The sequence below is a fragment of the Pipistrellus hanaki genome (assembly GCF_964339955.1).
Source record: "Pipistrellus hanaki genome assembly, chromosome: 1".
In the NCBI taxonomy this organism is placed as follows: Eukaryota; Metazoa; Chordata; class Mammalia; order Chiroptera; family Vespertilionidae; genus Pipistrellus; species Pipistrellus hanaki.
In genome coordinates this window covers 20,055,450-20,199,628 of record NC_140503.1, presented here as the reverse complement: position 1 = coordinate 20,199,628, position 144,179 = coordinate 20,055,450, and the positions used below count along the sequence as shown (strand labels likewise).

Below are 144,179 nucleotides of genomic sequence, written 5' to 3'. Positions count from 1 at the left end.
TCAGGATAAAACGGGGGTATTGTTTGTTTCTCTCAAGGCCCGTGCATATTCCAGGAGTTCAAAGTCAAATAAGACACGGTGCTGACCCCAAGAAGCTCACAGTCTAGGAGGTAAACAGACAAGTTCCATCTAGATTTTCAAAGCATTGGTCTGGGAAACCAAAGAAGCTTTCCAGAGTGGAGAAGCCCAAAGGATCCTCTACACAGTACAGATAAAGGGGGAAAGGGCGCTCTGTGTGTCCACTGGAAATCCAGAGGGGGACTTGGTTTGCTCGGAGCAGGGTCAGCACACTGCAGCCCACGGGCCATACCAGCCTCCTCCGGTTCTAGTAAAACTTGGCCACACACCTGCCTTTGCTTATTGTCGCTGGTTGCTTTTGTGCTACCACAGCAGAACTTGGTGCGGCACAGGCTGTGTGGCCTGCAGAGCCTAAAATAGTTACTATCTGGTCCTTTACAGAAAATGTTCGCCAGCTCTGCCTTGGAGGAAAAAATGATGATGAGAACAATACCCTCGTGCTCCCAAGCCCAGCTGCTAATTGCTATCCAGAAAATGAATTGCAGCAGGAGTGGTTTGAGTGGATGTCAGGAAGGACTGGAAGGGTGGGGCAGTTCTGGCTCCTAAAAGAGAGAGACAAACTTCCCTTAAGAAAAAAGAAAAAACAGCCGAAACCGGTTTGGCTCAGTGGCAGAGCGTTGGTCTGCGGACTGAAAGGTCCCAGGTTCGATTCCGGTCAAGGGTATGTACATTGGTTGCGGGCACATCCCCTGTAGGGGGTGTGCAAGAGGCAGCTGGTCGATGTTTCTCTCTCGTCGACGTTTCTAGCTCTCTATCTCTCTCCCTTCTTCTCTGTAAAAAAAATCAATAAAATATATTTAAAAAAAAAAAAAAAGAAAAAAGAAAAAACAGTCACCAGTTCCAGCAAAGTTGGCACACAATCTGGGGACAAAAAGCTGGGAAGAGGGACTGGGGGCTCCTTCTCGGCCCTTGGATCCTGTTTGGGATGCAAGCGGGGGAGTCTCCAGGAGTCAAATACCTTTGGCAGTGGGCTCAGAGTAATGACGAGAAAGCCCAGTGGAGGGGGTTAGCAGCAAGGGAGGGAAAACAATCAGATTTTTCTTTTGGCGAGGTCGAAATCAGAAAGCCAGGGAATCGGGAGCAGACGGAGGAGGCGGCTGTCCCTCTCGTGGCCGTGATGGAGCGAATTAATTCCGGGCATATGTTCCCAGCATCTGTCGTGGTGACCTGGACCGGAGGGGTCAGCGAGAGAGAGGGGACCGTGCCAGGGCTGAGCATTAGCCCAGAATTCCCGGCTGCAGGGGTTCTTGGCTCCCACGGAACGATGGCTGGCCAGCTCGCCCGGGAACATCTGCCACAGCTGCAGCCAACAGCCCCGCCTTGGGGAGACGGGCGGGGGCCCTTTGTGCGCTCTCCACAAAAAAACACCTGGCTGTGAAGGGGCCAGGGAAGACCAGAACGAGTTCAGCAAACCTGGTCTCTTTCAGAGCTCAGGCTGCTTTAGATACAACCCTCCCGCCACACACCCTGCATGCACACTGCAGCCCGGACGCAAGGGCCTGCACTGGGAGGGTTGCCCAGGGATCTTAGGGCGCCCTCCTAAGTGCCGGTCCTAGAATCCCCTTCCCCCCCCCCCCAATGCTATGTGGGCTGCTTGGTGCATAGTGTCCCCTAGGAGCCAGTGATGGGCTGAGAGGAAGCAAGGTGGGAGGGCGCTGTGGCTAAGACTGCAGACTGCCAGGTTCACGGCTCTGCTCTTCCACGTCCTACCCGCACGACTCTGGACAGGTTCCCATCCCTCTGTGCCCTTGTTCTCTCACCTGCAGAGTGAGGTGGGAAGGAAGTCCTGCCTCCTAAGGCTATTGCAGTGATTAGTGTCTGACACAGAGTAAGCACTCGGGGAAGATTGGTTGTGAGCTCACCGAGTGGACCAGCAGTGATCACCGTCTCTCTGAGGGTAAGTCATGGCGTCAGGCACTGACAGGACCTACGTAGGCATCTAGGCAACTAGAGGCCCGCAGACTGGCTTTGACCCACAGGACTATTTAGCCAGTACACTATTTGAATGGTTTCATTAATGATCAGCATTGAAAATGGAAAATTTCACATTAAACTCAGATTTCCAGCTTCTCTTAGAGAATTGGAGATCTGTCCCCTCTGGGGCTACAGCCCCTGTGGCAGCGATCAGTTGAGCTGAGAAGCGACAGCTCCGTTAAGTGGGGTGCAGTTCCCCCCCTCTTCTCCCCCCACAAATGCACCGACTTTTGTGCTTGGCCACTGCAGGCATTGACTTCGCATGCCCAACCTCCTCATTTTGCCAATGAGGATTCTGTTCCCCAAGAGCGCTTACCAAGATCACGTTCCTGAGACTGGAGCTCCAGTGCTCACGTGCAGGCCAGTGTCCTTTGTCAGTAGCCAGGCCCCCCCATGTAATGTGTAACCTAAAATCATGTAAACTCTGGAGAAGGTCCAGGTTACCTGCCATGGACTATCCTCCTCTGACCAGGAAGCGTAATCCAGTGTCCAACGTGGGTCTGACACAGCTTTTGCAGAGCCTGGGATCACTCCAGGGCCAGTAACTGCCCTACCATTTGCTCTCCGCTGCACTGTTTAACTCTGCCCGGAGCTGGCTGCGTCTGCTCAGGAAGTGTCTGTGCCTCAGCATGCCTGGCTGTCAGGTGTCAGGAGCAGGAAAGGAACCCCATCCATGGCTAGCAGGGTCTCCATGCCGGGCTCAGGAGGAGGGACGGCCTTGGGGTACACCACTTGGCTCCCCTTAAAAACAGAACCTGGGCAGGGAGTGGAGTCAGCTGACAGCTTCTTCAGTGCTACCTTCAGCACCTGCCTCAGCATCCAGGCCAAAGCCCCCCATGTGCCGTCCTGGAAGTGTCTCTCACCTGCACAGGAGGTCCCCTCTATGGCAGTCTTGGCCAGCCCCCCTCCTCCCAGGCGGGGCCGAGAGGAGGCAGCCTGGAGGGGTGTGGGTAGTGGCTTCTCCAAAGCCAGGTGCCTCACGAACCCACTGGCTTGGCTGGGTGTGGGGGTGATGTGAAGGGGGTGTGGGATTCCTGGAGAGGTCAGAGGAGGTTGGCCAGACGTAGTTCCCTCTCTCCTGTAAGTGCCAACTTGGAACCTAATACAACTGAGCAGGCCTGGGAAGTGTGAACACCCCACAGCAGGCACTTGGCCAGCAGAATTTGGTGCCCTCTCAGCAGGAAAAACAGTTGTTGTTATTGTTGTTTTTGCTGTTGGGCATGAGGAGCCTCTGTTGGTGGCAGAGAACAGGGATGTGGTGGCACACCAGGCCTGCCGGGAGACAAGGTTGTGACCCCTAGAATCTAGGGGCATCACTGCTGAAGATGGGAGAAAATATGGACTTAGGGAACTCTACTCTGGCCCTCGGCAGGTGAGTGGGGGTGGGGGTGGGGGGTTAATGGTATTGGGGGACCTGGCAGGGCCAGATTGCAAAGCCTCCTCTGCCTGTAGCATTTCCCTGTGGGTGGGCGGGGAGGAGGGGGCATGGGGCACTGCTGCGGGCTTTGTGATGGAAGCCCGATGGCAGCGCTTCCCTGTACCTAGGGCTCACTGCCCTCTCGGGTGCAAGTGCAGTTTTAAGGACAAGACAGTGAAAGACTGAACAAGTGCTGCCTCACAGAGTGTAGATGGCGAGACAGTAATTAGTAGGAAAACTAAGCAATGAGAACAAGGAAATTTAGCTCCTTAACCAGAGAAAAGAAAACAAAACCTGGGTGGTGGGGGCTGAGGGAGCCTTTGGGGTTGAAGTAAAGGTTCCAGAGCTTGACTGTGGTGGTGGTTACATGTCTGTCTGTATTTGTAAAACTCCTCAAACTATTCACTTAAAAAGTGCTGATTTTTATTGTATGCAAATAGTACCTCAATAAGCAGGACTTCAAAAAGATTCTCCCTGTCACCCCTCACTGACCAGTGTTTGCAGCATCTGTGCCTCGGTGCCCAGCAGCCTGGCCAACCCTGAGAGCGAGGTCAGGAGGCAGAGAGGCCCTCCTGGGTGGCCTCAGCCCCTGTCCCCCAATCAGGGAACTGCTCAGATTCCAGAGCTAGCTTTTTTAAAACTAATTAATTAATGAATTAATTATGTATTTGTTTGTTTATTTACTTACTTAGCTAGCTAGCTAGCTAGCTACCTTTTTATTTACTTATTTCTGATTAATTCTCACCCCAGGGCATTTTTCCACTGATTTTCAGAGAGAGCGGAAAGGAGGGGGAGAGACAGAGAAACATCGATGTGAGAGAGACACATTGATTGGTTGCCTCCCCACACATCCCATCCAGGGTCAGGGATGGAGCCTGCCACCAAGGTACATGCCCTTGATCAGAATAGAACCTGGGACCCTTTAATCTATGGGCTGATACTCTATCCACTGAGCCAAACTGGCGAGGGTCAGAGCTAGCAATTAAATTTTATCTGCAATTTTCTTTTCCATCAAAGAAAAATCTGGCAATTTGACTACTGGGGACAGCAGATGTCCAGTTTGAAGTAAAACGCAGGCATTTGGGGATCGTTTTTGACATTCTCGTGGAAGCGCAGGTCTGTGGAGCCCAGAGAAGGAAGGGCACAGAGAACTGTGAAGACCCAGCACTGTTTTAAGAAAATAGGACCCCAGAGAGAGCAAGCTGTGCCATCTTTTGCATAGCAACCATTCTTTTAACCTGTGGGTTGAGCAGGGATATAAGAACTTCGGATGGCAGCTCTTTAAAAAAAAAAAAAGTTTATCTTTAAAAGCTTACAAATCCTAACTTTAAAATATTGTCTTTACTTATACATTAATATACTCTCACTAAATTTCAAACTATATATTGAAATACATTGAACATTGCTTCCACTTTTCCCTGCCCCACTTGCTCCACAGTCCTCCCCAGGGCTGGCCCTGGTGTCCTTCCCGGTGTTTCAGAGCATTTCCTGCTGTGGATGAGCGGATGGAGACCCAGACTTGGTTTTGTTTATGTGACTGACACCATTCGGAAAGGATAACCTCTGTTTTGCCGTTCCCACTTAACATCACACTGTTGGAGAGTGGGAATTTTTGAGCATGCTTCCAGAGAGGCCATGGACTCTGCCCCAGAGAGAGTTGTCAGTGCTGACACCAGGCCAGGCCTTGAGATATGGTCTCATGGCCTCTTCCCAGCACGTAGACCTTCTTTCATAGATCACTGTCAGCTTCCTGAAGAACAGGATGACCCTGTGAATAACATGGTCGTCTGTGGCATGACTCTGACGTTGCTTGGGAAAAACTGTTTTGTCTTAGGTTGCTTGATCTGCAAAAATAGGATGTGGTTAATGTGCTTAAAAGTGATCCTGCACAAAGGGTCGGGGTTGCTCTTTGGACTTCCTGCGTGGAGAATGGCAGAGCAGCCGCCGGCTGGCCGGCCGGTTGGCTAATAAAGACTCCCTAAATTTTAATTTGGTCTGGACTCCATTGGTCGTTCACTCGAGTTCGCTCCACAACAACACGTTGTGGATATGATGGGACCACTCTCCCTCATTCTTTTCCATAGTGGGCATTATTCTGTAGCTTTCCTGTCCCACAATTCCATCCCCTCCTGGACCCTCCCACACTGTCGTCATTCAGACTGAGCCCACTTTCTCACACTGGGGCTCCTCTGAGGGCCCGCTCTAACCCAGCACTGCTCCCCTCAAAATTCCTTTGGCCAGGCTGCCACCAGGCCCCTGCAGGACAGGCAGCTCTTCCACTCGTTCCACACCACCCACTACAGAAGAAGAGGCCGCAGAACACCTGTTTCCCGGTGACTTGTCCAGGGCTCTGTGGGGCTGCGGAGAGTCAGAGGGCGAGGCACGGGGAGAAGACGGGCTGCCCCTGCTGGGACAGAGAGGCTGGGCTTGAAGAGCTAGGCTAGTCTGTGTGTAGGGCGTCAGGGTGTGGTTGTCATATTGGTCCTAGAGGAGAAATCAGTTGGATTCCCCTGTGGGCCTTTAAAAAAAATATTAGATGTAGATCATTGATTTCAGAGAGAAAGGGAAAGGGAGAGAGAGAGAAACATCAATGATGAGAGAGGATCATTGATTGGCTGCCTCTTGCATGCACCCACTAGGGATTGAGCCTGCAATCTGGGGCTTGTGTCCTGACTGGGAATTGAACTGTAAACTCCTAGTTCCTAGGTTGATGCTCAACCACTCATGAGCCACCTTGGCCGGACCCCTGTGGGCCTTTTTAGTACACGGGTGAGTGCTCTGTGGCTAAGTGTGTTATCAGGTGCTATTCACTGAGATAGTGTCCTTAGCTGCGTGTCCTACTTCACGTTACTCTGTCTCTAGCAAGAGTAATCACTTGTGTTTACGAGCCCTAACCAGATACCAGGCAATGCATGACTGCCTTCTGTACATGGTTTCATTACATCTTCTAAAAGCTGAGACATGGGTAGTGCAATTATGTCCGTTTTAGAGGTCAGCAAAACTGAGTCTGAAACCTAGGCCCTTCTCATTTCATCCTCATGAAGCACTGGAGGAAGCGAGTAGTGTCTGTCCCTGTTTTGTGTGTCATCAGTGTTCTGTAGGTTCCTCCTCCTGGCTGGGGAACCTCAAGATTCTGTCCCCACTGGGGTCTCCTCAGTGAGCGATGACAGAGTAGCAGGGCAGTGCTGGTGGCTCTGCCCCTTGGCACTCTGCCCAGGACTTAGCAGGATGGGAGTGCTGGGTAGAGGGAGTCCTGCCTTAGAGACAGGGCACCAGCTTTTTCTCTGGTCTTTTTCGGTGGGCTGTTCAAGGTGTATTCCCAGAGTCTGGAAGCACCGTGACAAGACCTGCAGGCAGGGTGTCAGAGGGGCCACCTGGCATGGACCACCTCCATCAGAAGCATCTGTAGAGCTTATCCAAATGGGCAGGTTCCTGAACCCTTGACCCACTGGGTTAGAGTTCGAGCAGGAAAGACCTGAGAGTATGCATTTAAACACCTTTCCAGACTACAGCTCTATTTGAGAACGCTGCAAACTGCTGGTTCACAGGCTGACGTCTATACTTGTAGTACAGTTTTCTTGACATTTTTGCACTCATGGTCAACATTTTAAAATTCGGAGCATCACAGGAAAACTAGCCTAAATGTACAAGACCCTACCAAATTTGTATTTGGATTCAGAATCCATTTTGGTGATAAACAACTGGCCTAGCTTTTCAAGCCGAGTCTCTCAGTCCCTGTCTTTTCTCAGGGCCTCCCCCTGTGACTCTCCTCAGCCCCATAGGGCCTTGGGGACTGGTATTTTCTGGCCTTTTCTTCCCCAGCGGGTGGTTTGGAGTGAGTGGAATAGCTGCCTGTCATGAACTTCCTGGTCTAGCTAGTTACTGTGCCGTTCATGATGGCACCGATCTTCAAGCAGCCGGGGAGGACAGGTGTAGGGAGATGAATTTGAAATGCCATGCCCCAGGTGGATTTGATGCACTTTAAGGCATTAAGACCCGCAGTCATCTGGAGAAAAGAGTGAATGTAGGTTTAATGGGGCCCCAGGTCAGAACAACCTCTTGGGTTTGGCCTCCCTGAAAAAAGAGTCCTTTCCCAGCCCTGAGCCTCCACCACATAAAAGCCAGGTCCTGTGGCCTCTCCCCGCCTCCAGGGCAGCAGGAACCCAGGTCTCAGGCTGCTATCAGATTCCATCTCCTGTCACTTTCAGAACCAGTTCATTATTCCTTTATTATTCCCATTCTCCTGCTTATCGTTATTAATAATCACTCCAGACAGGCCAGGGTGCTGACAGCTCCCCCCTTGTCCATTCTTTCTGTCTGTTTTAATCCTGCCTGCTTATCTGGCCCTGACCTGAGCTTTTCCCTGTTTAATTAAGCAGCGCTGGTCAGCCCACTATGGCCCAGGTGGAGATGGGGTGATTGGTTCTCCTGATAGGCAGAGGGGTGATGGGCCCCTGCAGCCTGGACATCCCACCTCCCCCAGGGGCCTGAGCACAGGGGCATGAGTCCCAGGAAGGGCCGAGGGTCTGCAGGGCTGGGGAGGCGGGAGTGGTGGATGACCATTACTCCCTGAGAAGCAGTGCTTCTCAGACCTCAGCGAGCCTCCTCTGAGCCTCTGTCACCTGAGGGCCTGTTGGAGTGCAGATGGCCCGGCCCACCCAGGGGTTCTTCCTCAGGAGGTGGCTGTGAATCTGAATGCTCAGTAAGCTCCCGGTGGTGCTGATGGTATGGTTGGAGGGACCTCCCTTTGAGTAGCCCCAAGTTAGTGGCCAACCTCAGCCTAGTGATGGGCACTGGCCAAGCCCAACCGTGCCTCACTGGGAATGGATTGAAGAGGGAGAGACTGTGTGGTGGGTGAGGGGAGATGATTGCAGCTCCCAGATGTGAGGAACTGAGCCACGGGGTGCTGGACTAAGGCAAGGCATGGACATGGATTCAACCTCTGGTCTCTGCAATGGGTCTTTGTGTCAGTGAGGGAAAGGAAGCATAGAGATACCTCCATAGTTTGGAGCAATGGTCAACATGGGGGTGCTTGACAGAAATAAGTCCAAATGGGGTGGGGCGAGGTATGCTGAGGTCAAGACAAGCTGCATAGCTTGCAGGGCCTGGTGAACAATGAGAATGCTGGGGCTCTTGTTCAGAAATCATTAAGAGTTTCAAGACAGGGACACCAGAGCGCTGGACCACTTGGGGCTTTTCTCTGTGCAACGCTGGGTATGTAGCTGGAGATTCTAGCAATAGTGAGACTGCCAGATGGAACAGGCTGTCATGTTGCTGCCTGTCAGTGACGCCGCAGTCCCTTATCTGTCGCCATAAGACAGGGGTCTTCAAACTACGGCCCGCGGGCCACATGTGGCCCCCAGAGGAGTCTGATCCGGCCCGCCAGGTTTTTTGGGCAGTGAGTGCAGCCAAGGTGTTACAGTAGGAATTAGTAGTTCATATAATCCGGCCCTCCAGCTCTCTGAGGGACTGTGATCTGGCCCCCACTTTAAAAAGTTTGAGGACCCCTGCTAAGAGATGTGGATGGACCTCTTGTAGCTTAAGTTACCCTGCTCCAGGCATTGCACAAAGCCCCTTCATATGTTACTTGATTGCATCCTTGGCAATAAGCTCATGAAGTGTGTATTATTTCCCTCTTTTTTTTACAGGTGGAGAAACTGAGGTAGAGGGAGGCAATGGTAACTTGCCTAGTGAGTGGGAGTCAGCTCATTAGACCTGAGCAGTGTCTGGGACTGGGAGGTGCTCAGCGCTAATGAGAGCTGCGGGTTGTTGTGTGGGGGCGCTGGGGACGGAGCACACGTGTGCCTGGGTGCTGTAGAAAAAGCACGGATACCCAAGTGCCAGCCGAAGATGGAAGGATTCAGAGCAATTAAAATGTTTTGCCTGGGAGCTGTTTGGAGCCTTTTTTTTTTTTTTTTTTTTTTTTTTTGAAGGGAGAGTTTTCTGACTTCAAGGTGTTAACAGGCTCTTTAAATGGTTTTGTTTTTTAATTGCAGCAAATGACTGTGGAGCCATTAGATTTTGCCTCTCTGTTGTTTCCGTCCTCCTCCTCCTATTTATTCTGTTTAATTCAGTCGGGTAGCTCCGGGGCAATGGAGATCAATACTCCTCTTTGATAGAAGAGAGTCAGGTTTGAAACCTAGAGATAAAACTGACACCATTTTGTATAAATTTAATTAAAAATGCACCTTTGGTGGCTTGTTGCAGGCACAAAGCCGAGTGTCTATCTCTCTATCTCTCTATCTTCCTCCCCCTCCCCCTCTTTCTCTCTCTCTCTTCCTCTCTCCCTCTCTCTCTTCCTCTGTCCCTCTCCTCCTCTGCCTCTCTCTCTTTCCTTTCTTGCTCCTAACAGGGAGATCTCTAAATCTGCTTCACCAACAGTCTTGTTTCATGATGTTAAACTTGAAACTTCTGTGCTGAGGGACGCTGAGGGGAAGGTAAGGAATTCTAAGCAGATCACTGTGGCCTTTTTCCAGAGCAGGCTGCGGGGAGAGGCCAAGGGATGCAGAAGCCAGAGATGGGTCCACTTTTCCTTTCAAAGCCCTTTTTCTTATGGCCCCTTGGCCCGTAGGCTTGGAGGCTCCTCTGGACCATACTGCAGCCCGTACGCCCCTCTCCATGTTTTTGACCTGCCACTGCGGCTGCCTGTGCCTCCTCGTGGGTCCCTGTGGGTCCCCAGGCTGCGGGAGGCCCAGGAGCCTGGAGTCCTTTTCCGGTAACCCCAGGGCTGCTGCACACATTTGTCTTGTGTTTTACAATCCACCCCTTCACCTCCTTCCTGGCCGGCTCGCCCCCTTTCACTCTGCTCAATCCCATTTGGCTTTCCTCATTTTTCACTTGAGTGGGTTTCCTATCCCCGACTGTGCTCTGGCCTCACTCAGCTCAACACCAATAAAACACACTCAACACAGGTAGAACAAGGTGCCCGGGCCGGCATGACAAATGACTCGCCAGTCCTCGCTAAGCGTGGCTGTAAATCGTCTTCCATGGTAACTTGGAGTGATCCCAGGAGAGGCCTGGGCCTGGATCTGTTCTCCTCAGTCCCTCCGGGGAGACCAGGTGGCCAGCAGCCCAGCATTTGGCCATCCCCCAGGCCTCTCCTGGGATCACTCATCTCCTGGAGGGAGGGAGGAAGGGAGGAAGGGAGGGAGGGAGGCGGCCGGGTGGGAGGTGAGGGACTACTGAAATGCTTATACCTGTGGCTTTAGTTAGAATGTTTGGGCCATAACCCCAACAGCTAGATTTACTACACAGGTACTGTGTGCCAGGCATCGTGCTAACGTTTTACATTAAACTTTTTTAATCTTCACATCAACCTTATAAGACGCAGCATACATGACCCTTCATTTCACAGATGAAGACCCTGGTGGAGGCCTAGCACGGTCATATAACCCGTCCAAGGTCATCTGGCTAGTGAAAGGTTAGCCAGGTTTAGGGCAGACCTCTTGGACTCTAAAATCTGGGCTTTTCATCGCCACATCCCGTGTGCATGGCAACAGGCCGGGCACACTGGGAAGCAAGATGTAAGGTTCATTCTCCTGTGTTTCTGGTTTTGTGCTGTGGGACCAGGGTCACTAGAGGAACCTCATGGCCAAGTTCACACTGGTTTCCTTCTCTGCTCCCTGAGGCGGCTCCTGCCGTGGGCACGGGGAGGATCGTGGTTCCTGGTCCCAGTGGTTTCTGCCTTGCCCAGCCCAGAACCGTGAGGGTGCCTCCACCATATAGGGGGAAGGCAAGGAGGCTTCCTCTGGTGCCAGGGGAGCTTCTGGGGCTTGCGTGCCAGGGTCTGGAGAACCCAGGGCTTGCCGTCCTGTGGCGTCAGACGGGGTGGTGAGGCGGCGTGTGCGAGTGGCTTCTGCTTTAGATGCCTTTCATGGCCACAGATGGAAATTCAGACCCGAGAGGCAGACATCCCGAGTTCAGGCCATCAGACCCTCCTCGCTCTGCAGCCGCCCTCTCTGGCGATTACAAACTCAGCCGCTTTGTGTCTAAAATGGCTGAGATAATTGAAACGGAATTTGGAATCAAGGCCCTGCAGGCAGCACTTGTTGAAAGAAGAAATAAAGATCGTGTGGGTCACATCTTTTGTCATTTGCGTTTAATAATTGTACCAGGAGGTGTGCACAAAGGGAGAGGTGGCAGCCGGGCTGGCCCGCCCTGGGTCTGCTGGGGAGGGGTGGGCTGAGGCGGGAGAGTGGTGGAGGGAGGCACAGGACTTGGAGAAAGTTCTCTCCACGGCGTGGGGGCAAAGGAGAGCGATCGGCTTGGGCAGGCATGAGCAGCTGAGAGGAAGGCTGTGTTGATCTGCTGGGTGCCCTCACCTCCTGTCCTTTGTACATCCTACACTCACCCCTACGCCACCCACCCTTGTGAGTGAGGTAGCTGGAGCCAGGAGACCAAGGCAGTGTCTCAAACAGGCTGCATTTGGATTCTGGGTCAAAAGCTTGGGACACTGCCGCTACTCGGTATTGCCAGCTGCAGGAGCTGGAACCGAAGGTGCCACCCAGCAGAGGGCAGATGCCACCTCCAGGCCGTGGGTCTGTGGGCTTTCAAACTGTCCTCTGGAGCCCTCCAACCTGTGGTTCCTTAGACTCACACATAATCACATTTGGGTCTTTGAGGAATGTACCACTTTGAGGTGGAGAGACGGTGCTATGATGTGAACCACTTCTTTGTATGTTTTGAAGAAGAGGAACTGCTCAGAAAGTGCATGTACCATCCATCAGAACAAGTGGAAATCTGAAGGAGCAAGGTCTGGTGAATATGGCGGGTGGGTTAATACTTCCCAGGCAAGATCTTTTAACGTGTCTTGAACTGGTTTTGAAGTGTGTGATGGTGCCTTATCATGAAGCAAACTTACTTTGCCTTGTCTTCTGGAACATTCTGGTTGTTTCACAATCAAAGTATAGTTCAAATTGATTATTTGTTGTCGGTAGTGATCAGTATTAATGGTTTTACCTGGTTTTAGAAACTCAAAATATATCACACCTTCCCGATCCCACCAAACGCAGAGCATTGTCTTCTTTCCGAAGTGATTTGGCCTTGCAGTTGATGTTGATAGTTATCCTGGATCAGCCCATGATTTTGTGCATTTGGGATTCTCAAAATAAATCCACATTTCATCGCCCGTCACAATTTGATACAAAAAAGACTTTCTTTCGTGCCATTGAAGCAACATTTTACTGATGACTTTTCGGTTTCCATTTGCCTTTCGTTCAGTTGATGTGGCACCCATTTTCCTTCCTTTAAAATATTTCCCATTGCTTGTAAACTATCGGAAATTGTTTGCTGAGCAATGTTTAATCTTTGTGCAAGTTGTTTTTGAGTTTGACAAGCATCTTCATCCAACAATGCTTGTAATTGCTGGTCTTTAAACTTTTGCAGTTTATCTGGACATTCTTTGTCTTTCATGTTGAAATCATTACTTTTAAAGCATTTACTAGTAAACCAGTGTTCACAAGTATTTTGAGATGGAGCACATTCACCATAAGCTTCCGGAAGTATACAATAACTTTTTCTTTAAAATAAAGTAATAAATTAAACTGTCCTGCAAATGCTATTCTTTTTGGCACAAAATTCGACATATTTATTTATTTATTTATTTGTTTGTTTGTTTATTTATTATTTATTTTTTAATTTTTTAAAAATAAATCTTTATTGTTCAGATTATTACAAATGTGATCCTCCCGTCAACTGCTCCCCTCCACCAGGTTCCCACCCCACCCTCTGTCCTTTCTCCATCCCTCATTGTCCTCATCCATAGGTGCATAGTTTTTGTTCAGTCTCTTCCCGCACACCCACTCCCCTTTTCCCTGAGAATCGTCAGTCCACTCCCCTTCCATACCTCTGATTCTATTATATTCACCAGTTAATATTGTTCATCAGATTTTTTAATTCCCTTGGTTTTTAGATTCACTTGTTGATAGTTATGTATTAGTTGATCATAATTTTTATCTTTATCTTCTTCCTCTTCCTAAATAACCCCCTTCAGCAATTCATATAATTCTGGTTTGGTGGTGATGAACTCTTTTAGCTTTTTTTATTTGTGAAGCTCTTTATCTGGCCTTCGATTCTGAGTGATAGCTTTGCTGGGTAGAGTATTTTTGGCTGTAGGTTCTTGCTATTCACCACCTTGAATATTTCTTGCCATTCCCGTCTGGCCTGCATGGTTTCTGTTGAGAAATCAGCTGACAATCGTATGGGTGTTCCTTTATAGGTAACTACCTGCTTTTCTCTTGCTTCTTTTAATATTCTCTCTTTGTCTTTTGCTCTTGGAATTTTAATTATGATGTGTCTTGGTGTGGTCCTCCTTGGATTCCTTTTGTTTGGGGTTCTGCAGGCTTCCTGGACTTGTAAGTCTATTTCTTTCCCCAGGTGGGGGAAGTTTTCTATCACTATTTCTTCCAGTATTCTTTCAGTATCTTGCTCTCTCTCTTCTTCTGGAATCCCCATAATTCTGATGTTGGTTCGCTTGAAATTGTCCCAGAAGTTTCTTACACTATCTTCAACTTTCTGGATTCTCTTATCTTCTCCTTTCTGCAGAGGAGTGTCCTCTGGCTCTTTGTGTTCTAAATCTTTGTCTTGATTCTTGCAATCTTCCAGTCTGTTTTTAAGACTTTGTATAATATTTTTTTAATTCAGACCATGTTTTCTTCATTTCTAGTTGATCCCTTATTATTTCTAGTTGCTCCCTTTTCATATCCTCATAGGTCTCATTTATTTTATTGGCCTTTTTTAGGATATTGTTGAATAACCTTATAACTGTAGTTTTGAACTCAATGTCCAATCTTTTCTTTTCCTCCATCTCCTTCTTATGTGTCCTTCCTCTTGTCTGCATTTTAGTTGTTTCCCTGATTTGATGGAATAGCTTTGTGTGCTAGGTGTTCTGGTAGAGCCCAGTAGCACAGCCTTCCCAGTTGCCTGCGGTGGACAACAAGACTGTACCACAGCCCCTTTTGTGGGCTGTGTGTACAGTCTTGTTGTTAAGCCTTGCTTATTGTTGTTATCACTGGGAAGCGTTGATCTCCAAGCCAATTGGCTGTGAGGATCAGCAGTGTCTCAGCTAGGAGGGCTTCTGTACTCCGCAGGGCGGAGTCTCGGGGTGGCGCAGACAATCTTTGGTTCCCTGTCAGTCTCGCCTTAGAAAAGTCCTGTTCGTGGAGAGTTTTGGAAGTTTGGTTGCAGGTGCGTGCACCTCTTTGGTAAAGGCGCAGACAAGCTTTGGATTCAGGCCAGTCCCTCCTTAGGGAAAGCCAGCCTCTGGGAGAGCTTCTGTGCTCAGCCATAGATGGGGCGGAGTCTCTGGTTGGTGCAGACAAACTTTGTTTTCCCTTTGGCTCCTCCCCAAGTCCCGCAGTAATGGCCTCTGGCTTCACACACCTCCAAGAGATCTCTGCCCACTGCCTGACAGTCTGGCCTCTCCCTGTCTGGGGCCGTCTATCAGAGCAATAGGGTGATTCTGTTTTCCTCTCGAACAAGAAAGCCAGTCGTGCATTAGCTGTCCGCCCTCTCCGTGCACTGAGAGTAAGCTGATAGCGAACTCAGCCCTGCCCGCCCTCTCTGCGTGCCAGCAGTAGCCAGCAGCAATCTTGGTCCGGCCCTTCCTCTCCGCGCGCAGGGATTAAGCCAGCGCCTTTTCGCGCACACGGTTCTCCGTACCTTCACAGTTCCTGAGGTTCAGGGTACCTTCTCTCTCCTTCCCAGATGGCAGAGCCTCCTCTCAGCTAGCCGTCTGGCGCTTCAGGGCAATGGTCCCCTGTTTTCCAGTTCTAAATTCAAATTTGTTGTGGTAGGCTGCATTCGGGTGTCTACTGTATGCTGCCATCTTGGTTTCTCCAAAATTTGACTTTTTTAAGCATAAAAATATCTATGATGTTTAACACCTTCAGCAAATTTGACATATGAAGTTTTGAAGCTTGCTGTCAATACAACAAAATAGCATACATATCAAATCACATATATATCAACATATGTGTAAGTCCATCTATTGAAAAAAAATCCGCATTATTAACTGGTATACATAGTAGAGTCTTATAACTTGAGAGATGGAAGAGATCTTAAAAAACAAACAAACACACATTTAGCTGCAAAATCTTGACTCCTCACTCCATCAACCCACTTTCCAGATGAGCAGAAGGAGGCCCATTGTATCTAAACAGGCAATTCCATGGCTCTCCTGGGGTCCCAGTGCCCTGCTCTCAGGAAGCGGGTTCACCGAGGCCTATGCCAGGACCAGAGAGAAGGCCTCTGGGCCCCACATCTTTGTTCCATTGTTGTCTGTACCTGAGGCTTTTATGGGCTCCTGTGGCACTAGGTTTCGCTGTGTCCTCAGGCTGCGGGGCTGGTAGCCTACAGGAGACACTAACCCCTGGGGCCCAGAGATGGGGAGGGGCACACTTGGTGAAACTTGGGAGGCACCATGCGGCATTAGTGTTATGGTTCACGCAGGTTCAAGTCCTGGTTCTATAATTGGTGCCTTTGGCGACTTACTTCAACCTGTTGTGCCTCAGTTTCCTCGCTTAGAAAATAACTGCATTTACCCCATGGAATTGATTATGTGAGGATTAAACGACTCAATACGTTTAATGTGCTTGGAGTGGCCCGTGGCGCATGGTGTGTGTTGTGTGACTAATGATGATGGTGATAATGATGATGGTGATGATGGCAATCATCAGCCCTGTTGTAGCCAGCTCATTATTCTAGCCCAGTGGTCGGTAAACTCATTAGTAAACAGAGCCAAATATCAACAGTACAACGATTGAAATTTCTTTTGAGAGCCAAATTTTTTTAACGTAAACTTCTTCTAACGTCACTTCCTCAAACTCGCCCAGGCCGTGGTATTTTGTGGAATAGGCACTCTCACGGGGCCAAAGAGCTGTATGTGGCTCGAGAGCCGCATTTTGCCGACCACAGTTCTAACCTTACTGTGCAGAAGCAGAGATTTCTACTGAGGCCTATTTCCCTGTGATCTTCACAGGCCCATCAGCTGCAACAGGCCCAGCTTGAAGGCTATCGCTTGAGATTTCCTGCTGGATTTCCCGCGGAGCCTGTGCCTGGGCTTGGTGGTTGAGAGAAACAGAGATTCAGTGCCACAGACAGGGCTCTCTGTTTAGGGATCTGGGTTCTAGGAAACATGGGCAAGCTGGCCATTACAATGAGTGGTTTGTCAGCATGCTTGAATCCTATGATTATAGCGGGGGGACAAACAAGCAAGCTGCAAAAGAAGAGAAACGGTATGGTGGCCATTTACATAGAAAGTCAAAATATGCAAGACAACCGTACATTGTAAGTCTAAGGAAATATGCAGGGACCATAAACACTGAATGCAGTACAGCGGTTCCCCTGGGGGAGGAGGTGCACATGGAGAGAGATGCCTGGGGGCCTTCCCTTGGATTTGTATGATTTCAACATGTGCATCCCTTGAATTTGTATGAAACAGCATGTGCAATTTCTTAAGCCAGAGGGTGAATGTATAAGAGTTTTACATGAGTATTATTCTTGATACCTTTTCAGGTCTTAAGTATTTTACTTTATTTAGTTAATGTAGGCAAGGCTAATTTTGCAAAACCCAGTAGCATTTTGGAGGCCTTAAAGTTTTACCACAGAGCCCCTGGGTGGGTCAGTAGGGATGAGTGCATTCCACCGGTCAGTGCGCCCTTGCGGTGAGCGGGCACGCACCTGGCACCTCGTTCCCTGCATCCGGCCCACCAGTGGGTGCCCTTGCCCACGCACATCCCCTGCCCCCTCTGCCTGTGCCTAGCAGGCCTTGCCCATCTGCTGGCTGTGGTGTTCCTTGCCCAGCCACGTGTCCTCTCTGAGCTGTGGAGCTGGCGGTGGCTCTGGCCCACGTCCCCGGTGAGGCAGAGGGGCTTTGGAACATGTGTTTCTGGGAGGCAGACACCAGCTGGCTGGGGAGATATTTACATATTCATCTGAGCCCCCAGAGCCCAGCCAGGATGGTGAGGAGGAGGCTGTGGCAGGGTAGAGGGAGAGGGAAGGCTCTGGTCAGCTAGGGGTCAGGCGGAACAGATTTCAGATTGAAGAGACAGATGGTTAAAGCAGAAAAAGAGGGGGAAGCCAATCACGACTCCTCCAGAAGGAAGCCATTCAAGGGCCCTGCAGTGTCTTCTCTTCACAGGGCTTTGTGGTTTTCTAGCATTCTCTTGTCTCTCATTGGATTCCTCACCGTAGTCCTGCAAAGTATATATTAACAGCACCCCCATTTTACAGATGAGGAAACTGAGGCTCGGCCAAGTTAGACCCCTTGTTTAAGATCACAGGGCTAGTGCATGGGGGAATATTTGGATTTGTGTCCTACTTCTCTATTCACTGCACCTCAAAGCCAACTAAACTTACCATCTGTACTTGATCTTCTCACATTCTCCTCTCAGCCTGCTCCAGTGAAGTTTCTGAGCTTCTATGCTACTGAAACTTCTTTTCTAGGTCACCAGGGATTCCCCACTGCCTTGCCGTCAACTCCAATGTCACTTCTCTGTGGTCACCTTACTGGGCCTCTCCACAGCATTCGACACAGGTGACCACTGACCTCTCCCTCCTTCCTGAGACAGCTTCCCCCTTGGTTGCCATGACAACGCAGACTCTGGTTTCCCTGCCATGTTATCCTCGGCTGCTCCTTCTCTGCTGTCTGCAGGCTCTGCTCCATCTCTGAGTGCTGGATGCCCAGGGCTTAGACCTCAGCCCTCTTTCCTTTCTCTTCTCTCTATGCATCCGCCTGAGCCACCTGTTCAGTCCTGGCACTTCAAATAGCATCTGTTCTCAGGCTCCCAGACCCACTGCCCTTGCCTCAGGCTGCCTTGCACAATGGTCAGAGCACAGGCTGCCCAGATTTGGATCTCAACACAGCCAAATGTTTCTAAGACATTGGGCAACCTTTTTATGTCTTCTTCTTGCCACCTGTGAAATGGAAATGATGAAACCCTTACTCTGCAGCAGGGATGGGGAATGTCGGCCCTTAGGCTGTATAAGGCCCTAGAAATCATCTGGCCTGGCCCTGCCAAGGCATTCGGGGTGAGCGAGTTAAATGTCTCACCAGATATAGCAGGCTAACTTTTAAGCTGATAATGTTGTATGGCCCCCCGAATGATGTTATAAGTATCCAAATGGCCCTTGGCAGCAAAAGGTTCCCACTTCTAGACTGTTGAACCTCAGAGGGAAGGCAGGGGAGGGTGGGTGGGAAGAATTCAACCAATGAACATGTATGTATATATGCATGACCCGTGGACACAGACAATGGGGTGGTGAGGGCCTGGGGATGGGGGGAAGAAGGACGGGAATGGGCTGGAAGAGGTTAATGGGGTGGGGGGGGGGAAGAGAACCTGTGTAATACTTTCAACAATAAAGATTTTTTTTTAAAAAGTGTTCCCACCCTTGATCTATAGGGTAGTTGTGGAATTAAATGAATTATAAAGGGCTTAGAACATTGGCTGGCACGTAATAAGTGCTCGATATACAGGAATGTGCAAAATAAGTTTACTATGACATTCTTTTGAGTTAGTAGCTAGGTTTATAGTTGTTCATATGGAAAAGACATGCAGGTTATAATTATTACCATAGCTCTTTTCATTAAGCGACTATGTATTGATTAGATAATTTAGACTTTTTTGTTGTTGAAAGCTTGGGACAGCAGGGTCTGTGTGCACAGGGTCAGCTGAATCAACAAACATGAGAAATCATGCTATTTCAGCTTTTTTTAAAGTGATTGATTCCAATCTTTTTTCCTAGTTTATAGGAACACGTAGTATATAATTGTGTTGTGTTCGTGGATTTTCCAAGTTTTTTCTTATTATAATGACTCTCACATATAATTTTCCAGCGTCTGGAAAGTGATATGAGTCGGAGAGGCCGTTGATGGGAGTGGAGCAGGATGAGAGGATGTAGAAAGGTGACTGGTGCGGAATGGTGGAAGCAGCCGGGACTGCTGCCCGCAAAGAAGTTTGCAGTAGGTGTGTTCAAAAGTGTCCTAGAAGGTTCCATGCATTTAACTTGTGTGACCTTAGGAAGAAAGTTACAATCGATTGTTCAAAGTTCAGTGGAGGCGCATGACAGCATAGCATAAAGAGGAGCTTTCTGTGACCAATGGGTACCCCAGATTGGAAGGGAAAGTCCTGACGGAGCAGAGTCACCCCCAGTAGAGGCAATCTCCCCTTCCTCCCCACTGACCCCCACACACAGCTGGTGTAGAGAAGACTGACCTCATGGACCCCGGAGGGTCTTTCTAACCATCAGGTTCTTCCATTGGGCAGATGGCAATATAAATGAACAGGACACCCTCACAGGGGCGCATCGGATGTCTGCCTATTCCTCTTCCCCAAATCCCAAGGTGAGGGTCAGCAAGCTTCTCCACAAGAACAAAAAGAGGAGGCCTGGTAGGGCTAGGGAGGCCCATCGCTTGTGCTGGCCAAGACTCCTGCACACACATGGATCCTGCACACACAGACCCTGCACACACACACAGACTCTGCACACGCATGGACCCTCTGCACACATGGATCCTGCGCACACACACAGAGACTATGTACATACATGGACTCTGTGCACATGGATCCTACACACAGAGAAACTGCACACACATGAATCCTGTACACACAGACCTTACACACTCAAGGATCCTGTGCACACATATCCTGCAAACACACAGACTCTGCACATGCATAAATCCTGTGCACATGGATCCTGCACACACAGAGACCCTATATATACATGGACCCTGTGCACATGGATCCTATACACATGAACTCTGTGCATACAGATCCTGCATGCACACGCACAGGCCCTGTACATGCACAGACCCTGCGCGCATGGATCCTAAACAGAGACTGCACACACATGAACCCTGTGCACACAGACCCTGCATAAACAGACTCTACACACACAAGGACCCTGTGCACACAAATCCTACATATGTTATAGACTGCACATGCATGGACCCTGTGCACACAGACCCTGCACACACACAGAATCTGCACGCTCATGGATCCTCTGTACACAGATTCTGTACATGCATGGACTCTATGCACACAGTTTTCCTGCTCACATGCCTTGAGCTGGCTCTGCCTCCTATACCATGAATCCCAACAGAACCCCTGAAGGCCGGCCATGTCCCAGGAGCTCACCAGTTTCCTGAGAAGTGCTGGTTTGCTGATGAGGCCCAGGCACAGGAAGTGTGAGGCATGGTGGGAAGTGGTGGACTTTGGATTTGACCAATCTTGACTTAAATCTAGGCTCATCCCTGAATGTGCCTCCACATCTTCATTTCTAAAATGGAGAGACCAATACCTACCTCAGAGTCTTATGTGAGACACATGGAAATGTTGGAAAGCCCCGGAGGGGCAGCTGAGGTTGGGAGGGTGTCAGTCAATGAGAGGCTGAGCCTGGACTCTGATGAGGGCTTCTGGTCCTTGCTATAATAACACCCTGTGGTGCTCCAGGCTGTTCCCCACTCAGAGATCAGCCTGTGCTCTGGGTTCAGGTCCACTGGTCGCCTTGAGGCTCCCATGTCCCATGCAGCCTTGCCCACCTTTGCCTGTTTTGGGTTTTGTAAATGGGCCTGGTGGCACCCAGCTGGGCAGCCGCACTCTGCAGGGCATCCATCACTAGGGGTCAGTCTTCCTCTGTGAGTGTAGTCCTGAGGCAGAAATACCCTGAGGCTGCTGAGCGGGTGCTGGCACCCCAGATGTTTCTTCTCCCCCAGGGCATTGTCAGGCCTACCTTGCCAGGAATGAGAGTGGCACCCCTTCCCAACACCTCTGGGGCCTAGGAGGGGATGAACTGTTCCCCTCCTACAAAGAACCCCCATCTCCAGAGTTTGAGCTTGCCCAGCTAGAGTAACCTGGCTGGCCCGGGGTTCTGCTTCCAGTTCAGCAGCTCAGGGTTCACTTCTGCTTGCCCCTGAGCCAGCTGCAGTGAGGACCGGTCTGAAGGAGGACTTGTATGGCAGGAGGCCCTAATTTCCACCTGCTAGTTCCTGAGCCTTGCTCATCAGAACTTGTGTTGGAGCATACTTTTCTCTCACGGTGGCCACACTCTGCAGACTCTCTTATCAAACCACACTGGTTGCTCCCTCCTGTGCCTGCCAAGCTCTTTCCTGCCACAGGGCCTTTGCATGTCCCTCAGCCTGAGTGCACTGCCTTAGATCTTCACATGCACTTTAGTTTGAGCTCACATGCCACCTCCTCAGAGAGATATTTTCTGATCTTCTCATTTAAATTAGTCACCTCCCAGCTTTAACTGGTTGCCCTTTATCTTATCCTCCTGGTTATCTTCTTCATGGCACCACCACATCTCTATCTGCCTCCTTGGTTTACTTGGTTATTGTCCCCTTGCCCCGTCGAAGGCTTTGTGAGCCCAGGGACTCCATGTCTGTCTTGCCCTCTCTTGTGTCCCCAGCTCCAAGGATAGTGCCTGGCACATACCGTGTTTCCCCGAAAATAAGACATCCTCCGAAAATAAGACCTAGTGCATGGAAAGATAAGACATCCCCTGAAACTAAGACCTAGCGCAACTTTGGGAGAAAAAATCAATATAAATCACTGTCTTATTTTCGGGGAAACAGGGTAGTAGGTTGCTCAAATATTTGTTGGAGGAGTGAACTGAAAGGTCCTAGAAAGTAGACTGTTTTACTGTTCTGTTTTCTAGGTAAGGAAGTTAATGAATCCTGGCATGTATCCTGTCTGCCGGGCTTGGGAAGGTGGGCGAAGTGCTGGTGGAGAGACTGAAGGTGGGAAGGGGGCTGATGGAGTCTCCCTGTGGGTAGAATGAGGAGAAAGAAATGCGGTTGTCTTTGGGGCTGCCGAGAGCATCACAGGGTTGGAGAGTGGGGTTGGACCTATGTAGACATAATGTAAGAATTCCAAAGGGCACAGGGACCCATCTCATTGGGGGAGGGGTACTCAGTCCAAACCAAGAAACACAGAATTTGTGGGACCAACCTGTTTTGGCCCTGCCTTGGCCTGAGCCTGACTAGAAGGGCCCTGGACAAAGATATTGAACACCTGGGCCCTAAACTCAGTCCTTCCCTTTGACTAACTGTAGCCTTGAGCTACTCAGTTGCTCTGAAAGGTGAACAAAATAATATAGTATAGTATCATTTCATGTTACATAATACTAGAGGCCTGGTGCACAAAATTCGTGCACTGGGGGAGGGTGCCTCAGCCCAGCCTGTGATCTACCATTTGAATCACAGTCAGCGTGGATCCCCGGGCTTAGGAGTGTGGGGAGGCCTCTGGGTCTGAAACAGGCCTGCCCTGTGGTGAGGCCAGGTTCTCCAGGTGCTGGGCTCAGTGCTGAGAGGTCCCTGCCCTCAGCTCAGGGTGGTAGTGCTCCACCCTCTTCTCCCACCTGGCAGTGCAGCGTCCCCTGGGCCAGGCGCTGGGGGAGGGCTTACAGAGTGGTCTCTGAGTGAGAGCGATAGAAACCTTGCGTGATGGATTGAAGGAGACGAGACCATTCCCAGCTGAAGGCTGACGTGCAGCCGCAGTGACAGGTGGCGATGTTTGTGCTCTGAACCTGCAATCTCAGCTAATTGGAAAGATTGAGGGGTCTGGAATGAGAAGCACCGTGGGCCCCAGCCCCAGGGGCAGGGATGCTGCTGGTGGAGAGAGGCATGGCTCATGGCCTCCCTAGGGAGTGGGGGATACTTTGCTGCCCCAGCCACTGGGCAGGTGGGAGGATGTCTCTGGCTCATGGGAGCTGGGCTAATCGGGAGGCCCTCAGCTGCCCCTTTGGTGGCCTGGGGCTGTCTGAGGGCCAGGCCAGAGGGGGAAGGCAACTCTCACACGGAGCTGCCCTGCACAGGCTCATGGGGCTGCAATGCCCAAGTGCGGGAATCCCCAGTTGGGGTGGGGGTGGCGTAAGGCTGAGGGCCCAGAGCAGCCCTTGAGTAACTCTCTCCCCCATGGGAGCTCCAAGTGTCCTGCTGGGCAGCCTGAGGGAGGAGATGGTTAAAATATAAGCTCAGCCCAGTCGGCATGGCTCAGTGGTTGAGCATCGACCTATGGACCAGGAGGTCATGGTTCAATTCTTGATCAGGGCACATACCCAGGTTGTGGGCTCGATCCCCAGGGTGGGGGCGTTCAGGAAGCAGCCAATCGGTGATTCTCATCATCGAGGTTTCTATTTCTCTCTCCTTCTCCCTTCCTCACTGAAATCAATAAAAATATATTTTTTAAAAAATTATCAAGAGCCCAGAATTCGAGATTCAGTTCCTAAGCCTCCCCTCTGGATTTGAAGCCATGCTAACCTGGGCTGGAATTCCGAAGCTGCCATTTCCTACCCACGACCTTGGACAATGAACAAGCCATTTCCTGAGAATGCTGTATTAGGACTGAGTGGTACAAGCTGTGAAGCGCCCGCGAATCACCCGGGGAGTTTGTTAAAACGCAGGTTCTGACTGAGCAGGTCTTGAGCGGAGCCTGAGAGCCTTCATTTCTGATGCACTCCCAGCGATGCTGGTGGATCACAGTTTTAGAAACAGGATGTGGAAGACCAGAGCGGATGCCTGGTTCACAGCGGGCACTGAGACACGGCACCTTCGTTATTGGTGCCATCATGGCCAACCCAGAATTGGTGAGGCTGTCCCTTTCCCTACCCCAGCCCACGTCCTCCTTCCAGTGTCCTGTTCCTTTCAAGGTTTCCTCTGAAGCCACCTGGACACAAATATCGAAGGGGCCCTAAGTGGGGTTCATCGCAAATCTTGTCTCCCGGGCTGTCCTTAGGCCCTGGCTCCACTGTGAGTGCCCAGTGGCCAACCTGTCCATTAGACATCCCTACAAGCAGCCTTTGCTACACCCTCCTTCCCCCATTCCACCCAGCCCAGCCCTCCCTCCCCACTCCAGTCATCACAGCTGCCAATGAAATGCAGAGACCATTACTATCCCTACCCCACTTCTCAAAAGAGGTTGCTGACCTCTTTCCTTATGAGAAGGATCCCTAGGGATCGGGGGCAAGCTCCTCTAGCAGCAATGGAAGCAGCTTGGCTCAGAGGTTAAAAGCTTGGAATGTGGGCAACTTGTGGCGTCATTCAGAGCCTCAGTTTCCTCATCTGTCGATTGGGGCTACTACTATCATAGTGTTGTTGAGAGCACGAAATGAGAAAATGGATATAGAACCCTTTCCACCAAATGCACATCGTGTCTCTATATGATCACTAGTGTCTCTATAATTCAGGACCTGCCCCCTCACCACCTACCCCCAAAAGCTGGCCCTGGAACCATCTGAGCTGTGATGGGAACTGCGGGTTTGAACCGGCTCTGCTCTCACTTGGACTGAGGTGGTTGCCATGGTTTGGAGCCAGGCTAAGTGTAGTGGCAACACAAAATCAGAGGAAGCCAGCTGCTTAAAACTGTGGCTCAGGTGAGGAGGGCAAGTCACCTCTGAGACACTGCGGGGAGGGGTGAAGCCGGGGAAAGAGAGAGGGGAAAGGAGGGAGGGGTGCTAATTATGAAGAGGCAGATGCAGTGCTGTACTCCACTGAAGGCTGACCTTCAGGGGGAATCTGGGAAGGGTTGAGGTGTGTGGAGGCTGCAGGGATGCTGGGGACAGATGCTGAGGCCTTAACACCTAGGCCCCCTGCTGCCCTCTCTGGGGATACGTCCCACAGGCCTAACTGTTCCAAACCCCTTCATTCCATTTGCACTTGTGGTAAAATGCTCGTAACATCATAACCATTTTGACTGTTTTTAAGTGTACAGTTCAGCAGTGTTGAGTATATGTATATTGTTGGGCAACCAACCTCCAGAAGCCTTTTCATCTCCCCCAACAGGAACTCTGTGAATGTGGTTATTCTAGGTCCTTCACATGAGTAGGAAATGCAGGACTTACCTTCTTGTGACTGGCTTGTTTCACTTAGCACAATGTCCTCAAGGTTCGTCCGTGTTGTGCGTCTCCGGTTTTTAAATCCAGTGTAGTTCTAATTGTACTTGGAAGTGCAGCCCCATGGCCGAGGGAGGCATGGGGCCAGCTCCCTGCTGCAGACCCCCTTCCCCCGAAGGAGGCAGTGTGAGAGCATCCTGCCACTCAGCACCTTGTTCATAAGGAATAACTTCCAGAGCACCATGCTGCTTAGCTCAGCTGGATGCAGGGCAGGCTCATGAGGTCAGGTTCATGCATCTGCTACCTCCAAAGACAATGTTGTGTACTGATGGGAAAGGGCTCAGGCCAGGCGGCCCGGGTGTGAACCCTGTACTGTTACTTACTATCTGGCTGTTCCTTTTCAGAGTGAAGACCACAATAGGGTTCCTGTGGGAATTAGATGAGATGGCCCAGACCTGGCAGAGGAAGTGCTCAGCGAGGGCTTGAAAAGACTGATTTGTTAGCATTTCAGGGGTTGAAAGACCTCATTTCCACAGCTTCCGGTGTTGCCTAGCTTGGACTGAGATGAGCAAAGTGTACCTTCAGGGTCTCAGGAGTGTTGTGTGGTTTTCAATTTCTGTATATTTGTAAGCAGTAGAACCCTTCGGGCAAATTTGTTGGTGAAGCCCCAGTATTGGGATAGAAAAGGAAAGTTGCTCTGACTGGGAGGTTGGAAATCCAGTCCTCCCTGCACCACAGGCACAGGCACAGGCACATCCACTTACACTTACACATGCATACACACACACATGCATATACACATAGAGACACATGCACACAGAGACATACCTATTCACACATGCATACACACAGAGAGACATGCACACACAGACATACATATTCACACATGCATACACACAGAGAGACACATGCATACACAGAGATACAGACAGAGACACATTCACAGAGACACACACACACAGAGACCCGTGCACAGAGACATGTGCATATTCACAGATACACACATAGACACATGGACTTTCTCTCAGCCCCGCCACTGTGTCCTCCTGGGCTTCAAGAATAGAGTTGGAAACCATGCCTTGTGGGAAGGGCCCTCCTCCTGGACAGTCCCCGGGGATCTCCAGGTCTCTGTGGACAAGGAAACACTGGGCTCTGTGGAAGGAGGGCAGGGTTTCCACCTGCTGGGGCCTCAACATAGTCACAGGCAGGCTGGGCTCACCAGGGCCCTCAGTCAGGGCCACAAGGGAGAAAGGTTGTGCAGTCCCCCAGTGTCCCTCGTCTCACCTTCTCTTGGGTCCTCACAGACACCTGTCCCTCACTTCTCAAGAGGAAACTTACCTGAAAAGGCAGGGTCTTTGATGGAGGAGTGGTCTCACAGTCATGTGTGTGAGCTAAAGACAGTATGTTTGTTTCTGGCCCTGTGACTGAGCCAGCAGAGAGAGGGGTATGACAGAGGTGAGTGCATGTCTGTGCACATGTGCATGTACCTGTATGTGGGTATGTGTGCTCCTGTGTGCATGTATGCACCTATGTGTGAATCTCAGAAAGGTCCTCATGCTTTAGCATGTTCCCCTGCAAAACTGCATATTAAAATATGATTCATTCATTCATACATTCCTTTAACAAACTAAATCACGATTCTTAAAATGATGGATTTGATTTGTTAAATGCCATGGTGCCAGGAGAGCATATGCCCATGATTCTGTGATGTCCTTCACCCTGGGGCCTCTGTAGGGTCCTATGTCTCTGTGACCTCAAACCCTGCCAAGCAGGTCATTCCTGGTCCTGGCTCCCCAGAAGCTCTGTGTCTGTGCCCTGCCCCTACCGATGTGCATTACCCAGTTTCTCCCTGGACCTCATCCCTGAGGGTGTGGCGGTTTCTCTTGCTGCTTTTGCCACATCGGGCACACATGGGTCCCCATAAGGGTCTGTGTGTCATCTTCAGATGTGCCTGCATACCCTTAGATAGGTAGGTAGATGTCCCTTTGGATGTGGAAAGGTGTATTCTTGGGTGTGAGGTCTTGGGGGACCCTGGAATCTCCGTGGGGGCATCTCTGACTGGGTGGATGTGTTTCTGAGCTTGGCCTGGGCCTGGACCCATTCCCAGCCTGCCCAGAATCCCCCACTGCGTGGTCCTGCCAGTAATTACAGCGATAAACTGCTTCAGTTGAGTGCTGCTGTCCCGGCTGGCTGCCAGCCGCGCGGCCCCAGGCTGCGCCGTGGGAGTCCATTCATTTTAATAAGAGGTACACCCTGTGTTATTAAGAAGAGTGTTTATTACTGTCGCCACGCACTGACAGCAGCTTCCATCATCGTTAAACGGCAGATGGGGGGAGGGTAGGAGGCTGTGCACCAGCCCAGCTGGTGAGGCTGGGGAGGGAGGGTCTCTCTCTCCTCTCTCTTGCTGCTGGACTGCGTGACAACCCCTTTCTGAGCAAGAAGGGAGCCCTTTGGCTGACCCCACCTGGGGTGGGGGTCAGGGATGGTGGAGGGATGATGGAGGGAACTCTGTTTAGCATCCAGATGCTGCCGCAGAGAGGAAAGGGACCCCAGGTTTGGGTTTGGCCCTAGAGCTAGGCAAGGTGACCCACTGGTCCACCTCCCCAACTCCTGGTTTCACCTGGATGCCCCACCCACAACTTGGCTTGATTGCTCTTGGAGATCCTGTAGTTTCAGCTCCATCTACAGTGACGCACACACCTGCCAGCCCCTGGTCAGTCACTGTCAGCAGCGGTGGCCTTCACAGCCCTCTGCTCTCCCCGCCCACTGAGGTGCTCATGAAGAAGGGCTGCTCCGGGTGCTCACTGCTCTGCCCCAGCACGGAGAGCAGGCCCTGCATCCGCCAGATACGTATTTAATCACGGAGTGAATGAAGCCTCACAAATGCCTTACCCTGCCCGTCGTCTTTCAGGACGTTTGAATGCGGACAAGTGTTGGACGCGATAACGAGACGTGTGTAGAGAAGAAAAAGCAGAGGTTCCTGAACTTTTTATGGCGCTCTTAGCATCTCAGCAATTTTTTCATGATACCCCTTGGTTGAAGGAAATACCTAAAAGTTTTGTTTATTAAGGAGTTGGGCCCAAACATCTTAAGTATTTATAGCTTCACATTACCCATTTGAAAAAATAATACATATAAATTTACATTTAAAATATTTTATTTTATTTTTTAAATATATATTTTATTGATTTTTTTACAGAGAGGAAGGGAGAGGAACAGAGAGCCAGAAACACTGATGAGAGAGAAACACTGACCAGCCGCCCCCTGTACACCCCCTACCAGGGATGTGCCCGCAACCAATGCACATGCCCTTGACCAGAATCGAACCTGGAACCCCCGAGTCCACAGACCGACGCTTCATCCACTGAGCCACACCGGTTTTGGCTTATTCTATTGTTAACCCAAATTATATACCAATGGATGTGTATGTGCTTGTTGGGCACTACATACCTTCTCACACTTTGTAGCAATTTTTAAAAAATGTTTTTATTGATGTCAGAGAGAGGAAGGGAGAGGGAGAAACATCAATGATGAATGAGAATCATCAATCCATTGCCATCTGCATGCCCCCTAATGGGGATTGAGCCCACAGCCTGGGCATGTGCTCTGACTGGGAATGGAACCATGAGCTCCTGGTTCATGCGCCAATGCTCAACCACTGATCCATACTGGCTGGGCACCTTCTTATACTTTGGAATCAGGTTGTACTCCACTGGCCTCATTCCTGGTTCCACATTGATTTTTTTTTTTTTTTAATCACAGCAACTACTGAAAACCCAGCTTCTTAAGGATCTGACACCATTGCAAAGAATGTAATGTGATCTAATGTTAAAATGGTGAGCTCCCTCCAGTTAGTCATTCTCGTGGTCTGACAGATGTAGAATGCTGTTTACCTAGACAATTTTAAACTTCCCACTTGTGTGCTTCAGTGTCCAGGGCACCTTAGCCCACAGTTTGGAAACCATGATGGTAGAAGAGCTGGTTCAAGCCTCAGTTTGTTAGTTTGCTTTTATATATATATATATATATATATATATATATATATATATATGTGTGTGTGTGTGTGTGTGTGTGTGTGTGTGTGTGTATATATTTACTTATTTAACAAACACTTCCATGGTGCTACTCTGTGCCAGGCTCTGTTCTAAGGGCTTTATAAGTATTATTTAATCATCATAAATAATTGATGTGAGGATATGATACCCCATTGTTTGGTCAAGCACCATTGTAGGTGTTGCTGTTTAGATATGATTATCATTTAAATCAGTAGACTTTGAATAAAGCAGATTGCCCTCTATACTTTGGGTGGGCCTCATCCAATCAGTTGAAGGCTTTAAGACTGAGGTTTCCCAAAGATGAAATTCTCAAAACCTTAATCTAGAAATCCCACCCAAGTTTCCAGCTTTCTTCTCTGCAAAATTGAGACTTAATATTGCAGCAGCAATTCTTACCTGGATTTCTAGACTTTTAGCCTGCCCTACAGATTTTGGACCGGCCAGCTCCCTTAATTACATGAGCCAATACATTAAAATTAGTTGCTCTAAATCTCTCTTCCTCTCTCTATATTTGTATCTTTTCCTCTGGAGAAGCTCCGTTCTGACTAAAACATATTGTTACTCTCATTTATGGATGAAGATACTGTTCAGCTACTAACGCCTTCTCATTGGGCCTCTGTTTTATCATAGCCAAATGAAGGAGTTGAACAAGAATTCAGAGTTATTTCCAGTGCTAACATCTGGGCTGTGAGATGATGGACAAGTAGGACTACAATCTTGCCAAGGGTGCTGTGGTCATCCTTGTTGGTTGACCACCCCACAGCCAATCCTAACCACTTCTCCCTGTCACCACTTACTTTATAGTATAGATGCTCTCATTCCTAGTTTCACTTACAGCTAGATGTAGCATGTGAACTTCTTGTGGTGAACAATAAAGGAGAAATGTAATGGGAATGTCTACAAAATACACTGAATGGCCAGATTATTATGATCTCTGAATGTATAATCTGGCCACTCAGTGTATATCCTGTATAATAAAAGATCTAATGTTGTCCCCTTGATCAAGAATTTGACCATCAGGCAGGCCAGCCAACCGCCCATGTCCCCTCCCCATGGCCAGGCTGGCTGGACCCCACCCATGCACTAATTCATGCACTGGGCCAGGTTATTATGCACTCAGTGTATATTTTGCTTCCCCATAGGACAAGCTTGGAGAAGAGAATTCATGGTGCTGATCTTTCCCCTTTCTTTATGCTTCAAAGAAGGCCATGATGCCTGGAGATGCTGCAGCCACCTGTGGCTATGAGGCACAAACCAATAGGTAAGGATGATGGAACAGGACCAGAAGAGCCTGGGTCCTTGATATATAGTTAAGCTGCCAAACTAATCATAAGGCCTGTAGCTTCTGGACTTCTTGGTATGCAGTCTGTGCAAATCCTTATAGTTAAGTCACTGTGGCAGAGCATTCTGTTACTTGCAAATCATATTATTTTCAACTGATACACGTGTCTTCCTCCACTGCTAGAGGTCAAGGCTTAGCTTGGTGAGTGATCAAGGAAAGGGTCCTGACTTTGGGGATTGTCACTTTGGGCCTCAAGGAAATTGACTGTACTCTTTTTGATTGAGTCATAACTTTGACTCCAAGGAGACAATAATTCTGTATTGTCCCAAGTTTCCAATGGGTGGTGCTACACAGTCTTCATCACTGAGATTGATGTTCCCCAGATGGTTTTGGAATAGTATGCTTATTCAAATAGATGGATTTGGAGCTCCTAGAAAGGCACGTGGGTCACAAGGGGCCAGCCTTGCTCATACCAGCCAAACCTCACTTCCCCAGTTTTGTAAGATTGATTGGGGGACAGTCAGAGTACCATATTCTTGTTCGTGAAGGTGTTCGATAGAGACTTGGGGCCTGATATAGAAATGTGGGTTGAATAAGAGCCCAGTTTTAGTTTACCTGTCTTGACTGGTCAAGCCCCAGCTGTTTGTTTAGCAAATACTTTCATAATACTATGTGTCAGGCCCTGTTCTAAGAGCCTTATAATATTAGCTCATTTAATCATCACAACAATCTTAGGAGATAGCTGCTATTATTATTCACACTAAAGAGGTCTGATCACTGGATTGATGTCAGCCTCAATGGAGTAAGTAGTGGCCAGCCATAAGGCCCTGCTCTTGATCCTATTTTCTATTAAGCCTTTTTCAGAATCAGGGACTTGGGCACTGGCTGCTGGGCTCAGTTGGTAGGATTGTTGTCCTGTACACTGAAAGGTGGTGAGTTTGATTCCAGGTCAGGGCACATACCCAGGTTGCATGTTCAATCCCTGATAGGAGGCAACTGGTTTCTGTTTCTCTCAAACATCGATGTTTGTCTCTCTTCCTTCCTCTATATAAAATTAATAATAATAACAATAATAATAATAATAGAATTAGGAAACATATGTCCATAGTTTAGGACTGCCAGAGCCATCATATGTTAGACAATTTAAATGGACTGCAATCACAGGGTTGAGACTATCCAGCTGAGATTTAATAAGGTTACATATAAAACCATGCACCTTTGTTTTTTAAAAAACAACTCTATTGTACACAGAGGGAACATGGGTGGCCACATGGCAGTGAATGTGATGGAAGGCCTGGGTATGTTAGTTGTGTGCAGGCTCAGGGTGCCAGCCCTCCAGTGTGGTTACTTAATAGCAAACCAGACCCTTTGTGTGTGATGCAAATGGGGTGTCCAGGGAGGGGTAGGAGAGACCTGGGACCCACTTTTCACAGTTGACACCACTCTGAATTCTCATCTCTTTCACTGACCAGCTGAGTGGTCCAAACCAAGCCAGTTAACCCCTCTGACTCACATTCTCCATCTGCCCAAACAGGGTAGTGCTGTCTGCCATCTCAGGGGTTTTGAGGAGGCTCGGGTGCAGTAAAAGCTCTAAAGGGTCTGAGGAAGTTGGTTCACTGTCCAGGGAGATGGAAGAGGCTGGAAGAAGGTGGTGAGGTGGAGAAGGAGACACCTGCAGGAGGGAGGAGCCAGGCCTGGGTTGCAGAGACTTCCTTGAGGGTCATTCTTCCTCTGGGGAAGAGGCCGGTGATGTAAATGACCAGAACCGGGACCAAGTGAGATGGCAGGTGTCTGTGAAGCATGAAGGGGGGTGAGCCTATCTGAAGAATTGTGAATTATAATTTGATAAAACTATTGCAGACTAAATTACAGGCACCTGGGGAGCTATATTTGACTTATGGAACCCCTCGGTTAGACGAGTAGGTAAAAAAGGACTTGGAACTGGCTGGTGTCTTATGAATGAGTGTGTTGAGAATGATTGACTCATCCTGACTCCGGGTCCAGCCATGGAAGTGGTACATGCTAGGTCCCAGGTCAGGGATTCAGGCCATCAGATTCCATTTCTTCTCAGATGCGAGTCACTGGACCTTGGAAAGGCCCTGCTGAGTCCTGCACACGACCCATGGGGTTATCCCCTCAGTGCCCTCTGACCAGATGAGCTATTGCCAGGTCAGGGGCACCACTCCAGGCTCTCTCTAGCAATTGGGGGCTGTTCCAGGCCTGGTGATGCTCTGTCCTGTTCCCTGCCCAGAGGAAGCTCCTGAGAGGCCCACTCAAGGAGGGGTCAGGCCAGGGGTTGCTTGGCTTAAGGCTGATTTTCTTTTTTCTCCCTTCTCGTTCCCCCCACACACACACACACTCCTCCCCGGGGTTGGGATGAGGCAGCCTAGGAGCCAGCTGCCCTTACCCATCCTCAGGGACATTGGGCTGGGACATGACATTGGGACTTCTGAGGAGCCTGCTGGCTTTGGCAAAGTTGATTGGGACCCACATGTCAGCCTGGGCCACTTCCTCATCACCGTAACTCTGAGCCCAATAACAGGAGCCCGGGAATGTGCTAGCACAGGCCCAGGGAGCGCACTCCATTACTCTTTTATTCACTCGGGAGATTTATGGGGCCTATCTCCCTTCCCTTTGTCCACCTGCGAGGCCCTATAAGTCATGTCCCCAGGCTGACAGGTCACAGGCCTATGCTGCTGCTCTGTCACAGTGAGTGATGCTAGGGGTGATTGAAAGAGAGGAAGGGTGAGAGGTCAGCAGCAGACGGCATGATGGGAGTTTGGGATGTAATTATCACCCCTGTGACATACTGCTGGGCTGCTCTCCTCTTCTGATAATAGGTATACACACTTGGGTGGGTGCAGCTCAGAGAGGGGGAGGAGGGTGATGCTCAGAAGTGTGGGAAGGACCTGCTGGACTGGGCTGGGTGTCACAGGCCTCCAGAGTGAGCTTAGAGCACCAAGGGACAGAGGAGTACGGGTGGCTCCCAGGTAGGCAGCACCTCCCTGCAGAGAGAGGGTCCGCCAAGCCCACAGCACAGTGCCTGGAATGGAGGAAGCACTGTTTGCTGTCATTATTGTTACTGGTTTGTAGGAAACTATGGAGGGCAGGCACAGATTGAGCTAACTCAGAGGGTAACTGAGAAGTAAAGTCACCACAATGCCCTGGGCTGAGGGCTCCTTCATTTCTTAGACTGATTGGTGCTTCCCACTGGCATCCAGTCAGGGGCTACTAGTGCTAGGGGTGCCCAGGGAATGTCAGGTCCTGACCTGCTCAGAAACCCTCCCTCACCCACTGGCTGCAGCGTCTGGAAGTTTCTCTCCAGAGGACCACTGCGTCTGCCGGGAGGAGAGAGGACCATGCCCAGGGTGGCTGGGATCTACCAGATCAGCGTGCCCAGGGGGTCTGAGGATGAGTTTTCATGGAGTGGAAAAGGTCAGAAAGGGTTATGCTAGATGTGGGTTTTAGCGGTTCCTGAGGAGACCGAGTTTTGCCTAGAGTCTGAGTGGCTGTGGGAAGCTCCAGAGAAAATACCCTGGCTGCACAGCATGTCACCCAGGGCTGGCCACCCCTAAATGCAGGACAGTCACAGTTGGTTTGAGTGGAGTCCCATGCACCAAAAAAATTTCAGGTTCAATTCCTGGTCAGGGCACGTACCTAGGTTGGATTTGATCCCCAGATCAATTTCTCTCTCTCTCTCTCTCTCTCTCTCTCTCTCTCTCTCTCTCTCTCTCTCTCTCCTTTCTTCCTCTCTCTTAAATCAATAAAACATATCCTTGTATGAGGATTTAATTGTTTTTTTTTAAATATTAAGATGGGAAAAATTGATGATCAAAGAGTGTGGCTTTCTTGGTGTAGACCTTGAAATGAGACAGAACCTAATGTATTAGTCTGCTCAGGCTGCCATAACACAAGCCATAGACTGGATGGCGTAAACAACAGTCCTTTATTTCTCACAACAAGAGGCTGGAAAGTCCAAGATCAAGATACTTATCGATTTGGTCCCTGGCGAAAACCCTCTACGTGGCTTATAGAGAGCCTCCTTCTCACTGTGCGGTCAAGTGGAGGAGAGAGGGAGCTGGTGTCTCTTTTCTTCTTATAAGGACTTCAGTCACATCATAAGGGTCCCACCCTCATGACCCCTCACTTAAATCTCATTACCACCCACTGGTCCCACCATCAAATACCTCCACTTTAGCATATGAATTTGTGGGGGAGGTGCACAAACACTCAGTCCTTAACACATGAGTTAGAATCCTAGCCATTTAATCTGTGGCTTTGGTGAATCATTCTTTCAAACTGTTTATTCAGCTGTAAAAATGGGGCTCACATCCCTCACTTCACTGGAATGCGATGTGTCTTCAAAGACCCCATGAGAAATGCCTGGCCTATAAACGTTAAGTCCCATTTAACTGATGACTTGAACCTTGCTTCCCTACTTGCCCTCCATCAAAGCCCCTCCGCCTTCATCTCCCTGCCAACTTCCCTCACCTCAGCCACACAACTTCCTGTTTTAAGCTTCTGTATCAAGGTTTGTGAAAGGGGAAAACACAACATGTGTGCCAATGTCCTCTACCCAATGCCAGTAGGAATGAACTTCTAGTTTAAGGAAGTTAAATGATGGATTTGTTGCAATGAGGCAAAAGCATGCCATGGGGAACTGTGGAATGTCTCAGTAAGAGAGAGTTAGAAATGAATTCTCATAGGAGTTGGACTCATGATAGGAGTTTTGGGGGAGGAAGCAGGGCTTTGCTCTGGGTTGGATGCTGTCAGGAAGATGGGGCAATTCTATGACTGGGTATCCTAACAAATCTTATCTAGAAGACAGGAATAGACCTAGGCTAAAGCTATAATTGGCAAAGAAAGCAGCAGTCATCCAGTTAGCCCGGACAGGGGGGAGAGTTGGTTATTTTGTGCTTTGGATATTGTTCTTGTTTTTGTCTGTGTTTAGACATGATCTTGAAGAAGTCTTGTTTTCACCTTGATTCATTGCAGTCATAGAGTAGTTTTGTCTGATGTTGGGTTCTGTGAGATTGTTTACAATCACCAGGAAAGCACCACAGTCTACCTTTGAGTGCCAGGCAAGACAAATCTTTGATGTGAAAACAGCTTTTCTCTTTCTCATGAGTGAACAACTTTGAAGTCAGTCCAAGTATTTGTAGGATCCTTGATCATTCTGACTTGGGTTGGAAGAAAAGGATGACATTAGCCTACTTTCCTTCCCTTTCCTGTTCTTCCACTTTTGCCCAGAGAACTTCACGAGCCTCCCTGCTCTCAAGTAGCTCTGAGATGACAGCGTCCCCAAAGGCCTGGAATCTGCATTCTCAGCAGCTGCCATAGGAGCAGCTGCCTGAGATGGAAGTATGTGCCAGGGGTCAGGGAGATAGAGAAAGTTCTCTATTGAGAAGGTGGGAATCCTATTCCTAGCCCAGCACAGTGAAGAATCTATGAGAGTGAAGAATCTGTGAGGACAGATAGTGGTCAGATAATCAATGCATGTTAGCACTGTAGAGACCATTTGGAGCAATAAGAGAAGTATAGACTATTTTTTTATTTTTTAATATATTTTTATTGGTTTTAGAGAGAGAAAGGGAGAGGGACAGAGAGATAGAAACATCAATGAGAGAGGAACATCAGCTGCCTCTGCACACCCTTACTGGGGATTAAACCTGAAACCTGGGCATGTGCCCTGACTGGAAATTGAACCACTGGCCTTTTGGTTCATGGGTTGATGCTCAACCCCTGAGCCAAACTGGCCGGGAAATACAGACAAATTTTAGCTGCAGAACTTTTTCTTCAAATGAAATTCTGCCCAGGAACCATATAAAACACAAACAGAGTGGAGCCACTGCAGTTGAATCAGAAGAGTTTGGTGTTGAGGATTATCCATCCCCTCTTGAGCCCCTTCATCACTGCTCCCTAAAGCATCTCTGGGGATCCCTTAGAACTCTAGGGCTCAAAGGGGTAAAATCTCTCATTTCACTCAACATTTCACTTTCTAGAAACTTAGAAAGGAACTTCACCCTCACCAACCTTCTAGATTCTCCTGAGTCCTCCATGACCTGGGGGACTTTGTTCACATCTCATCCAGGGATTTTTCAACAAGATTATTATTCTCAAAACTTTCTTTTGGGAGATGTTGGTCAAAGGGTACAAAGATGCAGTTATGTAGGATGAAAAAGCCTGGAGATTTAATGTACCATCATAACTATACCTAATGATACTGTGTTGAACACCGGAAATATGCTAACAAAGTAGATTTCAGGTGCTCTCAACTACACACAAAATGATACTGTAGTATTCATTTCACTATCTATATTTATACCAAGCCATCATGTTGTATAGCATTAACATTTTTAATTTTAAAATATATAAATTCAAAAAAGTTACATCTCCCCTTGGTGAGGAGGCATGATAGATACTTCTGGGATGCTGGAACTGTATCACATCATGATCTGAGTACATGAGTATGTTATACATTGTATAGGGGGTTGCCTGATTCAACTCAAGCTGGCTCACACCAGCTGATAAGAATCAATTGTAGGTATCTCTTCCCAACTCTATATTTATTCAGTGACATACTATTGGTGACTTGAAATCGACCATGGTGAGAATATTTGCACCACGGTAATGGGCAAAACAGCAATGAGGGCTTTCCCCCGCCCTGCAGAGCCAGTCAAACACTTAACAGCATACAGTGGTGTATATTCATTGGACTGTATTCTAAAATTTGTACACTTTACCGCATGTGTGTTACACCTCAGTAAAAAACGTCTGGGGCCTCCAGACTCCTAGTTCCATGATTGCAACCTAAAATTACCTTACTGATTATCTTTTTCTCCTAAGTTCCGTGAGGGCAAGGACCTCATCTGTCTTGCTCACCACCCAGTAATTAGTGGTTGCATGAAAAAAAGAATATCCATGATGCTCATGCAGCTTAGGCTATCCCGAGAGTGTGCCTATCCATGTCCTGCCTAGTTTATGCTGCCAAAGGCTGGAGCGCCAATGGGAGTTTCCACCATTGATGCCTAAGCAGACCAGAACTATAAGACTGCATAGTTTCTTATCCCCATTACTCTGCCATATTTGAAATATTTGCCATATTTGCTATTTTCCCCCCTTCAGTTCTTTTCCCCCTCCCCTTCTCCCCGTCCCCCCCCCCCCCCCATCTAAATAGAATTAACTTCTGTTTTCTCTCTGGCTCTTGTTTGTCTCTCTACAGAACACTTACTTAGCCCTGTTGAATAGATACTGGGAGTCATGTCTGCTTCCCCTACGAGACTAGAGGTTGTTTTAGAAGGACCATATCTTCTTGTCTCTGCATGGATAAGACTGTGAGGCTTAAGCCCACAGAGGCCTATAGAATGAATGCAATGTTATTCAAGAAAAGAAAGAGAGAGTAGGTCTGGACTGACAAGATCTCACGTTGCTGGAACAGGGATGACTCTTCAGAAACTAGAAAGGCTCGCATAGTTTGGGAGGTGGCCCAGCCTGGTGGTGGGGACTGAACAAGTAGCCTTTTGAGACCTTTTCCACTCCTGGACCCTGCTATTCAAAGCAGAGGACATGGCTGTGAATGGAGCACAAGGTCTAAAGTCACTGCCACTGCAGTTGCCCTGGGTCGGGGACTTCCTGAGATCTGCTGAGACACTCCCATCCCCGCACACAATCTCTAGACTCTTCTGAGTGCTCCAGGCCCTAGAGATTTTGCTCACATTGAATCCAGGTCTCCTTTCAACAGGTTTCCCCCCCCCCCCCCAAATGTGTCCTTGACTGGGAGAGGGTCAACACTTGAGGGAGACAATCCGATGACTGGGGACATTCTACAGCTTGATCTTGGTGGTGGCCACAGGTGGTTACATATGTAAAAAGTAACTTAGAATGGTGCATTCTGTGTGAGTTATACCTCAATGGAAAAATAAAGGAAACAAAGCCAAACCACGCCCTCGGTTGAGAAAAGCCCTATTCACTAATAGCCACCCCTCCACCACACTGCCTCCCCCCACCCGGCTCGGCTCCTGCGCGGGTTCTGAGCCAGGGACCAGCTGGAACTGAGGGCGGCTAACCAGGGCAGAGAGAAGACTAGAAGTTGTGGAAAGGAAAAGCCCCTCAAGCTTCCCAGGGAAAACGAGGGATCCCGGGCTGGTCAGGTCAGGGCACTGGGCGCGGAGGGAAAACCCTTGGGAATGCGGAGGGCAGAAAGGAGTCGGGAAGAAGGACAGCGCTGGCCAAGGGGCAGCGAATGGGCGCGGGCGCGGGGGAGGAGGAGAGGGGAGAGACGGCGTGACTGCGTCTGATCTACAGTGACGAGTACCAATGTTAACTGTCACCTCTCATCTCCAAACTAAATCACACCTGGAATTGGAGGCACCGAGGAGCTGATAGAGTCAGCCTCGCAGAGGAGACAAGTCAATCAGTGCGGAGATGCACGCCGAGACACCAGCTCCGCGAGGCCGGGCGCCTTCATTCATTCTGGGATTTACACTTGTCAGGCTGCTGCCTGGGGGTGCGCAGGAGGAGGGGTGCGCAGGAGGCTGCTCTCACTTCAGCTCCACTTACAACGGGATGACTGGCGGCTTCTCCCCGTGGGCTCAGCAGGCTGGATCCACTTCCTCTTGCTCCTCTTCCACTTCTTTATGCCGTGGATGATTCCCCCGGTCAGGGGACAGTGATCAGGACAGCTGGGTGGGCTCAGGGCCAGGGATATTGGCAGCCCAGCAATGTTGTCACGCTTGGGAACACATAAGGGCAAAAAGAATTCTGACCTGGGCACCAGGTCAAGTGTTTGGGAGGGAGCAGTGGGGCCCATGGGGGAAGGAGGGATAGATCCCAATCAACTACTTTGGAGCAATTCTATGGTCAGAGGAAATGGGAGAGATCTTTAGTTTTCCTTCCATTCATTCCTTAACTCATTCAATAAATGGTATTGCATCAGGTTCGCTGTGAAGGGCTGAGAATTCAACAGAGCCCCCTCCCTATCCTACAAGAAAGAGGGCATTAAAGTGTTAAAAGTTTCAACTTTGCTGGTTCTGTCTTAGAATAAGTGCATTGACCTACAGCCCTCTACCATGACTCCATCTCTGACCATACCCTCATAATCCTCAGCACAGTCACTTATAAAAGTGATTTTTCATAGATAAACATAACTGTGCTAAGTGCCAAGGAAAATGCCTGGAGATATGCATCCCAGATGGAGAGAAAACCATCGAATTTCCATTGCTGCTTAAACATCTATTTTTATTTTTGTTACTATGAAAGTAATATAAATGTACTACAGAAAACTTGGATTAATGGAGAGAGAAACAAAATCACATAAAGATGAAGCATTTTGATGGGCTTCCTTCCAGTCTTTTTTCTTATATCTCTTTAACTTTTTTCCTCCCTAAAAAGCCATTAGTATGTCCTATATCACTGAATGTGGAGTTAGGATGGATGCATCATTTTCTCCTCTGACCCCCATTCAGAGTGGCCCCTGAGGACAAGACTTCCTTCTGCTTGGTGCTCAGGCACAGACATGGTGATACAGGCATTTGGCAGGCTGATCTCTTAATCCAGATTGGTGTAGTCATTTGAAACTGAAAGCAGCTCCTTTTTATGTCGCCTGCTTCTCGGCATTAACTTCTCTTTGATGTAATTTTTGCTTCCGATGCTCTCTCCCTTCATGGGTTAGATTAGTGTGAAATTGGCCTGGTTCCTCCTGAGACGCAGCGTTAAGCTTCAAATGCTTGGTCCTTATTGGAAATCCTTAACCCGCATCAAGAGAGAAAAGTGGCAGTGTTACTTGGGAATGCGTGAGGTGGGGGTGGAGGATTGATTGAGTATAGGGTAAGAGGGAGAGAAGTGCATGTTGGCAAGAGGAGGATAGAGAAGTTGAGACTCTTCCCTAGCAACTGCTACAGATCTGCTCGCCTTAATCTTAGTGGGAGAGGGACAGAATGGACCTTAGGAAACTTGAAACATGATAATCTATCAAGAAATCCTGTTTAGGTGGCAGGAGTTCTGTCTGGAGCTGTCCAAAGATCTTGGTGCTGAAAGGAAGAAAGAAGGGTGCAGATGTTTGGGGAAATAACAGGACAATGCTACATACCTCTGTTTCTATCCCTGGGTTATGCCTTTTCCGATGGGTGTTCCACTTGGTTCATATGTGACCCTGAAGTGCATAACAGATGCAATTGTGAGGACTTGCAGAATTGGGTCTCTTCACCAGTTCTGCCCTGCTCTCTTGCCTAGTTCCCATGAGGCAGAGAATGGCAACTTGTAATTGGGCCAAGCTGCTGGAGGGAGGTACTTAACTGAGCATCTAACCCAGGGAGAGGTCACTCTCCCCCATTTTAAGGCAGAATAAGGGTGGGGGTCCGGCTGTGATGTGGACTGTTCCAGAGGGAAGAGATGCTCCAGGTTTGTGATCACATCTCCAACTTACTCCCCCAATAACAACTGCAGGCCTTCTGCCCTCAAATCAGATTGCTACCTGAGGACATCACTGGAGGACAGAAACTAACAACCTGGTTCACCCTGTCCACATAGGCCATGGACTGCCTGTCTATCAGGGTGTTCTGAGGGAACTTCAGGCTCTCCATTCAAGGACAGTTGAGCTCTAGACATTTCTCATTTGTTGCAACCTGTTTCCCCCTGCAGTCCCCATCCAACTTTCTCTGCCAGACTAGCCTTGACCTTTACTTGTACCCAGCTTCTGCCTCAGTTTCTTTTCTCCCCCACAATGCCTCATTCCTGACCCTTGGCCCAATATGTTCATGATCTTTCTTTCCCTTGGTCTGATCTCTGTTTCTTCCCCTCGCTCCGTGTGGGCCCTTTTATCCACCTTCTCACTCACCTACCTGGCTCCTGGGCTTTCTTTGCTCCTCCCCTCATTCCTCCTCCCTCCTCCCCCTGCATCTCCAGTTTGGCTCACTTGCCCCACTCTGGGCCTCTACATGGTTTCTGTGCAGTGGAAGGGCCTTGGCCCACTTTGGTTTAGCCTTGTGCCTCCTTGTGCATGGAGCCTCCTCTCTCCTTCTTGAGTCCGCAAATCACTCCTTCCATTGTCAGCTGGCAAATTGGTTTATCCTCCCCCCAACCCGGCTTTCATTACCTTGCCGAAATGAAGCGATATCTCCTCGGTGGAGGCTTCCCGTCCCTGCTGCCGCTGGCATAATAAATGAAGACAAAGTGCCGGCGGCAGAGACCATCTCTCCCACCGCACCACCAGCCGCTGCCAGCTTCATTATTCGCTTAAGTTGCCGGAGAGAATTACTTAACCCTGACCCGTGTATTAGGGGCCTGTATTAATGCCGCGACAGGCGCCTCTTACGGCAGAGAACAATTTATTAGTGCCGAAACAGGCTGCTTTTCTCTGTCATTTTTCCAATCTGAGCTTTGAACACACATCATTAAACTTGTCTGACTCTCTCCCCTTCTCCATCATTCCTCTTTCATTTTTTTAAACAGAAAGCACCGTAGAGAATGGAGATTGTTCTGAAAACCTCCAAGTCCCTCTCCCTCTCCCTTTTCTTCTTTTCTTTTTTCCTTGGCCTCTTTTTGGTCTCGGTCTCCTTGCTGGTGTCCCTCCCACATTTAGAGTCAGAATATGGTGGGAGGGAACATGTGGTTCCCGGAAGAGAATCCAGAGGTGGGAGTTGGGGGAGAGAGCAATCATAGCTTCCTGTCCCTAAGCCCTGCATCAGTGGGCTCTCCCTCAGAGCCCTTTTCCAGAGGCAGCCTCTGCCTCCCTTGGTGCTTCCAGCTGGGGGTCCCTTATTTTGAAAACAGACACTCTGGGAGCTAAAGGGCCTCGTTAGAGGAAGGACTGGTCAGGTTTCCTATTTGTCTTGGGGACTTTATCATGTCCACATTTGGGAGAGAAGGTTGGGAGGGGTTTGGAAGCACCTGGAGATGGCCCTGCAGGGTCTGAGGTACCCTGAGCCCTAGTGCAGTGATTGGCCACAGCCTGGGGAGTTGGCCGTTGAGCTGTGCTGCCACATGGCTCTTCCTGACCAAGACAGACAGAATGTCAGTTTCTAGATGTTTTTCATCACTGGCTTCTTGTGTGGCGTTCTCTCAGCACCTGAATTCAACCTCTAGCTCCCAAGTCTTGTCTGGCTCCTGGTCTTGGACCTTTTGGCCTTGCGCATGCCCTTATGTCTAACATCACTGCTGCCCAGAGCCACATGGAGCCATTCTCTGATGCAGCGCTTGCCACTTCTCCCTGGTGACTCTCTCCTACCCTTCCTATTGAGGACACATATGGCAACTGGCTTAGTTTTTGTTCCCCTGAAAGCAGAGCTTGAGCAGAATTGGGTATGTACCTTGGTTGTGGGCACATCCCCAGATCACCTGAGAGATGACAACAGGAAGCAGGAGTGAGGGTGGAGAAAGCCAATAAGAGAGTGTGTTATTGAGAGGGGAGTGGGACTTGATGTCACCAGGCCTCTGAGCCAAGTACAGGAGGCTTCCCGAAATGATCTTTCCAGAAAGCCTGGGCTATCTGCCCACAGACTCTTGTCCCCCATTGGCTGAGGGTTGCCTCAGGGGTGTAAACTCTCCCATACTTCTCCATCCAGCTTGTGTGTGGGAGATGGGCACTGCTGAGCACCATCTTCTTGGAGAAGTCCCTGGGACAGACAACTGGAGAGACATGTGAGTCTCCTCTCAAGGTGGGTTTGGTTGGAATGGGTTCACAGAGGCCTGACTAGCACAGCTCTGGCTGAAATCAGAGGTGGGTTTTGAGGATGTGAGGTGGCATCAACAGCCTGCATTCCTGCCATCATTCCATATGCCCACTTCCTCTCAGTCTCCTAACCTGGGGAGCAGTTCTCAGCCTGACTAGGAGCTACAGACAGATGATGTCGCAGTTCAGGCAGGGACAGAAACAAATGAGGCAGGATGGGGAAAATAAAGAGGAACTGGCAAATTGGATCATGGAGACAATCTTGTAAAGACAATGACATGAGCCCTAATCGGTTTGGCTCAGTGGATGGAGCATTGGCCTGGGGACTCAAGGGTCCGGGGTTTGATTCTGGTCAATGGCATGTACCTTGGTGGTGGGCACAACCCTAGTAGGGGTCGTGCAGGAGGGAGGGGATCAATGTTTTGCTCTCATCGAGGTTTCTAATTCTCCTTCTCCCTTCCTCCCTGTAAAAAAAAAATCAATAAAATATATATTTTTAAGACAATGACATGATTTTTAAAATACATGCTATTAGACAAACCACCTGTATGGGGGAGCTAGAAAATGTGACCTACAGACTACCAATTTAGCATCAACTTTTTAAAAAATATATATTTTATTGATATTTTACAGAGAGGAAGGGAGAGAGATAGTTAGAAACATCGATCATCTGCCTTCTGCACAACCCCCCCTGGGGATGTGCCCACAACCAAGGTACATGCCCTTGACCGGAATCGAACCTGGGACAACCCTTCAGTCCACAGGCTGACGCTCTATCCTCTGAGCCAAACCGGTCTCGGCTAGCATCAACTTAATGTCTTTAGAGGAGTTGACTTTTGCAAAGTTTTCACTTTTTTTTTCTTTTTCTTTTTCCCAACTCTAGCTGATGGCTTTGGGGGCTGTTTGAAAGTGAGAGGTAGGGAGAGGGGCTGAGGAAGGCAGGAGAGCAGGAAAGCTCATCTACCAGGCCAGTGGCTTCCCCTTCACCCCCCAGCCCAGTCCTTCCCAAATTCCCTGAGCCTCCAGATCCCCTCAACCCTCCCTCCCGCTCCGCTCAATAGCTCTTGAAAGTTCTCTAATCACCTCTCTGCTTCCTGCATTAATGAGCCTCTCATCTCACTGATGGCAATCAGAATATTTGCTTATGAAAGGGACACGGTTAATAACACGATTGCTCCCCTCCGCCTTCTTCCTTCCTCATCTCCCCCCTCCCCTTCCCTCGCCCTCCACACAATTCTCTCAATTAACGATAGGCAGAAATTAATTTTTCCCCTCGATTGAAACAATTGCAGGGAAGCGGATTGCCAGCTTCACTTCTGATAGAGACCGCTCCCAGCAGAGTGGAGAGAAAGAAGGGGAGATGGAGGAGATACTGCGGCCCTATCTGCAGGCACAGGACAGAGTAATACAAATGTTATCCTTAGAAATGTACTTAAAGAGGATATGTTTATAATTCGGAGGGGATTTTCAGGGGCTCTCCTGCCCTCCCTCCCTCTCCAGGGCACGCCACTGGACTCAGTGCTGTACAGCAGAGCCCAGAGTTCGTTGGGAATTTTGCTCCTGTTGCCTCAGTGAGAGGAGTGGGCCTGGAGTGAGAAGGGAAAACCAGCTTAGCCTGGGGGTCACTGTCATGGTCCAGGGGCCCAGGGCTTAGGCCACTGCTGACAGTGTTCACTCTGCAGCCATGTGCCAAGCACCCGACTTCAGATCTGGGTTGTGTGGCTTTCCAGGCCAGGGCTTGGCTTATCGGCCACCTTTATCCTCCCTTCTGGGCAGCCTGCACTTGTGGCCTGGGCTTCCCTCCCAGCGCCTCCTCCCATCCGGGTGGAGAGGCCGGGGCTGAGGTCATATCCAGAGTTTTAAGAACAGATTCTGGAGCCAGACAGCCTGGAGGTGAAACCCAGTTCTGTTGCTTACCTGCTCTGTGATCACAGGCAGGGTACCTAACGTTTCTGTGTCACGGGTTCCTCATGCAAAATGGGAATCACACCCACCTCAGGGGGTTGTTGTACTTAGGGTTGTAAGTACTTAGAGCAGTATCTGATCGGGAGCAAGTGCTATTTATATATTTGGTGAAAAAGAAAGAAAGAAGAAAGAAAGAAAGAGAGAGAGAGAGAGAGAGAGAGAGAGAGAGAGAGAGAGAGAGAGAGAGAAAGAAAGAGGGAGGGAAAGAAGGAGGGAGGGAGGGAAGAAAGAAAGAAAGAAAGAAAGAAAGAAAGAAAGAAAGAAAGAAAGAAAGAAAGAAAGAAAGAAAGAGGGAGGGAGGGAGGGAGGGAGGGAGAGGGGGGGAGGGAGGGAGGGAGGGAGGGAGGAAGACAGAAAGAAAGAAAGAAAGAAAGAAAGAAAGAAAGAAAGAAAGAAAGAAAGAAAGAAAGAAAAAATGCCTATACTCCTGTGGCTGTCAGAGACTTGATGATGCGTTCACCCACATTAACTGTCCTCTGGAGGATCTAAACATGTCAGATTGTGTGGTCTCCGCACTGGAGTTGTAAACAACCGTAACGTGGGCAAAATTCACAGTGAGAGTGGTGTGTGAAGTGCTGTGGGATTTCAGGAGGAGGAGGGAGGGAGATCCTGGCTGCACAGGACAATCAGGGCTGGCTTCACAGAGGAGGTGGCACTTGAGCTGAACTTTTAAGAGCAAGTTCAATTTCTATCGGTTGAGTAAGGCTGCTGCAGGGTAGAGGGGACCGACAAAATGAGAGTATCCAACTGTAACGACACAAGTTGGGAGGGGAAATTGGGGAATTGGTCTTTTTTTGTCATCTCCACCCTTCCGTGTTCGCCCGCACCCGGTCCCATCTTTCTCTCCGCATCTAAGAAAGATGAACTTCTCTCGGTGCCACGGAGAAAGTTATCATTAGCAAAGCACTGAGCGTGATTAATGATGCTCCCCCCCACCCCAATCTGCCTTATCTGGTGGCGATGAGCTGGACAATGTGGCTGAGGGTGGGGAGGGAGGGGGGAAGAGAAGGAGAGGGAGAGTGGAAAAACAATACAATGTTCAAGGCAAGGAAAACGGGGCGCAGCGCCGTTCCCACTTGTTCCACAGAAGGCTCCTCTCCAGAGGGGGGAAGGCTCCAAATTGCTAATTAGCGCCTCTGAAAAGGCCTGTCTCTGATACGCGCGGCCGCTGAAAGGCCGCCGTTAATGAAGCCACGGCGAGCCCGCTTCCCTTTGACCGGCCGCCTCCCTCCCGCGGAGCCCGGGGCCGCGGGGACAATGAGGCGGGGGGCGCCGGCTCCCCCAGGCCTCGCCGGGACGGCCCGGGCAGCGCGCGCGGGGAGCGGCGTGGCGCCGGCGCCATGTGGAGGGGGAGATAAGGCCGGGCGCAGGGAAGAGGCTCACTCCCAGGGGCCCAGGGAGAAATTTGCAGTTATTATGAAGGAGATGAGACAGATTAAAAGCCCTGTGCGCGCCGCTTTAGCCCCTTTATTTAGTGGCTTCATCTAGGAGATGAAAGAAGTTGGAAATGACTTTCTTTTGCTTTGCGCGCTGGCGAGAAGCTTCATGGCACATTTCTTGACTTTATTCCTTCTTTTGTTTCTCTGTGTCTTGCCTTTAACCCCTGAAAGGCCTACATTGTGCAGCCACCAGCGCTGGAGACAGGGAAATAGGACTGGCTGAGCCTGCCCCGTGGACCACTGGATGCAGACCTGGGAGGGCGATGGATGCTGGATGAGTTCTGAGGGCATTGGCTGAGCTTAGGGAGAGGTGAGCTTGCAGGCCCTGATAGGCCCCAGCAGGAGGCTGGCTGACCATTATCCAGATGGGTTAGAGCAGTGATTCTCAACCTTCCTAATGCCGCGGCCCTTGAATACAGTTCCTCATGTTGTGGTGACCCCCCAACCATAAAATTATTTTCGTTGCTACGTCATCCCTGTACTATTGCTACTGTTAATGAACCGTAATGTAAATATCTGTCAAGACCCACAGGTTGAAATCCGCTGCTGTAGAGCCTAAGACCATCGCAAAACACAGATATTTACATTACGGTTCATTAACAGTAGCAATAGTACAGTGATGACGTAGCAACGAAAATAATTTTATGGTTGGGGGTCACCACAACATGAGGAGCTATATTAAAGGGTCCTGGCGCCGGAATGGGTTTGGCTCAGTGGATGGAGTGTCGGTCTGTGGACTGAAAGGTCCCAGGTTCGATTCAGGTCGGGGGCATATCCCTGGTGGGAGATGTGCAGGAGGCAGCTGGTCGATGTTTCTCTTTAATCGATGTTTCTAGCTCTCTATCCTTCTCCCTTCCTTTCTGTAAAAAAATCAATAAAATATATATTTTTAAAAAGGGTCATGGCACTAAAAAGGTTGAGAACCACTAGTTAGAGGCTTCCATATTGCCCTGGGCCTATTCCCAGAGAGCAGTACTGCATTGTGCACAGAGACTTCACAGCCAGACCACCTGGGTTCAAACCCAATCTCCAACACATATTAGCTGAGACCTCCGGCAAGCACTTCTCTGGGCCTCAGTTTCCTGTCTGTAAAATGGGGACAATGAAAATAGTACTAACACCTACTTGATCGGTAGGGCAGACTGATTTCATGACTGTCCCTGACCTTTCGAGCTTCTCTGTAGCTACATCCTTTGTGTCTTTCTGTACTGACTCTGGGCTTGGCCTTGTCACCAGCTTCGGCCATTGGGTCAATTACAAGCTTGATTTGAGCAGAGGCATGGAAAAGTGCTGTGGTTTCTGTCTTAGAATGTGCACCTCTGTTAGTACATCTCTTAGAACACTATCACAGTCATGAGAAAGTACCAGGGCTAGCCTCTGGCCTTGAGATGCCTGTGCCAGCCTGATGGAGCCACGTGGCAGACATGGAGAACCACATTGTCCCAGACAAATACATAGCAGGGCTGCCAGCCTCTAGCTGGCTGCAGGTACATGAGTGAGCCCAGCTAAGATCTGCCAGTTCTGGCCTAGATGGGCAGGACTTCCCAGCCAGCTAATGGACTTGTGAGAAATAATATGTGGATGTTGTTTTAAATAAAATGTTGGAGTGGCTTAGGTAGCATTATTGTGAAATAGGTAATCGATACACAAATTGATGTCTAGAAGTTTGATGCTGCCAAACCCAAACCAAAACAAAACAAAAACCATCCCTAAGATAGACAGCCATGGCTTTGGGGTTGGAAAGCAAGTGGAGGCCAGCAGAGATGATAGAGAGACTGCTATAGCAGGTTGGGGAATATAAATTTTTGTTTTTAAGCTACTTAGTCTGCGGTACTTTGCAAACTAATACACTAACCATATCAATAATCATATTGAATGTAAATATTCTAAACAACCCAGGTCCCTACCCAACCAGAACAGTGCCTACTTATCCTTTTAATGGATAAATCTCGAGAAGAGCCACATATGATCCTAACATAGATTAAACCATCCTAGACTCCCATCCTGACGCCATGGTTGAAAGAGATTTTTGGGTATCTGGGATAAGGTGTGAACATTTTGCATGTGGGAGGGACATGAATAAACATGACAAGAGGGAGGACTGTGGTAAGATGATGCCATTAATGTGCCCTCCAAAAAGATTATGTTCAAGTTCTAACCTCCAGGGCCTATGAATGTTAACTTATTTGGAAACAGAGTCTTTATAAATGGATTAAGATGAAGATGAAGATTACTGGATTAGGGTAGTCTTTAATCCAATGGCTTGCGTGCTTATAAGAAAAGAGACAAAGAGATAGCCATACACACAGAGGGAAGACTGCCATGTGATGATGGAGGCAGAGATTGCAGTGATGCATCTATAGGCCAAGGAATGCCAAGAACCACCAGAAGCTAGGAGACAAGGATCCTATCCTAGAGCATTTGGAAGGAGCACAGCATGGCTAACACTGTGATTTTGGGTGTCTAGCCTCCAGAGCTATGAGAGAATACATTTCTGCTATTTATTTATTTATTTACTTATTTATTTATAAATATATTTTATTGATTTTTTACAGAGAGGAAGAGAGAGGGATAAAGAGTTAGAAACATCGATGAGAGAGAATCATAGATCAGCTGCCTCCTGCACACCCCCACCACTGGGGATGTGCCTGCAACCAATGTACATGCCCTTGACCGGAATCGAACCTGGGACCCTTCAGTCCACAGGCCGACGCTCTATCCACTGAGCCAAACCGGTTTTGGCCATTTCTGCTATTTAAAAGCCACCCAATTTTTGGTACTTTGTTACAGTAGCCGTAGGAAACTAACACACCACCTCATGGCCCCTGCCCTGACTGTTCCCTCTGCCTGGAATGCTTGTCCCTGAGAAGGTTGGATGGCACATCCCCTCCTTTCTTTGTGGTATTTGCTCGGATGAGCCCGTATCAAGGAGACATATCACAAACAGCAGTAAGTCCCCACATGCAGCACTTTCCCCCCCTTATCTTTCTTCGTTATTCTTTAAAGCATTTCCACCATCCGACAGTTTGCATATTGATCCATCAGTTGTTTGTCTTCCTTCCCTGGAATGAAAGAACCCTGAAGGCAGGGGCTTTTGTCTATGTTGTTCACAGGTGCATCTTCATATCTAGGACATGGGTAGGCACTCACTAAATATATCCTCATTAAGTGAATGGATGTGAGTACAGACAATAGCTGCCAAATTCCTCCAAAAGGGGGAGGAGAAAGTACAGTAAAAAGACATTTGGCTTTGGAGTCAGATGCCTCGTACCAATCACAGTTATTTCATACCAGCTTTGTGACCCTGTTTAACCTCTCTGAGCTTCAGTTTCTTCATCAGTGTTGGTCAGAACAATAGCACTTACATTAAAGGATAATTTTGAGGATTAATTAAATGATTTTGTCAGTAAGTAGTGGTGGATATAAATATCTTTATATAATACACATGTCTAACAATTCACATATATCATGTATGTTTGTATGCATGTTTTGCTATGTGTATTCAATGTGGTAAACATGCACATTCATTTTAGAAGCATTATAATTTAGTGGTTAAGTGCATGGCTCCTAGAGTAATCTCCCTGGTATGTACTTACCAGCTATGTAGCCTTGAGCAAGCTACTTAACCTCTCTGTGCCTTAGTTTTCTCATCTGTAAAATGGAGATAATAGTACTTACTTCACAGGATTTCTGTGAGGATTATTGAGTTAATTCATGTTAATATTTAGGATAGTCTCTGGCACCTGCTGAATGCTCAATAGATGTTAACTACTACATTGTGCTCAACCAGTATTTGGACTCATCTAAAATAATAAAAGCATAATATGCTAATTAGACCAGACAGTCGAACAACCTTCCGGACCTTATTCTGAATGTCCTTCCAGAGGAAGCCGCAGCAGAGGGGGCCGAGGCAGAGGTGGTTAGGGGCGATCAGGCAGGCACAGTTGTTAGGGGCGATGAGGCAGATAGTCAGGCCAGTGGTCCCAGATTGCAGAAGGCAGTTCAACATCCCCCAGGGGTCCTGGATTTGCAAGAGGGTGAAGGCCGGGCTGAGGGACCTCCCACTCACCCCCACATACTAATTTCCTATACGAGGCCTCTAGTAAGATTATAATGGAACTAAACTTTCTGTAAGAAATAAAAGGATATGTGGTTTAGGAGTAATTTTTTTCTCTGACGGAATTAGTATCAGTGGGGCTGGGCAATAGGTTCCCTCTCACTCACTGCACTTGTTTTCAGAGCACAGATGACATCCTATCAGTAACCACTGACTTGTTTCAGCACAGAGAAGCCTAATCCCCCAGGACTACATGTTCAGCCTTCCCAGATCTAACCTGATGGTCTTCAGAGTACCTTGCTGTAAATTGTTGAGGACCTACGATCCTGTACAAGGACACAGGTCTACAGGAGCAACCATAGAAAGTACGAAGTGCCACTGTCATATTAGTAAAAGCTTTCTGTGGTATTGTGGAGCCAGTCTGCCCTGTACTTTGGATATATTTTCAGATTGTAATGATGTAAAACATAGATAAGTTTTATTTCTTCCATAAATTCAATGCCACAGAGAACCTTTTGTGCTAGATAGGACTAATGGAGCCAAAATCAAAGTCAAAAGATTGAGTCCTGCCGAAACCAGTTTGGCTCAGTGGATAGAGCGTCAGCCTGTGGACTGAAAGGTCCCAGGTTCGATTCTGGTCAAGGGCATGTACCTTAGTTGCGGGCACATCCTCAGTGGGGGGTGTGCAAGAGGCAGCTGATCGATGTTTCTCACCCATGTTTCTAACTCTCTATCCCTCTTCCTCTCTGTAAAAAAAATCAATAAAATATATTAAAAAAAAAAAAAAGATTGAGTCCTCAGTTCTTCACCCCCTCCATGTTGGACATCCTCATTTTTTAATGAATGCTACAAATTTCTTTAATATGACCACTGTCCAACATGCAATAGTCAAAACGATATGGCCACGATAATCTCCTATATTGATCTCTCCATCTTGATTTCTCATTTCTACTGATCCTCAGGCCACCTTTAACTCCCTCTTTACAGTCACTATTATGGTGATATACGTCTTACCCAGCCAATTTCTCTTTGATATTTCCAATTCATCCAACCCACATCCCTGTTCATGGAGCAGCCTTGACAACTTCAATGTTCTATTTCTGACCCTGTCAAAAGGAAGGAAGGGAAGGGCATGAGGGGGCAGTATTTATAAAGTGTACAGTATTGTACAGTAATATCCTAGGCCTTTATATTCACCTGGTCATTCACCCAGAGCGACTTCCAGTTCTACAAGCGCTATTCATGGTAAATTCCATATACAGGTGCACCATTTAAAAACTCTCTTGTGCTGCATCTTTACTGTAGCTCTTTCATGCTTAGATGTGTTTAGATACAAATACCATTGTGTTACACTTACTTACAGTATTCAGTACAGTAACATACTGTATAGGTATAACCTAGGAGCAATAGGCTGTATTACATACCTTGGTGTGTAGTAGGCTACACCATCTAGATTTGTGTAAGTGCACTGTATGACATTTGAATAATGATGAAATCTCCTAACAACATATTTCTCAGAATTTATCTCCATCATTATACAATGTATAAGTATATTATTTTATCATCTAACTTAATCTTCTATGCATTTCTGGGACAGTTCGTAGCATATTGGTGCTCAGATTCTAATTTCCTTTTCTGGACCCTTCACAAAGGCAGTGTGAGCTGCCCTTTTATTACACCTCCCCATGCTCCTCAACAAATTACAGCTTTAACTGTCTTGGCTTAGCTACACCATCCGGAAGAGTGGCTGCCTACCCAGACAAGGCCAATGGCAGACAGCAAGCAAGGAGGGTGGGTGCAAGAATACTGTAGATGGCCGAAAACCGGTTTGACTCAGTGGATAGAGCATCGGTCTGCGAACTGAAAGGTCCCAGGTTCAATTCCGGTCAAGGGCATGTACCTTGGTTGTGGGCACATCCCCAGTAGGGGGCGTGCAAGAGGCAGCTGGTCGATGACTCTCTCATCAATGTTTCTAACTCTCTCTCTTGCTCTCTGTAAAAAATCAATAAAATATATATTTTTAAAAAAAGAATACTGTAGAAGTAGAACCCATGAGGATTGGCATTTCATTAGATAAAAAGGTATAAAGAAGAAGCAGGAACTAAAAATGGCCTTGAAGCTTTTCACCTGGGTGACTTCATAATGGTGGTGAAATTTCCCAAACAGGAACAAGGGGCAGATTTCATAGGGACTATAAATAAATTCAACTTGTTTCGCCATCTTAACTTGGAGATGCTAGTGGTGTAAACAAGTGGTGATATCTAGGAGAAAGATGAAAATAAGAGCTGGATATAAAAAAAAAAGCTGGTGCTTTCAGTGCTGCTTAGAGGCAACTGACATCTTGGAAGCTGATGTGATTTGTGGGGGAGAATTTCGTTTATGCAGAAAAGAGGGCTGGTGGCTGCGGACACCTTTTGAATATTTCCATCTTCCTGTCCTGCAAAAGTCACAGATTCAGCATGTCCAAAGTAGAATCAATCATCTTTCCACAAAACTGTAATTTATCTAGATCTCTTCTTTTCTCCTCTAGCTGTGCAAATGCCACTCTTTTTAGTCACTCTGGCTCGAAAGCTCAGTCATCTATGTCTCCTCTCTTAATTCTTTTCATAATAAATTTACCCTATAAACAATTCTGAACATCCATACAAACAACAGGTCATAAATGTAGTCATTTATAATGGAACTATTTTGGATGGTTTGTAGTGTATCATTCTGGTCACATTCCTAAGCAAATACAGATTTAATTTACTTAATACATGATTAGAGTCATACTTCACATTTCTAGAGGAACTGTTTTATTAAAGTATAACATCCATATAGAAATGTACACAATAAAAAAGAAATGTACACAATCATAATTTGACAACTTTTCATGTAATTAAAATATTCTCCCACTACAATTTTCCAAAGCTCAAAGGTATTCCATCTCATAGATGTACCATAGTTTAGATAACTAACCACTGTTCTAGGGTTTCTGGCTTTTTTCCCTAATCTTCTCACCTCTCCTTCCACAATGCTGCAAAGATGAATTTACCTCTATTTAATCTGTATTTTGTGCCCATTTCCAATTTTTCCTTAGAATAAAATTCCTAGAGCCTGAATTTCTGGGCCAACAGGCATGTGCATTTAAAAAAATAAACTTTAATTTTAGAATTGTTCTAGATTTATAGAAAATTACGAAGGAACTGCACACGGTTCCTGTATAACTCATACCCAGTTTCCACTGTTAATATCTCTACCTGTGCAAATTAGTATAGCACATTTGTCACAATTAGTGAACAATATTGAGATATTATTAACTAAAGCCCGTACTTTATCTAGATTTCTTTACTTTTTACCTAATGTCCTTTTTGCTGTTCTACTATCCCACTGAGGATACCACATTACATTAAGTTGTCACGTTGCCCTAGGCTCCTCTTGGCTGTGACAGTTTCTCAAGACTGTCCTTGTCCTCGATGACCTTGGCAATTTTGAGGAATACCGGTCAGGCATTCTGTAGAACGTTCCTCAATTGGGGTTTGTCTGATTTTCTTTGATCAGACTGGGGTTATGGGTTTGGAAGGAGATAAAATACCGCTCTCATCATATCTAGTCCACAGACTGTCAACATGATTTATCACTGCTGATGTGAACCTTGATCACCTGGCTGAGGAAGTGTTTTCTCTACCACAAAGTTACTCATTTCCCTCCTGACTGTACTTCTTTGGAAGTCACTAGGCACAGCCCACATTGAAGGAGTTGAGAGTTACGCTTCAGGGTGGAGTCTCTACATGAATTATTTGGGATTCTTCTGCACTAGCGTTAACTGTTCGTTCCATTCGTTAACTTATTCTTATCAATATTCATATAATTACCGTCTATGGGTATGAACTCATAGATATTTCTTTTATTTTTGAGTTTTAATCCAGTAGTACTTTACTGGTTTTGCTGCTCAAAGCATGTGTATTTTTTAACACCCCGAGTAACTCACTGCTAAGCTGCCCTGCCAAAGGTTGTACCAACTCAAATGGTTAAAAGGAGGATCCATTTGCTCTTCAGCTTCACACACCCTTTATAAAAGCAGGTCAGCAAGCAGGGATGAGGCCTAGGCCCTCTCTGGCGCCAGTTTCCTGACGAAGATGAGGCCAGCGCGGAGATGTCCAGCCCCAGACCGGCACCTCACCCCTAGCCTGCCCCCGCCTTAACCGCGGCCTCTCCTCGCCCCCAGTAGGGTCTCCAGGCTTCCCCCACGGCCCCGCCCCACTTGGGGCGGAAGTGGGGGAGGCAGCGAGCCGGAAGTGCTGGGCGGGGGCGAGCCCTCCCGCGCAGATAGCTCCTCCCACTCTGCCGTCGCCCCACCCCCTCCGGCCCATACCGGAAATGAGGTCAGAGAGGGAAACCCTAGCGGGGAGACTCGGCCCCCATAGCGGCGGCCGCTGGAGGTGCCTGCGGCAGCTGGTGAGGGGCCGATGCGGGTCGAGAGGGTCGGGGTCCGAGGGGTGGCGCCGGCGGGGCTCCGGGGCTCTGCGCCGTGGCTGAGCGGCCGGAGGCTTGGAGGGGCCGCGGCGGCCGGCGGGAGGAGCGGGGGTGACGGGGCCTTGCTTTTCAGGGCCCATCGCCTCCGTCCGGGGGCGGAGGGGAGGGGGAGCTGAGGGTCGGGCCGTCTCCGGGCAACGGCCCTCACCTCTTCATTCTGGCTCTTTCGGGCCGGCGATAGCGTGAGGGCTTGGTGTGTCCAGGGCCGTGGTCGCTCTAGTCCTCGGGGGTGGGCCAGGGCCGAGAGCCCTTTGAAACGCGTTTTTCCCCCCTCACATATGTGGCCATGTTGTGACCCCTGATCACGGAGAGAGCCTAGTGATCGGGATTTGCTTTTTCGCACTTTCTCTCCCAGAGGAGACTGACCCCTGGCCCCTGGTGAGCAAGCCTGAGAGGTTGCCTCTTGCCTTTCCCGCCTCCTCCGCCCCCAACCTCCGACTCTGCCCCTGCCCCTGCCCCGCTTCTGACTCCTACCAGTTTCCCCTTATTCCATCCCGTAAATCAGACAGCCTTTCCTCTTCCCGAGGGCCGGCCTGGACCCCAGGGTCATCTTGGACCGGAGGTGTGGGAGTCCCAGGCTTCTGTCACTTGCTTTTCGAATTGCAGTTTTGGAAGCAGGAAAGGATTCTTCTGCACAGGCATTCGACTCCAAGTTGTTTAGCAACTTATTTCCACGTTAAAGTTTGTCCACTGCTGCCCGAGTGTTTTTTGTTTTTTGTTTTTAAAGCGGTAGTTCTTTATTTGGGAAGTAGACTTAGGCATGCTGTTCCCACTTGTTTACCTATTTTGGTCCTAGGGGCAGTTGTTTCCCAAACCCCAGTCAGGGTGTTTTAAACTATTTATTTTCTAAAGGGAAGTGGTCATCTGTGTGTGTGTGTGTGGCTTTTGACACTTTGAGAAGTTTTGTTTGGCTGGTAGTTTTGGAACTAGATGTTTCCATTTCCCCCACCAAGGTGGCAGATAAGCCAGCCGACTGTTTTCCTGCCTTTGAGTTCGTTGGCATTGGGGCCACATGAAAATAGGTTTTAGAAAAATCCTTGGAGAATGTAAACTGCATGAACGGAAATATGGCCTGAGAGTGGCGTCACACAGAGGTTTAAGCTCTAATTATGGTCTTGAAATACTTTGGTCTTAACAAGGGGTGGGGAAAAAGTGCCAATTTAATATGTATTTAATAGGTGTTATACAAATTATATTAGATATTTCCATTTAAAAGGGCATTTTGAAGATTGGTCTTACTACTTTCATCCCTTGAAAGGTTTGCCTTTGAAGTGACCCCTGAAATGTGATGTATGATGGTTTGATATGAATGAGTGGAAAAGTAGGAAATTTTGGAAAGCAGTCAGCTTCAAATCTCAGAGACTCCATGTGGACCATCCCTGCCATTTCAGCCTCAGTTATGTCCTGTTTTTGTGTGATGGTCTAGCATGAAAGCACATAATTAAGATGATCACTTATTTTCTGAAGGACTTGGGAAGAGTTTAAAAGTTGCTAATAATTAAAAATTATATGATATAATCTTATAAGATTTTTTAGCTGGTAGCTTCCAGGTGGTAGTTGGTATAAACCAGAACGGGTATAAACTTAGTCTCTTTTTTCCATTTAGAGAACAAACCTGGTCCACTACAGATTCTTGGATCTATAAAACTGCAAGCAGTTTTCCTTAAAGTGTGCCACTAAGGTTGTCTTTCTCTTCTCTTCCACAAGCATTCTTATCAGTGACCTCATACTACACAATAGTCCTTCATCTATGCTTTTAAAGTTGAGTGTTTTTCTGCTCTTGTCTGATAAGACATTCTTTTATCTTTTTGGATCTTATCATTAGATAATTTAGTGACATGTTTAATTGGGGAAAAGAGGGAAAGATTTGTTCCTCTGAGTTTACTAATATTCCCCTTGTCACTTGGTAAAAGAGATTTTTTGCTTAAAAACATGTTGACTTAAGACATTTAACAGGGGCCAAACACCTATTTTCAGTGGCCAAAGGGGGCATGGATGGTAGGATTCTAAGAGTAGCCAGATGAAAGGTGACTATTTTCTATGGAAAGGGTGAACTCTGCAGTGAGATGATTTGTTTTGTAAAAATTTTCTAAAGTAACAGCTCCTATTCAGGCTCTCTTTTTCTTTTTTCTTTTTTAAAATTTCTTTTGGCAGATGTGGCCTCATGGATGAGCTGGTACATGACTTAGCCTCAGCCTTGGAGCAGACATCCGAACAGAATAAGCTTGGTGAGCTGTGGGAAGAGATGGCCTTGAGCCCTCGGCAGCAGAGGCGGCAGCTTCGCAAACGGAGAGGCAGGAAGCGCCGCTCAGACTTCACCCACCTGGCAGAGCACACCTGCTGCTACAGTGAGGCCTCTGAGTCCAGTCTGGACGAGGCCGTTAAGGACTGTCGAGAAATGGCCCCGGTCACCAATTTTAGTGACTCTGATGACACCATGGTAGCCAAACGGCATCCAGCTCTCAACACCATTGTTAAGAGTAAGCAACACTCTTGGCATGAATCTGACTCCTTTACTGAAAATGCACCTTGTCGGCCGCTCAGGCGCAGGCGGAAGGTGAAGCGAGTGACTTCAGAGGTGGCTGCCAGCCTTCAGCAGAAGCTCAAGGTATCAGATTGGAGCTATGAGAGAGGGTGTAGGTTCAAGTCTGCGAAGAAGCAGCGTCTGTCACGCTGGAAGGAGAATACTCCCTGGACATCATCAGGCCACGGATTGTGTGAATCAGCAGAAACTAGGACTTTTCTCAACAAAACAGGAAGGAAAGAAAGGATGGAGTGTGAAGCAGATGAACAAAAACAGGGCTCTGATGAGAACATGTCAGAATGGTGAGATCTCTTACTTAGTGAAAGATTTTTCTTGATTAATTTGACCCAAAGTACAGATGCACAGTCTTGATGAATTTAACTTTCTTTCCAACCACCTTCTATAATACTGACTTTGTAGCTCTCCTTTAACCAATTAGTGTTTATCTCTAATTTTTATTTATTTTTATTGATCTTGGACTAAACAAGAGAGAGAGAAAGGATAATGTGAGAGAGAAACTTTGATTGGTTGTGTCTTGCACATACCCTGACCAGGGATTGAACCTGCAGCCTGGTATGTGCCCTGACTGGGAGTTGAATCCATCACCTTCTGATGTACAGGACTATATTCCAGCCAACTGAGCCACACTGGCCAGGGCTATCTCAAGTTTTGCTTTGTTTTTAATCCTCACTGTAGGATTTTTCCCCCTTTTATCTCTAGAGAGAGAGTGGAAGGGAGGAAGAAGGATAGAAAGAGAGAGACAGAGATAGAGGACAGAAAGGGGGGGGGGGGCAACTGTGTAAGAGACACACATTGATTGGCTGCCTCCGACCAGGGGTGGGGTATTGAATCGCAGTCAACAGAAGCATGTGACCTTGACTGGCAATCCAACTGGCCACTCTTCAGTCTGCAGGGCAACACTCTACTACTGAGCAAAATCAGCCAGTTAAAGAACATTCATGATTCTATTTCCCTCTGTCAAGGAGGCTATACTGTAATGGAAGCACATTTTTTTCCTAAAAATGGTTTAAAATGTGTGCCTCAAATGCATAACCAGAATTTTATTTTAAAGACAGTTTGCTGCTGTTTATGCCATGTAGTTCATACATCAGTATTGTTCTTTAGAATCAGGGTCTCAGCAGAGGTTGGTGTGTGTGTGTGTGTGTGTGTGTGTGTGTGTGTGTATTATAAAGTTGGTGCCATGCACATGGAGTTTGTAAATGTTCCTGGTATTGCCTTTACCCATTAAGAATCATGGCTTTAGATATGTCTGGGCTATAATTCTGTTCTCTGCTGCTTACAGTTTGACTAAATTGAGTTTATTTTTTATCGCTCATATTCAAGTTGTCCGAACACATCGTAGGCTTTGAAAATAACAGTACTTAGTCCCATTAGTCTTATGTCAGATGTCATTGAGCCAGAAAAATTTGTATGTATTGGGTGCATATTTATAATGTCAGTGTAGTTTTTATTTTTTACCTCTCAGATAGTCCTAGGGACAACGAAACTACCCAGCTTGATACTTTAATATTTCATTATTAATAATAATGTGAGATATCTGCTTCTCAGTGGGGGAGATGCTGTTGGTGTTTTGGATGGGGCAGTTCTTCGTGGTGAGGGATTGTCCCATCCCTTGCAGGATATTTGGCATTTTTGCTTTGTTTCCATCTACCTGCCCAGTTCATATTATCAAACCAAATGCTTCTATGGGTGTTCCCTAGATGGGTTGAATAGTCTCAAATGAGAACCATTATATTCTGTTTTGATATTAGTTAGCAATTATGAAGCACTAACTGTGTGCCAGGTATTGTACTGTTGTGCATAGCATATTCTTCCTTTTTAAAAAAATATATTTTATTGATTTTTTTTTACGGAGAGGAAGAGAGAGGGATAGAGAGTTAGAAACATCAATGAGAGACAAACATCGATCAGCTGCCTCCTGCACATCCCCCACCGGGGAACCAAGGTACATGCCCTTGACCGGAATTGAACCTGGGACCTTTCAGTCCGCAGGCCGAGGCCACTGAGCAAAACCGGTTTCGGCTGCATAACATTAATGCTCGCAACTCCACTATTTGTATTTTATAGAAGAGGAAATGGAGGTTAAGCATGGTTAGATAATTTGCCCAAAGGTGGCAAAACTGGAAGTCAAACCTGATCCCTAAGTTCATACTTAACCACCATGTTTCCTACCTTTTGACTTTGCCTTTTCCATGGCTCTTTTTTCTCTCATCTTAACTTCTATAACCTAAAGATGTATGGCCTTTCTTAGGACTTTGCTTCTTTTGAAATTTGTCTGAAAAACAAAGACATAAATCTTGGTTCCTCTGAGGTGAGGCTGTGTGAGTAACAGGAAAAGCTTTGTAGGTCTGTATGCCTATACCTTTCCTGGGTGGTTTTCAATCCAGCTGCACAACTAGGTAGGCTTATGATTTGGCTTTTTAAATTTTCCTCTAATGTATATTCCAAGGTCTATTTACCCAGTTTATATATAAATTTTGGGTTATAAAATCATGCTATTGATTTTATAACCCAAAATCCTATTTTTAATGAAACAAGAAATACTTAGTCAACTTGTAGCTTTTCACAATGTTGAAAATCTCAATTGAGGTGGTCAAGTTGTTTCAATATTGAGCATACTTACCAAATAGTAATCTTACTGTTGAGAATGGTGATTTTATTTATTTATTTATTTATTTATTTATTTATTTTAAATATATATATTTTATTGATTTTTTACAGAGAGGAAGAGATAGGGATAGAGAGTTAGAAACATCGATGAGAGAGAATCATTTATCAGCTGCCTCTTGTACACCCCCTACTGGGGATGTGCCTGCAACCAAGGTACATGCCCTTGACCGGAATTGAACCCAGGACCCTTCAGTCCGTAAGCTGATGCTCTATCCCAGGGGTCCTCAAACTTTTTAAAGTGGGGGCCAGATCACAGTCCCTCAGAGAGCTGGAGGGCCGGACTATATGAACTACTAATTCCTACTGTAACACCTCGGCTGCGCTCACTGCCCAAAAAACCTGGCGGGCCGGATCAGACTCCTCTGCGGGCCGCATGTGGCCCGCGGGCCATAGTTTGAAGACCCCTGCGAGTCTATCCACTGAGCCAAACCGGTTTCGGCAAGAATGGTGATTTTAACAATAGCCCTTTGGGATGATAGCTTTTCTTCCCCAGAATTTCTTATTAAACTATGACATAATTATGTATGTGAGGGAGACTGTTAACTTTGTCTACTCTAAGATAGCCCACATGTGATTCTAAATGTAGAGCCTATAATCTAGCAGTGAGGTACTTTGGTTTTTCTTGTTCCTTCTTACCCCATCTATTGCACATACAGTCAGGTGGTGAGAATATCCATTCTAGTTATTCGAGAGCCTGGATAAATTGAAATTGACAGCAAGTCTTACGGAATTTCTTACTTTTTTCAAATCGAGGACCTTGTTTCCCCCTTTGGTCTCTCTCCCTGGTTCATGACTTTAGAGTTTTTTCAGTGATGTGGATGCCAAAGTCTTTGCAGCTAGCTAACTATGAGGGAGGAATAATGGGTGGAATAGTAGCAGAAATAGAAAAAAAAATTCTTTAGAATATGATTATTTAGAGCCCTAAATTTGCTTTGATTATGTTGATTCATCTATAGTTATAAACAGAAGTGTTTGTATTTATTCTCCATAAATCTACTCTGTGGGGAAAGGGGAAATTTTTACTCTCACTGCATATTACTATGGTCAGCCTCTCAATAGTAAAGTGGATCTATAAATCTTCTGCCCTCAATTATTAAGTACACCTTATACACAGGAGTAGCATTCGAGTGTGTTTAAGTAGAAAATAGTGTAAGATTTGGAAGTTGTACTGTCTTGTTGAGTTGATTCTGTCAAAATGTTCTTAGTTTTTCTGCATTAAAAGAGATACTTCCAAGAATCCTCTTGGTTACCCTTTTCATAAATTTATTTGGATGTGCTAATTTATTCACAGATCAAAGTGTAGAACTTCACTTTTTATCAGTTGTATTGAGGTTTGTCAGTTTGTATAAGATCCAACTTGTAAAATTATTAGGATGAATTGATCATTTAGCTTAGCCTAGCCTCAATGGATAGGAAGAGTTCTTATAAAAGTCATGCATTAGGTGTTTTAGGATCAAAACCGTATGTCTCAATCAGAGAGCTTTATTTCTAATTTCCTTAAACTCATGGGTAACTAAACTTGAAGTCTTTTTAAGTGTAACCAAGAATTCTTTTTGCTTTTTCTCTTTCCGTTCTTCAATTCTACACCAGCAGTCCCTTGAGTTCTGAAGAACTAAAAGTGGTTGTGATACAATAGCTTTCTTATGCCTACAAAAAGATCAGTTATTATTTAATTATTTTTCTGTGCATAGTGTGTTCCATCCTAAAATGGAACAACTCTCTTGTAAAGTTACTTTCTACTGATCTTTATTCAAATTGCCTATAAAGCAATTATTAATTTGGTGATTTATAGTCTAATTTTGCTCTCTTCTCTCCTAACACATCATTCATCTGTTCTCTTTGAATATAGCTTAACTTCTTTTCTTTCATAAATGAGTTGGTTTGGTGTTGGCCTGAGGTTGCAGTTAAGAGCCTTCCTCTGATGATATATTAGAGGCTGATCTCACAGGAAAGAAAATATTCCTTTCTCTTGGAAGGCAAGTGACAGAGATAGAATGCTAAACCTTCCCCCCCTTCTCCAGCCCGAGCTGACCTTCTGCGGCCCCGTGGTGCCTCTTGTTTTCTTATTTTTATAGAAAATCAATAACCCTTCTGACACAAACAATAGCTCAGAAGCAAGAATAAATGGCAGAAAGCTGAGATCTCTGTCTATCACCTCTCACTTTAACTCCCCCAAACTCTTTAATTATGAGTGAGCTTTGCTCCAGGTGTTTGCTACAGTGAAATTGCTAAATGAGGACCATTTTAACCAAAGATTGGGTGATCAATAACACTCTATAGCAGTAGCTTGTTGGATCAATAGCATTCATTATTTCATGGTTAAGGTAAGTAGCCTCCTTTGCGAGTGGAGGTCATTAATCAGGGTTTGTGGAGCTGTAGAAAAGAATATAAGAGGTAGGTTGAGGATGTTCTGTTTTCTATTCTGTAAATAGGGATGCTGACCAACAGTATATTGTAAATTATATTTTTGCATTTGAGAGTATTGAATAGCTAGCATAGTGTTCTTATGTAGATTTAACCAAAGTTCTATTAGTACATCTTTAAGAACAACTAAAAAAGACAACTTGGGAGGTGGATCTGATACTATTGTATTTGAGGATCTGTCTCTTGAAAGAAATGTCTACCTCTTTAGAGAAATGCTAGAATTTTTCTTTTTGGTTCTAGAGGAAAGAACTTGGATTCATGGATAGAAAGTATAGAGAATTAAGTGTTGCCTCAGTATTGATATAACATTCTGAAAATTAGAACTTTGTAAAAATGAAGTGAATTGTTTCACTAGGTCACATATGTCAAACACAAGGCCCGCGGGCCAAATCCAGCCCGCCAGGCCTTGCAATGTGGCCCGCACCGCGCTGTCATCACTGCACTCCACTGTCAGTTTATGACATTGTCAGTTTATGACTGTTCAGTAAACCATTCGGCCCGCGATTTAGGCTGGATTTTAGATTTTGGCCCCTTCTCTGATTGAGTTCGACACCCCTACACTAGGTAATGAGTTCTGGATCACTGGAGTGATTCAAGCCTGTGGTTGGTGACCAATTACTGTGTTATTGTGAAGTTGGAGAATTTGAACTGAATGATCTCTGAAGTCCCTGCAAAACTGAGAATATATAATTCTTTTCAGTCACAACCTCCTTCCCATCACTGTAGCTTCATTTTTAGATAAAGCACCTGATAAGCAGCCTCCACTGCCAACTAAGATACTTACGAAGGCATAAAACGTTGCGCATACGTCATCAGAAACGAGGACTGACAGTTGGCCTTTTGCCAAGATTTCCCCAAACTACAAGGTTGATAGAGCTATACTGGAGAGGCAGGTGGAAGCCCTCAGCAGTGCTGAGCCTTCCCTGAAGGTGGGCAGCGAAGCCCTGCATCCTTTCTCTGTAGTCAGCTCTTGGTTCAGAAAAGCAAGGCTTATTTTAATCAGAAAATTGAGCAGCTGCTGTTTGAGCCAGCATGTTGTTCCATCCTTTACTTTCTGATCCCTATCTTTCAATTTTCTATTTGGAGGCTGTAACTCCCAGAATATACTTGGATAAGGAATCTTTGTGTTTTCTGTGTCTATATCTGTGTTTGAGGGTAAGGAGGAAGTAGTCACAGCATGTTGAGTCCCAGGGAGTAGAGTCTCCAAAAATAAAGTTTACTGTTGGCATCGGCAGAGACTGAAAAAGCACTCATAATAGAGCATTCTGAGAATTGTAGTGTTTTCTATGCCTTCATTTATTGCAGACTCCTAAAATGGGGTTAGAATCAGGCAGGGAGTGTTAGAAGATCCTGTCTTAGTCCAACATTAGCCATCTGAGATAAAAGCCCACCAGTGACACTGGGAATTAGGCTAGGGGCTCTGCACATCTTCTTGGCCAATTGTAGAGGTGAGAAGAGCATGTTACTACCCATAACCAAAGGAGTACAGAATGGGAAGATAATTTACAGACCCTTTCTGTTGGCAAATACCAGAGTCTAGGTAAAACAGTCTGAACAAGAGGTCTTTGAACATGTTCTGCAGAATAAAGAAAAGAGGTCATCCTTAAAGTTCAGAGGAAGAATACATTTTTGAAAATGAGTGCCAGTGGGAAGTAGGAGAGCATTTTTGAAAATCTTCATTAGGATGCAAAGAGGTATAATCACTGGAACAGGAGTAGTAAGTCATAAGGACAGAAAAATGGCTGTTTGAAAACCAGTGTTATGGGAGGGAAAATTGTAGGGAAATTTGAAATGTTAAAATGGAAGATAGTTCATCTTGTTGAACACTGCATTGATGATGTGGAAAACTTCAGAAGCCCTCCCAAAATGCAGAGAGGAGCTAAAAATGAGAGAGAAGATGATAGATCTAGAGCTCAAAGAATTGAAGCCCAGTCTGTGAATATGTAAATATTCCCAAGGAACAATCCAATGCATTGGAATAGAAGAATGATTTAAAAATTAGATTGAAGAGAAAAATAATTATAATTAAATTAAATAATTAAGTATAATAATCAAAAGAGGAAACTAATGAAAAGAGATTTATACTTAGATATATACTGACATATTTTTGCATTCTACGTTGGTAGTAGGGATAGAGCAAATACTGTATAAAGAAAAATCTTAAAAGGCATGAGAAAAATAAGGCTGGCATTCATCCCTATAGTACTAACTGTGAGGGGCTACATTTGTCTAGAGAGTTTTGAGAAGGAAAAGATTATTCTCCTATCCCTTGTCCCTGAATTTTATATATAGCTAAGATAGATTTCACATAGAAAGGAGCACAAAGACCTTCTTAGATATACATGTTTCAGAATGTATGCCCTTTAAAAATTTACTCTCAAAAGACATTTTATCTAACCAAAGATGAATCACTATCAGCTCTAAGAAAAGGTAAGTCTTAAGAGGATGGGTGGACTTCTCTAAGGCACAGCCCCCAGCTCAGTAGCAGAGTCCTGAGCAAAATCATGATCGCTGCAAAGTTTGTCTAACTGCAGTGGCTTTGGTAATGAACCTGTGAAACTGGAGATGTTGCTGCATACGTGGTGCCAATTGAATGAAACTGAAACACTCCATTATACAATCTCATGATTTATTATGGGAATAATTTTACAGTTGATGTGAGATATTTCTCTGAAAAACCTAAGTCATGTTTGCTTTCATTCTTAGAAGTCTGATTATGTATTGTTACAAATGTACCACCTCGACCCAGAAAAAAGATGGGGAAAATTGAGCAAAGATATCTTTGGGCAGTGGATCTAGGAGTGACATTTTTTTTCTTCCTGTTTTTCTGAATTCTAAGACAATTTAAAATTATTATTAAGTATACTATTATGTATTTAATTAAAATGAAAACTAATCTTTTAACATGATGATGTAAGCCATAACTCTATCCTGCTAATTTCTTTTAAAAGTAGATAAATGAGGCACCGCCTATTGAGCTAATCCTATATAATAAAAGGCCAATATGCAAATTGACCAAATGGAGGAACGGCTGGTCACTATGACGGGCACTGACCACCAGGAGGCAGACACTTAACGCAGGAGCTTCCCCCTGGTGGTCAGTACACTCCCACAGGGGGAGCGCTGGCAGCTGCCTCTCCTGCTTCTGCGGCAGTTGGACATCCCTGAGGGCTTCTGGACTACGAGAGGGCACAGGCCGGGCTGAGACATCCCCCACCCCCGAGTGCATGAATTTTGTGGACCAGGCCTCTAGTTGGTTAATAATATCTTAAATGAGTTGGTTAATAATCTTAAATGAGTGGTAACTTATTGATACTGAATTTTGATTATAGATGATAAACTTGTTTTGTAATCCTTATTGTAACAGAGACAGGTGTAAACTATTCTCATTCAGTTTTAACTTACAGTCCTTGTAGTTAGAAATATGAAAGAACTAGCAAGCTCTCAGGTCTGAGGACAAGCTGTGTTTTTTTCCTCCCAGTTGTGAGAATTTAGAGAGATTTGTCTTATTGAAAATAGAATCTGCTCATGAGAGCCAGAAGGTAGGGAGTTATTTTCAAAAAAGAGTTCATAAAGATGCTGTATTATTTATTGCTGCAGAAAAATTGCCCTAAAGCATAGCAGCTTTAAATCACAAACATGTAAGTCTTATAGTTCCTGAAGTCAGGTATTGGGAAGCAGCTTAGCTGGGTGGTTCTGGTTCAGAATCTAATACTGTTACATTAAAATTTAGCTCTCATCAAAACCGGTTTGGCTCAGTGGATAGAACGTTGGTCTGTGGACTGAAAGGTCCCAGGTTCGATTCTGGTCAAGGGCATGTACATTGGTTGTGGGCACATCCCCGGTAGGGGGTGTGCAGGAGGCAGCTGGTCGATGTTTCTCTCTCATTGATGTTTCTAGCTCTCGATCCCTCTCCCTTCCTCTCTGTAAAAAATCAATAAAATATATTTTAAAAATAAATAAAATTTAGCTCTCAAATGCTGAGGCTGCAGTTGTCTCAAGCCTTGACTTGGGCTGAAGGCTCTACTTTCAAACTTAGTCATAGGGCTGTTGGCAGATCTCATTTCTTTATGGGCTATTGGACCAAGAGTCTTGGTGTCTTTTTCACTTCTAAGCTCACTCATGGGGAGAAGGGAAGGGAGGAATCTCCAGAATGCCCAAGATGGAAGCCACAGCCTTATTAAAAATCTATTATCAGAAATGACATACCATTACTTCTGCCGGTGCTATTGGTTACACAGACCAACTAGGGTGTGAAAATATCAGGAAGTGAGTCATCTGTGAGTTTGGTTACTACAGATGGCTACTGGTCTTTTGAATTTCTTTCCTAACTTAGTAAGAAGATAAATTCAGTAAGTTCAGACTACTGTTTCTCCAGAACTTATTAGGAGAAGGTTTTTACTTTGATTGCAATGGAAGGATCATTCAGCAAGCACATGGGGCTTAGGAGATACACCTCCCTGGCTCTGATGTTATTCACTGTGTAATGTTGGGCAAGTGCTTACCCACTCTGAGCCATTCCTTTATCTGTAGTATGAGGTTGACAAAGTTACCTCATAGAATTTTGGGGTAGAACAAATGTAATAATGAATATATGGCACTTAATACTTTGCCTGGCCTGCAGTAGAACTCAGGACATGGTATTACTTGTATCAGTAATAAATCATCGCCTTCTCTGTGAATAATTTCCTTAATAAACTCAATTCAATACCAAACCATTTTTTTGAGATATTTGAAGTTTAGGGAATCTGTTGAGAGCAGTCACACCCCCTCCCATGGGAAAAATACTAAATTTCATAGACTACATTTTATTTTTCCATTTACAATGAAAATAGATTCAAGACCCATAGAATTTTTAAAATTGAAATGTAATTGAGAGCACCATAGATTTTAGATGACTATTTTAATAAGAATTTCAGTGAGGGAATTACTACTATTAGCTTCTAAAATAATATTTGGGCACATACAAGAATTAGCACCCTAAAAGTAGCTTTCTAATCTTTCATCCTTTGCAGTGTTCACAAAATGGGTTCATATTATCACATCCTCAGAACAACCCATCCACAGTTTATGTGCAGAGAAATAGGATTAGTGAGGTAAAGTGATACACCACAAAGGCCATGCGAGGAGAAGCAGCAGAGCGGATTTGAAGGAGTTCATTTCATTTGCGTAACATTTACTAGATATCTGTCATGTGCCATGTGCTATGCTAGGCATTGGGCACATTGAGATGAGCAATCTATTTCCTTTCCAGCATGGATCCCTCTCTTCTGGGACTATCGGATCTCCTTTCTGCCTGGGCTAGGCAGAGGAGGATCTGTACAACGCTTGAGTAATTTCAGTTCTACCAGTTTGCCTGAAGATCCAGCTGCCTTCTCATGATTCCTGGGATCTGGAGGCCTGAGACTGTTTGAGATCCTGGCCCACTCCTGACAAGGGAGTGACACCTTTATCCCCGAAGGCTGGCTTACCCTGCAAAATGCACAAGCTTCTCTCCTCTGAAGTAGTTTCTTTTAACATGGCACCACTCCATCTCTCCACTTTGTTCATCACTCTAGAGTTCAGGGATCCTCAAACTTTTTAAAGTGGGGGCCAGATCACAGTCCCTCAGAGAGCTGGAGGGCCGGACTATATGAAATACTAATTCCTACTGTAACACCTTGGCTGCGCTCACTGCCCAAAAAACCTGGCGGGCAGGATCAGACTCCCCTGGGGGCTGCATGTGGCCCGCGGGCCGTAGTTTGAAGACCCCTGCAAGATCCTTAACTTTGTCAGTACTAATGTTTTGGGCCAGATAATTCTCTGTTGTAAGGGCTGTCCTGTGCATTGTAGGGTGTTTAGCAGCATCCCTGGCCTCTACCCAGTAGATGCCAGAGGACATAAACTCCCCTTTCCTCCCTTTAAGTCCAAACAAACCAACAAACAAACAAAAATGGTTCCAGACATTTCCATAAGGCCTCCAGGTTCTGTGAGGGCCAAAATTGCCTCCAGTTGAGAACTATTGCTCTAGATGTTTCTGGTAATGAGATTGGCTTTTTACTTCAGTGACTCTGCTTTTTCCAACAAGCATTAGTTTCAAATTTAGAGAACTGTTTTGTTAGTTTTTTAATTTATTGATTTGAGAGAGGGGGAAGGGAGAGAGACATTGATTTGTTGTTCCACTTATGTATTAACTTGTTGCTTGTTGTATGTGCTCTAACTGGGGATTGAACCCTCAACTTTGGCATATCCTAATGACACTCTAACCAACTGAACTACCCAGCCAGGGCAAATTTAGAGAACTTTGTAAGACCAAAACATTGATCTATTCTACAAAATAAAAATAATGTAGTTTAAAAATTAAGAGTTTCTGCCAATTTAAAAACAATACCTTCTAATTGCTCCTCAAAAGGGCAAATAGTTCATTTCACAACTTGGAAATAGAAGCAGTTTAGATGAGAGTATTTAAAAATAGTGCCAAAGTTTACAATGTTTAGCTAACAGTGTTTGTCCTGGAATTAATTAAATGGACAAGAAGTATGATAGTGTTTTATTAGGCTTGATTCCTATGATAATCTACTTCTTTGAAAGTGGGTGCCATGCCAGTCATCTGGTTATTTCACTTGGATGTGGTTCAGTTGCTTTGGTCCCATAGAAACCCACCCAGTAAGTTTCATTTTCTGGCACCATACATAGTTATTACAATATTATTGACTATTTCCTATGCTGTACATTACATACCTATAACTACCAACCTGAACTTCTTAATCCCTTCACCTTTTCACCCAGTCCCCTATTCCCCTCTTCTCTGGCAACCATCATTCTGTTCTTTGTATCTATGAATCTGTTTCTGTTTTGTTTGTTCATTTATATAGTTCTTCAGATTCCACATATTAAGAGAAATCATATGGTATTTGTTTTTCTCTCACTGGCTTATTTCCTGAGCATAATACCCTCTAGGTCATTCATGCTATCCCAAATGCTAAGATTTCCATGCTTTTTTATGTTCTAGTAATATTCCACTGTATATATGTACTTCAGCTTTAAAAATAAATAAATAAATTAAAAAAAAAAAAATATATATATATATATATTGATTTTAGGGAGAAAGGAAAAGGGAGAGAGAGATAGAAATGTCAACGATGAGAGAGAACCACTGAAGGGCTGCCTCCTGCACTGTCCCCACTGGGGATCGGAGCCCGCAAACCTGGGCATACACCCCCAACTGGAATCTAATCCGGGATCCTTCAGTCTGCAGGCCCAACGCTCTATCCATTGAGCCAAACTGGCCAGAGCTGTATTACTGCTTTTTTATCTACTAATCTATTAATGGACAGCTTGGCTGTTGTAAGAATACTGTGATGAGCAAAGGGATGCATGTATTTTTTCGAATTTGAGTTTCTTCAGATATATACCCAGAAGTAGAATTGCTGAGTCATAAAGCACTTCCATTTTTAATTTTTTGAGGAACCTCCCTATTGTTTTCCACAGGGGCTGTACCAGTGCATTAGGGTTCCCTTTTCTTCATATCCTTTCCAACACGTCTTTGTTGATTTATTGATGATAGTCATTCTGATAGTCTATTGGCCATCTGTATGTACTCTTTGGAGATGATTTTATTTTAAAATCATAGTCTCTGAGCCATAAATGAAGGAAGGCTGCAGGACTGGACAACCGTGGCCTATGACTTGGAAATATTTTGTTCTACTTTATAGCTAGCACTACATTTTGCTTGCTGTATTCTAGTGTTTATATACAAATATGCCGTGAACTTCCTGGTATTTTTCTTTTTGATAAATTATCCTACCAATTTCTTACATATCATTAGATTTCTACAATACAAATTCTTCAGAAGGGGATAGATTTAGCAGATGCTATCAAATGAAATAGTCCTTTACAGATACTGGTGGAATGAAGATACTTCTATGTAATAAATGTTCTGTAAGACATAAGTCATTTTCTTGGTGAAGAAAATATCTCCTTTGATCATAATCTTAAAATCCTGCTGATAGTCCTATATGACATCATTACCATTACTCTAATTAACTGCATATAGGAACTTATAGAAATTAGTGTAAGCTAATCTTTCAAGAATAGTCTCCTTAAGTGCTGTTCACAAAAGTAGAAAATATACAGTGACAGGAAGGTTTTAGGTTATCAACACCTTTCTTGACCCAACATCTTTCTTTGAGCTTGTCTCCTATATTTAGAATATGAGGAGAGAATGAAATCCATGGAAAAAAAGGCCTAAGGAGGCACTGGATCTTGTACTTACCAGTGGTGGGACACGAATAGAGAAAAGAATTGATAGATTTTGTAATAAAGCAACAGTTTTATTTTTTTAATTGGAAATATTTAAGCAGAGGGGACCATAGACATTGCAGAGTTTAACTTGTATTACATGTACAGCAGGGATCAGCAAACTTCCTCTGTAAAGAGCAAGATAGTAAATAGTTTAGGACTGTGGGCAGTATGTTCTCTGATGCAACTACTCAACTTTGTATTTGTGGTGTGAAAGAAGACAGACCATATATAAATGAATGAGTGTGGCTGTATTCCAATAAAATTGTATTTGAACACTGACATTTGGATTTCATACCATTTCCACACTTCACAAAATGTTCTTTTGACACCATCCCTCCTCCCGCTGCAGGTATATAAAACTAAAAATCAAACAAAAGTAAGTAACTGGCTGTTGTTTGCTAACCCCTAAGTCTCAGTTGGTGCTACTGCTAGCCAATAAAGAATATAACACAATGGTAGAACAGAATATCTGTCCCATGGCCCACTGTTCCTTCATATCAAGAGGAGTTAAAAATATAAAATTTGCTTTATTTTTGAGGTAAAATAAACAATAAAGTAGTAATATGAGAGGATGTGTATGTAGTTAAGACTCAGTGGAGTTAGGCTAGTAATATTTTTAGGAATTTGCTAAAAATACAAAAACAAAACACATTAAGTTCAGCAAGGCACAGTTCTTTGAACTGAGATGTAGGAAGAATGCAGTAGTCTATGAGGATGTCTTCTGGATTTAATGGCAGAGCTCTTTGAAGATTCTAAATCCGTCAGAATCCAGTGGTAGAGTTTTGTAAGACATTTCTTACAATGACACCTGAGAATGTTCCCACAATAAAATAAAATGAAAGGACCTTTAAAGAAACTGGATATGTTTTATTGGCTCTTGCTGCAACAAATCTCTTAGGTCTATTATTCAGAGACAAGCTTAAGTGAGGAGAGCATTGCTACTTAATTTACTCAATGTTCTTAGGATTTAGTATTGCCAAAATATTTGTAAGTATTGCAAAATACAAAATATTTCCAGATTTTTGGTCCAGAAATATTGGTTGGGATTTTCCCAAGCCTTATGCAGGCAGCATGGTGAAAATGTTTCTTCTTGCTTTGGTTTCTTCCATCTTCTAGAGCAGGCGAAAAAAATTAACTGCCTTGGAAGGAAATACTCCCAGTCAAGAAAACAGCTAATATAAAGAATAGAGAAATTTTTCTTGAACCAGATAAATCAAATTTAATGACAAGATGAAAGAAATACAGCTTCAGAAGAGGCAGAGTTAATTGTTAGCAATAGCTCAGAAAAAGAAACTTATTGGATGGTATTCTATGCAGCAAAAGTTTTATTTCAATGAGTTCAAATGGAGTTTGTTTTTATATTATATTTTTATATCTTTTTGAAAATGAATTTTATTGTATATGCTTGATATGAAGGAAGACATTAAATTTAGAAAATAATAACTTTTGTCATACTGATTTCCTCACTCCTCACCCTTGTTTATGGATTTTTGTTTGCTGCTTTGTAAATGGGAGAAAAAACTTGAGAGATGCTAGATGTCTTAAAGTTAGATAGCTTTATTTAAAACTGATAGTTGGTAATACTGAAAAAATAAAATTAGTTGATAAATTTGTAAATTTATGTTGTTTAATATGCCAAAACAGATTGGGGTCATTTCTATAAGCCTTAATAAATAGCTTTCTAATGCTAAACTAACAAAGTGGCTTTAGATATTTTTTAAATACTTTGAGATATAAAAGTTTTAGAATTTTTAAAAATAAACTTTTCCCAATGACTTAACCATGAAATTTACATTTCTGAATGGCTAATGAAATTAGGGAGACTTTTGATTTGAAAACCAGAAGAACAATTAGTGCTTTGTATTTGACTGGAGCTGATGTCTTCTTTTTGTTTTACTCTTTTTTTTTTCAGTGAAACCAGCAGTGTATGTAGCAGCAGTGACACAGGGCTCTTTACCAACGATGAAGGACGGCAAGGTAATCTTGATCCCAGCTTTAGAAAGATTCTGATGATTATAGAAGTGAGTCACTGAGAATATGGCAGAGCTCTTTAAAGATTCTAAATCCATCTATAGCAGTGGTTCTCAAACTTTAAGGCATGTAAGAGCCACCTGGGGAACTGTTAAAACTGCAAATTTTTAAACTCCTAGAAATCACATAGTTCTAGAGTTGTCCCTTGGAATTTGCATTTTCCATAAACACCTGGGATGATTTTTATACATGTAGTTCAGACTTTGAGAATCATTGGTCCAGGGGGATTATAGTGTCAATGATGGGACTTTGGGAAGTTGCATTTTATTAGATATATAATTATTCTTATTTTCATATAGGAATAATTTATTTTGATAACCTTATTTATAAACTAGAGGCCCAATGCACGAAATTTGTGCAAGGAGCTCAGCCCTCGCAGCTCCAGCTTCGTCCGGAAGGTCGATCAGCTGTCTGGTCTAATTAGCATATTATACTTTTATTACTATAGATCTAATTAGCATATTATGCTTTTATTATTATAGATGTCCACAGTGTTCTGAATGAATATATTATAGAAAATATCTTCTTTCTAAAGTTTAGCATAGAACACTGAATAAGGCTAATATATGTTAATTCTTTATTTTTACTACCTAAGCAGTCATTTGAAACTTTGTTCTTATCCTGTACACTTCCTTAAGGCCATTCAAATTGTGTGCCAATTAGAATTTCATATAGCTCCCTTGGACTGATTTTCTTACTCTAAATCAGGAATTTGTAGATCTTTAAAGTCCCTTCTAGATCTGAAATCCAATGATTTTTCTCCAAGGGTTAAGTGATTGAAGGACAGAAATACAGTGGCTACATGTCTTGGTTGATACAGATGGGCTCTCTAGTAATTGAAGGAATCCTGTGACTGTGAGACTCAGGATCCTGATTTGGAGAGAGACCATGGAGGAGGTGGTTTCTCACCCATGCCTCAGAGTAGTTATGGGCATGGATGGACTTGTTAAGCTTCCTACTATATGGAAGTTGTGAGTACATTTCTGTTCCATTCTAATGCTGAAGGAACTAGGTGTCATTTGAGATTGTGTGTGTGTATATTCCCTGGTAGGTTCTGCCAGGGCCTTTATTCTTTTATCTCATACCAGGAAAGTGTGGTTGTCTGTCCATGAGTGACCTGGTGCATACTATTCAGAATTACTAATATTTGCTCTTTTTCTTTGCTTTTACTGCAATGCTATGAAGTATCATAATGCATCTCTTAAAGGCTATGTTGTGTAATTATATAGAGGTGGAAGAGGGGGTGGACCTATTGCAATAGATTAGGTTTTGGGCCTTTGGAAAACCTTTCCACTGATAAGAAGTCCTTGGTTTATCATGGAAGATTGTGACCCCAGCTTTCTTCTTTGTCTCTCCCTCAACTTCACATATTCTGGTGATGTTTTAGATGCTTAAGAGTTCTCAGCACATAGTTATGTTATTTCCTGCTTCCATGTTTGTTTATGTTGGTCTCTGCCTGAAATCTCATCCTTTTTCTTGAATGGCTGCTCATCCACCAAGACACAGTTCTCCTTTTGCCTTTGTGGGACATATTTGTGGACTACATCAATGGGTTTTCCCGCCTTCATGGGTTTGGCCAAGCTGTGGCATCAGCAGAAGAATGGAGGGAGAGAGGGAGGTGAATGAAATTGGGTGTAATAGTCAAGTTTTTATTATGATAATACTAACAACCCCAGAATTTCAGTGTTTTTTCACATTTATTTTTTACATTGGGACTGGGGTTTAGCTGAGGTTCAATTGATCTGGCTCAGTTGGTCTCCAGGCTTCACATTAGGTTTGTATCTATTCAGTGTATCTTTTTCTGGGTACTAAGCTAAAGAAGCAATGGCTCTATGACTTGTGGACTTCTCATGGCAGAGAACATGAATGCCAAGTGACCAAGCTAGGCCATGCATGAATATTTAAAGCTTTTGCTTGAATACATTTGTTAATATTCTACCGAAAGCAAGTCATATGACCAAGCCCAGTGCCTGTGGGTTGAGGAAGTGTGCTCTGCCTTAAGGGGAAGGCTCTGTAGAATCCCATGGCAAAAGGCATGGGTGTATTATTTATTCTATTAAAGGGAGGTGGAAGCAATAATGCTGTCTGCTACATTGGAGTATAGCTCTTCCAGGCTCCCTTTCTGTTGCACTGCTGGTTGGCTGTGGTTATTTTCCTTTGCAGAAAGCCACCGCTCCTGTTGGGCAGCCTTTTCCTATAACCACAGTTTTCTCTGGGCTCTGATAGCCGTTCTTTCCCCTTGCTCCTTTTGCTCTAGTAATGTAAAGACTTCTCACTGTGCTGGCTCCAGGGTGCTTCACCATCCCTTACTGGTTTTGTTTTTTTTTAATACTGACTGCACCTTTGTAAATAGGTGCTTTATTAAAGTCTCAGTTACTCCATTTAAATGTGCATGTGTTTCCTGAAGGGATTGTGACTGATATCTCAGTGTAGGCACCATCTCTTAGAACCCTTCCTCTTTTCTTTTCTGGTACTTGTTGCTTTCTCACCACTTACCAAATCACATTTTTGTTTATAGATAGATGCTTGTCTTTTTCCATTGAAGTTTTTCAAAGACAGGATTAAACAAAAATTTTTTGCAACTACAATAGGTAACACATTGCCTGACATTTAGTGAGCTCTTAATAAATAATTATTGGGAAGCCCATTTGACAGGGAAAATTCTCCTTTCCCCCCTTCAAACAGAATCCTATATAATAAAAACCTAATATCCAAATTGACCAAAACGGCTAAACCACTGGCGGAATGACCAATTGCTATGCCATGCACTGACCACCAGAGGGCAGACACTCAGTGCAGGAGCTTCTCCCTGGTGGTCAGTGCTCTCCCACGAGGGGATTGCCGCTCAGCCAGAAGCTGGGCTCACAGTAGGCAAGCGCAGTGGTGGTGGCAGAGCCTCTCCTGCTTCCGCTGCAGGCGGCGGTAAGGAGCGAGGGGTCCCAGACTGCAAGAGCCACGGACTGCGAGAGGGATGTCTGACTGCCGGAGATCAGGCCTAAGCCTGCAGGTGGACATCCCCCGAGGGGTCCTGTATTGCAAGAGAATGCAGGCCGGGCTGAGGGGAAACCCTCCTCCCGGTGCATGAATTTCATGCACCGGGCCTCTAGTTGTACATAGAACCTCAAATTGTAAAACAGCTAAACTTATTTTGGTTAGAGCAGGGTCCTAAAGGATGCTGATCTACTCAGCCTCTACCTTATTCTCGGGCAGCACTCTTGAGGAACTATTGCATCAGGCATCCCAGTGATCGCAGATTGAAGACTATGGGTCTAGATGATCTCACAAGGTTGCTTCCAGTTCAGTGAATCTCTTTTTTTTTTTTTTTTAAAGTATATTTTATTGATTTTTTACAGAGAGGAAGGGAGAAGGATAGAGAGCTAGAAACATTGATGAGAGAATCATCAGCCTGCTGCCTCCTGCACAACCCCTACCAGGGATGTGCCTGCAACCAATGTACATGCCCTTGACTGGGATCGAACCTGGGACCTTTCAGTCCGCAGACTGATGCTCTATCCACTGAGCCAAACCAGTTTTGGCAAGTCTCTTTTCATGTTATCAGAAATCTTGAGTGAATGCTTGGGAACCAAAAACATGCCATGATAGTTTGCCATTTGTTATCAGAAAATATGATCTAGTTGAGTATACTGTTTTACTAAATGGCCTAAGAAATGCTTATGAATAAGAAAGGAATTAATACGGTGAAATGCAAATTATTATTAACTAGAGGCCTCGTGCATGAAAATTTGTGCACTCAGGGCGGGAAGGGTTCCTCAGCCCTGCCTGCACCCTCTCGCAGTCCAGGAGCCCTCAGGGGATGTAAGACTAATGGCTTGGCCCGCTCTCCACAGGGAGTGAGCCTAAGCCAGTCTGGCCTCCCTCTGTGGGAGGCAACCAGTGGGCTGATCAGGGGACTGGGCTGGTGAATGGCCAGCCCTGCCCCCCATTGCCCTGCCATTGCTGCCACCGGTGGCCTTCCTCTGCAGGAGGTTACTGGGTGGGCTGATTAGGGGACTGCACTGGTTGGTTAATGATCGTCCTCACGCCCCCCTACCTTACCCCGATCACACCTCCACCACCGCTGATTGCTGCCGCCCCCTCCCTCCTATTGCTGTCCCCACCCTTTGCCTGCTGGCAGATGCCTTGGCTGGCCTGGTGCTGCTGCGCACCAGCCCCGACCTCCCTGACCAGTCGTTCCACTGTTTGGTCAATTTGCATATTATGCTTTTATTACATAGGATTTCTAATGTCTGTCTTTAATTCATCTATGTACATTATTTGATGAGGTGCTATAGGGGTTCTCAAATTGTGGTCCCCAGACAAGCTTAGTATCACTAGGGAACTTGTTAGAAATGCAGTTTTGGTCCTGCCCAGAGCTGAATCAGAAACTATGTGAATATGACTCAGAAGTCTGTGTTTCAACAATCACTACTTGCCCTCTGATGAACATTAAAGGTTGAGAACCACTGCTTAAGAGAAACAGCTATTGGTGGTGTGTTTTTTTAAGAGAACACTTTGAGTAACTTCTTTAGTGGCAATATCTGCTGCTATTTACAACTATGCAGCTTTCATTTCCCCTTTAGTGATCTCCACAGTGATTTAAGAGTTATCATTATCCTCTGTGTTAGTAGCCCATGAATCTGCTACTTCATGTGATGGGCATGTCCCGAGAAGTTTCCCTGGGATCCAGTATACATTAGAGAATAAATGTATATTACGATATGAACTCCTTAAATGTTCTTGCAATAATTTCCTTCATTCTTGCTATTTTGAAGGGAGTGGGGGGAGAAGGAGACATAAAGTTATCTATCTTAATCTTTGTTGGCAAGAATAAACTATTGGAAACTGAGAGGCTATTATTGTAGCCAGTAGAAAGATGTTTGAGCCAAAAACCTGGATATATGGATTTAGTCTTGCCTTTGTCATTATTGAAGAGCCTTGGGCAAATGAAATAATTTGACGTAAACCTTGGGGGACTATATTATTTGTCTCTGGTTAGTTTTTTCTCCTGATAGCTTGGATTGCTAGTGTCAAGATGATTTTCTGTCCCATTAATGAGGTACCAAGGAAAAAACAAGGTATGGATGTACATTCTTTATTCGCCTATTATGAGAAATTCAGCTATAGCAAGAGATCCCTCAGAAACAGCTATAACAATTATATTTTATATAATATACATATATTTTAAATATAGTAATATTACATGCAGTAAACATTACATTAAAAAAAAGGTTTAAAATATAAAGTATTTCCAAAATTGTACTAATAGTATAATATCACAAAAGTTGTAGGAGATATTAAAAATCTGAAATAACAGAATTACTTCTACTATATTCTAAAATGTTTTATTTCTCTGGCTCTATTTTTGTTCATCAGTTAATGTTCATTATATTCCACAAATGAGTGAGATCATGTGATATTTATCTTTCTCTGATTGGCTTATTTTGCTTAGCATAATGCTCTGCAGGTCCATTCATGCTGTTGCAAATGGTAAGAGTGCCTTTTTTTTTTTTTTTTTTACAGCATAGCAGCATAGTATTTTCCATTGTGTAGATATACCACAGTTTTTTAATCCAGTCATCTGCTGATGGGCACTTACGCAGTTTCCAAATCTTAGCTATTGTAAGTTGTGCTGCTATGAACATAGGGGTGCATGTATCCTTTCTGATTGTTGTTTCTGATTTCTTGGGATATATTTCTAGAAGTGGGAGTTCCATTTTTAATTTTTTGAGGAAACTCCATACTGTCTTCCACAGTGGCTGCACCGGTCTGCAGTGCAAGAGGGTTCCTTTTTCTCCACATCCTTGCCAGCACTTGTCATATGTTGATTTGTTGATATAGCCATTCTGACAGGTGTGAGATGATACCTCATTGTCATTTTGAATCTTTCGGATGATTAGTGTCTTTGAACATGTTTTCATATGTCTCTTGGCCTTCTGTATGTCCTCTTTTGAAAAGTGTCTATTTAGGTCCTTTGCCCATGTTTTGATTGGATTGTTTATCTTTTGTTAAGTTGTATGAGTTTCCTGCAAATTTTGGAGATTAAACCCTTATAGGAAATAAGATTGGCAAGTATGTTCTCTCATGCAGTGGGTTTTCTTATTGAGAAACAGATAACTTTGAATTGAGAAACATTTGTGGGCTTTGAATCCCCAAGTTCATTTATGTCCCTGAGAATGGTAGGAGGCAGTTTATTTTTGTGGTAAAGGCTTTGGAGTTAGGCTTTGAGTTCAAATCCTGGCTTCATCATATACCATTTGAACTTGACTTCTTTGGACTTTAGTTGCTTCATTTATAAGTTGGAGTTAATGTAAGGTTTGAAGGAAATAACATATTTATAGATTTTTAGCATAGGTTGTGGTAGGTGTAAAGACTCAGTAAGTGGCAGCTTTATTTTTGTACTATTAAAAGCATTCCAGTTTGGTATCCCAGTTTTCATTATAATATGGATCAAGAATAAGGATCAGAATAATTTTTTGTACTTTGACTTTATTTAAAAGTATTCTTAAACCTATATCACTGAGAAGTTATTCTCCCATTTGGTTTTTGACAGAGCATGTTAATATTCCAGCTTATGAAAATGATGTCTTTACTTTAGGGGATGATGAGCAGAGTGATTGGTTCTATGAAGGAGAGTGTGTTCCAGGATTCACTGTCCCTAATCTTCTGCCCAAGTGGACTCCTGATCATTGCTCTGAAGTAGAAAGAATGGATTCTGGACTGGATAAACTCTCAGACTCCACATTCCTTTTACCTTCTCGGCCAGCTCAAAGAGGTGAGTTCTGAGGAGACCAAAGTATACCTCCGCTTTTATGGTTCTCTTTGGGGAGAATCATCCTATGGTATGCATACTCCTTCCTTTAAGCATGTATTAACTATCTGAATTTTGGAGCTAATCCAGAGATTTTTGTAGAGGATTTAAGCGTGAGTCTTGAAGCTTGAGGTTCTCTTTATTCTTACCTAAGACAATCCTTTATTCTTACCTAAATCAATGTCCTGAAAGAAAGCGGGGCATTTCTTCAGCTTGCTATTGCCATTTGTGCCAGTGTTAGGAAGCAGGAGAGGAGTGGAGGAGGAGAGAGAGATAGAAATATCAATGATGAGAGAGAATCATTGATCGGCTGCCTCCTACATGCCCCCTACAGGGGATCAAACTCACCACCTGACATGTGTCCTTGACTGGAATCAAATCCGGGACCTTACAATCCGCAGGCTGACGCTCTATCCACTGAGCCAAACTGGCTAGGGCACAGTAGCACTTTTTGAATGGATGATTTAAAAATATTCTTTAAATTTTAAAAATTCTCTTATTGTGCGCTTTAGCACAAATACACATTCCTTCCCTTTGCTTTTCCTTCAGTGATGATGTAGCAAAGTAGAGTGGAAGGAGCTGGACAGGAAGAAGGAAAGGTGATAATACTGTCTGGGAGTGTCTATCTAGCTCTGTGACTGACAGTCACCCCATTTCCTTGGGGTCTTAGGGTCATTTAAGATATTGATCAGTGATTCTCAACATTGAATAAAACAGTTTGAGAGGTTTCTCTTAGCTCTGTAAATTTATGATTGTAGAATTTTCACTAGTCAATAATCAATTAGTCAGTTATCAAGTATTTTTTGAACATCTGTTGGTGATCAGAATGTCACTAAGAGCTGTAAACTCCTGTAGCATTTCATGATGAATGTGGTGGTTGAAAGGCCTTCTCAAAGAAATTGGTTCTTGATAAAGAGTACTCTCTGCCTGAGGAACATTGTTTGCTACCTTAATAATATTTATCAAACATTTCCATGACCATGTCTAAAAGTTCTTTATGGACTAGTTGAAATACACACAAATAAGCTAGAATCGGAAGAAAGAACTTTAAAAAATGGCCTGTAATCTCATATCCAGAGACAGTGCCATTGATAACATTTTGGTGTGGTTTTTCCAGTTGTCTTTTCTATGTGTAAAACACATACAGCAGTCAGAAAAATGGGATTGGCTCATACATGCTATTTTTACCATTATTTAATGAATTAGATTGGCTTTAAGTTAATAACTAGCATTTAACTTACAGTTATAAATTATTGTTAATGCCTCATATATTTGTCTAGTTGTTTTTTATTTTTTTTTTAGTTTATTAGTACCTTCCATGTGCTATTTCATTTGGTTTCAAACATCACTATAAGATAGGCCTGAGCAAGCAGATAGCCCTCTTTTACAGATGAGGATGCCTAGGTCAAAGGTAAGTGACATGCCTGAGATCATACTACTGGTGACAGAACATGGAGATAGTAAATTCTTGACAGATAGCCTGGTGATACTAGTTTAAGGGTCAGACTAGTAGATCCTGGGTGAGAGGGACTCTCTTACTAGAAGCATGTCATTGCTAATGAATCTTCTACATTCAGTTACTGAGAACTGCCTTTTTTTGTTGTTGTTTTAGGGTACCATTCTCGCTTGAATCGTCTGCCTGGAGCTGCTCGATGTCTCAGAAAGGGGCGAAGGAGGCTTGTTGGGAAGGTGATGGCTCTTACTGTTTACAGGCTCAGTGGGAGGATAATATTCCTTTGGGGATTTGTGTACCCTCTTGATATTAAAAGGTGCTGTACATTATCACCCTGGAATATTTTGCAAGTTCCTAAGAGTGAACGTTATATTGATCAGTGATTCTCAAGATTGAGAATCACTGATCAATATCTTAAATGACCCTAAGACCCCAAGGAAATGGGTTGACTGTCAGTCACAGAGCTAGATAGACACTCCCAGACAGTATTATTTTGCAAGTTCCTAAGAGTGAATGTTATGGATGGATAAATACATAAAGGATGAAGTTTAATTCATATAGAACTTCTGACAAAGCAAATACTGTCACTATGACAGTATCTGTTGCCTATAAATCTACAGGCCAGATCTTTCTCTATTCTGGTTTTTTTTTTTTTTTTTTTTTTTTTTTTTTTTTTTTTTTTTTAATATATTTTATTGATTTTGTACAGAGAGGAAGGGAGAGAGAGAGAGAGTTAGAAACATCGATGAGAGAGAGTCATCGATCAGTTGCCTCTTGCACACCCCCTACCGGGGATATGCCCGCAACCAAGGTACATGCCCTTGACCGGAATCGAACCCGGGTCCCTTCAGTCCCCAAGCCGACGCTCTATCCATTGAGCTAAACCGGTTTTGGCTGTCTTTTTTTTTTTTTTTTTAATTTATATGATTATTATGTAAGTTAAAACACTCTTGATATTTTTATGACTCCTCCTGAATTTATGGGTGCTTCTTTTGTCCTATCTTTATAGTCTTTTACTCTAAAATTCATTAAAAAGAAAAAACTTGGAAAGAAATTTTCAAATTTCAAAACCACCTCACTGTCCATGAGGGAGGAATATCTGTTTATTCAGGTCTGCCTTTTCCAGTGATTGTGCCCTGCACTTACTTCATTTAATCCCCCCAACAACCTTGAAAAAAGGTGCTATTCCCCTTTAGCAGGTAAAAAAAAACTTGGGTTCAAAGATGTTCAGTAATGTCTGATGTTATCCAGGTAGAAGTGGCCAAGTAGAGAGCTGAACCCAGGTCTACTTCTCTTTTTTATTTAAATTTTTAAAAAATTTTCACATTAGCTTTGAGATTGAATATAGGTTAAGATTGGGGCTCATAGTGAGAGAAGATGGTGGCGGGCAAAGAGTAAGAAAGAGAGTGGCATTTTAGAGCATTAATTAGTTGGTTTACTCAGTAAGCATTTAGAATGCCTATGTGGCAGGCTCTGTGCCAACTTGGTTATGTATAGTAGTCAGAGCCACAGTCTGGCTTACCTCAGAGAGTTGTTCTCTTATAATTTAATCAGGGAATTATTTTTTTGAAGTTTTATTAGTAGTCATTCAAAATGAGGCTAATTTTTATTATATGTATTCATCAATGAGAATCCAGATGAACTTAGATTCTTTTTATCTTTAAATTCAATTTCAAATGTTTAATTAGAAAGACATTTGATTATTGGAAGAACGATGCCTTTTTTTGGGTCGCTCATTTTCCCGACACTAAAAAGCTGCCTGTTATTCTGAGTGATTATTCTTGACAGCTAGCAGGGTATAAGTGAGTACATGGGGATGGAAGGAAGCAGGAGGTTGGCAGGGGGAAGCAGAGAGATGGTTTGATTTTTTCTCTTTATTGGTTAAGCTTGACAACAGTTTTTCCCTACTGCCTATCTTATTTTGTTTCAGACCCTATAAAAATAAGAGCCTTTCACTTCCATGGAAGTAAATCAGTTCAACTTGAAGGCTTCCTTTAGTTTGCCTGGAAGAAAACTAGAGCCTTTTGGATGTCTCTAAGGATTGCAAATGAATGGAATAATATTTACTTGTTTAATTCATCTTCATCACCTTAAAGGGATATTTGTCATTTCTACCAGAGGTCACTGTTCTGCCTCCCTTCCCCCCCATGCCTCTAATTTTTTTTCTAAATTGTAATCATAAATAATGAGTTTCATTCACAGCTCCCTGCTAGCGAGCTGCTAATTACGCAAAGTACTGCTTGTAATTTACACAGTAATAAACTGTAAATTTAAACATTACGGCACTTTAAGTTAATAATTTTTTTTGCTGTAACAAATAGCTCATTTTTCACTTATCTTTTCCCTTGGCCTCACTACCATGGCTGTGTCTGTGACCAGGAGGCACAGGTATAGGGATGAAAAGTATGAATACAGTATGTGAAACCTTTTCATTTACCTCCACTCCTGCCCAAAATCTGACCTCAAATTGATTTTTCATTAGTCAGTTCTGCTAAAATGTGTATCCTGATATTTAGGCTAATTATGCACATAGATGAATACAGATAATATTTGTCCAGAAACAAATGCATTTGAGTAGCAGGCTTGACATTCTTGACATGCATGCCTTGTGACTTACACTCATCTTAACACTCATATGTGTGTAACTCTTATTTATACACTGTTGGTGTGCTTCCCCAGGCCCTGTGATAGATACTTATTGTAAACTAGAGGCCCGTTGCATGAAGATTCATGCAATAGGCTTTCCTTCCCTGGCTGCCAGCACCAGTTTTCCTCCGGCACCCGGGACCCAGGCCTTCGCTCTGGCCGCAGCGGAGAAGCCAAGCCTAGAGGCTTCTTCTCTCTGGATGCAGTGGAGAATCCAAGCCCCTTTAGTCTCCAGTCTGCACACCCATGTATGCAAATTAACCTGCCATGTTTGTTGGGCTAATTTGCATACTCTGGTTGGTGGGTGCATCCGATGTACAACCAATTTGCATATTTCTCTATTATTAGTGTAGATATGCTCACGTTAAATGAAGGGTGAGTGCCTTCTGCCATTTTCCAGTTTTTTGGAGATGATGAGGTTTTGAATTGCTTGTAGTGTTAGGGTAATTTTTCATGCAAACTCAAACCCCAAATTTAGAAAACAATTTATGCAAACTTCTATTTCTTGTTTTAAGAGATGACATTTAACAGACAAAATACAGGTGACAGTTTTTGTAAGTTGCAAAAATTCTTTGCTATGTATATACATTTACTTACCGTAGTAGATATTTAAGTGTTACTAGTGAGGACTCTGTAAATGGATGTTCTGCTGGTCTGTTAAAAATGAGCTGCTGTTGGATTTTTTTTTAAAAGTGTTTTTATTTCTATATACTTGAATACCTCCAGGAGGTATTACTATTATAAAATACTATATATAGTAAACAATGTTTATAACAACTGTGCTGCGCCAGCATGGCCAAGGGTGAACCTGAGGAGGGGCAGTGAAGGCTTGAAGAAAAGACAAGAGAATACAGCTGGGTCTTTTGTGTCCTCAAGCCGATGCTTTATTTTATAGTCCGATTAAAACAAGGGTAGATTAACATGTAGACAAATGTTCGTTTTTGGCGACACTCGCTGCACCTCCCAAAGTCCATTATCTACTTAGGAAGGAATTGGGGAAGGCTACAAGGTCAGGCTTAATTGTGCTAAGAGAGCTCTGCTTTCGAGGCTGGGACTTGTTTGTGGCCCTGCTACAGGTCAACTTGACCATAGAGCCGCTCCCTACAAACAACTTTTTCGAAAGACTAAAGAAAAATAAGTCTAGGGTAACATGAAATACTTATTTTAAAAACTGATTTTTAGAGAGAGAGGGGAAGGGAGATGGAGAAAGAGGTTGGTTGCCTCTGCACACACCCCAACTGGGCTGGGGATTGAACCACAGATACTGGTAAATGCCCTGACTGGAAATTGAACTGCGACCCTCCAGTGCATGGGATACTCCAACCAATTGAGCCACACTGGCCTATTGAACATGAAATACTTTTAAGTTAGATTCTCATAAAAAGAAATATACTTGCCGAAACCGGTTTGGCTCAGTGGATAGAGCGTCGGTCTGTGGACTGAAAGGTCCCAGGTTCGATTCCAGCCAAGGGCATGTACATTGATTGCAGGCACATCCCCAGTGGGGGGAGGGGGGTGCAGGAGGCAGCTGGTTGATGTTTCTCATCGATGTTTCTAGCTCTCTATCCCTCTCCCTTCCTCTCAGTAAAAAATCAATAAAATATATTTTAAAAAAAGAAATATATTTGCTGTTAGGTTTTAAGATTGACATTTGAATACATGTGCCTTTGAAGTTGCTGGCACATTTATGGGAAAGTGTGAGCTTGATGACAGGTTTGCTTTATATATTTGTTTCTGTGGTTAGATGACACTTGTCTTCCTTGTCTTTTCAGGAGACCAGCATAAGTACTTTGGGTACTGAGCGGATAGGCCACATCATTAGTGACTCCCGGCAGAAAGAGTAAGTGCTTATGTATTTACTGGATATTCCAATCTGTTTCTTGGAGAAGGAAGAAGTGGAAAGTTCTATAAAGGAACCTAGAAATCTGACTTCAGAGCTGAAAGAGGAGATTTTTTTTTTTTTTTTTTTTACTATATTTTTATTTATTTCAGAGAGGAATGGAGAGGGGGAGAGAGAAACAGCAATGAAGAGAGAGAATCATTGACCAGCTGCCTCCTGCACGCCCCCTTTTAGGGATCAAACCCACAACCCAGGCCTGTGCCTTTGACCGAATCCAACCTGGAACCCTTCAGTTCACAGGTCAACGCTCTATCCACTGAGCCAAACCAGCTAGGGCCTGAAAGAGGAGATCTTAATAATCAATATGGGTAATGCTCTAAACCTATGAGAGTTCCTATTTTTTTTCTTTCTAGACTAGTTTTTATTTCTTTGCTTTTTTATATCTATAGGTGCTACATTTTAAAAATAGCCTCCAATGAAGATGCTACATTTTAAACTAATTTTTCTGTCTCTTAAACTTGTTTCTGTTCAAAATGGGTGATTGCTTCTACATTTGCTTATATTCCCTTCTCATTTTTAGACCTCTATATAGAGAAATTTTTTTTTTGTCCTAACTACTGTGATAAATACAACTAAAAAGCCTGTGTGTAGCTATGGAAAAGTTATTCCATCCCTTCTTGTGACAGCCTGCCCTCTAACATGATTGGCTCTTTGATGTCTCCTGAACAGGTCATGGTCAGTACTCGGTTATGATCTATACCTATCTAGCCTGGGTGAACTTTTAATGTACAATACAAAATAGACAAAATGTGCATGTAGTTTATGCCCTTGTTGAATTGGAGCCCCTGTTGTCACTGCACAGCTGAGAGCATTGTTTTCACAGTCTAATCAGAGGTTTCTTTGTAGAGTGTGCAGTCTTTTACATCCATTACAAGGCTTTTTCCTTTGAAGAGTTATTTTCTGCAAAAAGTTCAAACACATTAACATCTCTATTCTTTTTTTCTTTTTTTTTCTTTTTTTAATACATTTTATTGATTTTTTTTGACAGAGAGGAAGGGAGAAGGATAGAGAATTAAAAACATCGCTGAAAGAGAGAAACATCAATTAGCTGCCTCCTGCACACTCTCCACTGGGTATGTGCCCACAACCAAGGTACATGCCCTTGACCGGAATCAAACTTGGAACCCTTGAGTCTGCAGTCCAGTGCTTTATCCACTGAGCTAAACTGGTTAGGGCACATCTCTTTTCTTTTTTCCTCAAATTCATTCTTTTCCCATTTCTGTCTTTGTCTTCTCTTCATTATGCCAACATCCTTTTATTTTCTCCCTCGCTCTGTAATTTTCCTACCACTTCATGTTCACTGTTATTCTCTCCCTCTCTCTAGTGTCTGGTTACCTTCAGTTGGGAAAAGGGAACGAAATCAGGTAAGGTCTTTTCTTTATTGTTTCTATTTTACACTTACTTTTCTTTTCTTTAGAAAGAATAAAGTGTTGGCTTCTGATTTTCCTTCCCTTTCTGCTTGTGCACATGAGGTAAGGTTCCCCTATGTTGTTCTCAATTTTTGGAGGACTGTTGCCCAAGAATAGGTACTCACTGATAAGACCTGTAGCTACTTGTTAAGTTCAGTTGTAATCTTTAGTTTATTACTTGTAACACATATTTCATAGGAATCCCATTTTTATTTTAGTTCAAAACTTTGCAGTAAGAAATCAGAATGAACCTCATCTGCTTATTGTTTAGTTAAGCAGTAGACTCTTATGCTGAGAAGCCTACACATATTAAACAGAAGAAGGTAGAGCTGCTTTGGGTGAAATGGGGTTGAGGACTTAGAGTCTTAGAGCCTTGCCCTCTTAGTCTTGTCCCTAGCTACCCACTGAGGGAGCCCTTGGTACATCTAGCTCTTTGTTTTAGGGGTCATAATTTAAAAACTATTGATAGTTCCTTTATGTTTGAAGCTTTTGATTTTGGAAGAGAGGTTGCTTTATCTTGGTGATTAGTTATAAAATAATGTAATCATTATATCATACTTGTTATTTCATAGAACTAGAGTAAAGACAATGCTGAATAATAATAATTGATATAAAAAATATTAAATAGTGCAGGTGGTGGCCAAGTATGGAAAAAGTCATTAAGGTCGTATGTGAAAGACTTTAGTTTGGGGAACTCCAAGCTAGAATGCTCATCCTGGTTGCATCCGAGGATCTAAAGGCAGACGGGATCTTTGGGGATGTACTATTTACAGATGAGGTTTAATCTGTTTGTCCCAAGTCATAGAGCTCATAGAATCATGATTGAAACCTCTGACACAGAGAACAGTTCCATAGTTTGTATTCTCTTAAGTTCTTTTGTAATGACCATTTGGAGTTCTTTCAGTCTTTAGTTCTGAAATTTTGGGGAGGTTTATTTATTGTGGAAAAAGTCCAAAGAAAGGAGAAAAGATAAAGTAAGGTACTTTTGTGTGTAGTGTCCCATTCGATCCTTGCAACAACTTTTTGAGGTCCATAGATGTTTTATAGATGATAAACTGAAATCCTATGTAATAAAAGCCTAATATGCAAGTTGACTAAACGGCAGAACGACCGGTTGCTATGATGTTCACTGACCACCAGGGGGCAGATACTCAGTGCAGGATCTGCCGCCAGTCACAGAGACCAGTAGCAGTGGCAGGGGGCCTGGCTGGCAAGTTGGCGACACCAGGCCAACCAAGGCAGGTATCAGTAGGGGCTCCCTGATTGCCCTGCTAGTCACCCCGCAGATCGGCCCTGATCGCCAGCCAGACCTAGGGACCCTACCTGTGCATGAATTTCATGCACTGGGCCCCCTGGTTACTTTATAAACTGTGAAAGCAATGTTTCATTCAGCCCTCATAAAAGTCCTTTACAATAGGTAAGACAGAAAGCAGTACTTTCATTTCCCAGGTGAGGATAGTAAAGCTTAAAGCGATTATGTAGTTTTTAATACATGACAGTTCAGTTGGTAGACTGGAACTAAACATTCATTATTCTAATTCTTAATGTAGTTCTGTTTACACTATGATGCTGGTATGTGCTAACCAGTTATTCACTAGAAACATTTGCTAGGATAAGGAAATGAAAAGGTAATTTTATGCTAGTTTTCTTAGCCCCAAGGGGTGATAATCAACAGATGTAAGTTTCCGTTATGTCAGTTATAAAGTACAGTCGACCCTTGAACAACATTAATTTGAACTGTGCAGGTTGTCTTATACACAAATTAAAAATATACTGAAATATATTTTCTTTTCTTTATGATTTTCTGAGTAACATTTTCTTTTTCTTAGCCTTATAGGAATATAGTGTATAATACACATAGCATATAAACTATATGTTAACAGACTGTTTATGTTATCAGCAAGTCTTCTGGTCAACAGTAGGCTGTTAGTAGTTAAGTTTTTAGGAAGTCAGAAGTTATACATGAGTATTCAAGGGTCCACTGTACTGTCCTCTGCTATTTAAGTAATTATTGCTTATCAGAAGTTTTTGAAAAAGAATAGTTTTTGGGGGTGGTAGATGAGGTGTGCTAGGGTACATACACTGTTGGATGTTCAAAACCTTACTTAAGGGTGTCTGTGGGACAGCAAAGGAGTTGAATGGTAAAAGCGAAAAAGTAATCAAATATCAGATTACTCTTTCTAATTCTGTCTGTTTCATAAATGCTTTACTAAAATAACTTTATTTATTATTGCAGTTTAATCCCCTCTCTCCGCTTTACTCCCTGGATGTTCTCGCTGACGCTTCTCACCGACGGTGTTCACCTGCACACTGCTCTGCCAGGTAATTGTCTTCTTGCGACTGTTTCTTCCAGACAATGCCATTTTTCTTTTTACAATACCTTTTAAATTATAAAATATGTGTGTGTATAGTGTTTTTACAACCACCTTTTGAGGTCAATCAATGTTTTCAGATGCAGAAACTGAGGCAGAGTAGCAAGGTATTTCTCTATGGTCATGTGACTAGTATGTGATTTAAGTTTCAACTTTGACCTAGTTTTCTGGCTCATATTTCATATTTCTTCTACAAGCCCCATCTTCAGAGACATTATTAATGATCCTTGCCATGACCTGCAAAATTATGCATAATCTGACTTCTGCCTGTATGTCCAAACCCCTTTCATAAACTTCTTCCATCTCCACTGGGGGAGGGATCCAGCTGCACCAGGGAGCTCCATTTTGTTTTTCAAAAGTAGCAACCCTTTCCTGCCTCTGAACCTTCACACATGCTCTCTTTACTTGGACTATGGTCTTATAGCAGTTCCCAGGATTGGCTTTTTCTCATTTCAGCCTCCTGAGGGAGGACTTCTCAGACCATCCTGTTTAAAGGGACCACCTCTACCACTCGCTTATTATCTGTTTCTTTTCTTTTCTTTTTTTTTTTTTTTTGAGCTTTAACATTGTCTAAAATGACTTTGTTTATTGGGTTCCCCCCACCCCCAACTACACTATAAACTTCAAAGTGCAGGGACCTTGTCTTGTTCCCTGATATATCCCCAGCATCTAACGCTGTGTCTAGCACTAACTAGGCATTTAGTATACATTTGTCAGAATGAATCCTGAGCCCACATAGCAGAATGAATTTAGCGCCTCTCAATATAAATTCTCTTAAGTTGTGTGACATGGAAAGTAAATATGGTTTTTATTGTAGCATCTGCCAGCAGGACTATTGTGTACAAAAGAGCAGTTAATAGGCTGAACCAAAGGACTTTTTCTATTTATAGTAGTACAGTGAATTTCTTTCCAAGGCTCTGATGATTTTCCCCCCTAATATGTTCTTAAACGGATGTGTTTAGAGTGCACAAAGAAGTTATTCTTTCATGGATATAAGTAGAACTTCCACTGTGGGCTATAACAAACTCTGTATCATAAACTGCTGCCAGACCTTCTAGGAGAAGTAGTATTTAAATGGGGAAAGTCTTTTGAAAAGAGAGACCATCACAAATGGTGTTACTAGGAAAGTGGAAAATTCTGGGACGTTGATAAACTACTATATGGCCTTTTCTTCAGTAGATTGCAATTTATTCATCATTCATTCATTCATTCATTCATTCAACATTTGCTGACACCCTATTACGTGGCAGGGTCTTTGTTGAGGTAATACCTTAAGGAGCGCCTATTGTCGTGAGAAAGTCAGGTGTGGAAATTGACAATTGCAATATGGAGTAATAAGTGCATACAGGTTTGCACGACATTGATATGAAGCACAGAGGAGGGGCTTCTAGCTTAGAGGCTCAGGGAGGTTTTCTTAGAGGAGGTGTGTGCAAGCTATCTTGGAGACACAAAATTTCAATCCCTAAGTAAGCAGTCCTCAAGCTTTTGTCTTAATACCAAATGAAATAATGGCCTTGTATACTTTTTTGGTAAGACTATAAGAAGCACTGCATCATGTCAGATGCTGAAAGTGGATTATTAGCCTTCTTTCCTTTACCTCTGCTACCTAGAGCTGTGCTGTGCTCAATATCCATGCTTTTATCAGGCTTGCTGTTGCCTTTAAAACCTTATCCCCTTGGAGTGAGTGTCAATTTGTTTCTTTATGTTTTTCATTATCCATATCATTATTTTCATTCTCTTGCTGGCAGTGCTTGTAGCTAGATTTGGAAGTATAACGAAGTCTAGGTTTGCTTTTGGGGCACTCAGCTTCAGGGAAATGTTGCTTATTGCTCTCCACCCTGCCTAAAAGCAAGGGGAGAGAATATGGACAATTACAGCTCATAGCTTGTCCTTCTAGACATCATTTCTAGGGTAGTGGATACAAAGTGAGTTCTTTGGGAGAAGGGGAAGGCAAAGTGTTTAAATTTACATTTATTTATTTTTATTTTCTTATCCTTAATTATTTTTATTAAATTGTTCATATGTAGTCTAGCGGCACATAATTGTCCTCTTACAGCTATTTCTTCCATGCAGTGTCATATATTACATATATATGGTGGGTTCGTTCAAACTTTTTACTAATGAGGTGCACTAAAGTTTGGTGACCACTAATCTATGGGAATGATCAGCACAAGTTATCTCTATGCAGTGTTTAGAATCTGTGGATGGTGACACACTGAGCTCCTGGGGCTCCCTCTCCTTCCTTTGGAATAGTGGGGTTCCTGCCTGGCAAGGGCTCATAGAGAAGAAGCAGTCTAGTTTCATGTGACTGAGGGATGAGATTGGGCTCAGAACTGGATGGTGGGATTTGTGAAAAGTGGACGACTTAACAAAGCTTGTCACCTAGAAAGGGGAATGTTAAAAGAGTGGTGGTAGGGAAGAGGCAGGTGAATGACGGGATAGAAAACTGTTTCTAATGGAAATTTTATCTTTTTCTTGTTCCATTTTATCTGTAGTAGGAAAAATTTCTTTCAAAGCATCTGGGCAGCCCTGGGAATTTCATACCCATCATTAGAACGATTTGTGTGTGTGTGGTGACTATGTTATCATTAGTGGTATAATTTTATTTGGCGGAGAGAGAAGTGTTTCCTGTTTTATCACAGCTTTCCCTGAGGAGGGCTGGTGTATTAATTTGCTGTATTGCCTCCTGGCTGTTCCCAGGCTGTTTTTCCTCTTCATCATGGAATTTTTAATGGCCCTAGTGCCTCTCGGGAAGCATGTGAGGAAGAGTTCCTCAGGGAGTGCTTTTCTTTTTTCACATGCCTATAATTACTCTGCTTTAAGAGCACAAAGAGTTTGATAACCGTGCCTGAACTGTGAAGGTTTCCTCCGTCGGGTTACTGAGCTGAGAGCTCTTTCCTGCCTGGACTTGGCCAATTCCGCAGTCCTCCACACTCGACTGCACGAGAGCGAGGAGCCTTTACCCACCTCCTCTCTGCCGCGTCCTAAGACAGCTCTGGTTTTCAGCAGGAGGCCTGGAGGCCACTTGGGGGCTATGAGTGACTTTCTTGTTTAGTATTTCATTGCTATAAACAAAGAAATAATGAGACCGAGATTTTTAAGAGGTCATTTTATTGATGTTTCATTTTAATACAGCCCAGATGGCAGGCACAATGGTTGGGGGAGAGAGTCTTTGTGGTGGTTGTGCCACCTTATAGATTTGTGGGATAAGAGGTTTTCAGAAATACCACTTTAGGAATACTTAATTTGGTGGTTTTCAAATCTGGCTGCACTTTTGAATCACCTGAGAAGCTTTAAAAAAAAATATCCACGCTGGGTCCCACTTCCCATGATTATGACTTAATTGGCCTGGGATGAGTCCCAGGCACTGGCATTATTTTAAAGCTCCCTGTGACTCTGATATGCTGCCAGGGTTAAGAACTATTGCCCTAGATGCATATGGTTTTATGAGTGGTGCTTTGTAATTTGCTTAACGGGAAATCTCATAATTGGCATGAGCTCTGTGCTTTGATATTGTGAGCATGATTTTTTGTGGGAGGTAGAACACGGGACATCTCTTAGCTTTGGAGAACTGCTGTCAGTGAGAAGAGTGTTAGGGGTTAGCTCAGTGCTTTGCACGCAGTGATTAACATGTGGGAGGAGTTGCTGGGTGGGGGTATGGATGAAATTCTTAAACCAGATGTTTAGGTTTGATTATTTAGGTTGCTAGTATTGGACTGTTACTATTAAAATAGTTTATACTTGGTGCTGGTGTTAAGAATTGCTGCTGCTCCAGCAGATGGTGTGATTGGTGTTCTGGTAGAGGCAGTAGTATTGCTATCAGGAACTCAGAGAATAGTAATAAGGAGATAGTGCTGTAGGCAGCTTTTCCCAAAATGACAGTTATTGATTATCCATGATAGCTTTTTTACCATTATTGCCTTAGAAAACCCAAACTGGAGCTTACCAGCTGCTATATCTCTCTGCATGATGCACAGGTCACCAGTTACAGTTTTTGAATGTCACATGGCAGCTGTGGGTTTTGTTTTCCTTGCTTTTGGGTAGTGTTTTGGTAATGCATCACCATTTCCATTTATTTCTTGTGAAGTTCTCAGTCTCATATTAGTGGATACTAGACCCAGGTAAGACTCTTGGCTTTACCTGGGCAAATGACTTGACCTCACCATACCTCAATTTCCTCATCTGTAAAATAGAATATCAATATTTGTTGGTCTAGTGATGATCAAAATGAAATGTATATTTGAATATTTCATATACTAGTAGCTAATATTATTTTTGTTATATAGTTACTACCCTACCTTGTCCTTAGGATAATTATAGTTTTACAAACTGAGTTGGCTTCCAGAAGCTGTTCACTAATGAGATGTGTACAGATTCTTGAGGTGCTTAAATGGCCTCAAATGGACTATAAGAGGAGGCATTTGGACTGTATATGGGTATAAAAGAGAGACCTTCCTGCCCATTAGAGATTTGAAATATGATAGGCTGTGCTCATTGTAATTCATTTTATCTGTTCACAAACGTTATGATCTGCATATCAGAGTTGTGTGCCCAGCTGGCTGTGCCATTTGACAAGGAGTTTCAAAGAGCAAGAAGAAGACTCAATTCATGCTATTATTTCTGACCTTTGGAGCCGTAGTAAACAGCCCCAGGTTTTACCTCGGGGCTTGGGGGAAAGAACCTTTTGTTAGTCCTCTGTCTGTTGGGGATGCTGTGATGCCCAGCAGCTCCTGCTCACCTCTTTAGTGCCTCAGTTTTGGCCGTGTGAGAAGTGTTTCTGCTGTAAAATTGTCCATAATGCTGCCAGTTCTACTGGCATTTCCCATTATATAGTACACAGTTCTGGAGTCTTTGTCCTCTGTTGGAGGGTCTTGTTTATAGCAGCTCTCAGCCAGCTGGCATCTTCCTGCCTAACTGGAGTGATGAAAGCATTTTTCTCTCTGTTTTGCCATTGTACTAAACCCATCTTTCCAACTGATGTGAATCTGTTCTGCTCCTGTGGGTGGCATGAAACAGCTTCACGATGTGTCAGCCTTGGTCCAGCCAAGGGAAGTGGGTTACAGAGAGTTTTCAGGTGTTAGTGAGCCGTTTGTCACAGACCACTGAGGGTTAGTTTTGAGTGAACACGCTAGTGGAATTGCTAGGATCTCTTCCTGTTGAATAAACCTCCACTGTGTCCTATAATTGTGTAGTGGTTTTCTCTCCTTAGTTGCTTCAGGTGTCAGAGGCCTGGATCCTTTGCTATGTGTAAGTCTGTGAAAATATTTCCCCTACTGGGTGTTTCATAAAAGCCAGTTAGCTCTGAAGATAAAACACAGGCGAGGAAAGGGGTGTCTCTTTCCCCCTAGATTTAATTTGTTTGCCCCCAATTTACCTTGGCACTTTGCTTGTTCCTTAATTGCATCGCAGTCTGTGTCTGTTAGTTCTTTATGCATCGACCTCCCTTACTATGTTGTGAGCTCCCGGTGGGAGGGCACTGGGCTCAGTCAGTTTGTGGATACCCTCTCCACACTCAGCATAGTGCTTTACATAGGATAGGCCTTCATACATTACTGTTAACAGTAATTGAGGTGAATAGATTAGTAATTAAGGGGAATAATTGGAATATATGATATACATGAACTTTGGTCCTTAGAAATATTAATAATTTTTTCTTGACATTACAATTTGTAAATGTTTAAGGAATAGTATAGCAAATAAATAGCTTTTCACAATAAATCTTATTTTATGCAAAATAATGAATTTTCCATTGGGTTTTAAAAATGAATGATTTTTGAAGGTGAACTGTTCCTTAAATTAGTTCGACATTGGCAGATAAAGACTGTTTTTCTCTCCTTAGGAGTGACTCTAAACATCTTTGTTCTAAATCTAAAGCAGTCACTTCAGTTATTTTTTGCCAACATTGGCTCTATTAAACATGCATGTTTTTCTCAAAGTAATTTTTCCCCCTAAAAGTACATTCCTGCCCCAGGGACATAGTGATCTGCCCAGTTTCCTAAGTAACACTGCAGTTTTAAAAACTCACCTGATCTTTTGGTTACCTGCAGTAAAAAAATAAAATAGAAATGTGTTTATGCAAGGATATACAGAATACTCTTTCAATTAATTGTTCATCTTTAGCATTCACCTTCACACTTATATATGGTATGAATGTAGTGACTTTTCCTAAAGTAAGAATTTTTTTAAATGTATATTTTTATTGATTTTAGAGAGAGGAAGGGAGAGGGATTGAGAGATAGAAACATCAAAATGAGAGAGAAACACCAATGGGCTGCCTTCTGCACACCCCCTACTGGGGATCGAACCTGAAACATGGGGCAGGTTGAAGTAAGAAATTTTTAAAAACCGTATTTGTTGCTTTTAATGCTCATTTCCCCTATACATTCTTTTGGTGGATGTTGTTGAACATGATGCTTTTAGGGGAAGTACTGACCTGGCTTCATGCTGTGAAGAAGTAGGGCTGAGGAATACTGAGGCTCCATCAGATGAAACAGAACAAGCCTAGCCTGTCTTTTTTGTAGTTAATTGCTTATATATTGAGGAACAGTATTTTTGTCTAAATTTACATTAATTTTAATCATCTTGTTATTCTTTAAGTTAAATATTTAGATCTCTTTTATTAATTAGTTTATTAGCTTTGGAAATTTGATATATTTTTTAGCTTAGTAATTTCCACAATGGGTAGAAACTTATTAATATTACTAGTACTTGAGAAGAAATTTGAAAATAAACATAATTACTGATTCTTCTCCCACCCCAGCATGGTGGGGGTTGTGTATTTTTTTAAAATCTTCTTACATCATTCTGGTAATCATTTGCTGCTTCAGTTGAGAAGGAAGTTTTAATAATTTGGTAGACGTTTTAGCTTAATTTATATCTAGCTTTTCTTGCCCCCTACATAATTGAAAGGTCCCTTCCCCTCATATAAAGTACCTTGTTTTGCAACACACAAACAACTGTACAGCGCTCTTGAAAAAGAGTTTTTAAAAATCTAGTTAAATCATCTGCCCTTTCTACCTATAGGGAGGGGGCTCTGTGTGTTTAGAAGGGGAAGCTCAAGTTCTTTTTCCATGTCCTTTGTGATATCTCACTTGTTCATTGCCCTTTTCAGTTTATATCTTGTGAGTAGACAGTGATAATGTCAGAGTAAAATAACACAAATTAAGGAAACAACACATCCTAATATATAAAAACTCTGGGTCCGTCACATCCACAATGTTCGGAGGCTCGATCTAATGCCCAGGCTGCTCATGCAGGAAGCTCTGGTGAGAGGGGACTTGACGGGCGAGGCTGGCCGGCAGGCAGTCACACTCACAACCTCGCGCATGCACAGACACACACAGCGCCAACCAGCTCACAGCCTTTTCTCCCTTTCTTTCCCTCCCTCTCAGCTCGCTCTTAGAATGAGGAAACAAAACAGACTGGGCCTGAAGAGGCCTGCATAGAAGGGAGGGCAGGCAGAGTGTGGAGCCGTCCCCACTGGCCCTGCTCCCTCCCAGCCAGGAAAGAGGAAGAGGGAGACTGGGAGGCAGGCAGGGAAGCAGGGAGGCAGGCAGGGAAGCCTGGAGGACTACTGAGAAAAACAGAGAGAGACAGAGACTGGATGGGATCACGCAGAGGGGAGGGCAGTTGGGGGCAACCAGGCCAGCAGGGGAGGGCAGTTAGGGGTGATCAGGCAGGCAAAGGCAGTTGGGGGTGAGATTAGGCCAGCAGGGGAGGCCAGTTAGGGGCCATCAGGCAGGCAGGTGAGCAGTTAGGAGCCAGTGGTCCCAGATTGGGATGTCTGATTGTAGAGAGTGCAGGCTGGGCTGAGGGAATCTCCTCCCCCAGTGCATGAGTTTTATGCACTGGGCCACTAGTTAAAAATAAAAAAGCCAAGATGGTTCAATACTACAAAATGAAATGGGTAGATCAATGTATTTTTTCCTTCTCATCTTGATTCTTTATGTCTGCAATTGACTGATATGCAATTATTTTGGGATAAACAAAAAATGGAAACTACCTCTTGAATAGGAAGCTGAGGCTGCAGCAGTTACCTGCCCCATGCTCAGGTTCCAGCCGCACATAGATTATTCATTATTCCTGACTAGGGCTGTCCTGTGTTTTGAATGTGCTCTGCAGCTTGGCGGGTTCCATGTCCTGTCTCCTTTTAAGTCCTCTTGCTGCAAGCACCAGCTTCCTTTCTCCAGGCTTGCTCTGGGTTCTCTTCCTTCTTAGTCCTCTAGGGTTTTTCCCAAGCAGACAGAGCCGTCACAGGGAAAAGTAGATTTTCCTATTACTAGTGTCCATTTAAAACCCAAAACAAGTAGTTTGACTGTTTCCCTTTCTCCCTCCCCAGAATTTAACTAGGAATGAGGTGGTAGAAGTAGAACATTTACTTCAGAGAAAAGTAACAGGCTGGAGGCTTAGCAGTTTGGGGGTGGGGTGGCATTTAATGTAGGACAATTAACCCCAAAGCCCGTACCATCAATGAGCAGGGAAGAATGGGGATCCAAGGACCGTGGCCCAGAGGGACAGGGCATCGTAAGGATCACCTGAGCCTTTCTGTTCACAGCAGTCCCCGAAAGACATTGCAGAATATAGTGCAGTTTAATAACCTATGTGCATAGTTGCAGGTAAGTAATACTTTTTTTCATTTTACTTAAATAAGTATCTTTTAAAACCACAGTATTTCTATTTAAATGGTCAAAAATTTAAACATTGGTACATAAATTTATCTTTTTACTCCAAAGTGTGTCATTCCTTAAAAAAGTGAGATAAATGATACTGACCAAGGCCATAAGGAGTGGTGATATACTAGATAATAGGTGCCCTTAACCATCTTACTGACATATATCAAATATGCAGAGCTGTGAAAATGATGAATAGTGTATAAATAAAAGGCAGTATTTATTTAGTTGAGCCCAAGTTGATACTCTGAGAATTAATATCTTAAAGCCCTTTTCAGTACCTTTCTTAGGCTTTTCATTTTGCATGTTTCCTAAAACCCAGCATTTTACAAACATTGATCTTGAAGAAACAATGTTTTTTAATTAATTGAAGGACAATGTACATATAGAAAAGTTTATAGATAAATATATACTTGATGAATTTTCAGCATCTAGAAACAGAACATTATCAGAAAGAACCCCAGAAGCTCCTAGCCACTGCCCTCTTCCCCACACCCTGCATCTCAAAAGTACCACTGTCCTGATGTCTAATAACAGTATTTAGTTTGAAGAAATGGTGTTACATTTAATCTAAGAAGTTTTGAAGGGTTCTTAAATGAGCTTCCAGTAAAGAAGAAAGTGCAGGAATATGAACTTTCCCTTTACTGTTTCTCTCTCTGAAGTACGTTGGGAGAAGCAGGATTGAATTAGAATGAAGTGCCTAGGCTGTGTGTTTGGGGCTGAACTTACTAAACTACCTTGTTTGTAGAAAAGACGGAAACTATTCTTTAATTTCTGTTTTGAGGAGAAACAAATTTTATAGCGTCAATTTCTTTTCTTCCTTTGTCTGGCTTCAAAAGGAATTACCATACCATCTCTATATTTAGACTAAAGGCCTGGCTACTTTTGGCATTCTGTCATCTGTCTTTCTTATTAAATCAGTACGCTGATTGAGACTTACTCTCGGAACTTACGTAAGGTATGAAAGATGAGTTGTTTTCTTTACACACTTACATTCCCACATTTCACGTTGGAATTTGGAATTAACTACTCATGGAATACTTAAAGTTAACTCTTTTTCCCATATAGACAAGAGCAATCAATAAAAAGTGGATGGACTTTGCCAAACCACTGGCTTTTTAGTGTGACTCTGCCTATTTTGGTGTTCCTTGGAATTTGGAATTAACTACTCATGGAATACTTAAAGTTAACTCTTTTTCCCATATAGACAAGAGCAATCAATAAAAAGTGGATGGACTTTGCCAAACCACTGGCTTTTTAGTGTGACTCTGCCTATTTTGGTGTTCCTTGCAACCTAAAAAATTTCTTATGATTTCAGTCGAATTTTCATCTTTTCTTATAAATTGGATGGTCTTAAGCTTTTGCTATTTGGAGAAAAGAGCTTGTGAGAAAGAGAAAGAGGGAGAGAAGAAGGGAGGGAGGGAGTAAGGGAGAGCACATACATATATGTACTTTTAAACTGTGACAGTTACCAGATCGGCAGGCCCTTCGCCGCGCCCCCTCTCCCCCCCTTTACCCCCCGCAAAATTTATCCATTCAGTTGTCTTGTTACCTTGCTAACTCAGAGATTTGACTGAGAGTTCAGTTTCAAGTTTACCAAGCCATGAGACTTGATCCGCATCTAGGACTACTAATTAGGAGTTCATCTGGTATAATTTTACTGGATTTCTATTTATATGTTATGTATTCTGGCTATTTAAAAAAAAATTGTGACAAAATATGCATAACAAAATTTACCATTTTAAATGTACAATTGACTATAGGTTTTTAGAATTTTTATTCATTCATATCAGTTCTAGTCAATAGATATTTAATGGGGAATCAGTTGTGTGCCTTCTGCTGAGGTTGGTAGAACATTGGAAAATTATGAAAGAAATACAAATATGGTCCCTGTTCTCAAGAAGATTAAGCCTCATTAGGGAAACAAGATATATGTACAGCAGTTAAATAGTAACTCATGGTAGGTAAGGCCTTGAATGTTCAAGGAAAGCTTTGTGTAAAGATGAGACTCAGCTTGGTCTGAATCACACCATATCCATTTATTAATAGTTTGAGAGGAAGGAGGAAGTGGGGAACTAAAATAGCCCGTTGTCTTTCAGAGAATCTTTTGCCTTTCTAATGTTGAAGCTCTCACTGTTTTGTTTTTAAAATAAGCTGAACATTTGGAAAGGGAACACGTTATTAGCACATAATTTATAGTTTTAAAAATCACAGAAACTGCTATGCAGACATTATTAAAAATGCGGATGTATAGTGAAAGAAGGGTTAAACTTCTTATTATAATTCTATGCAAATATCTGTGTTCATGCAGCATTAAACTTTTCAATATGTTACCGCTTGGGAGTAGGTATTTCATTAGTGAGCTTAAAACAATTGAGGTTTATAGTTTTTATGAAAAATGTACAAAAATCAGCATGTAATGAAACACATATTTATTGAAATTAATCTTGAATGTCTGCCATTTTGCTAATCAGGTAAAAAGTTCAGAATGGGTGTATTTTGTGAGTAAAGAGTGAATTATGATTAATTGTGAATGATCTTGTATTGACACTTGATGGCAAAAGCTGCTGCTGATTTTGTTAGTATATCTATATTGGGTCAAGGATTTTATCTGGGCTGGACATAGTGTCTTAAACAATGAGAATTATGAAGTTGAAACAGTATGTTTTCTTTGTTACCTCTGCAGACAGGCAAGCCTACACTTGGGACCACCATGCTCACGTGACATCAAGAGGAAACGGAAGCCTGTGGCCACAGCATCTCTGTCTAACCCAAATGCAGGTAATTATACCCTAGTTATTATATGTTGAGCACCTGATACTGAATTATGTGTTTTATATACCCTTCCGCCTAACTTTTATGATAAGATAGGCCATTTTATTCCCATTTTATGTGAGAAAACAGAGAATGTAAGAAGTAATTTTTCAAGGTTATGCATATTTTAAGAATTTAAACTTAGTTCTGTCTGACCCTGCAGTCTGTGTTTTCATTGTGTCACACAGGTTTCTTGAGTTTGAATCCCTATATTTCTTTAAAAATAATCTTCAGTCATTTGCACTTTTTTTCTATTACAGATAAGAAATTAGATCTTTGTTAATGAAAATCTCAGTAGGGTGGCATTTAGTCAGTAGGCAAGGAGCCACATGGGTTTATTTACTTTTTAATTTAGTATACAGTACAGTAATTCTCACTGTTTTCATGTATAGTAGAGTGCTAATATTTTACCTATCATGAAATTCCTAGTAAAAAACAGCTTTTCAAGTTAAAAACTTTAAATTTTCTGCGAAAAACTAGTTGGTAGAAACCAAAATAGTGGTTTATCACTGGTGACCAGGAGAGGACATAAAAAAATCTCTTGGATGCCGGAAATGTTCTGTATCATGAACTAGGTGGGGATTACATGAGTATATTCATATGTAAAGATTCACTGAACTACATACATTTATGATTTATGCACTAACTACATCTATGCGATTCTTAAATGAAAACAAAGGGGGAGAGTTATTTATATCAGCTTATTTGTTTTTAAAATAAGCTGAACATTGGATGTCTATAGATCTTTTTCTTTGGGGTTAAGGGAAAATAGTTAAATGTAATTAGTAATCATAGACAGTCCTTTAGGTTATTTCAATACAGTTTAGGATGAATTACTCTGAATGAAAAGATCATATCTGGTTATAAGACCTATCAGAAATACCTACACTTCTTTTGTTTTTCTTTCTGTCTTTTTATTATGTAGGTTTCAGGTGTACAACATTATAATTCAGCATCTATATACAATATAAAGTGTCCACCCCCAAAAAGTCTAGTTATTATCTGACACCATACAGTTGGCTTCCTTCCCTCTTTCACCTATCCTCAGTCCCCTTCTCTCGTAACCACCTACAGTTCTTTTCTTTTTTTTTTTTTAAATATATTTAATTGATTTTTTACAGAGAGGAAGGGAGAGAGATAGAAAGCTAGAAACGTCGATGAGAGAGAAACATCGACCAGCTGCCTCCTGCACACCCCTTACTGGGGATGTGCCCACAACCCAGGTATGTGCCCTTGACCGGAATCGAACCCGGGACCTTTCAGTCCGCAGACCGACGCTCTACCATTGAGCCAAACTGGTTTTGGCTACAGTTCTTTTCTTGATGATAATGACTTTGTTTTGTGGAAATTGAGTATATCATAAATTATTTTATTTTCTTCAGAAAAGACTATATATTGATATTATAATAAAGTATGTATTTACGTATATTATACATAGAGCAGAACAATTAATTGTTGAATAGAGAGTAGACCTCTGACAGATGGGGAAGTCTTTCCCTTACCTTTACTTAGTTAATTTCAGCATGCTCTGAAATTGACCTCTTTCAAGCTTCTGTTTGATGTTTTTGTTTTGTTTTGCTGTTGTTAATCCTCACCTGAGGATATTTTTCCATTGATCTTTTAGAGAGAGTAGAAGAGAGGGAAAGACAGAAACATGGATGTGAGAGAAACACATCTATTGGTTGTCTCTTGCCTGAGGCCTGACCAGGGCATAGGCTGGGGAGGAGCCTGTAACCAAGGTTTGTGCCCTTGACTAGAATCTAACCTGCGACCCTTTGGTCCACAGGCCGAGGCTTTATCCACTGAGCCAAACCGGCAGCTTCGGTTTGAGAAGACTGCTTGATAATGGGTAAGACTAAGATTGTCTGCCGAAACCTGTGTGGCTCAGTGGATAGAGCGATGGTCTGCGGACTGAAGGGTCCCAGGTTCGATTCTGGTCAAGGTCATGTGCCTTGGTTGCGGGCACATCCCCAGTGTGGGGTGTGCAGGAGGCAGCTGATCAATGTTTCTCTCTCATCATGGCTGTTTCTATTTCCCTTCTCCCTTCCTCTCTGAATCAATAAAAATGTATTTAAAAAAAAAAAAGACTAAGATTGTCATGATAATGGATAATCTTAATCACAAGTCTAATGACTATAGTAAATTTTTAAGTGATTTCCACATAGCCGTCCTAAGCTAAACCCTTTGCATACATTATCTCACTTAATGTTTGCAAAAACTGTATAAGGTGGATGCTGCTTTTATTTCCAGTACACATGAGATATTTGAGCCCTAGAGAGGTTAATCAGTTCCCCAAGGTCACATGGTTGGTACATTGCAGAGCCAAGGTCAGACTGGTTTCCCTATGACTCCAGAGCTGCACTCTTGGGTCTTCTATAGGATCGGATTGGTTCCAAACTATGTCTCTGCTCACAACCCAGGTCCTCATCCAGTCTGTGGTATTGGAAGCACAGTCTCCCCTGTTTTACCTTTTTGTTCTTTAATCTCTTTAATGTCCAGCTTCTGTTTTTTGCTTTTGTTTATAAGAGAACTGTTGAGAAGAATTTAAGATCTTTATTCTGTATTCAAATCGGGAAATTTTCTGGGAAGTATTAAACAAGATTTGAGCATTAAACATTTCCCTGCTGATCCAAACTCCTCCCCTCACTTGTTGACTAAGGCTTGCTTCACTGAACGTTTTCTTTTTTTTTTTTTTCCTATCCACAACCTGAGTGCCCCATGGAGGTGAAGGACATAGCCTGAGCCCACACCATCAGTCAGTAGAACAAATGGGCTTGCTCTGCCTAACACTGGGCCATCTCGGATTCCACCTCTTTTATAGAAATGACTGATGAAGAGAGGTGCGTTCCGCTTTGCCGCTGTATTAATACACATCAGGGGCCAGCTCCTGGCACTAAATCACGCTGCTGCATACATCTGTTATCGGATTCTTCACCAGTGTGATGAACAAGACTGCAGATAGAGGCTTCCTTGTGTCATTCTTTATAGGATTTTCCTAAAAGAATAAATAGCTCACATCTCTGCCAACACTCTCCCCTGTCACTGTGATGAATTCAGCTTCTTTCTTAAACATGCAGCCACAAATCTTTCCCCCCTTGCTCCTCCTCCACTGGTGGAAAGTTTTGAGTTGAAATTGACTGAATTTAAAGATATTAATAAGGCTATAGAGGTGCAGAGCAGAAAGGACTAGCGTGCCCTGCCTTTTTGTACTAGTATTAACAAAAGGCCAAAGAAAAGGATCTTTTCATAAGGTCATTGAGTAGATCCTTCTTGAAAGTATAGCACTTTTATTTTCTTTTAACATCCACACTCTTTCTCTTGATGGCTTTATAAACACAGGTGCATGGGGCACAGAGCCACCATGGATCTGAGTGAGTGACCGTATAAACATGCTTGTAACACCCAGAACACCAGAACAGGAAATGCCCAACATGTCATTACCTCATGCCAAAGTGAATTTGCTTTATATTTTCTTAATGTAACTGAGCCCTAATCAGTTTGGCTCAGCAGATAGAAAGTTGGCCTGCAGACTGAAGGGTCCCAGGTTCAATTCCGGTCAAGGGCATGTACACCTGTTGCAGGTCCAATCCCCGACTCTGGTTGGGGTGCCTGTGGGAGGCAACCAATTGATTTGCGTCTCTTACATTGATGTTTTTCTCTCTCTGCCTCTCCCTCTCCCTTCCACTTTCTCTAAAAAAAAAAAAAAAAAAAAAAAAAATCAATGGAAAAATACCCTCCGGTAAGGATTAACAAACAAACAAACAAAAAAGAAAGAATATAACTGGAAAAGAAAAAATGGGTTATTTCCCCTAAAACTTGAGATTAAATAGCTGTCTATATTAATAAAAATGTAATATGCTAATTAGACCAGACAGCTGAACAACCTTTCAGACGTCCTTCTGGACTAAGCTGTGTCACGGAGGCAGAGGCAGTTAGGGGCAATCAGGCAGGCAGGCAGAGGAGTTTGAGGGTGATCAGGTAGGCATGCAGAGGGGTTAGGGGCGATCAGACAGGCAGGCAGGCTAGGAGCCAGCAGTCCTGGATTGCGAGAGGGTGCAGGCCTGGCTGAGGGACATCCCTCTCCACCACTACCCCCTCACCCAACCCCCCCACCCCCGTGCCTGAATTTTGTGCACCGGATCTTTGGTAAAAAACATATTTTGTTTCTTATTGAGATGATTTTCTTAACCAGAATGGCAGAGCAGAGCCTTTGGTGTACAAATCCCATTCCTTCACAAAGTAAGCACATGGCTGTATGTAAAGGAGAACGGGATGACAAGATGTTGTATTCAGAGCCCTGACTATTGTGCCATCCCAAAGCCTGTTCTGACTTGTCTCTCTGGAATAGGATGAGTGCCCTTGGAGCATTAGTCAGAAGGGTAATCAACAGTTAACCTGTTTGTTACATTGGATTCTGAATATCAGGCCAGTGATGCAGGAGATGCTGGTACAAGGGCGGGCATTTTTATCTGTTTTGCTGCTGCTGTACCCCCAGCTGCTAAAATAATACTCAGCACATGGAACAGTCTCACTAGATATTTGTTTTATGAAAATGTGAACAGACTCTATTAGTCAAAATAGAATTTTACAGGTTCAATCTCTGACTCTGGTGGGGTGCCTGTGGGAGGCAACCAATTGATTTGCGTTTCTTACATTGATGTTTCTCTTTATTATGCTAATCCAGTGATTGGATTCAGTAGTTTTGTTTTAGGTTCACTCTTGTCTTGGGAGAAATAGGGCAGATTCTTATTGCCCACTATGCCTTTTTAAAGTTTAAATGGTTTTTAAAGTTAAAAAATTTTTTTTTAGTAAATATTGAATGGCTATAAAAGAGCATTTATAGAAGATATATAAGGAGTAAAGAAAAATGATATAGCAAATATCCATGTACCCACCATTGACTTTAAGAAAAAGAACATCACCTTTAAAATCTTTTTTCTACTTTCCTCAGAGGTAACCATTATCCTGATATTTATTTTTTGTTAATCACTTAATCATACTTTGATTTTTAAAATAGTTTTAAGACACATGTATCCCTAAGTAGTATATTATCTAGTTTTGACTGTTTTTAAAATCTTTTAAATAGAATGTCATATTTTATAATTTCAAGTTTTACCCAGTTATATTCTTGAGATTCATTCATGTTTCATTCTGCCATATATATGGTGTTATATTATATGAGTAGGATTAATATACTACAATTAAACATTCTTGATGGAATTTGGATTGTGTCCATTTTATGCTATTGTGAAAAACAGAGCAGAGCCTTTGGTGTACAAATCTCCCTCCTCTCTGTGAGAGAACACATGCAAGAGTCTTTTTCTGGGCCACTTCATACTCCTTACGATGGCTATATAACAAACAAACAAACAGGAACAGCAAGTGTGGGAAGGATATGGAGAGATTGGAACCTTTGCGATTACTGATGGGAATGTAAAATAGTGCAGCTGCTAGAGAAAACAATATGGTGGTTCCTCAAAAATATAAACATAACTTTTTTGGCCAGAACTACCATCTGTATACACTGAGTGGCCAGATTATCATGATCTCTGAACACATAATGATCTGGCCACTCAGTGTATAACCTATATATAATATGCAAATTGTCCTCTCCACGAGGAGTTCAACCAATCGCCCATGTCCCCTCCCCCTAACAGGCTGGCCAGACCCTATCCATGCATGAATTCATGCACCGGGCCTCTAATACACACACACACACACACACACAGACACACACCAGAGTGGCCAGATTATTAAGTGTTCAGAGATCATAATAATCTGGCCACTTAGTGTATATAAAAGGCTGTGTCTGACTGGTCACTATGACATGCACTGACCACCAGGGGGCAGATACTCAACGCAGGAGCTGCTGAGCTGCAGTGACTTGGCAGCGGTGGTTCTTGGGTGACGCACCCTGAAACCCCAAATCCTCGTGGGGGTTGTGCAATTCCACCTTTGGCTGTGGACTGTTGTTGTTGCTGGGGCACTGTCAGCCTGAATCTGGTTTACTGCACACTTGCATTTGCCTTCTACACCCTGTATGACAGTAACTTTGTAGAGTGCCCTCTCACACTCCAGGGCCCCTCAGGGGATGTCAGAGAGCCGGTTTCATCCTGATCCCTGCAAACCAGGCCGAGGAACTCCACCTGCTGGAGGGACCCTGCTCAGTGCAGATGCTGAGGAGGGACTGTGGGAGGTTGGCTCCAGGGCATGTCTGGCCCTTCTCTCCCAGTCCCATCCTGCGAGCCACGTTCTAATTAATTGCCTTTCAGTGTGTACTAATCCGTGCACCGGTTACTAGTCTTCCAATAATTCATTAAAATGACTAACACAAAAGAGAAGAGGAGAGGCACCCGCTATAGGTTCTCTGGGCCTTTCAGAAAACACGGAGCTGTTCCTCTGGCTCACACATGTGAATCTACAAGGAGGGTGATACTGCAGACATCAAAGGAATGGGCACTGTTCAAAAAAGAATGCCCTACAGATGTCACCATGGCCAAACTGGAGGAGTCTACAGTTACCCAGCCTGTGGTGGGCATTGTTGTAAACAAACAAGGGCAAGATTCTTGCCCAGAGGATTAATGTACACATTGAGCATATAAAGCACTCGAAGAGCTGAGATAGCTTCCTGAAACGTGTGAAGGTCAATGATCAGAAAAAGAAGGAAGCCAAAGTGAAAGGTTCTGGGTTCAGCTGAAGTGCCAGCCTGCTCCATCCAGAAAAGCACTTTGTCAGAAGCAGTGGAAAGGAGCCTGAGCTCCTGGGACCCATCCCTTATGAATTCATGGCATGACAAGTGCAAAAAATAAAAAGACCTCTGTACTGTTAAAAAATATATATATATAAACATATAAACATGCAATCTAGCAATTCTGCTTCTGCGTATATACCTGAAAGAATTGAAAATATTCAAACAAATAGCTATTTATACACTCGTGTTCTAGCAGCATCACTCACAATAACCAAAAGGTGGAAACAACTCGGATGTTTATTGCTGGATGAATATATAAGCAAAATGTGGTATATTCTGTATACAATGGAATACTATTCAGCCTGAGTGCCTTCATGATTCAGAATGAAATAGCATGGATGAAGACATTATGCTAAGTGAAATAAGCCAGACACAAAAGGACAAATATTATATAATTCCAGTTATGTGAGCTACCTAGAATAGTCAATTCATGGGAACAGGAAGTAGAATGATAGTTGTCAGGTTGGGGAGAGGAAAATGAACAGTTTTCATTTAGGATGATGAAAAAGTTCTGGAGATGGATGGTGGTGATGGTTATGAAATAATGTGAATGTACTTAATGCCACTAAAATGTATGCTTAAAATGATAAATTTTATGTTATGTATATTTAGCCATAATAAAAATCATGTAGCAAAGAAAAAGTTTTTCTAGGGTAAGGTTTTGCATTGGTTAATGACCATAGAGTAATGTTAAATATAGCTTTGTGAAATTTTAGTTAAATGATGAGTGTGTGTGTGTATGAACATGAGAGAAAGAGAGAGAGATTGGATTGATTTGTGTTGTGATGTCAAATGTATTTCTTGCTGATGTGATCTGAGGTTTTAAAACATTTGAAAACCACTGCCCTCAAGAAACCCTTGTACTTGCGCCATCGAATAATAGCTTGCATGATTATTTTTGTAATAACTCCCTGTAAGGAATTTATGTTTGAGTATATATGTGGGCATATATATATATTAAACATATATAATTAGACCGGACAACCAAATGAGCTTCCAGATGACAAATTTTGTGCATCAGGCCTCTAGTATGTATATAAATTCTTGGGTACAATATTTTTTTTTCCTTTTCATTAAGAAGAAAAAGTACTAGTCATGACCCACTAAATTGATCTTGTGACTACAATTTGAAAATTACTGTTCTAGGTTACATTCCAGGAGTGGAGTTACTGAATGGTAGGGTAAAAATGGAGCTTTCTGCCAAAGCCAGTTTGGGTCAGTGGATAGAACTTCGGCCTGTGGACTGAAGGGTCCCGGGTTCTATTCTGGTCAAGGGCATGAACCTTGGTTGTGGGCACATCCCCAGTAGGGGGTGTGTAGGAGGCGGCTGATTTATGTCTCTCCCTTATCGATGTTTCTGTCTGTCTCTCTCCATTCCTCTCTGTGAAAAATCAATAAAAATATATTTTTTAAAAATGGAGCTTTCTACATTTTGCTTTTTGTTGGTGTATATTCACCATTGGCACAGTGGCTGTGAAGGTGGTTTAACTACTCTGCTTGGGGACATTTGGAAATGTGAGGACAGTGTTTACTTGTCCCAGTGACCAAGGAGGGAGTACTTTTGGCATTCAGTAGATGGGGTCAGAATGGTAAGTGTCCTAAAATATACAGGGCAGCCCTGCATAAGCAATTACTATTCTGTCTAGAATGTGTTTTATGTTCTTGTTGAAAAACTGGGCCTGATTGTGTGATTTTCTACCATTTTCCTTATTATCACACTGTTTATTGGTGACATTGTCATGGGGTGTGACAGAGGGAACATAGGGCTTGGAGTCCACTATCTGAGTTTAAATCTTACTACTTAACCAGCTCTGTTTTGTCCCTGAAAAATTTATCTGCTCTCTGTATGGCTCATTTTTTGATCCAAAAATGGAGATGACAATACCTACTTCTAAGAGTTTGCAAGAAATAAGATTATGAATGCAGTGTTTACATAATACAGTGCCTAGCACGTAAGTGCTTAAGAAGTGATAGTTACTACATTATGAATTTGTATTACTGAATTTGCTTACTTGTTCATTTAAACCCATTTTCTCAGGTAGAGAAATGCTTACCTTCATTACATCTGGCCTTTATTTCTTTGTAAAGAAAAAAGAAAAACCTTATGTGGCCACTTGGGTTAGTAGGGCATAAGATATAAGGATTAAGAATATTTGGGGTTGAAGTATCTGCTCATTCTAATTTGCCTCCCCTGGATTTTTCCCCTTTTTCCTTTTATTGCAGCAATCTCACCAGTTCCTGCGGATGTGATGGAGCCAATGGCACCAGCGCCACAGGCCCCGAAATCTCCCAATACGGAGTGGCTGGTCAGGACCTCTGCCCCAGAGAAAGCCGCCGATTCAGCTGCAGCCACATTTTTTAAGATGCCACAAGAAAAGAGTCCTGGATGCAGCTAGATAGCAGTAGATCGTCCACCAGGAGCCGGCGGGTGTTGTGAAACAATATTAGATTTTGTGTTATATAGTCTTGTATATCTCAATTGATATTCCCAGTCTGTTTATCAGTAGGACTGGCTCCTTCCTCTTCAAACAAAGCAGTGGACTCTTTCTCTTAGAAAATCATATTGTGGAAATCTGTGTCTTTTTAAAAAAGTAAAGTATTGGGGCAGCAATTTTTTTAAAAAGTCATCCTATGCTATATTTGTTATTGCTATTGCTGTCTCAGCAGTTACCTATAGCTCCGGTTTACAGAACTGTTGCTTTTTTGCAGGTGTGTCTTTTTTTTTTTTTTTTTTTTTTTTTTAACTCGTAACTGCTTTGCATACTTCCTGTGTAGAGCTTTTAATATCACTTGAGAAAGTTCCAAATTTGCAGTCAGTTCCAGACAAATGTAAACACTGAGTTAAGACCTGTGTGTGGAAATGTGCTTGCAGGAGGCAAGGCTTGCCTTTCAGCCTGGCCTTGCTTTACTCACACTGCCAATCAGATAAATCCACCATGGTCTCAGTTTGGAGCCTCAGAAGCGACACCAGCACCATAGACTTGGGGTCTCCTTCCAGTCTTGTAGCTGCTTTGTACTTTGCCTCATCTCCAAAGCTGGTGTTCTATGGAAAGAGAACATTTTATACACACACACACACACACACACACACAGAGAGAGAGAGAGAGAGAGAGAGAGAGAGAGAGAGAGAGAGAGAGAGAGAGAGAGAGAGAGAAGGAGGGAGAGGGAGAGAGATGAGGTAATGAAATGGTTTAACTGTACAGCAAACTTAGAATAGTCAGTGGATTGTGTCTTAATACTTCATGTTGCAATGTAAGCCTTTACATATTAAACGGGATCTTATTGTTAGTTTACAGGTCAATAACCTGCAGCAGATATTCATACTCTATTATAATAATGGCTTCTTGGGGTTATACTTTGGGGAGGAAAAATGTCTTTTGACATGCCTTTATATTTGCCATGTGTGTGACAGCTGAGCTGCGTGTAGAGTTATGTACACATCCATGCCTGAAGTTGATGCTCTTTTGTCAAGATGAGGAATAAGGGACTGCCTAGAGCTGCTGGAGGAAGCCACTCTTTCTAGAGAAAAGATTACCCAGAGTGTCTTGCATTCAGGGGCCTGGTTGATAGAAGGGTTCTTGTTTTGTACAAATTTAGTACATTTACTCTGAAATATGCAGACATTGGTCTCTAAGTGCCCACTGCTCTGGCACTGTTCTAGGGGATGCCCCCTCTTGCACCTGAACTTTTCTATGCTCCAGTAGGTGCTGAGTGGGACAGAGCTTCCTGTCCCTAAGGGGCAGGTGCCCCTTTCTCTCACACTGAATATGATGGCAGGCTGCTTTACTGTGTCCCCAAAAAATTTTAGCCCTTGGCAGTGGTGGCTCCAGGATTCCCTCGTCTGAGGGGTTGGCGTGAGTCTAGTTGGAAAGGGGGCTTAAGCTAAGTTATGTGGCACTTTATGTAAGACTGAGACCATGTCAGTTGTCCCTAACAAGGAATAGGGTGGAGGGAGGGTGCATGGAGATTGTGGGGTGAGGAGCAGTGCTAAAGCCAACACAGCATCCTTGCTCTCATATAGTGGGAAGTGTTCTGCCCCCTGCAGGCTGTAACCCAGCCATGGAGAAGGTGGAATGTCTGATGAATATAGTATGGCACTACTGAATAGTGGTGAAAGTGGATCTTACTGTCATAGGTGCATTCTTACCTAGTCTCCTTAGTGTCCCGAGGCACACGCTTCTAACATACTTCTTTTGGATTTGAGGGGGAAATCCTTGGATATAATTTCATTTTCTTTGCATTAAGCTCTGTGGCTCATGCAGAGATTGGTCCTGTGATCATAGCCTAGTAAGACCTCCATAGTTCAGGTAGAATCTTTTCTTCATGGCATGTTGCCTGACAGTTCTTTCTACCTGTAACTAAATAACTTATATATACAACTTTACATTTTAGACATCTCTATGATGTAAAGGCAGGTGACTGCTGCCATTTTACAGAGACAAGAGCAATCACAGTTTTGTGACTTGCTCAAAATCACATAATCAAGCCAGTATTAAAATCCCAGACTTTCATACGTTCTCTGCCCTGGGTTTTAATCTCTTGTTTGTCATTGATAGACCTGAGTAGCTCTGAAACCCATGTTTTTGAAACAGTATGTGATGGGGTAGCCCACTTGGGCTTCCCTACCTGCTGTCCACCTGTGGCATGCAGTTTTTTATCCCTCAGTAAATCCTGTTTCTGAGAGAGAAAGAGAAAGAGAGAGGAGACACACACACACACACACACACACACACACAGAGAGAGAGAGAGAGAGAGAGAGAGAGAGAGAGAGAGAGAGAAAGAGAGAATAAACAGTATGCCATGGATGTTTATAGTCTTTCTTGGGTATGCTTTTCTACATATTTCAAATACCTTCAACAAGGATCACCAAAAAATGTCTTATCTACTATAATAATTGCGGAATAAATTAATTGTCCAAGAAAATAGCAATTAAGCACATTAGTACTTTGCAACACAAGTTTTTAAACTGTGTTCTTATAAGCTGCTTCATGAGCCTGCTTACAGAATTATTAACGAATTCTGCTGGTTTTCTGTATGAGTCAATTCCAAAGGAACCTTAGAATTGAGTGTATTTTGAACCTTAAATTTTAAATCTTTTTTATATAGCAAACTATAGGATGTCATAAATTAAGAAAAGTCTGTTATCTTTTAGCAAAAGATATAATTTCAAAATCAGGTTTTGTAATATTTAAAAAATAATTCTCTTTGAGGTTAATCCTTGAGTTTGCATGTATTTTATCTGCTTGAAAGTAATAACAGGCTGAGTTCCATGTTCTTAGTTATTTCAGGGTCTGGATTATCCTAAATGGCTACACACCTACCTGTCTAATCCTAATCCTGTGTATTTTCCAAATTATCAAAAGTCAAGACATCATCTACTACTGTCATTCATAAAAGTTAGTTTGCTTATGAGTTTAAGGGAATTTAAGATTATTTTTCAGATGCAGTGTTTTAAAGGGAACAACTTCATTTGCATCACAACTCGTGTTGCTTTTTTATAAGAATTGTTCAGAAGAGGAAATTAGTAGCAGTTTAAATGGTGCCAAATTTGGGGACAGATTATAGTCTTTGATGGTGCGTGCTTTTAAACTTGAATTCTTTAGAAATCAAATGCATTGTTTTGCTGGGTTGTGAAACAGACTGCAAACAAGGGCAGTTAAGCAGCAAAATGACCAAAAGCTTAAATAAATCTAACCTGTGCTGCTTATGGCATCTTTGGTGAGTAAAACTCTGCACCAAAACAGGGAATGAAATTCTTTGAGTCCCAAATAGATTAATCTGATATGTCTTTGCATTTTAGAATCAGAAACACAGTTGAGACCACAGCAGTGGGAGCCTTTTGCTGCAAAGTAAAGGGGCAGTTATCACAGAAGTCGCTCAGAGAAGGGAGCTAGACTGGCACTGGCACTGTTGATGTGCTTCTGAGCCATGTGTGTTTTGTTCCCGCGGCTTTGTAAAAACAGCAAAACGGGCCATAGTATTCTGTGTCTGGTGAGCCCTGTCTGGGCTGGGATGAGAGCAGAGTGGCTTATTCGGCCAGTTATGGATGTAGTCTAGTTAAGGGCATGGCTTGCAGGATGTGTCATGGTTCGGGGATGGCAGGAGGGATGATAGAAGCGGTTTTCGCTTGCTGTCAGCTGCTTCCTTTGCTAATGCTCCAGCTGTCCATTTTACTTGTCAGTATTTCCTTATCTCCTACTCCAGTCTTGACAGTGGAGTTACTGATGGTGGCAGCAATCAAGAGGGAATCCCACCCATCCAACACTGGTACAGAGGGATGAGATGAGGAACGTGGTGGGTTCCTCTAGTAGCACCAATACAAAGTGGCCCAGAGATGGATGCTTTCGCCTATGTTAAGATCACAACAAATTAATGTCAAATGCCTGGGAACAGCAGCATTGAACTGTACCAAGGACAAGGAATGATATTGCTCAAAAGTGTGGATTATAAGGTTTTTACCAAATCCAGCAAAACAAACGTGACTAAGAAGAAAATTTCCTGCCACCTCTAATAGACATAGGCACTTAGTAAAATTGCCAAATTTGGGGGATAAAAAAATATGTATATATATCAAAGCACAGTATTGAAGAATGGGGTATGTCCTAAGGATGTTCACCATGGAACAAACTTGGCAAGGTCCGAAGTGAAAAGGCAAGGGGAAGAGAGGTACATGCTTACGGTAGTGGTGCTAGCCTGCCTGGACCAATGATTGCAGCTCACTCAGTCCTCTTAGACCCACTAAATCTGAAACGGTGGGAACAGCAACCTTTTACAAGCTTTCCAGGGGACTTTGGTGCAGGTTGATGTTTGAGAATCACATGATTTGCCAATTAAAAACTTAATATACCAGTAACCCCCTGAGCTCTGAGGTGTATTACTCTCCATAAGAAGAGAGATGTTGCCCTGGCTGGGTGGTTCAGTTTTTTTGGAGTGTTATACCACCAAAAGGTGGTGGGTTTGATTCCGGGTCAGGGCATCAAAACTCTTTAGAAATCAATTCGATTTCTAAGAATTGGCTAACCCTGGGAGGAGTCGTCTCTCCCCAACCAGAAAGGTTTCTTAAGGTGTCAAAACATCATATACCCAGGTTGAGGGTTCGATTCCTGGTTGGGGCAGGTATAGGAGGCAACCAATTAATGTTTCTCCCTCTCTAAAATAAATAACAAAAACAGATCCTCAGGTGAGGATTTAAAAAGTAATGTATTTTGTGTGTGATATTTTGCAGCCACTGTTAATGTCTTTTTTCCCCCATAACCTTTCCCTCAAACTGAAAAATCACCGGGAAATATTGAGAAAGGATAATGTGGAGAAAAATGCCATCAAGGCCAAATTTAGATGGATGGAAACAATGTTTTAAAATATAAGTGGATTAAAGTATAACCATGAATTTTTAGTCTGTGAGTGAGAGTCATTTTTCACAACAGTAAAACATTTGTGTAAAATGCTGCCGTTCATGACTATGATTCTTGTTCTTTGTCTCTTAGTTTCATGGGAAAATGTTATGTTTTCTAGCGTCACAATGCTAAAGCCTTTAAAGCATGACTCACAAATGTGAGACAAACAGAAAAGAAGTTGGAAAAAAAACCACCTGAGAACATAGCTTTTGTAGTAAATGCCTGTTGAATCGTTAGTAATCTTTTGCTAGGACTTAATCCCTGTATTCACAACACATAAAAATTAATTTTCAGTTATTCCACATACATCCTATTGTCTTACATTTCAAGTAATACATCTGCAGGGGTTGAGGACCAACAACAACAGCATTTATATATAGATTGTCTGACTCATAGGTTCAGTGTTTCAGAATATGGTACTGTAATCTTAAAAGTTTTGTTGTTTTTTTTAAAATATTTTTTATTGATTTTTTACAGAGAGGAAGGGAGAGGGATAGCGAGTTAGAAACATCGATGAGAAAGAAACATCAACCAGCTGCCTTTTGCACACCCCCCACAGGGGATGTGCCTGCAACCAAGGTATATGCCCTTGACCGGAATCGAACGTAGGACCTTTCAGTCCACAGGCTGACGCTCTATCCACTGAGCCAAATCGGTTTTGGCTTGAAGTTTTGAAATGAAATGACCATTGTTTTCCTTTAGATTTTATTTGTATGAATTGGGCTGGGTCCTTATTGGCTACGAAAGCTTACAAACCCAAATTCTCTTGGGGAATATGTGTAGCTAAAGAGGAGGAGGAGTCCAGTCACATTGCCTTGGGTGCTCATATGGTTCTGTGCCCAGCTCTTCATTTATAAAGGTGACTGCCAGGCTGGCGTGGCTCAGTGGTTGAGCATCAACCTATGAACCAGAAGGTCATGGATTGGTTCTTGGTTGGGGAACATGCCAGGTTGTGGGCTTGATCCCCAGTGGGGTATGCAGGAGGCAGCTGATTAATGATTCTCATCATTGATGTTTCTATTCCTCTCTGAAATAATTTTTTTTTTTTTAGGTTTATAAAGGTGACTGAGTGGAACATGGAGAGGTCAATGCCATTGAAAGAAAGGTTTAATGTTCTAGTTTCCTTGGAAACAATGTACAACTTGCCATGCAGGGCCACAGGACAAGCATCAGATTTGGAACAGGAAGCAGAAGACGAGGAGCAAATGATAGGTGTAGGCCAGAAAGGCAAGGCAGAGAGGGCGGACAGTTTAGGAATGGCTAGTTGGGGTAATTGGGATCCTTTGGACTGTAGAGTGGTCTATAGTTGCCTCATAGCTCCCCTGGGATGTTTGCTTCCTAGGGTGTGCGGGTTAGATGGAGGAGGCATGGCTCCATCATCCCTGGTAAGTTTGTACATCAAAAGTGTTGCTGGCTGAATCATTTGCTCTTTCTAAGAATTGGCTAGCCCTGGAGGCGCAGTCTCTCCCCAGCCAGAAAGGTTTGTTAAGGTGTCACGATGACATAATTCACAGAATGTTAAAAACCACAATTAATATACATGTGTAGGCTGTTTACCTCTCGTTTCAATTTTTATAGTTTCTTAAAGCACAATAATTTGCCTTTTCTATCTTAAAAACCATTTAAAAGTACCTCAAACCAAAAGTGTTTTTACTAGATATTATCAAGATGTGGGAATATAAAAAAAATTAAGATAAAAATTATGAAAATTACTTTTTTTTCTTTAAAAGTGAGTTGTAATCTGACCCTTGCAGATCTCTCATTCAGATGTTTTTAATTGAAAAAAGAAAGAAAATATCAGAGAACTCAGGAATGGCGTAGTGGCTTTGACTTAACCCATTTCACTGTGAGTAGATTCTATAGCTTGCTCTTTCCAGTGGGCCATGTATTTCTCCATGAAAAATGGTCATGACTATGCAAGCTTCTATGCCAAAATCTTGCTGACATTTTGAATGGCTCTCAGTATTTAGTTCACTCAGCCCCCCCACCTGTTATCAGCCGCTATTGCAAACTGGCCATTTAAAAAATGTCTCCCCCCTCTTCTCAACCTCAGCAGCGCATCTATCCCTCCCCTTGTAGGGGTGTCGAACTCAATCAGAGAAGGGGCCAAAATCTAAAATCCAGCCTAAATCGCGGGCCGAATGGTTTACTGAACAGTCATAAACTGACAATGTCATAAACTGACAGCGGAGTGCAGTGATGACAGCGCGGTGCGGGCCACATTGCAAGGCCTGGCGGGCTGGATTTGGCCCGCGGGCCTTGTGTTTGACATATGTGCTAGAGCATTAGGAAGGAGTCGCCACGTAAACACCCTCACATACACCCTCACCTCCCCTGCTCAAGATAAATCCCTTCTGCAGTGCCCTAGGTCCCTCTGTTGCTCCATCTAGCTACAGTGCTCACTCCTGGTACATAGTTTTGCATTCAGCCATATTCAGACTCCATCTTCAAACAAAAATACCCTTCCTTAACTCTTTGAAACCCTTGACCATCACTAAAGTACTGCCCTCACTTGCACTTTCTGTCCCTTAGTTCTCAATTCACTGAAGCAGTAGTTTTTAACCCTGGCTACACATTAGTATGGCCTGGGGAGAATTTTAAAAAATCATGATTCTCCCAACTGAATCAGCCCAATTACATGGGGATGGGGACAGGCTCCAGGCTTTTTATTTTTTTATAATATTCAGATTATTACAGGTGTTCCTCCTCACCAACCCCCCCATAGCTCCCCTCCACCTGATTCCCCACCCCACCCCATGCCCTTACCCCCCGCCACTGTCTTCATCCATAGGTGTAAGGTTTTTGTCCAATCTCTTACCATACCCCTCAGACCCTCTTCCCCCTGAGAATTGTCAGTCCACTCCCTTTCTATGTCCCTGATTCTACTATGATATATTCACCAGTCCATTTTGTTCTTCAGATTTTTTATTCACTTGATTTTTAGATTTACTTGTTGGTAGGTATGTATTTGATGTCTTTTTGTTGTTCATAATTTTTACCTTTACCTTTTTCTTCCTCCTCTTCCTAAAGAATATCTCTCAGCATTTCATGTAATCCTGGTTTGATGGTGATGAACTCCTTTAGCTTTTTTTTGTCTGTGAAGCTCTTAATCTGACCTTCAATTCTGAATGATAGCTTTGCTGGGTAGAGTAATCTTGGTTGTAGGTTCTTGCTGTTCATCACTTTGAATGTTTATTGCCACTCCCTTCTGGCCTGTGAGGCTTTTTAAAGAAATGTGCAGATGGGCAAGCCTGGCCACTCCCCTCATCACCACTAAACTTATTCTTGCTGGGTTTGCCAGTGACTTCTAATTGCCAAATTTTAGTCTTTAGGATAACCATTTCCTTTTTGGAATTCTTCTCTTTTCTGACCCTGTTCTCTCCTGATTTTTCTCCTCCTCCTTTGTTCTTTGTCATTCTCCAGAAGTGGGCAGGTTAGTTGATAGATCTCAGATGTTTGTCCTCACCTCCAAAAAGTTCAATTAACATCTGTGTGCTAATGAGTTCCTTTACAAAACTACCTTAATGCACTGACTTAAAGCACAGGCTTAGAGTAAAACATTGACCATTAATAATTATTGTAAATTTCTAGGAAGGAGTACTCAAGGTCTCTGCTCCTTTCCTCACTTCTCTTTGCTCTTCCTCCAAGCCCACTGAGGTAGGGAGAATGGCTAATCATATTAGATTCTAAGGACCACCCTGTTTACTAGTGGGTGGAGTTGCTGTTCATGAAGTCTGCCTTGAACTGTGGTCCCCCTCCTGCTTTCTCCTTTCCAGGGTCTTGGACTGGTCAGGAGGCCGGAGCCACTTCTGCATGTGAGGAGGCTACCCCCATCTAGTGCCCTCTCATTAGTTACTTTCTGCTGCTGGTAAGATTTTAGTTTGAGTTTAGGGGCTGAGACAGACCCATTTCCTCATCACTTTTTTGACCTTGAATACCATGTTGGATCTTTGTCAGAGAACTTTTATATATATCAGGTGGAGAGGAGCTATGGGGGAGGGGGGGGGGAGAGGAACACATGTAATAATCTGAACAATTAAAAATATATATATGTATATAAATTTATTTCAGAGAGAGAGAGAGAGAACAATGATGAAAGAGAATCATTGATCGGCTGTCTCCTGCTTGCTCCGCACTGGGGATTGAGCCCACAACCTGGGCATGTACCCTGACCAGGAATCAAACCATGACCTCCTGGTTCATAGGTTGATGCTCGACCACTGAGCCATCCCAGCCAAGCTGTCAGATAACTTTTTGTTGGGGTTTCAGGTACTACTAATTAGCTCTGCTACTAATAAAGGGAACTTGATTTTCTGCCTCACTACCGTCACAGCATGCTGCCTCTGGAACTGCCTGTAGGGGTCCCACCCTCTCCAGGAGGGGCCCTGTGTGTTCCTGGCTCCTTTGAATCACTAGTTTCTGATTTTAAATCAGGGATAGGTGGATCTAATTAGTAGTTATGTGCCTATGCCCTAGCTATAGGAAGTGAGAATGAGGTTATCTGAAATGTTTCACTGGGATGGATGAAACATAAGAGGGCAGTTCAGATGCTGGACAGCTAAGAATAACAAAGGTCCACTAGAGCCATTGCCCTATTCACTGATTCAAAAGACATTTACCAAGCGCTCACTAAGCCAGTCTTCCTCACAGACCTCTTGGGGAAGGGTGGCTGCCCCAAAGCAGGATTTTTTGAGGTTCCTTAGATATCCTACACACTCCTGAAAGCAGCAGAACCCTTTTCAGAGCCAATAACAGCAACACGTATTTACCGAGGGATTATTATATGCCTTAATATAATTTCACTTAAATAATCTCACTTAATCCTCAACAACTCTAAGGTAAATATTTTTATCTCTTTTTAAGCAGTGAAGTATTCTTACAGTTAAATTAACTTGCTCAAAGTCACATAGCTAATCATTGTATGCTAGGATGCAAACTGTTTGATGATACAGTTTCCATTACCAGCCAATGCCCTATGCTGCCCCTTTCCACAATAGAAATGAACTGTTGGTGGTCATATATGTCTGAAATAAACTGTGTATCTAGGCCCAGGGCTGGGTATCTAGTGACACCCTTTTATTCCATTTACCTGTTGCTGCTGATGAGCTATTTCTCTGTCAAAGCAAAATGAATGGGCTCATCTCTTCTCTGTGCCTCCAGCATTGAAAGAAGATAGGCAAGTCCTGTGGAATCCTCTTAAAGCAATCTGGTCTTGTTTTTGAAAGTGACTAGAGCAAGAGCCAATAAAACCTCCCAAATCTATGGAAATAAAAATGTATTTTCCTTTGTGTGCCAAGGCAAAATTGATCCATAAGCCAGGAAGACATGTGCTTTGAGTTGTTAATGGCAGTGATGGACTGTCCTGAACAACCCATAGAACTGCTGGCAAAATAGCTGTTTTAACAGGCTTGGCCTTCATTCAGTAGATGTGTATGGAACACATTTTATGCCAAGCACTCTGCTAGCTGCTGAGTTGACAGAGGAAAGGCATTCCCGATGTCATGAAGTTCAGGGTCTTCTGGGGAAGAGACAAGGAAAGCAAATAGTACAATGTGAAGTGGTAAGTTTTTAGGTAAGAATGTTGGTATTTTGGCAAGAAGGAAGTCACTCTATTTCAAAATGAGCAGAAGGAGGATTAAAACAATACTGAACCTGAAGGACAAACAGGAGATGAGTGAAGAAGAGAGGAGGAGACCATTCAGGGTAAAGAACATGGTTTGTTCGAGCGTTTGGGAAGGCTGATATAGAAAGTATGTGAGGGAGCAGGGAGAGGTGGGCAGGAGACAAAGTGAAGGGGCCTGTGTGACCAGCTTGCTTGTTGGTTTGGAGCTGTTACAGTGTTCCTTTGCTGTGCAGCCATGGAAACCCTACTACAAGGGGCCCACTGTGCAAGCAGAGCTGGACTGAGATGTGAACAGGTCTCCGTCTCCCTGATCAACTCTCCGAGAGAGAACCAGGTCCACCTATTTGCAGGAGCTACTGTCATGCTTAGGAGTAGATTAAAATGAATTGGAAATATCAGTTCATACCATAGCTGACTGATTCCCTTATGGGTTCTATGATGAGGCCAGCCTGAAGTTATTCCCCTTGAACCACTTTACCTTGGTAGAATTTAATGCACAATATGATAGTCCTAATTGCTAGTACTGTTCTTCAGTGACAAAGTTGTCACTGTCAATGGGCAGTTATGCATTTTGGGCTTTGTTTCTCAGTAGTGACAGTAAATTTGTGTCAATCCTTTTGCACCTTTTAGGATGGGGATTTTTGTAAGCTTTGCTATTTCAAGGCTGCAGAAAGTATCCATAGGATAAATCCAATGCAGCTTAGCCTATACTAAGCTCTGATTCCATGATTTTGGTCTCATTAATACCATGCTCTAAGTCACTAAAGTTAGCTAAACCCTTTGAAACTGTGTGAAATGGAACCAATTAAGTGTTTTGGGCCAACAGTGGTGACTAATGGCCCTTTTCCCAGTGGTTCACATTAGTGTGACTCAGAACCTCCTCTCCAAGTTCTTTGGAGCTCTTGATTAAAAACACTTAAAAAAAAACAAAAAAACTTTTACTTGGAATAATTTTTGGCTTATTGGAAAGTTGCAAAAATAATACAGAGATTTGCCTTATGTCCCTTTCCCTATATCCCTTTCTAATGTTAACAACTTACATAGCTATGGTACAATGATTGAAAATAATACTGACACAATCCTATTAACTGAAGTACATACTTTATTTGAATTCCACCAGTTTTCCCAGTAATATCCTTTTTCTGGTTAAGGATTCAATCCAGGATCCATATGTATGTGGGGCTATGGCCAGGCTTTCCATTCTATTGCATTGGTCAGTTTGGTTACTTGTGCACAGTACCACACTGTTTTAATGATAGAAACTTTATAGTATGTTTTCAAATCTGGTAGAGCTAATATACCCTCATAATTTTTCTCTTTCAGTGTTTTTCTTGCTAGTTTTATGTATTTGTTTTTTCATAAAACTTTAGTATCAATTTGTCTAACTCCATTAAAAATGTATTGATATTTTAATTGAGATTGTATTATATTTATTTTATTAATCCTCATCCAAAGATATATTTTTCCCCCCCATTGATTTTTAGAGAGAGTGGAAGGGAGAGGGAGAGAGACATAGAGAGAAACATTGATGTGAGAGAGACACATCGATTGGCTGCCTCCTGCATGCACCCCAACTGGGGCCAGGGATTGGGCCTGCAACTGAGGTACATGCCTTTGACTGGAATCAAATCCATGACCCTTCAGTCTATGGGCCAATGTTCCAACCACTGAGCCATGCCAACTAGGGCTGTATTACATTTCTTAGCTAAAGGAGAACTGACATCTTTACAATGTTGAGTCATCCAAGAACAGGGATATATTTCCACTTGTTTGGGTCTATTTTGGTGCCTTTTTAGGATTACTTAAAAAATATTCCTTATATAGTTTTTGCACATTTAAGTTTATACCTAAGTATTTAATCTTCTTTGTTGGTAGTAAATGGGGTTTTCTCTGCCATTATGTCTTCTACTGGGTTATTGTTCTTACATCTGAAGATTATTGATATCTATGCTAATATTATTTATTTATTTATTTATTTTTTAAAAAATATTCTATTGATTTTTCACAGATAGAAAGGGAGAGGGATAGAGAGAAACATCAATCAGCTGCCTCTTGCACACCCCCTACTGGGGATGTGCCCGCAAAAGGGCACATGCCCTTGACCAGAATCGAACCTGGGACCTTTCAGTCCACACGCTGACACTTATCCACTGAGCCCAACCAGTTTTGGCTATATGCTAATTTTATATTCCGCTACCTTACTGAATTCTTTCACTTTTGGGGTTAGTTTTGTCATTGATCCTCGAGGGTAAAATACAACTTTTTAAATGTACAAAGCAGTGCCAAAAAAAAATAATAAAAAAATGAAAAAATGAAAGCATCTATACAGGTCAGAAGTGATAGAAAATCTCAAACCTTGGGAGGCAAGTAAGGTAGAATGATCTTTCACCATGAAAATATCTGCTGAGACCTGGTCCCCTTGAGCCCATGTCATGATGACTGTGCTGGGAATAGGCGGTAAAGCAAAGAGTTTAATCTGCAGGGGTTTAATCTGAGATTTCCCGAAAAGCAAGGACCCTCCAAGTGCTATCCTTATGGCAAAAGTGTAAATACTAAATAAAGCCACCAAGCAGAATAATAGTAAGGAAACGAGACTATGTTGACCTTGGCTTTTGGTAGAGGAAAAGTTTTTTGGTTTTTTTTTTTTTTCATCTAAAGGTGTTTAAGAAGTTGTCCTTATTGTATAAGATAAAGCTCAAGTTTATTCTACTTGTGTGGTCCAAAATACTGCCAATGGGAATTTAACTTACTGACCTGGGTCAGTAGTAACTCCAGATGATTAGCAGAAACAAACAGGTTTTTACAATCTAGATATCAAAGAACTCCCACAGAATTTGAAGTTACACATTATTCTGAAGCACAAATTGAACATTGACAAAAAGTGACACTTAGGCCTTCAAGCAAATCTCAGTACTTTTGAAAGATTATAGTCACATAAACCACTTTCTTTTATCATGATTAATTAATTAAAAAGTTAATAATTTAAAAGAAAGGATTTTCTAATGCATTTGGAAACTTAACAACATGTAAACAAATGAATCACTGAAAAATATTAATGAATATTAGAAATATAGACTATTAAAAATGAATATCAAAATTTTATCCCTTAACACTCTTAGAATGCAGCTAAAAGGAGAGTTTGAGGAAAATTCATGATCTGAAATGTTTAAATCAGAGAGGCAGAAAGGACTGAAATTTCATGAGCAAAGCATTCTACTTATATAGTTAGTAAAAGAACAACAAAATAAACCCAGAGAAGGCAAAAGTAACAAAATAATTGTGGTAAGATCAGAATATGATGAAATAGGAAATAAACATATAATTGAGAGACCAACAAAGTAAAACATTAAGACAAATAAAATAGGCAAAACTCTAACATTATTAAGAAAAAGAAAAGGTACAAATAGAAAATATTGAGACTAAAAGTGGGTATATAATTATAGACATAGCAGAGATTTAAAAGTTATTAAGGCAATATTATGAACAACTTTAGCCATTAAATTTAAAAGCTTAGACAAAATGGACAAATTTTTAGAAAGATATAATTTACCAAAATGAAATCAGAAGTAGATTACTCTTGTAATATTAAACAGATCTAGTCAGTAGTTTAAAATCTAGGACTATATTTTCTTCGTAGAAAGAGTTTGTGTGATTCACCCAAAACACAGGAAATGCCTAGCTCTTTCTGAAGTAAGACACATTGATTGTAAAGTTAATTTGGAAGAACAAATGAGCAAGACCAGCCCAAGAAACCCCTGGTAAAAGCACTTGGAAGGAGGAGGGTATTACAACATAAAGCCTCTATAGCCGAAAGTGTGGTACTGGCACACAAATAGACAGAATGACTAATGAAACACAGTAGGGAATTCAGAAATAAACCCAATTGCATATGAAAATTCAGTATACAATACAGGTGGTATCTCAAGTCAATGAGGGGAAAAGATGGATGATAGAATGAACAGTGTTGGGATAACGAGCCATATGGAAAAAGAAAACTGTCCCTTACACTACATACCAGAATAATTTTCATATTGCTCAGAGATTAATTATACAATAGTAAACTATAAAATTACTAGAAAAAAGATGCATTCCTCAGTGTACTGGCCTGGAGGCCCAATCTGGCCTGACGCCTATTTTTGGGCTGATGGGGACTAAGTTAGAATGTTCTTTTAACTTTTAAAGGGTTCAATAAACAAGAAGGAAGAGGAAAAGGACATGAACTTATCTGGTGGCAAACCCTAAAATATTTACTTAAATATTTTAAATATTATAAAAAAAAGAAAAAGGATTGGCAACCCCTGCTCTGTAAGCTGAGCATGAGCAGAGTTTTGCTGGTGGCACTGGTTAGTTATAACGATGCCACTAAGCTCAGGTGGACAGCTCTGCTCACATGTCTTTCCGTCCCTTGGACCAGTAGGAAATATTCTCCACCCATTTGCTGGAAGAGATTGTAAACTGACAGGACAAAGGGTAGGGATAGAGTGAAGGGTAAACAATTAGGACCAATAATGTAATTGTTCATACTAAATAAATCCAGATATACTAGAGATATATTTCACACTGAAAAACCATAAAATAATTCACCTGCAAAATATTCCATAAGCAAAGTAAAATACAAGTGCTAACTGGGAAAACATATTTATATTTTAGTTCACAGATTAAGGGTTAATATCCCTAATTTATACAGAGTTTCTAAAACTGAAGAAGATCCTATAGAAAAATAGGGAAGAGATGTGAATAGAGAGTTCACAGGAAAAAAATCCTTATGAAACATATGAAAAGATGCTCAACTCTCCATGGTTATTGGATTTTCACAACAACCAAATGAAGTAGATATTTTTATCATTCCTATTTTACAGATAAGAAAACCGACTGAAAAAGAGGTATTCTGCCTAAATGCAAATTACTAATAAGTAATGGTGCTAGGATTTGAACCCAGTCAGGCTGGCTCCAGGTAAAAGAGTAATTCACCATGACTAAGTGAAGCTTTTTATTTCAGAAACAAGAGGATCATTTAATATAGACTAGCTGGGTGTTTCCTTAAAATGATAAAATATATTTATCTCAATCCAAAGCCAGCATTGTGCTTAATTGAGAGTTAGAGAAATAATTTCATTAGAGTCAGGAACAACACAAAGATATTTACTAATCATGACCAATACTTAAAAGCATTCTGCAAGTCTTGGACAAAACAATTAGACAAGAGAAAGAAAGTATGGAAATTAGAAAGGAAGAGAGGATAAAATTATAATTTGCCAATGATATAATTAAAATATTCACTCAGAAACTAAAGAGGACTACTAAAAACATACAAACAAAAGAAGAATTTCATAAATTAGATGACTATAAAATTAATTTTTTAAAGAAATCAATAGAGTTTGTGTACATAATGTCCAATTGCATGCATAAGGAAAGAAAGGACCCATTTTATAAAAGCAGAAAATATAAAATATTAAATACTTAGAATAAACGTAAGAAATCTTACTTTGAAATAAAATAAAGAAGACCTAAATAAATGGAAAGATTTACTGTCCTCACGAATTGAAAGGCTCAAATGTTGGTTCTTTCCCATTCAAAATCACAATGGATTCTTTTTTGGAAATTAACAAGCTAATTCGAAAATTTATATGAAAACTAGAGGCCTGGTGCACAGATTTGTGCACTGATGGGTCCCTCAGCCTGGCCTGTGCCCTCTTGCTATCCGGGACCCCTGGGGGGATGTAGTACTGCACGAAGTGGCAGGTGGCTGGGGAGGAGGCCAGGGGCTGTGCAGCTCCTGCTCATCCCAGCCCCACTGTGCCTGCTGCCGCTGCCACAGAGGTGGGAGAGGCTCAAGCCGCCACAGCTGCACTTGCCAACAGTGAACCTGGAGTCTGGTGCATCAGCTGGGCAGTGCTCCTGCTGTGGGAGCACACTGACCACAAGGGGGCAGCTCCTGCATTGAGCATCTGCCCTTTGGTGGCTAATGCGCATCATAGCAACTGGTCAAACAGTTGACTGGTCTACCGGTTGCTTAGGATTTTATATATATAGATGTTAAAGACCAAGAAATAGAGAAGATCGTGTTGAAAAAACCCCCACAAATACCAAAGCTGGAAGACTGCTTATAAAGCTGTAAAACTATGTGTTATCAATGCATTGATAGACAGATGAGCCAGTGGCAGAATAGAGACAGAAGCAGAGCACACACATTGTAGTTTGATGTCTGAGAGCCCAGGGCAGGGTATGTGTGGACCCCACCTCCCCATCAATCTCAGCACCTGGACAGAGGCCCTCCTTCCTGGACTGCCTGAGGGGTCCCCCCACCCTGCTGTGCTCTGGCCAGCATCTATCTGATGAGGGTGATTGCCTTCCCTGGTGTGAGAGTAAGCAGCTGCCCACAGATGTCTTTAGCATCCCTACCCCCAACCTCAGAGTGCCTGAGCCCCTGCTGGTCAATGCGGCATAGAGAAAAGAGCTTAGGAGACAGAGAAGTCAAAGGGATGGTGCCAGAGGCCTGGGGAGAAGGACTCGGGGGCAGAAGTGACTGTGACCAGCTGATGGGGGTAGAGTGGGGCATGAAGATCCCCTGGGGAGAGATGAATCCAGGGAGGTGTACAGAGGCAGCCTCAAGACCATGCTGGGATGTTCAAGTTCCAGTTCCACAGCCTCACTGCGGGTCATTGTGAATCAACATAAAACAAATCAGGTTCCTACTAGGACACATGCTTATATACTATTTAAAAAGTAGCTCATGTTTTAACAGATACAATCCTATATGTCTAGAAATACATTGGAAAGAGTACTGCTTATGAGTCCAAGTGCAACTGGTATCCACATTGTGTAGATATGTCAAACCGGAGTTGCTCAATACAAGCAGAAACCAGTCTTCGAGGCCCGGCCACTCCAGGCTGCACCATAGGAACTCTACAGAGTGTGCGAGTTGCAAAATCCATGTCACCTGGTCCAACCTCTCCCAGGCAGAGGGCTCAGTCCACGACTCCTAGCCCCAGGGAGCAAGGTAAGTGGAGGAAAAAAAAAAGTTATTTCTTTTCTTCTGGGACAACTCCTACAAGAAGGGGGAGACAGTAATGGATAATAGACAATCCTGGAGCTTTCCAGAAGCCACACTACTTTGTGGGTTCACGTGTCTGTAACACTGAGGAAGTTAAATGCTAATGAAAAGCCTTGTCTGGAGCCAAAGGGCACTCTTGCTCCAGGTATCAGGATGTTACTGGTTTGTACCTCCACTTAAAAGACAATAAAAGTAGCATTGCTTTCCCTTCACCCCGAAACCCAAGAGGGAACAGAAATTCCCCTTCCTGTTAGATCCAAGATTCGCAGTGTTTTGTTTCAAATGTTGGGTTCCTTTTGGGGAGAGAGGAACATGAACACGTTTGGTGTTTGATGTGTGTGTGTGTGTGTGTGTGTGTGTGTGTGTACACAGAGAAAGGTGGCTCCTTCCCTCTCAACCTCCCCGCATTACAAGTCTTTGCCTGTTTCTCTGAACTTGTAACTTTCAGCATTGTGCCAGGGGCATGCAGTTTCTAGGTTGTCGGTTTTCCAAGGTCATCCTTTGAGATGAGCAGACTGCTGGTTGCATCTGTAATAAGTCAGACAAGGGTTCCTTTGGATGACTTGGTAGGCACTTCTGAACTTGCTGAGGAAGTTTCTGTGCGTCCGGTAGCCTGTTTAAGTGTCTGTAAATTCCCCAAAGAAAAGGAAAGCGGAGTTTCATAATGCCTGGTGCCTGCTCCTTCTCCCCTCCCTCCCTGTCCTTTGGCTTGAAAGGACACGACAGTGTCTGGAGGGGTTGATGGAGACAGAAACGGGGGCCTGTGGGTTGGGGCTCAGAGAAAGAGGTTATCCTAGGATGAAATACAAACTATATCACATTGATTTTCCCTTTGGGGGACGCGGATATCACATCCTGCCATTTCCCTCTAGTCCCTGCCTGTGATCGACAGGGAAGCATTAACAGGGAATAATCAATGGCATGCTGTCCTGAAAATAAAAGGCTTGTCATGTCTCTCCATTTGGTGGAATGGATGTGGGACCAGGGGTCATGTGGCCAGCTTCCATCTGTCTCCTGACACAGGCCCTGACTCAGACATGCCTTCCATCCAGAGGGCGACAGCCACCACCAAGTGATTGCAGACTCTCCGTGGGCAGCAAGAAAAACAAGACTTCAATTTCTTTGAACTCTTATGTCAGGAGCTTGGCTAGCTATCAGACATGGCAGCTTAGGAGTGGCTTTCCTGAACTTTAATTTCTGGGCTATGTAATGGATTGATGTCCCCCAATACAATGGTTGCTGTGCTTGCAGTCAAAAGAAGGTTATACATTCACTGTTTCATGATAGAATCGCAGAAAGTCAAAATTGAAAGGGACTTATATCTGTGGTCCAGTCCTATTGCCCATCTGATGTGCAAATTTGCTACAATTTTTCTGGTAAACCCAGTGGTTGCCTGAACACTACTGCTTCCTAATATTGCTCATCCATTGTCAGAAAGCTCAGCTCTTAGGAGGTATTTTCTTAAACCAAAACCTGTTTCCTGGTGCTCAGGGCCTTCACTTGTAGTATCCTCTCCATATGCTCCCATCTCTTTCACTTACTAGTAGGTCCAGTTCCCACTTGGTTCCCAACTCCAAACTCCAAAATCCCTGGATTTCTTCCACTCACAAGCCTGCTAAATCCCTTTAGATTAAACCCTTAGATTTGGTCATTCACCAAAGGCTGTGGCTTAGAATCATGGGGCTTTACCATTTAGTATTTATTTTCTCATTTGATCCACCCATATTTGTTGCAAAAAACAAACCAGGATTTGTGTAACAAATGCTTAATGAAATGTCATTCTTTCTATCTAGGCTGCAGTGTATTATAAAAGCTCCTGCCCTCATCTTCTAGGATCTTCTGTTATCCTGGTTGCCTCCAAGATTCCTGACAATAATTTAGCAATCCCATTTGCAAGGGTTATCAGCCTCCTGGGAAGTGATTCATCAAGGTGAGCAACTTTAATTCATTAGAGAAGCTGGAGAACAGGTGCACTTTTTATAATCTCTCCACTTGGGCTTTTATTCTTTCTTATCAACATTTGTGCTACCCAGGTCTTGGTAAAAGATTTTATTTGACAGAAAAGATGAAAGCAAATTAAGGGTGTTCAAGTTCCGCCTTCTTTCTGATAAAAATCACTTCCTAAGCAGTGGCCTGTGTCATCTTTTATTTTTATTTTTTTGACTTACCATTGGCTCTTTTTGTAATTCAAACTCATTGCTGGCTTCAACCTTCTGATACACTTTAACCAAAACCTATCTTGTTTATTAAAATTTTTATTCACGTCCACTCTGTCAAGATTTTGAAGAATAGAAGCCGATGAGAATAAAAGTGTTTTGTGTGGTTTTTTTTTTTTTTTTTTTTTTTTTTTTGTGTGTGTGTGTGTGTGTGTGGTGTGCATGCGTGTTGGTTTTTTTTTTGTGGGGGGGAATGTTTTGAGCACTGTATCAATTCCAGACTTTTTTTTTTTTTTTTTTTTTTGGTCTTGTGAACTGTGACATCAGTTGTAAGTTTGGGGGTTCCCAAAGTCACCTTGAGTTTTGATAATCACTAGAAAGACTCACAGAAGTCATGGGTAGCCATTATACTTATGGGTGTGATTTGTTACACTTACAAATCAGCTAAGGGAAGAGAAGCATGGGGCAGAAGGCAGGAAAATTCCAGACATGGGACTCCCAACTGTCCTCTTCTTATGGAGTCACACTGCCCATATGGCTGATCTTAAGTCTCCAGTCCCTTCAGACACAGAGTGGATGCCACATGGCCAAAGCCCCCATCATAGATCACAGTGTGGGACTGTCTGTTAGCCAAGGCCACCAGGTAAACAAAGACACTCCTATCAGCAAGACATTCCAAGAGCCTAGAGATCCCCTCCCAATAGCTGAGGGCAAAGGCTGCCTGCTTTTTGGGTAAGATGAGTTCTCTATTATGCATCCTGTAACAAATATCTTTGTGCCTGAGCTCTCTTCATTTTGAGGGCTATTTTTTAGGGTAAATTCTCAGAAGTGGAATTACTGTATCAAAGAATATGAACATTTTCAAAACTCTTGGTACATATCAAAATGCTTTCCAAAGAGTGTACTGATTTATACCCTACCGCTCCTGATCCCCACCAGCAATGTATCAGAGTATCTGTTTTATCACACCCTTATTGGCAATTTGATAGGCACAAAGTAGGACCACATATTTTCATTTGTATTTCTATGGTTAATAACATATGTTTATTGTTAAAGCTTTTATTATGCAGGATTTTGAGTACCCACAGAACTTGACAGAAGAGCTTAATGAATTCCCACATGCTCATCCTACCAGCCTCACAACCACCTTCTCTCATTCCCATAGCTTTTTGAAGAAAATCTCCTAACAGATCATTTTGTCTTTAATATTTCAGTATGAATTTCTAAAAGCTGAGGACTCTATTAGAAATCCACAAATACAGTGATCTTTCTTTCAGAAAAAACCCCCAGTAATTTCTTAATGTCATCAGATATCCTGTTGATGTCCAAATTTCTAATTGTTTCATAATTATCAAGAGTTTCTTTTACATTAAAAAATAAGTCAGATCCAAATGAGGTCTAGATATTGAGATTCGTAGATATAGCTTTTAACCTAACATATGTCCTGTGGTTTATAGACCCTCTCCCCTCTCTCACTCATGCTCTTGCTCTTGCCCTCACTGTTGATGGCCTTGAAGATGTGGCTTGGTGGCAAGGAGCTGTGGGCAGTCTCTAGGAGCTGAGGGTAGATTCCAGAAAAAAGCTGACACCCTCAGTCTGGCAACTACAAGGAGATGAATGCTGCCAACAATCTGAGGGGTCCTGGAAGCAGGTCTTTTTCTCTGCTAGGACCTCACCCCCAGTAAGCACCTGGATTGCAGCCTGGTGAGACCCTGGTGAGCAGAGAACTCAGCCACCCTGCTTACAGACTTCGGACCCACAGAAAACATAGGTGGCAAACGTGTGTTGTTGAAAGCTGCTAAGTTTGTGGCAATTAAATGGCATAGGAAATGAATACAGTGGGTGCTCACTAAACCGATGTTGAAGTGATTGAATGAATCCATAAGAAGACCGGGTAAGAGCTGGTCAGACACTGCTTTCAGTGGAGTGAGTCTTCCAGCCATTGAGCAGATGTTCAAACTGCACCACCACTACTGCTGCCTGAGAGGTGGCTGTGTGGCACATAAATGCTGATGCGTTGGTTGGCTGGCTGTGGCACACCCCAACACCGCCTCATCCATACCCGCCCCTTCCCGGTGGTCTCCTCTCCGCCTGCCTGCACTGACCGTAGGATGTGTTTCTGGAGCAGTGAGCACCCTCCTGAGCACCCTCCTAAAGGAAAGGTACCCTCTCAGTACACACGGTGGCTTCCTCTCTAACGTGGACAACACAGAGCATATGGCCTTTGGGTCTCCACCTGCACTTTCTCCATCCTGTGACTATTTCCGCCTTTGATATAACTTACCTTCTCCTCTCTACACAGCTTCCCCAAACAGGACTTCTGAATGGTTATAAATCGCTTCTGACAAAAATAAGCAGGTAGCCTTGAGCTGACCCTGTGGTCACCGTGCCGACAGGCCACCCAGGGGAGCGTCCTGGCCTGGCCCCTCTGCAGGGCAGGTCTCCTCTTTGTCTGCACAGCCGCAGGCTCCACCACACACTCTATTCTCTTAGTGTTCCCTCTACCACTCCCCATTTCCCATCCGGCCTGGGTGTTTAAAAACAATCATTGTCAGAAGATGTCATTTAATCTGTTTCCATTTTTTATTGTACAAAGAGGAGGCGAGGACTAGCGGTAAGATTGCGATGAATAATGAAAGAACTCCTCACAGCTGTTGAGGGATATATATTTTTCCTGCAGCGGAGCGAGACGGGTCCTCAGCAAAGCTCGGGACTTGCTCCAGGAAGCCCCTCATCTGTCACGCTGGGGGCAGGGGAAGGTGGAGAAGTGTCGTTATGGATGTATCTGGGCTCAGAAGTGACTGGTCAAGGTTGACGCTGCTTCCTGATGGGGCTGTTTATGGAAATGTTCCGGGAGGCACTGCTGGAGGGTAGAGTGGGCAGCTCCAAATGGCCCCTGTTCCATGGCCGATGCCTGATTCCTTTCCAATCAGCCTGCCTGAGGCTGAAAGAAGTCCTTCCAAGGAAGAGACCCTTGACATGTTCCAAATTAGATGGGAAATCCAAACTGAGTGTTTACTCTCTCGGTTTTAGGCTGGAACCAGATGCCCCTAATTGTCTATATGTCCTTGTCCTGAAGCCACTGGCCTGTCTCCCTGGGGACTGAGCAGAGTAGATTCGGGATGGTCTATGCCTACAGCTGGTGCGTCACACCCAAAGGGAGGAATGTTTGGGATCCGGGAGCCTGCCTCAGCGTTGCCAATCCTGTGTGCATGCTGATTTAGTCTTGAAGTGAGAAGGCTGAGGAGGTCAGAAATAGGTCCATCTCATAAGATGGAGAAGCTAGACCTCAGTTTCCACTTCTACCCACTTCCCCCCTCTCCCCCCTCTGAAACAATTTCCACAAAGAGCTTTCCTGGTACTATCAGCTGTTCTTTCCTGCCCTTCACTCCTGCTGGTCAGAAGGAGATCCTGATAGCAGTGCCCCGGCCACCATGGCTGGAGGACCGGAAAGGCCTCAAGGACCCTGTCACACTCTGCCTCTCCTCCCAGGTTTTCAGTTTGCTTAGGGGAGGAATCTCCCCTCTTCCCCACTTTAAATTTATTTTCTTATTGCCAGTTTCATTCATAAAAGGATTTGAAATGTCTTGACAAAAATATGGATGATGTGGCAAGGTTAGGGAAGAACATCAAGCTGAGGAAATAAAGGCAGGAAAAATTAGACAGCCACATGAGGCTCTCACACCAAAGGCTGATTGATGTTCTTGCTAATTTGGTTCTGAGTTTTCCGGAGAAAGGAAACATAATCAATGATCCCTTCATCGTGTCTACGAGATAAAAGCAACCTAGTTATTTGGGAGAAAGTTCTGAGCTACCAGACACTCTGGCAGGATGTTTGTTCCTTTGAAGATGTGAACAACACTCTCAAAAATGCTGAGTTTTATGGGACATAAACTAATTTAAAACTAGAGGCCCGGTGCATGAAATTTGTGCATGGGTGTGGTCCCTAGGCCTGGCCGGCAATCGAAGCACAAGCATCTAGCGTGGAAGGGCAGGTCCCAGCTGACTTCTGGGCCCCTATGCACCCTCCTCCATCAGAGTCATGGCGTCTGAGTTCCCACCTGAGATGTGGTGAGTGTGGCTGGATGCCATGGGCCGGAGCACAGTGTGGTGCACGGAAGCTAGGCAGGCAGTGTGCTCTCTCCTGGCCAGCTAAGCAGACTGGCTCCTGTGCGAATCCATAGGGAGTTTGATGGCCCCTGCAGTCCTAGGACTGCTCGGCTGCCTTTGCTGGTACATCCTCTGTGGTTCTGCTACTGGTACCAGTTAAGTCGAGAGCATGGAATCAGGACCATAGGAGGTGGTTTTAAAATATGTCCACACATTCTTTGATACTCCCCGCTTCAGGAGGCAGAGTTTAATTTTCCACCCTGGAGTATAGGCTCTACTTAGTGACACTCTTATTCTAATAGAATATGTCAGAAGCCATATTTTCCTGAAACTTGATCACTTCTGAAGGTAGGTCACAGGAGGCATGAAGCTCCCTTTGTCCTTCCACGCTTCCTGGGATCACCGGACCTGGGGAGAGCTGGCTGTGTGTTGTGGGGACAGCTAAGCACCTTGTGGAGGGGCCCACGTGACAAGGACTGACGCCTTTGCCAACAGCTGGTGAGTGAGCCACCTTGGAAGTGGCCCCTCCAGCCCATCAAATCTTCGCATGACTGCAACCCCAGAAAACGTCTTCACTGCAACTGTAGGAGAGGTCATGAGACAAGCCACCCCGGTAAGCTGCTGCCAAATTCTGAGCCACAGAAACTGTGAGATCCTAAAAGTTTGTTGTTTTGAGGCATTATGTTTTGTAAAAGTAATAGTAAAGGAATAGATTACAATAAGACAACCCTTATTCTGCTGCTGAAACTAACACAGTCACATTCCTTCTAGGAAACTTTCAGTGACGTCATTACCTCAAATTAAGTGCTCGTTGCTCAGTTAGGTGATCAAGACCCTCCTGTCTCATTTCCCACACCTTTTCTAAACAGACCCAATTGAACTATTTGCTGTGCCCCAAACACCCCTCAGATTTTACACCTTTGCCCATCAGGCTGAATTTATTTCACAGCTCTCATCTCTGTCTGTAAAAATTCTTGCATCCTTTAGGAGGTCCTATCTCCAAAGTTGTCTTTTTCATGGAATTAATTCTGAGTCTCTCCACCAGATGTGCCCCTTTCCTCCAAACCCACCTTGTGCTGTGTGTTCCTGTTTGTCGCCTACCAGTAGCCTTTTCCTTTGTTCCTGTGGACAGAGCCCTGGTGAGGTTTGGGTGGTCATTCCTCATTTTGACCAGGGCCAAATCCTGATTAGTTGAAGCCATCCACAGTGGCCCTAAACCCGTTGGCAGTGATTGGTGCAGAAGTGGTGGTCATGTGGTATAGTTTTGGCCAATGAATTATGAGGAAATGTCTGCATTCTGGGAAAGGCTTCTTTTCAAAAGATATTATGAAGGAACTGTTCTGCTGAACATGATCTGTGTATGATTTCTAGAATCATGGTAGCCCTATGCATGCAAGGGAGGCTAGCCCAAGGATGGATGAGCCAAAGATGGGTAGAACCAGGGTCCTTTTTAAATTTTTTCAGATCATGAATTAACCAATCTTGTTATCTCCCTACCTCTGGATTTCATGATATATGAATACTTTTTTTTTTTTTTTAAAGATATTCTTGATTAAGCCAGTTAGGTTGGTTTTGTTGTTACTTACAACTGAAGATGTCTTAACACAAAAACCTGGTGATACTTAAGACATATTAAAAGTATCCCTGTGCTCATTTTTCTCTTGTATCCTGTTATAATCTGGAAATTAGGGATTATATACTTATCAAAGTAAGATATACATACAGAAAAATACTTAAAAAGTTCACTTTTAACCACAAAAAAATCTATTAAAGTTACACAAAAAGGAATCAAAACCTATCAATACAAAACCAACCAAAAAACAAAAAACAACATGTCCTTGTTTTGAAAGGGAGATAGCAAGAGAGAAAAAGAGGAGCAAAATATAAGATAAACAAATACTTTTGAAAAAGGCAACAGTAAATATTTCCCTACCAATAATTACTTTAAATGTTAGTGGCCTAAACTCACCAATTAAAAGATACAGAGTGGCTGATTGAATAAAAATCCAATTTCATACCACTTATAAGAAACTCATCTTAGATTCAAAGACACATAGGCTGAAAATGAAAGAATAGAAAAAGATATTCCATGCAAATGGTAACCAAAAGAAAGCAGAAGTGGTTATATATATAACAAAGTAGACTAAGTAAAACTATAAAGACAAAGAAGGTAATTCCATAATGATTAAAGGATCAATTCAACAGGAAGGTATAACAATTGTACGTGATGTACACCAACAACAGAGCACCTGTGTGTATATAAAAATATTAACAAATCTGAAAGGAGTAATTAATGACAATGCAATAATAATAGCACAAGACTTCAACACCCTACTTTCAATAATGGATAGAATATCCACACAGAAAATCAAGAAAGAAACAATAGATTTGAACAATACTATAGATCAAATGAACCTAAGAAACATACAGAACTTTTCATCCAACAGCAGAAGGCTACACATTCTTCTCAAATGCACACAGGACAAACTCCAGGGCAGATCACATTATGTCACAAAACAAATATAAGAAGATTGCAGTCATATCAAGTATATTTTCTGGCCATAATGAATGAAACAAGGAATCAATAAAAGCAAGAAAGTAGGAAAATTCACAAATGCATGGAAACTACAATACATCACACACCCATTAACAGCCACTGGGTCAAAGAGGCAATTTAGCAAATATCTTGAGACAAACAAAAGCACAACTTACCAAATCTTATGGGATACAGAAAAAGCAGTACTAAAAGGGAAGTTTATAGTGGGAAACACATTAAAAGAGAAGAAATATTTCAAATAACCAAACTTCGCACTTCAAGGAACTATAAAGAGAAGAAAAAACTAAAACTAAAACAGAAGGAAGGAAATAATAAAAATTAAAGCAGAAATAAAACAGAGACTAGAAAATAGAAACAAGTCAACAAAACAGAGAGAGGTTATTTTTGAAAAAATAAACTAGACAAATTCCTAGCTAAACTAAAAAGAGCGAGCGAATGAGAGAGAGATGTCAGAGAGCCGATTTAGGCCCGATCCCCACAGGCCAGGCCAAGGGACCCCAAGAGTGCACAAATCCATGGCTCAGTGGTTGAGCATCAACCCATGAACCAGGAGGTCACATCAACAGTTCTTGGTCAGGATGCATGCCCTGGCTGTGGGCTCGATCCCCAGTGGGGGCCTCTTATGATTGATGATTCTCTTTCATCATGGACATTTCTATCTCTCTCTTTCTCTTCTCTATGATATAGATGAAGATATATATATATATATATTACAAAGTCTTTGTACTTGCCCTGAAGAACCAAGAAAGGATTTATGCAAGTTCTTGGCCCAACAGGGGACTCCACACAGCCCAGCAGTAGGACAGACCCACCGAGAGTCACAATCCGACCTAAACCACTAGAGTTTATAGGAATGGAGCCCTAAACCTTTTCTTGCAGATGTTTAAATCTTTCTGCAGGATGTGGATGTTGTGGGATGAGTAAAACGCATGCCCTGAAGGAGCAACCATGTGCAGTACTAGCCTTGGCTCTGCAGGACCCGGAGTGTCAGTCGTCAGGTGAGTCTGGCTGAGACTGGAGTGTGAGACTATCAGTTACCATGTATGTGAGGGTCGGGATGAGTGTGGGTTGAGGTGGCCTTGGTCAGGAGAAGCCAGTTTTATACATTGTTTGGTTGTTCCTAATCTTCTCTTTTACTATAGGAAGATTTTTCAGTTGCCTCTTATGGCTTATTATACACACTTCATTGTCAGATAATTTCCTTAAAAAGCAGTCGGTGTCCCAGGAATTGATTTATAGTTGAAGTCGGTTTCTCTGTGTGTTGCTTGGTTCCAAATATATATATTTCAAAGCTCTATGTGATACACGGAACCATACAGAGATCAGAAAGCAGACAAAGATCAGATCTTGTCATTTTTGAGTCTGGCGAATTATACCATTTGAACCCACCACTTGAAGGTTTGTTGTCCTACATGTCTTACGTATTTCTCAGAATAAAGGAAGCCTTCAGATACCCAGGTGCCCAATTGCCTCTCCTTTTTAGCGACCTAATATATTTTTGCATTAATCTCTACTTTGCCTTTCATAGTCCTCAATAGCACCGCATTATTCTAACCCGAGTCCCAGTTGATTATTTTTCAAGCGAGTGTGCTTGTGATGGCTGCTTACAAAGATGGCTGCACATCCTGAGCTCCCGTAGGACATCAAAAGACAGAATTAGACATCAGTTTCTCCCTCTGTGCTCACCATGAAAATATGAAATAGGATGGAGGCATGAGGAAGGCACAAGAACACACATCTTTGTAGTTATGTTTTTCCACTGGAACCTGTGGTTTTTCTTTTTGTTTGTGGAATATTTTTACAAGTGTGTTTATTGATTGAGTTTTAGGAAGGTAGGTGTACCTGTGGTTTATCCTATGTGAGCAACCAATAGGTTTACCATTTCCTATCCAGTGTGTTAATCAGGTGCCATGAATCTGTCACACCTAAAGAGCAACAGAAGGCCACAGGAACCTAAAGAAGTGCCTAGTGCTTGGGCAGCTCTGTGATTGACTTGTCCTTATACTTAGTTTGGTCTTGAACAAAAATAGATAAATTTAGAAAGTCTTTATTTCTGTGGTTGGTATGTCTTTGTTTTTCACTCTAACCTGCTAAAGAATGTCCTCCCAAACTCCAGTTTCTAGTATTCCCGTTGTAACTGCATTAGAAATTGCCAAATACTTCACAACTATTCTTTCTGTCCCTATGAGTGGAACTTGTAAATAGTCACTTTCTGTACTGTCAGGGAGAAATGTGAACTTTGCTATAATTACCCTTTCTTCTACCTTTCTAATTGTTTGGGGAAAGCTTGATGCACTTGGTGAGCTGTGCGAGTCTATGGGGAATGGCAGGTGGGAGTGAGAGTGTTTGGAGCTAGAGAAAGAAGACAGAGTATTGAGTAGAGAACAGCAATGTCTGGATAATTGAGTCAAGTCCTCGAAAAACTGGAGAAAGTCTGTAACTCAGAACACCAGCACCAATGTACCAACACACCTCGAGGCAGAGAGGATTCTGGGACTAAGAGCCCTTTCCCTTTCTGTGTGTGCACATTTCACATACCCAATGGCCAGGATGTCTTTTGTGGGATATGAGCAAAGTCTCATAATTGAGACTTGATTGCTGTTGGTGTCACTGGAAGGAATTGGTCTCTAGCTCAATTGGCTGTAAGAACCAGCTGCAACTATAATACAATGGGAGAGCTGCTGTGCAGGAGGCACCCTTATGGAGCAGGACTTGCTTCAGTGGGGCTTTGGTGCTCACTGAGTCTGCCCCTACAGTGTGCTGTTATGGATGTGTAGAGTTGTAATCTGGTATGGTCTGACACTGACCACTGGGTATACTGGCTCTTGGATCTCCAGGGAGGTGCCAAGTCAGCCACTGCCTGGGACCACCCAGCAGGAACTGCAGAGAGATCTGAAGAGTCCTCCTCTTTGTATTGGATTTGGAAGTGCCCAGATGAGGCCCAGCTATGAAGCAAAGCAGGGTGGTGCCTGTGGTGGATCTTGGGCCCTTTTTTTGATAGGTTTGGGGCTCTCAGACCCAGCTGAAGTTTGAGAGATTTTAGCCTAAGCAATGACAGGCCATTCATATGCAAAAGCCACTGCACACAGCTTCGGTGGGGTTATAAATTGGAGGAGGTAGAGTCTGAGGGACTCACCAGGGCAGAGTAAATGGAAATGGCTGCCAGTCAGCCCTGGGACTAGGGAGGTCCCAGCCATGATCCTTGTGAGACCTCTGTCTGGGAGAAAGCTGCCCCTGAATTCCTGTCCTGATGCCAGACAATCCAATTCTTCCACATATGTGTCTGTGTTCCCCAGAGCCTCTCCCTGGTGCTGGAGCTCAGAGGAAGGGGGACCCTGTAAGTTCAGTTCATGGTGTTGGCTTTTTAAGAGGAACAGCTGGGTTTCCAGCAGCCTCTGTGTCACTGAGCCCCAATCTGCACCAGTTTTTACAGCCTGTAGCTCTTACTGCATTAGGTACTTTTTTCCCCAACCTTGGTATCTTGGGCTAGGGGTCTGGTGTGGGGCTTGGACCCCTTGCTCCTCTGGGTGGCCTCCACAGAGACAATCTCCCTCCCAATTAAAAAAATGGCCCAGCCGGGACCAGTTTGGCTCAATGGATAGAGCGTCGGCCTGAGGACTGAAAGGTCCGTGGTTTGATTCCGGGCAAGGGCATGTACCTTGGTTGTTGGCACATCCTTAGTAGGGGGTGTGCAAGAGGCAGCTGATCGATGTTTCTAACTCTCTATCCCTCTCTCTTCCTCTCTGTGAAAAATCAATAAAAAATATATATTTTTTTAAAAAGTGGCCTATGTAGGTGCCAGCCCAGCCCATTCAGTATCTTCACTTCAGCACCTCCTACCAGTCTCAGTGTTATTTCTTCTTTATTTCTCCAGTTGTCAGAGTTCCATTCAGCCAACTTTCCAGCGGTTCTGGATGATGGTTGTTCTGTATTTTTGTTGTAATTTTGACGTGGTGGTGGGAGGTGGTGAGTACAGGCATTTATCTATGCCGCCATCTTCAAATCTTCTCTCTATCCATTCTTAAATAGATATTCTGGGGAGTAAGGGAACAGTAAAAAACACAACATCATGGTGGATTTTCAGAGATGAAGAGATCCTTGGAAATCTATAAGCAGAGTAGAGGTGCCTTTCATTTTGGGATTTGTTGTATGTACTTAGGAAATATGGGGCCAATTCCTTACCTCGCTCCCTCTCTGTTCTCCTAGAAACCCAATTCCGCTCTCCCCAACTCCATCCCTAGACTTATTCACTGTTGCTCATCTTATAGTGGAGAAGACGAGTGGGCAGGAGAGCCCACTGCACCCATAACTAGTTTTGACCTTGTTTGCTTACTGTGTGTGTGTGGGAGGGGTGTGCCTGCCTGCACGTGCATATTTCTTTATTCTCTTTGCATGTCCCTCTAATTGATCTTGAAAAGAAGGGACAGTTAAAGAAGACGTTAAGGTGAAATGAAGCCATAACTGCAGCTGGAGACTTTTATTAAGTGTGGCAAAGTTCCCTGGGCTGCGCTGAAATTGTTTATTGATTTTGGTATGGTTGGGTGCTCGGGGGTAATCACCCAGAATGCCGCTAGAGAGAGCATCTTGTTAGCTCACGCTCAGCATCTCCTGAGCAGTGTTCACTCAGGAGCTTGCCTCTTTAACCTGTGGGTAAATACCCCTGGTTAACCCCTGAGGTGCCTCCACCTGGGACCCGAGCTGTGGCTGACCTGAGTGTGTGCCCCAGCAGCATTTAAAGACTAATGGGGTTAATTTCTTCCCTTGGGAAAGGTTGTCCTGCGGTGGGGGAGGGAAAGCAGGGTTAGGTTTGATATTAGAAACCCATATCATTTTCCACTTTTAGTGTGTTTTTGCTTTGTTTGATTCTCATTTCCCTTTTAGGTAGGAAGTTTGAAGGGACAAAGTAAGAAACAAGAGTTGACTGAAAATTTGGGGTGGTGGTTTTATTGTTCTAACCCTCCTGTCTTTCCTTGGGTGTTTGTCACTTCCATGGGCTTTGTGCTTCTGGTTTTCCCAGCGCTATAATTAAGTGGGGCAGAGCTGCCACTCCGTGTAGGGCAGCTGTGTGGCAAGAACAGGGTGACTACAAGGTCGCATGGCCCATGACCTCTCGCTAGCAAGGTGGTGAAAAGAAGCCTGGTTACAGGATCATTCGAGGAAAGGATTAAATTGTGGGAGAAAGGCAGGAAGTCTGGGACAGCTGAAGGAGGGCCTGTGGCATCCCTCCTCTCCCCCCTCCAAATATAGCTTAGGTTAGTGTCTCTGGGGCACCCCAGGATGACTCTGAACAAAGTCAAATTCCTGAAGCTATTTGAATTCAGAATAACATGAAGTTGGAGGTGATAGGAGCGGCCACCACTTGCATCGGTGAGTTATATTCCACATCATCCAGTGAAATACCCCATGGTTGTTCTTCCCTTGCCTTTGCTGTCCCTCTCTAATTCCCACACCATTCTTTGCAAGTTCCATGGCCATGTGCTGTCGGCTGCTCACAGCGTTGTGCAAAGGGCTCTATGATTATAGCCTCAGAGCACGTGAGGCTCAGGGCTTCCACCGAAGTCCTTTGGAACCAGTAGCTTTTTTTAAAAAATCACATTTTGTGAGTTGTTCCTTCTCTAGTTATCCTTAAACAATCTCTCTCAAGGCACTGATGCGGTATCATGTCCTTTGTGAACCCCTCTGTATTTGCCTCCCCTAATTTAGTAACTATTTTCTCCCCAAAATCAAACAGCATATTTCTTGGTTCCATTCTGGCCACAATGAATATTTTTGCTCTCCAAGTTATACAGAGAATCAGAGAGTCATTGGAAAGCACTGAGTTCAGGATATTTCTACGATTTCCCACCTCTCTTATCCTAAATATTATCAGTGGTGCCCAGTGCCTGAGGGAGTGACTATAGCCAGGGAAGGGAGTGGAGATGAAAGATAAACTCACAGAAAACTTGGGTTTTATCCCTAAATCTCTATTGATTGTGCCTTGTCATTGCTCTTTCATGCCTCTACTTAGCCTCTTGTAAGAGAGGGTTCATATAGGTCAGTTTTGGTCAAGACTAAGGAGGAAGTCAGAGCTATTGAGATGGAATGGGCTATAAGTTAACTCAATGACTAATGGCATCGCCAGGAAATCTCAGTATAACAAAAAGATTTCTAGACCTAAGATGGTATCTTCATTGACTTCACAACTACTCAGCTGAACAACATTCTAGTGAAACAACAGGGTTTGAACAATCCTTGGGCCAAATTTGACTTCCATAGATATAATTTATATAGATATTTGACTTATAATGACAGTATTATTAGGAGTGAACATAAATTCTTCTCCTTTGGAAAGTAGGACATTTTTTTGTATATCAGGCAGACCTGTCTTCAAATTCCAGCACTATCCTGGAATCTGATCCTGAGCAAGTTATTTAAGCCTGATGAGTTAAATTTCCTTGTGTAAAATGTAGACGTGACAATTAATTAAGATCCTATAGATTTTTATTTGCAACCAACCAGACAGTAAATATTTAAGGCTTTCCAGGCCTTACAATCCCTGAGGCCACTACTCAACTCCACTGTTGTAGCAATAGTACATATATAATACAAACGGGCATGACTGTTTCAATAAAACTTTATTTATAAAAAATAGCCAATGATTGGATTTGGTGGTTGTTTGCTGACCCTGCTATCTATAGATGAATATTCAGCAGATGATATGGTATTCATAAATATAAAGTCCTTCCTGATTCTTGATCATAGAATAGTTGCCTAACTCTTAAACTATATTCAGCAAAGTGGTTTGGCAAAGTATGAAAAACTAGTTTTTAAACATCTTCTAAAAGCTCATCCTGGGTATTGAGCCTAGGTTGTAATCCAGTCTATCTTCCTACTTATCTTTTTCTTTTCTCCCTAAGCTTGTATGTCACACATTTCATTCTGACCCTCCCTCCCCATAGTCTCCAATTTGGCATTGGGCTATCTCCTTCTTCCATTACTTCCCTGGCCCATGCTTTTAGAGAATTTAGAATTCCTGTTAGAATTCCTCAGTCTGTTGCCTCCATTGGAAAGAGTTATTTTTGACCTACCCTGACCCCATCTTGAACAACAATAAAATGGGGATTGGGAGAAACGTGACACAAATCAATAGGTTATCCCAACAGACGTGATCTTTGAAGCTGTTTTTTTCCCCCTCCCCAGACACTTGCAGCAGTAACAAAGATAAATAGCGACCCTGTCCCATTGCCATCTGAG

At 43.5% G+C, this 144,179-nt stretch overlaps 1 protein-coding gene across 2 annotated transcripts; it reads left to right on the top strand.

Annotated features, from left to right (window-relative positions):
* Window positions 1-55,106: 55,106 nt before the first annotated feature.
* Window positions 55,107-115,445, top strand: GPATCH2L (G-patch domain containing 2 like). Of its 2 annotated transcripts, none has more exons than XM_084893250.1 (10): window positions 55,107-55,199; window positions 57,432-58,103; window positions 73,112-73,176; window positions 79,826-80,002; window positions 81,651-81,727; window positions 85,910-85,977; window positions 87,455-87,509; window positions 89,683-89,768; window positions 101,174-101,268; window positions 110,276-115,445. In XM_084893250.1, the coding sequence occupies exons 2-10, from the start codon at window positions 57,442-57,444 to the stop codon at window positions 110,446-110,448; spliced, it is 1,458 nt and encodes a 485-aa protein (XP_084749376.1). In that variant the 5' UTR covers window positions 55,107-55,199; window positions 57,432-57,441; the 3' UTR covers window positions 110,449-115,445. The 2 variants fall into 2 exon arrangements, with proteins under 2 accessions (XP_084749376.1, XP_084749377.1); XM_084893251.1 differs by lacking the exon at window positions 87,455-87,509 and adding an exon at window positions 87,362-87,401.
* The last annotated feature ends 28,734 nt before the right edge of the window (window positions 115,446-144,179 follow it).

Excerpts from the sequence above, each read along its gene's own strand:
- GPATCH2L (XM_084893250.1), top strand. The coding sequence starts at position 57,442 with ATGGATGAGCTGGTACATGACTTAGCCTCAGCCTTGGAGCAGACATCC. Across the intron at positions 81,728-85,909 it reads GAAGGAGGCTTGTTGGGAAG|GAGACCAGCATAAGTACTTT; the intron begins GTGATGGCTCTT and ends TTGTCTTTTCAG. Across the intron at positions 85,978-87,454 it reads AGTGACTCCCGGCAGAAAGA|AAAGAATAAAGTGTTGGCTT; the intron begins GTAAGTGCTTAT and ends TCTTTTCTTTAG.